The 144,179-nt window shown below is 38.0% G+C and overlaps 1 protein-coding gene and 1 non-coding gene across 13 annotated transcripts; one reads left to right on the forward strand and one right to left on the reverse strand.

The window, feature by feature from the left end:
* Positions 1–2,261: 2,261 nt before the first annotated feature.
* Positions 2,262–91,697, reverse strand: MYBPC1 (myosin binding protein C1). Of its 12 annotated transcripts, XM_066356714.1 has the most exons (33): positions 91,579–91,697; positions 73,566–73,607; positions 70,772–70,813; positions 62,667–62,705; positions 62,104–62,139; positions 60,375–60,485; positions 59,055–59,203; positions 58,605–58,722; positions 56,613–56,664; positions 54,458–54,514; positions 49,296–49,462; positions 46,651–46,783; positions 45,252–45,376; positions 44,188–44,293; positions 42,376–42,542; positions 40,813–40,975; positions 39,139–39,245; positions 37,927–38,060; positions 31,642–31,801; positions 30,349–30,453; positions 29,364–29,552; positions 28,379–28,513; positions 25,274–25,327; positions 23,847–24,014; positions 20,739–20,827; positions 18,482–18,677; positions 15,446–15,585; positions 12,553–12,712; positions 10,781–10,917; positions 8,919–9,105; positions 7,222–7,280; positions 3,684–3,726; positions 2,450–2,544 (listed from the first exon to the last, which is right to left on the reverse strand). In XM_066356714.1, exons 1-32 carry the CDS (start codon positions 91,601–91,603, stop codon positions 3,721–3,723), a joined length of 3,558 nt encoding a protein of 1,185 aa, XP_066212811.1. In that variant the 5' UTR covers positions 91,604–91,697; the 3' UTR covers positions 2,450–2,544; positions 3,684–3,720. The 12 variants fall into 12 exon arrangements, with proteins under 12 accessions (XP_066212840.1, XP_066212798.1, XP_066212826.1 ...); XM_066356743.1 differs by lacking the exon at positions 7,222–7,280 and having other exon boundaries at positions 2,262–2,544; XM_066356753.1 differs by lacking the exon at positions 25,274–25,327.
* Positions 91,698–138,619: 46,922 nt separating this feature from the next.
* Positions 138,620–138,737, forward strand: LOC136389947 (small nucleolar RNA SNORA76). Its single transcript, XR_010748489.1, has one exon. It is a non-coding gene; the product is annotated as a small nucleolar RNA SNORA76 (small nucleolar RNA).
* The last annotated feature ends 5,442 nt before the right edge of the window (positions 138,738–144,179 follow it).

Raw genomic sequence — 144,179 nt, forward strand, 5'->3', positions numbered from 1 at the left:
GCTTGTTCATCATTGGTAAATTCCTATAATGTATAACTTTTCTATAACAGAATGAAACTTAAGCAAAACTAGAACGAAGTTGTAGGCAGCTAACAGCAATGACAGCTTCTGACACTTTTTGCTCTTTGTATTGTAGTTTTAAAATAGATGTTTTCTTTCTTGTTGGAACTTTGCAGTATGGCAGTACCTTTAATATGAAGAGAAATATCATATTTAGAAAAATAACATTATCTGGTACAAAATATAGTTAGAAAGCATAAGTAATGACTGGGGAACCAATTCTTTTGTAAGGATGCTTTATAGTCACTTTAAGGCAATATTTATAAATGGCATAACAAACTTGACCCTGACTTGGTGAGCTTGATCAATGACTGTTTAAATTAGGCAACCAGCTCAGCTCCTGCACTGGGCCTCTGACCCAGCCACCAGGCTGCAGGGACCATACTGATTGGTTTTGCCACATAGAGATACTGTCTTATTTAGTTTGCAATAATGATATATGGTCTTCATGTCTTTATATATAGATAAGACAGACTTCTTTTATGTAAAATATCTTAGTCAATAATGTAGAAATGGATGAAAATGGGTATCTGCATAGGGATTGCACACATTGTTATTTCAGAATTATTGGGAACACAGGGTGGTAGCCGATATTCTTAACAAGCAGTAAGGCAAGAATCACCAACCAATCAGAACAGAAAAAGAGGTGTCAACCATAGTTTGGACAAGAACTTGAGTTTTCCCTTACTGTTCCCAAACATACTACAACTACATTCACTCCTTCCCTTTGAAAGCCCCACACTGACTTGTGGGAGACTACAAGTAGCAAAGCTCTTATAGTTCGAGGCTTAGCAAAAGGCTAAGTTCTCAACCTCACTCCTCCATATTGGCAATGAAGCTGAGTATTTGCACTCATCCTAACCCCCCCCCCCACCTCACTTGCTTGGTTAAGTTGCTAAAGGCTAAGTTTTTCTCCACACCTCTACATTAGCTGTGATGCTGAATTGTTTGTACTCTCCTATCCTCCATGTCCCTCAGAGAGACTGGAGGCAGTTTCCTTTTTATTCTTTGTTTCTGTGAAGTTAAGATGTTATGTATAGTGGGAGTTTTCTGCACTTCGGAGAATTCTTGGGTTGCCTTGGAAATGTGACTTTGTTTTAATGATCTCTTTGATTTGCTAATGACTTCACTTTGCCCTATAATTAAAGCAGGTAGGGGGGTAGAAACTCGCTTTTTGCAAGCTATGTTCTGTGTTGCAGAGAGTCTTCCAGAGCCCATCCTATTTCTCTTTAAGCTTATTTTCTTAATTCCAAGCCGTTCCTACTCAGGACTTGGAATTACTAGCTGCGCTGGTTCGGGGCATTGACCCAGGAGCATGACCACCATAATAACTTCCCAGCTTTCCTATGGAAAGAAAGCAGAGCAGATATTTTAAAATGTTGCCCCAGGGATACTATGGACCCACTTACAGGCCATAATGTACTTAGCTCCTAGAAGAAAAGGCTAAAATAACAAAGGGAAGGTATGTTGTGGCATGGTACCCTATACTTCTATTCCACCCAGTTCACTGAAACTTGCTTCACAACACCAACAAGAGGGAGGGAAGGAGGCTGCTAGTAAGATTATGGGTTTGCACAAATGTTTCTCAGCTTCTAGATTTTGCATGGATATCACCAGCAAATCCTAAGTCTGCAGCTGCTCTATAGTCTGCATCAGCTCTCTGTCACCGTGACTGTCTTGGCAGGAGCTCTGGTAGGTTTGGCCAGGATGCCAAACCAAAGAGACATGCTGGAGGTCATGCCTGAGTTTGGTAGCATGCTGGCTCCTGCCCTTCTGTCCCCAGTTCTGTCGAACACACAACCCCAAACACAAAAACAAATGCTGTGCTGTTTCATCATAAACACTTCAGATTTATTGTAGCATTTATTGAATACATTTCCCCTTCTGCTGAAGAAAGCTGTTTGGTTTTCAGAAGTCTTTTAATGAATTTAAATGGGAACAAAGCACAGATCCACTGGTGTTAAGCAGGACTGTGTGAAATACACACTCTGCTCTGCTGAGAAGAATCTCTTAGATTAAGAGAAAGATGGGTTTTTTTATTGTGGTATATTGTACTATGTTTTTTACTTTGGAGGAAAAAAAGCATTTACAGCTTACTGATTTAAACTAAAATAACTGCTTTTGCTTATTGTAGAGCTTGCTTTTGTTGTAAAGGACAGTGACAGAGCACAGACAATAATGATAAAAACGCTGACTTCAAATGGGATTTGTTTGCAAGTTTTAATTAAGCAATCCGTGCAAACATTTCTTTTCTTCTTCAACATTAGAAGGAAAAAAAAACAAAAACCCAGCCACACTTGGGTGCCTGGTGTTAAAACAGAAAATGCTTTCTCATTGCCACCAGATTTCAAAGCAGTGGAGTGCAGAGGCCACGCCCAGGCCCTCAGTATCCCTCAGGAGTGCTTGATTGCAAGTCTCGCAAATATGAATCAATTATGTTAGGAGGTACACCTTGCAAAAGGAGCCTGCAGAAGGAAAGTCCACCTGAACAGGAGAAAAAGGAAAAGTCAAAGTCAAAACCGTCTATGTGAAAAATCCCTAAAGTAATAGCTCTGGACTAGCTGCCTGGAAATATGACTATGTTCCAATTAGTTACAAAGATTCATTCAGTCCTTACTTGGAAATTTTCTCCTGGGTTTTGTACTTTTAAAATGTAAAGCATATGACATCTAAAATGAAAAGCAAATTCCGGGCAAACCATAGGAGTCCTGTGTTCCCTACTATTATCCAATCTCGTTTAAATTCCTTATTGGTTGGAAAGTATATATTTATTGCCCTTTGAGAGGTTTTGGGATTCTCTGTAGATGATTTAAGGGCTTTGATTGGATGGCAGAATAAATGCATACCATGTTATGAATCAGTGGGAAGAACCGTTTCTGGTTTATTAATGCTCTTTTTAATTAAGCACAAAGAGTTCTGACTCAAGCACATTGGAGGAGAAAAAAGGGACTACTCCTCTAACTATGTCTACTTACGCACTGTCAAAAGTGAAAATAACTAGAAATATTTTGTTAAAATTGTAAAACCTATCCTATATCTTCTAAAGATCAGCGAAATTTCATACTTACCTTTCATGTTTCTGAATTATATTTAAAAAATAAAAAATACCCTTCACAAGAGAACCCATGAAACCATAACAGTTCATGGACCTTTAGAAAAGTACTTCACTACTTGCTAAGAAATTCACGTCCAGACAAAAACAGCATGCCATTGAACATTCTTAAAACTTCTTTAATGCAAATTTGGAAAAGTCATTCTCCTTTTTTAAAAAAGATTTCACGTCACATATTGGTAGAAATGATGCCACTTATGTACATGTCCATTCCTTGATGCAAAGAGTTCAGAATGCTTGGTTATCACTCATTTTTGTCTACATTAAATGCTTTCACTCATGCTCTACTGCATTCAACAACTTGCTTCATGTCAACAGGAGATTGTTGTGCTGAATAAGTACTAGCTGTTAATTTCAAGATACTGAAATACAAATAAAAACTACAATGTTAGACATTATCAACAGTCTATTTTCATTGGATTACATAATGAAAATCATGCCATACTCCACAAGCTTTGTATGGCTTATGACAGACATAAGCTTCATATGCCAAAACCATATGAAAGCTTACCTTAGATGATAATATACATTCAAACATCCTTACTGTGCTACAACTAAGGAGAAGGGAGAGAAAGAGAGAAAGAGAAGTTGTAAGCATTAATAAAAGGCTAAAACCGAAGTTGAGTACTTATTGGATGAAATTATGGTCGCGATTATGATGAGATGATTTCATTAATCCTTAGTCATGTGAAAGATGTAGAAGCACATGGAATGAAGGGCAGGGATCCAGTCACTTCAAAAGGATCATTAATGTGTAAAACACGTATTAATATGCACAACCACTTTGCCTGAATAGGTGGCAAAGCCTAGTTGATTGTACAGTGAATATTTATGGTAAGAGCTTCCAAACTATAAGCTTAAAAAAAAAAAAACCAAAACCCTACAACATATATATATTGAGTTTTTCAACAAAAGAAAAACAGATGATGGACAAAGCATTAGTGTACATATATATATGTTGAAATTCTAAAAGGCAAAATTATCAAGTAGATATAAATATTAGACTACTGTAGTATATAATATATCCTGAAATGATTATATATGACTAATCAAATAAACACAAGGCTTAAACAAACAGATTAGCAAGTGACTATTTGTATACCCTACAAAACTTTGAAGGAACAGCTCTAATTCTTGCCTCTTTTGAAAGCTAACTTGACCTCTGGGGATTCAGAAAGCAAAAATATTGTAAACTCAGGCACTGCTCTACATCAGTCGAGTTTACGTTAAGTTGCTTTCCCGGCCCCAAAGAACATCTTAATTCACTCTTCCAAATGGGGGAGAATTGTACATATACTCTAGGACTCATTTAATGTTTAATACATTTAGTAATGGGACCTAGAATTTTCTCTCCTGTTAAGCTCGTGAATACATGAAATAATTTTGGTCCATGAAAATATCTAAAATGTCCAACAGATTGATGGGCTACAGATATTCTATTGGTGAATTTTTCATTGGAAAAATCTTAAATATGAAAGTTTCTAAATATTGGATTTATTTTTTTACTTGTGACCTCTCCCTATCAGAAATGCTCAGAGCACTTTTTCTACAACTTAGCAAAAAAAATTTTTTCAGTTTTCTGAATTTCAACATGAATCTAAGGAAACTACAGTGGTGCCTTGACACACGTGCACTTTAAATCACGAACAATTTGAGAGACGAGCAGTCACTGGCGAGATTTTTTGCTTTAAGTCACGAGTGAATACTTGAATCATGAGTATTGGGCAAATAAGTTTGTAAAATTTGTGTTTTTTGAGTTTTATTGTTAAAAATGGTTCTGGGCAGCCACGTGTGTGCTTGCCCTCAGAGCAGGGCAGTTGATAGCAAATTGGGGGTTACCTTCCTGCTTGGAAAGGGCCATTGTTATGCTAATGTTTTAAAAAGGAGAGAAGAAGCCGGAGGAAGAGAAGAAGCCATGATGGCAGAATGAGAGCAGAGAGGATGCAGAGTGCTGAAGGAGGAGCCAAGATGTCAGGGTGCTGACGGAGAAGCCAGTTTGTGCAGAGAGGAGAAAGGAGAAGGTGTGCAGATGGGGAACCAGAGGTGACTGAGACTGGTGGGGCCCTTTGATTCTAGGAAAAACCAGAGAAGATTCTTCTGGTTGTGGAACCAGAAAATGTGTAAGTGGCTTTGGGAGCCCTGTGTGTATTTGTTTGTTGGCTGGTACGAGACTTTAATAAAGGAATGGCCCACCATTTTTTGGTTCCACTGTTTCTTTACCATCTGCCCAAATCTTATGGGAACCTGCATGTGTATGGCCACGGTGGCCATGACTACTAGCCATACATTTGGAGTAGTTTGCAGCAGGATTCAGATCAGATCAATATGGAGCCACCACCACTCTTGAGCAGTGGGGTAGAGGACTGGTTGTTGTTATGGTTCCCCATAGCTGTCCTTTTGGGGACCATATGCTGGCTGATTTTTACAGCCCTGCAATAGGAAACAGAGAGCTCTGTGCAAGAGGCTGCCCGAGGCCTGCAAACCGAGGAGTGGAAGGAATTGGATTGGCCATGGGAGAAAGAGGTGCAGATCCTGGAACTGGAGCAAGCGCTGGAGAAGGAGGCCAACTGGGTTCACAACTTGCACCTAGAAATGGAGCAGTCTCTGGAGAAAGAATTACAGGTTTGTGAGTTGCAGTTTGCCCTGGAAGTTGTGGAGAGCCGGCAGCCACAGGAACTTAAGCTGGTGCTGTGACGGCGGAGTGGCTCTGAGTCAGCAGGAGCAGGCGTTTCCAGCTCCTCTTCTGAGGATGAGGAGACTGGGCTGAAGTTGCCATCCGAAGACTCCAGAAGGTAAAAGCTCGGCAGCAAAGGGTACTTACTAAGTCCCTGGCAGCTTTGCTACGATTATGGGACATAGGGGTGGATGGCAGCATGCTCTCTGGAGCAGAGGTGGACATGTTGGTTGCCATTGCCATGTGCTCCCCCTTGGGGCAGCATTTTAAGATCTGCCAGGACGGCAGGGGGGAGGGGGGAAGCCTGAGGCCCTATGTGCAAGGACTGACTCTTGGACTGCGACCAGAGGAGGCACCAGCTCCCTTGTTGGATGGACATGCGGCTTTTGGACAATATGAGAGACCTTGATGTAGGGAGGAACAGGTCTGGTTGAAATTGTACGACTTATACTGTTGCTGTAATTTGTTTATATGATGTGCCTAATTCCTTGCATAGGTGTGAATTGCAAAGTGAGCAAAAGGGGTGGAATGTTGGGCAAATGAGTTTGTAAAATTTGTATTTTTTGAGTTTGCTTACTTTTATTGTTAAAAATGGCACTGGGCAGCTGTCTGTGAAATTGCTAATTACCTTCCTGCTTGGGAAGGGACATTATTATGCTAATGTCTCCTCCCCCTTCACCAGCATCTTCACCTAACCTTGAAGGTAAATATACTTCGTAAACCAGTTTATTTCTCTACATTCTCTCTTATTATGTGTATATGTGTGTGTGTGTGTGTGTATATACATATATATATATGTATTTGTTATTTATAAAGTACATTTTCTTATTTAAAAGCATATAAAACAAAAAATTCATTTGATTTTTGGAGGCCGGAACGGATTAATTGCATTCCCATTCATTTAAATGAGGAAATTCGATTTGACACATGAGCAAATTGAGTCACGAGCTTGGCCATGAAAGGAATTAAACTCATGTGTCAAGGTACCACTGTACACTGGAAACTATTCTTAAAGGAAGATCATCTCTCTTTACATATGAAAAATAAAAGCATTAAAGAGCTGTTGTGGCTTCTCAGGTTTTGGTTATCTCATATCTAAAATGAGGTATCTGCAAATGTAACTTTCTGGCTTTATTTATGGGGACCTATGCTATGGTATTTAGTTTTCTGGCAAAATTTAGTCCCTACAATTCTTTAATACTCTTGAATAATTTGGCCTTCCTTGTTCATGGCATAAACACTGTATGCCATGAGCCACTAAGAAATATAATTAAAAGCAAATGAGAAAGTCAAGCTTTACATGCAAAGTGCGATTTCATGTAAGAGGAATGGAACAGAAAGTAGAAATATCCAGTGGGATATGAATTTTGAAAACCTGTTGCTGTCCCTCCAGGAACAGTGGTTGTCCAGGGGTAATTACGCCTTGATATATCACTGTAGAATCAGAATATGTGTACTGGTATTTATTTGTTCTCGGTTGACATTCTTACCTTTATTTTTCACAGCTTAACTTGATTCAAATCACCTATTATCAGATAACAATCTGATGATAAACAATCTTGGTTTTACTTTTAGGACCAAAAGCTTTTTACCAATATATTACAATTGATATCTTACTATAAATTTATGTGCTAGAATATATTATTTAGATTGTTAAATTTAATTACCATGTAATTAAATTCACTATGCAATTACTATAAAGAATACATCATCTATATGTATAATATTATAATCTTTTAAGGAGGCCCCAAATGTTGAACCATTTATGAAATTATCATTTTATATCATTAGCAACATTCAAAACACGCAAAAGTTGTACTAAGTTTTTGTTTTTGGATAAGTACCAACAAATACCTTAGAGTTAATAAGGCTAGGAGTTTAGAAACCAGATGTCTTTACAACTGTCACCGTAATCTGCATTTAAGTTAATAAAAACTAAAAAATAACATTTAAATTTGTAAGCACTATCTCAAGAGTAAGGTTTGAAATTTTCTAAGAATATTATGCTTTATATTTGAGACAGAAAAATTTTCCTCTCACTTAGTTATGAATCTACTATACTATATTACCTTAGGACTGACAGAGAGCATAAGAGAAAGAATACTATTTTTTTAAAGTTACAAAAGAAATATTTTTACAATAAGTTTCTTTTCTATTTTATACTAAATTTAGGACTACAAACTTCTTTATATATAAATACCTTAAGCATTTACTGTTTTTCCTAAAAATAGATATTTATAAGATAATCTCTCTGACTTTTAGATTATGATTTCTTCATTATAATGCAGTGGAAAAAAGACTTCGGTTTTCACAGAAAAACAATGTAATACAATAAGAATGAGAGAAAAGACATTAAAATTATGTCACCTATTATCTCATAGTCTCCCAAAGTAAGTTTTGATTGTTGAGAAAAAACTTTAGTATAAAAACTAGACTTAATTAATATGAAAATTAAGAAGACAGGTTATGCTAAAACTTTTCTACCACATCAATCTTTATATATTTTCTTGACTTACATTGGTTGAAAACTAGTATAAGTGAAATGCAGACCTTAAATGGAAGCTCTCTAGTGAGATTTTAAGAGCAACTGGTTAGAATATGTGGATGCTATGTTCCACATGTATAATATTCTACACTAAATTAGCTAACTTACCCATATGTACAGAAAATTTCACAAAATAATAAACTAATTAAAAATAGTATAAATTCTTACCATTAGGTAAATACTACTAGGCTTCTACTTATAGGTGACAACATCATCAACATAATACCCTCTGACTTTGTTTATTCTCACCGTGCTGTGCATATACTGGTATTTCACTGTAATTAATATTTCTTTAGCTAACAAGAATTGCATGAGATGAAAATAAGTTTACTTAAAAAAATGAAATAACCTTCAAAAATAAATCAAGAATGCCGTAAGACTAAAAATGTCTCCTTTCCCCAAATTCTCTTCCCTCTTACTCCTTGACCCGAGAACATTTTGGCAAACAGTTTGGATTTTGCAGTAAGGACAATAATTAAATGATTGTCTTCCATATTATTCTATACCTGAGACCTGGGATGGCATACCTTTCACTTCCAGTTTGCATTCGACCTCCACTGTCCCAAGGTTGTTGACTGCTTGGCAGCAGTAAGTGCCTCCATCATAGGGGCTGGGTTTGCGAATCTCCAGAGTACAGACCCCTTGGTTGCTGAACATCCTGTATCTTGGGTCATCCACAATAGCAACTTTGTTTTTCATCCAGGTTATTTTGGGCTGAAGTTAATATTGAAGTAAGTTAGGTCAAAACATAACTGTACTTAGCATATTAATTAATAGGCTATCAAAGCCAGCAATAGAATTTCAAAGCATGGCTTAGAAAGAAAGCACATCTAAGAAAAATCCACATCCACTTGAGCACTGTTTCTCTCAAATTAAATTCTATTTAGTGCTTGGTAAGAGAACAAATGAGAAGTTCTGAAGAAGCAAGCCAGATTTGTTCACAGGAAAACTCTGGGGCAATCTTCCCAAACAGATTTAGTTGCACTTCAATTTGATCTACATACAGGTCCATGAGGTGAACTCATCCAAGAGACTATATATTGCTGGGCATTTTTCAGAGAATCCCCATAAGGTGTTGTAACCATCTAATTTTCTCCATTTTTCCTGATTTTCTTTTCTAATTATTTATAGGTTTTGTTATTATTTTGTAAATATTTATAATTATTTCTTACCACTTAATCTGTCCTCTGACATTCGTTTTTATCATCTGGTATCAATGAATCTTCTTCAGCCAGACAATTCAAGATCTATCATAACCCAATTACCCAGGGAGATGACTCCATTCTCCTTGAACCCTGAACTATATCTGGTATCAACGACCTTCTACTTCTTTTTCATATTGTCTTCTCCTTCTTTATGTAAATGAATACCCTCCCCATTCCCTTTGCTACCTCTTACATCATTTTGCCTTTCTCAGACCCTAAAGATGGCCCTTCTCTTTCTTTTTCACACTATTCTCTCCCTTCTTCTGCTTTTCAAGTGGAAGCATTCATTGAGGCTCCATGTTGGTCCTTGGCTTTTTGCACACTACCCTCTTTCCTCAATGGTATTCTCTTTTAGCACTTTGACTCCAAGGGGTGGAATGTAGCACCCCCCTACCTGGGGATTCCTAAACCAAGAGTCACAGCCCTGACTTTTGTCTTGAGCTCCACTGAACCTCTCCTCTACCTACTGGTCACTCTTACTTGGATGTACCAACATCACTTCCAATTAAACATGAATTCAGTCTTTTCCATCCTCAGTTTGGCTTCTCTCTGACTTTCCTATTTTTGTTTATAGTATATGTAGGAAAAATACCACTGTTAGCAATTTTTCAAATTCTGAGCCTCCTTCCTTCAGTGCCATCTGGGGAAAGATAGATATCTCTATGGGCAACATTCATTAATTTGTTGTTCTTTTCAAATGTCAACAACACGAAACCTTAAAACCTTTCTAACTTTCTTCTGTCAGATGTGATTTCTCCCTTTCTAGTACTCTGTACCCTTAATACAACAACACATAGTCAATTCTGCCTACCATTATAGTATCATCATTTGTCTTAATCTATTATAGAAAACTTGATAAATCAATATTTCCACCTTATTTTTCAGGTGAAACAATACTACTTCCATCTGCTCACCTCTCAGTTCTTTTTAAAATAGGTGGTTTGGTTTTTCCCTCGAAGGTCTCCTTTATTTAGTAAAGAACTATAAAAAATTTTTACTACCACATTTAAATAGTATACCTAAATTTCTACCAACACCTTCCCCCCAATAAGACACAAATAGCAACTGGAGGGTCAGTTGCTATTACTACTTACATTTATAATGTGACAAATACAAAAGAGAGAGCTTGGGGTTAATTCTTAAATTTAACTGATGTGATTTTAAAAATATGTAAAACATGGTACCTTAGGGTTTCCTCTCACACTGCAGTTCAGAGTGGCATTGTACCCAGCTACAGCGTAAGTGTTAACCAGAGGCTGAGTAAACATGGGTGCCTCTGTGAAATCGAAGTCTTCATACACTGGATTTTTGTAGACTTTACCTTCAAAACAAGCATTAGACATATACAAGTTGGCCTGCAACTTTATTATTCTTGGCATACTTTGCTCACCATTAAAACTTCCCTGAACTTAGGAAAACATGTAAAAACATGAGTGAACACCACACGGCATTCACTCATTCCAGAGGGTGTAAATGTACAGCCAAGCCCACATGGGGCAGAGTGGTCATCGGAAACTGAAACAAAATATTGAAAAGAATTTGGTGTTAAAATATTTTGATCAACAGTGTGTCTTAATGTGACAGCAATGAGGAAGAGCTTTAAGAAATAAAATGATGGGCATGGAATTCAGCTTCACCCATATCATGGGTCTTGTGTGTCTAAGAACAGGAGTAACCCAAGCTCAAGAAGCCAATGTCTAATTTGTCCTGACCCGTGATTTTAGTCATGTATAAACCTACTGCCCAGAAGTTGGAACGAATTACAGCTTGTATTTTTACAGATTTTTAAAATAGATTTTACTGAGAGAAAAGAAGGGAGAGGGAGAGGGAGAGAGAGAGAGGGAGAGAGAGAGAGAGAGAGAGAGAGAGAGAGAGAGAGAAACACGACAATCAATCTGTTCTTGTAAGTGCCCTGACGGGATTAAACCAGCAACCTCTGTGCTTCAGGTTGATGCTCTAACCAACTGAACTATCTGGCCAGGGCTACAACTTCTATTTTGTAAAATGCAATAATAATACAATTTCCCTCTAAAAATCTTACTTTAAAATTAATATTTACTTGGACATTTTTACCATAATTTAAAAATATGTGTTTGTCATTTTCTCTTTCCTTTTCACCACATCACTTTTTCTTTCAGTCTTCTCTAGTCACTGAAAACCAATGTTTCCAGATGTCCACTTGTGATGCTGTGATTTATAATAAAAAGTATACATTTGGCCTTTATCTCTGTTTCCAGCACAGAGCTAAAACCCTTGAAATTTCCTAAGCAAGGAGAGCCACAAATGTGTCTTTTGTTATGTTAATGAGCTGGCTTTTTGGCCCCACCCAGGGGCTGGCTGTCAGGGAAACCAACCTTGTGATACCTGTGCTGGAAATTACAGTCCTGCCCCCAAATTTCCAAGGAGGAAAGAGGGGTTGGTTATTTAACCAGTCATGGCTATGAAGCCTCCACAAAACCCAAAAAGGATGTGTTTGTTAGCTTCTGGATTGGTGAACATGTAGAGATTCTCAGAGAGTGGTGGAGCTCTGAGAGCATAAAAACTCCATGCCCATTCTTAACCTATGCCCCTCTTCCATCTGGATGTTCCCGAGTTATAATCTCTTATATTAAACCAGTGATATAGTAGATAAATGTTTCTCTGAGTTCTGTAAATCAAACCTGAGGAGGGGGTCACTGGAACCTCTGATTTACAGCCTGTTAGTCAAAGCACAGGTGACAACTTGGACTTGCAATTGGCATCTGAACTGGGAGATGGAGACACTCTTGGGGGACTGAGCCTGTAACCTGTGGGATCCGATGCTGTCTCTGGACAGACAGTGTCAGAACTGAGTTGAATTGGAGGACATCCCGCTGGTGTCCAAGAATTGTTTGGTGGTGTGGGGGAAACTCCCTCAAACCCTCACATACTGAAATTGGGTTCAGAGCCCCCATTTACCAACCCACTACTAACTCACCATCCTTGGCAATCACAGCACTCTCTTTAGTCATTGTTGCATCCTCACTGAGGCCACACATGTTTTCAGCAAAGACCCGGAAGTAATATTCATTTCCTATGACCAGTTCAGTAATGGTGGCATTGGTTCGGTGATAATGCTCAATAACAGTGAACCATTCCTGAAAGAAAAAAAAATTTTGTGGATAATCCTCTAAAAATACACACAGCTATTCCAACTGTTGATTAGAATAAATAATAGGGATGTTTCATTTGCTAAAAGAAAAATAGCACTAATTTTTATATTGAGAGTCATAACAATTATGTTTAATTTGGTTAATACTTTATAATTTACATTAGACTATATGATTTAATTCTCATTGACATATTAGAATCATATACTCTAGATGTCAACTACTACCTTGATATTTTCTTCATAATTATACAGTCTATCATCTATCAATCTACTTGTCTTTTTATCTCCCTTTTGTTTAACAAAATATAATTACAAAATTTTGGTGCCAATATATCTATTCTGAGGAAGAGAGGATGCTAAATCACCGAGAAAAATGAAAATTGTTTAACAAATTTGCCTAATCTTATCAACATAGAGTTTTTTTTTTAAGGTCTTTGCTGAGATATCCCCTCCTCCCTAACTGTCCAGCCTTCCAATACTTTATTTTGGTCATACTCTATCACCTTAACCTGGCAAAGTGTTCTTCACAGCACTTGCTAGCTTAATTATATTATATATTTACCATTTTACTTGTTTATTCTCTACCCCCACCCATCACTGGGATGAACCCACCAGGATGTTAAAGATAGACTTTTCACCCTGTATGTTCCCAGTGCCTGGCACAGTACATGGCACATAGTAGGTACTATGCATAAATGTTTCTTCAATTCTAGGGTGGATGAATGAGTGAATGAGAAGCTAAAACATTTTTTTTCCATTTTTTTCTTCACATATCAAGAAATAGAGTGGTTTCCAAATTTATCTGGCAACCAGTAGAAATGCACATTGTGTGCATATGTTTTGGATGAGTAATTGAGAAAATACCATACATTTGCTGACAAAAAAGACAGTTTATAAAAGAAAAAATTTTCCTTGCAATTTTTATGGGCCATCATTTGATATGTATTTTGCATATTTTAGGACGTCAGACAAATGTACTTACACATTTTTTTATTCCCAAAGCACTTTATGCAAACTTTATTCCAACATTTATTATATTGTTTTGTCATTTCTTTTTTTATGTCTTTCAGCTTGTCTAGACCGTGAGTGTTCTAAGAACAGGAGTTGTCTTTCTTTTATTTCTTTTTTTCTTCCCTCCCTTCCTTCTTTCCTTTCTTTTATCCAGTAGCTAGAACAGTGCTCAACCTATAGTAAATGACTAAATAAATAAATATGTTGGCACACACAATAAAAACTATGTTTATGGGGATGTTTATGTCGCAAGGCAGACCTCAAACTTATGAAGCAGCAGGAAAGTCTTGGTTCATCCAGACTTGACTAGATATCTAAGAGCATAAATGTCGGGCGAGTATGATGATGGTGGAAGAGTGGAGGTGCCACCTAAAGGGACTGTGGTACCTCTGGATTCACTGCCAGTGTCTGAGCCAAAGTCCAAAGCATTGTAAAGGAAGTTCAAGATGTGCAGTACTTCCCTTGCAAAGTCATCCATTGATCCAGTTCTCATACTGCCCACGCTTAGCTGAAAGATGTGGTTTTAAATGGCAAATCTCATTTTGTCATGTAACACCCACCCAGAAAAAAAAAAAGACATGCTAGAAATAATTTGTGGAAAGGTAAAGATTGAAATCCATTCCTATTACTTATACTGCCCTTCCCAACCCTCTTCCCTTGTTCTGTTAACCTGATGTAATTTTATAACCTATAGTCATACTGCTATCTACTGGTGTAGACGTCTAAAGACTTCTTACCAGGGCAGTGGAGAGAGGTAGAAGAGGATAAAGGGGAGATAAGTGGTGATGGAAGGAGACTTGACTTGGGGCAGTGAACACACAATACAATGTAAATACAGATGATGTATTATAGAATTGTATACCTGAAACCTATAAAATGTTATTAATCAATATCACCCCAATAAATTCAATAAAAATTTTTAAAAAAGGACTTATATATCATTCTTTATGATGTTTTATCTTCCTATGAGAGTGAAAAATGGTTCTTTGCTACTGTGTATCCAAATACTCATTTATTCTTTCATTCACTTACAGGTAGGCAGTAGTAGAGGATAGTAGATGGATTCTGATTCAGGAAGACTGACACTTTAACATTTAAAATCTGGTGATCAAGTCATTTATACTTTTCAAACCTAAGTTTCCTCTTCTATAAAATATGAGCAATAAGGATGCATACTTCATCTGGGTTGCTTCTCGAACACTCTAAGCTCCTTTCCTCCTCAGGACTCTTCCACATGCTGTTCCTTTTAGAATCTTTTTTTTCCCTCTAACTGGTGTCTTTTTCTCCATGCTATCCAATATTTATTTTACAAGGAGAAAGAGTTGCATGGATGTAAATCTGAGTCAGAATCCAGAGTGAGTAAATATCTGTTGAACAAATTAATTTACTAAATTCTATTGTTGGGTGTTTTATATTGTTTTAGTTTTATGATAATCAAGCAAAGTAAGTATTTGTGAACCTACATTACAAATGAGGAAGATGGAGATCAAAGAAGTTAAGTGACTGTCCACGTACACGTGGTCTTAAGTGGCAGTGCTGAGATCGGTGTCTGACTTTCTGGGGCTCCAAAGGCCTTACCCTTTCTGCTAGATCCCCTTCCTTCTCCACGGCCCCCATGGGTTGTTCCTCATGAGAGAGGTCCTCACGCTTCCCCCTTCTGATGAAATGTGATTCTGCTGCTGCTGAACCAGAGACAGCCAGGTCTTACCATGCTCTTTTTGTCAGCCTTCTGGATCGTGTACCCTGTGATGGCTGCATTCCCGTCATCCTTTGGTGGTGTCCATGTTAAGGCAACGTTCTCTCCCCACACATCCTCAATCTTCACAAGTTGGGGTGGACCCGGACGGTCTACAGGATAAATTCACAGCATCACTGCAAAGTCACCTTCCCTCCCAACCTACATGTTGTTACAGGAGGGTATTTTAAAACGCTCCTCACTCCTTGCATTTCTACCTGCATTCCTTTCAGTGTTCCTAAGCTTCAGAGAAGTGGAATGCACTCCAGCTAAACTATTTTCATGGGGGGAAAAAAGAATTTTGTAAAGAAAATTGAGATGAGACAGAGGGAAAGGGGATGATAGGATGGGATAAACCTGAAGCGAAGGGGAGAGGGCGCTATAGGGAGGGGGGCAAAGGAGATGTTGAGTGGAATATGGGGGAGGGTAGATGCATTCGGGGTGACACTAGAATCTATGTAAATACAATAAATTAAAATCAATTAAAATAAAAGAAAATTGAGATGAAATCTGTAACCTTATTACCCACCCCTCCGGGGCAGCCTACTGACATTAATCACAAGGCTATCCAGCCTAATTAGAAATGTAAACTGATGTTGAGCTTGAAAAATTTAGAGCCCACCTGGGCTGAGCAGCTTTGGTTATTGGTGAAAGGCACTGAACCCCCAGTTTGTGAATGCGTTTCTCTGTTGTACCCAAAACATAGAATGGGCATGAAGAAAACATGTTTTCTCCAACTCTTCTTCCATGATTTATTTGTATTTACCAAGTGTTTTCATTTCATGTAAGTAAAATGAATGAATGAGGAAATAGTCTTTCCTCAGTTTACTTTCCGTATCACATGAGTTTCTGTGACCTCTGACCTTCTAGTAAAGTTCAGTCACATTCGGGAAGGCCAAATGATCAAGAAAACAAAGTCTTGATTGGGAAGCCCCTCCCCCCCAAATCAAATCATAAACAGAGGTGCAAAAAAAGAACAATAATTATACAGGATGGGGCAAAAATGTTTGCAATTGTTCCTATGGAAAATAATATAATAATTAATAAAAATAATACAAGAATAAACTTTTACATACTCACAATTGTAAACCTACTTTTGCTCCACCCTGTTATATATTTGCATAGCATTTCTTAATTTCTTCAGAGAATTTTGCATCTATTATCCTTCTCAGTGCAAGCATCACCCTTTCTGCCCTAAAATATTTTTCAGGTATTAAAATACAAATTGTAATTATTTCATAGGAAATATAAATTGTCAGGCTGGAAAGAACAAACTGCAGTGTGCTTTCTGGTGAGGCTTTTCCCTCTTTCCCATACGATTTAACAAGCAGTCTTCCTGGGCTCGATGGGAGGAGCCACACAACCCTCCCTTCTTTTCCACTATCACCAACAAATTTCCATGGCAGTTTTCAGTGTCCTATTTCCACCAACCTGTCGTACAGATAGATAACCATCTTTCCCAAGTCCCACTCCCAGCTACACTCCAGGTCAACTTTGTCTTCAAAGTTCACATTGACTTTTCAAACACTTGCTCCCTAACAGTAAATGGCTTTGCTAGATTTTTAGTTATGGTAGATGCATACGTGTGGAACTAATAAAATAACTAGGATAATAGTAGTACTATTTATTGAACACTTTGAGTGTGCAAGTGATGTGTCAGGCACTTAGAATTAGCTGGTAAAATGGCTTTATGGCAAAGTAGAAAAATATACTGTCCTTCCTTGTGTTTCCGAGGGCAATGCTCTCCCAGAGGCTTCCATGGGGCTTCCTGCAGAATGGGATCAGGCCAGATCCAAGGTCATAGCCTAACATGCCCCAACTTAACAAAAATGAAGAAGGGTTAGCCAGTAGGAAAAGAGTGCTTAGTTTGAAGGACATGAACTTTCACCTAAAAGAAGGCTTGCTACAGGAAGTTGCTCTTTTGGTGAGAAAACCTCTAGTTTCAGCAAATTTGCTGAAATATCATAATAAAAATAGCTGGAAGCAAGGCTTATCTTAGTTCTGTTTTTAAATTTATTCCTGACATTGCAAAAATTATAGAATAGTTCAAGTGAGAGAGCTCCCTCTGTAAAAGATCGTTCCTCTACGCCTCCAAATGGACAGAAGTAAGAACTGACCTTATTTATTATTTGGACAGGTGAGTATCTAGCTAGCCCTGCAGGATCAACCAATACAGTGTTTAACTGCTAATTTTTGTTTAGGCACATCTTCCTTACATTTAATAAAAATTTCTTCATTCTCCATTAAAACTTTATTAATAGCACATTTTAAAGTGTAACAGACACATGTTAAACTATGGCTAGAATATATAATTGTTTCTATGCAAGAATTTGAAACAGTTTTATCGTTGAGTTCACAAAAAATAAGAGAGGACTGGTTCATAAAGCAATACAGACAATTTTCACTAAAATGTAAATATATTAATTTTTTAACATAGGTGCCCTAAATCTCCCACAATTAGTCTTTTTTCTTTTTTTGTTACAGAGACAAAGAGACAAAGAAAGGGACAGATAGAGATAGACAGACAGGAAGGGAGAAAGATAAGAAGCACAACTCTGTTGTGGCACCTTAATTGTTCATTGAGTGCTTTCTCATATGTGCTTTGACTGGGGGGTTACAGCAGAGAGAGTGACCCCTTGCTCAAGCCAGCGACCTTGGGCTCAAGCTAGTCACCATAGAGTCATGACTATGATCCCACGCTCAAGCCAGTGACTCCGTGCTCAAGCTGGATGAGCCCATACTCAAGCCGGCGACCTCGGGGTTTCGAACCTGGGTCCTCCATGTTCCAGTCCAATGCTATATCCACTGCGCCACCACCTGGTCAGGCTAGGATTAGTCCTTTATGTCAGTGAAATATTATTCTGAAATGCTAACAAATCTTACTAATTTATCAGTTGTTAAAGAAATTCTAAAAAAAAAAAAAGAATTTTATATAGAGCTAGCCTAACAAGAACAATTACTCCAATTAGGACTTTGACAGACCGTTCCAGTTCCTCCTTCCAAACCTACCAACAATCTGGATTTCAATTGAAGCATTTTCCACGAACTTTTCCACTTTGACTTGCAGATCATATTTCCCTGAGTGGCTCCTCTCGGCTTTTCTGATAAATATGATTGTGTCAGTCTCAGAGTTACGAATGTTGATTTGATTCTTATCAATTTCTGCACCATCCTTCGTCCATGTTAATTCTGGTCTTGGTTTCCCCTAAAATGAAACACAGAAAAAGTAGAGGGGGAGGGAAGTCAGAATGTCTCAAGACTTTTTTTCACTATTATAAAAACAGGACAGTGGCTTACCCTATGAAAGCAAGGCTGGAAAACAGCCTAGTGGTAGGCAGCTGTAGCAGTGACAGTAATACTCGTTGCCTTGATTGCATTCTGTGTACAAGGCACTGGTTAGGTACATGAAGTATATTATTTCCTGAAATCTTTACATCAAGATAGCATCGTTATCCTCAGTTTTTTGGGTAAGGATTTAAATGACTTGCACAAGCCCTTGCAGCAAGTAAATGCTAGAACCAGGTTTTACAGCCGGGTCTCTCTAGCTCCAAAGCCCACACAACACAGGTTAAAAGCATGGGCTCTGGGACCATGGAATCTATATTTGGATACTCCACCACTGAAGAGCTGTGTGACCTTGGGCAAGTTACTTAAACTCTCTGTGTCTAAGCTTCCCACCTTGTAAAACAAAAACAAGGATAATACCTACCTCACAGGTTGGTTCTAAACATTGAAGCTCATAGGAAGCTTCTGCACACTATGTAAGTGCTGTATTAATATCTAAATATCAATGATTATCATTCATTTCTACTCTGCTGCTCACTTTAGACTTGTCTATCATTCTCTCTCTGTATTTTCCAACTGCTGAAACTATTCTCTAAGAGCAGACTTTGAGAAATCATAATCTCAGTCATGAGCATGAGTTTTGGTTTATATTACAGAATATATTATATTATTCTTGGGGATCCTGAGGACCCAGGCTCACCCCGCAGATGGGAACCAGGCGTTAACTCAGCCAGGTGAGGCACAGCCCCCCTGCAGGCCTCTGATGTGGCTTGTTGACAGGTTATTTATGGTAGGGAATATGAGAGACCCACATCCAACCCCTCCCAACAGAATTTGAAGAATGTTTGGAGGTGCTCAGACTTGCATATGGAAAGTAGAGAACAATAATGTTGTTAAGAAATAGAAAAATAGATCAGGTCTTATTTCCTTCAATGAATGCTATTAACTACTGGGGAATAAATTGAGTTCTCTGGTAATATATGAAATGAAAAAAGCACTGGATAAAGTGTCAGAGACACAGACTCTGCTCTTGGCACTAGCATTACTTGCTGTGTGACCTTGGGGAAATCACTTACCTCTCTGATCATCAGTTTCTTCCCTTCCCAAGTGGAGGTAAGAAAGTCTGCTCTTTCTGCCTCGTAAGGTGGATTTTTTTTTTTTCCAAATTAAATGAGAAAATGCTTACAAGAACTCTAGAGGTTACACAAATAAGCAAACATAGCACAGTCTTGTCATCAACTTCTTGGCAGCTAAGCAGCCACTGGGATGCCATGCTGACGAGGTCCCTGTCCTTACGTTCTTTCCTCTCCCAGCCCCAGTGACAGAAAGGAAATACACAACCCCCAGGATCTGGGAACTGGGATGAGCCCTAGTGGTAGAAATGATTTAGCAGCCCCAGTCCAGGGCTGGGTCTGGGTCTCAAGTACCTCCCTTGTCCCAATTCCTGCTTTTATCTGTGTCTCTGGGAGGAGAGAAGTAGGAGTCAAGTCATGATTAATGTTTTAACAATGTTCACATATTACAATTAGTGGCATTGAGACATCAAATTTTAGTTATTCCCCTTTCTGGAATTTAGTTTGGTTTGGGCTAATTGTGGGAAGGTAAGCACATGTTATTTTCCTGACTATTATACCAAGAACTTCACTTCAAATGAAGGTTGGTTTTACAGATATACAGGACCAGAAAGAACCTTCAAGCATTTCTTGTTTTGGTGTCTCCTGGATTCTTCCCCCCTGCCCCACCACAGCCCCAGAGCTTCTGATCTCGTGTGTTTCAGGCAGAAGGAAAATCTGTAACAGTTTTATAGATTTCTCTTTCATAGCAGGAAATTATCACCCCCCCCCCCAATCTCTTCCTTTATCTACCTGTCTCCCTTGGAGGAAATTCTGACTCACGATGTATGTTAGTACTAGAGCATCTCCTCCTTCTCCTTAGACACCCCAGCATTGAAAGGAAAAATGAGTGACCCCTGAATTATTACCTGGAAAGGTATAACCAGGTTGACAGCTTCTCCAACTCTGCGGATATAGGTTTGCTTCAGGTGCCTTGGGATGCGAATCTTTGGAGGCTCTGAGTGAGAGTAGAGTAGCACAATTCTGCGATCAGCATAGTACACTGAAGATAGCCTTACGTCGGCACACCGACATGACCCTCCCTGGGATCTCCTTGTTGTTGCAGCTCTGCAGTAAAACTTAGATGTGCCGCTAATAGATCATGTATGGTCATTTCAGTTCCAAATGTTTTCTTCAGAGATGTTTTCACAGTTTAACATAGCAAAGTTTATCCTTGACCTCTTTGATTTTACTGAAACTTCCTATTTTTATTATCATTATAAGTCTAAATGCAGCTTTATAGAAAAACACTAAATTTTCTCTTGGGACCTTGTATTCAATACATATTTTTCACAGTTTCCAACAGTGAGTATATTCTCCAGTGAACAACCCATTAAAGGTTTATTGATACACATTACCTGGTAGGACTGCCCATTCTTTCTTATCAGAAAAATAAAGTTTTAGCACTGAGCACTTGCTACTAAGATGCTCCTGTTGAAATTTTATAGTAACTCTCTCCCCTAGTCTATGGTGAAATCCATAATGGCAGGTCTAGCCTATTGTGTATTAATATCCATCACTTCAACACCATAGATACTAGAACATGTTGCAGCAAGCCCATCAGAGTGCAGGAGGCAGAGGCTCACAAGGATGAAGCAGGTCTCATCACTTGAGTGCTCATATGTGACAGACAGTAGGTTAAATGCTTTTTTTCATGAAGGGACCAATTTAAACCTCTTAGCCACCTTAGCGGCTACGTACTGCTTTTACTTCATGATACAGAAATTAGAACATAAGAGTTAAGTAACTTGCTCTGGGTGACGCAGCCAGGATTAGACCCTGAGGTCGGCCTTCTAGCCTCTGCATAGACTGTGGGTCAGACATCCTAGATCAGACACATAGTAGCTCTAGCCTGTCTCAGGCTCCTATTCTGTAAAATTGGTATGATAACAGCATCTAATTTGCAGGATTGTTGTGAGGATTAAATAATGTTACCCATGTAAAACATTTAGCATAATGTTTGAGAACAGTTAAGTGCTCAATAAACTTTAGGAGATGATGATGATGACGACGACAAGACTAAATGTTGGGGTTGGAAGAGAACCTGGAGATCTTCTAACTCACTAATTTTATGTATGAGGAAAAAGAGACTCAGTAACCTTCTGCAGCAAACTGAACCATCATCATAATAAAGCTAACACACACTGAGGGCTTATTATGTGCAAGCACTCTGTGAAGCAAGCATCATGGCTTAATTCATTTAATTCTCACACCTCTTGGTGTGATAAGTACTATTATTATCCCCGTCTTGCAGATGAAGAAATTAAGGCTTAGAAGGATCAAGCCTCTTGCCTGAGATCACTTAGCAAACAGATGATAGAAACAGGATTCAGCTTATATAGATGGTCGCCAGAATGTACTAAGAAAATGTGCCTGCATCATGCTTTCTTCCATCCATCCACTCATTCCCTAACTTACTCCCGAAAGGTTTCAGGCAGGCACACTAGAAGTCTGTGGCAGAACATGGTCCAGACCCAGATAGCCAGACTCCCAGTCTAATGTTCCACCTGAGCAGCAATTCTCAAACTTTTTGGTGTCAGCACTTCATCATACTCCTAAAAATTATCGAGGATCCCCCTAAAAAACTTTCGTGGGTTGTACCTATCAATATTTACCATATTAACAATTAAAACTGGAAAATTTGGAGTGGCTTTCTTTATGAAGCATGCAGGAGCCCTTCCCCACCCCCTCCTCCCAGGCGAGTTTTCCTTGCCCTCTCTCTCCTGAGCTCCAAGGACCTCCTTCTGCTCTTCTAACTTGCTTACTGAGCCTGTTTCTTCCACCACTCACTTCTTCTACCCTATGACTTTCTAAGCAAACTTGCTTCTATAGTTGGAAAATACAGTAAAACTGAGAAATTTTGAATAGTTAATTAGATATTCATTTAAAAATAACATAAAGAATGTTGTCATGGAGGCACCATATTTTACATTAACAAAAAAACTGGTGATATAAGTGGCATTATGGAGACAGCTGGGCTCTCACATTGGTTTCTGCCTTCAGTCTGCTGCAATCTGTTGTAGTGGTTGAAGAGTATGAAGAAAATCTGGCTTCATAAAGATAGGAAGAATACGTATTTCAATAAACTTTTCAGACAATTGTGGACATTCCTCTTTGTTTCTTAGAGATTAGCTCTAAGCACTGCTTAGCTGCAGTGTGAAATCTGAAACCATTTCAATGAACTTTTCATATTCTGTTACACTAAAATCCATTGGTCTATCTTGCATTTGAATGTACCTTTAAGTGTGCCTGATTTTTTAACACGCATTGGTCCTTTGGAAAATACCATTTCACCGAATTATGGCAAATCTTCCTTAACGTTGACACAGTTCATCATTCAATAAATACAAACAATTACATTAGTTGATATCACTATATGTTTCATCAAGAAAGTCTGTAAATATCAGAGAGCTTTCAAGTCCATTGTGGTGGATAGAATTTTTCCAAAATTTTAATTTTTGTTTTAAAACTCAATTTTTATATTGACATGTTGACAACTACTGTAAATTATTTTCCTGGAAGTAATGGATGCACACCATTCATTTTCTAGAAAGCGTCTGCCAGATAACCAAATCTGACTAGATACTGTCACACAGTCATTCTTTCAAGTCAAACTGGAACTTCATGAAGAAGGTCACCAGTTCAGCCTCTAACTCAGCTGGACCAGGGCTTTTCCTAGAGACAATCATTGCACTGGGGTCCGGAGCACAGGGTGGTATGCATTTCATTGTCACCTCTGTTGCCAAAGTCAATGGTGAACAATCTGTGGGCAAATAACTCGCCTTCCTACCATGTTATAAACCCCGAGCTGACCTCCACTCTGCCCCAAAAGAGCTGTTTTGTTATTTTTAACTCCTAGGAAACAATTCAATATCACAGAAGTGACCACAAAATAGGAAGTGTTGAAGAAAGGGGTTTAAAAAATAAAAGCAAATAATGTAAAAGAAAGACAAAATTTTGAAAGGCTCACCACCTACCTATGATTTCCTTCACAAGAATGGGCTGTGAGTAGTACTTGGGCTCACTGGCGCCGGCTTTATTCACAGCCTTCACACGCACGAAGATCTTTGCATCTGTGGGCAGACCCGTGATGGTGAACTTGGTCTTGTCGATCAGGTCTGTGTTTGCAACGATCCACTCCTCAGCTAAAACCCACAAAAGAAAATATAGGCAAAACGGTATTTAGTGAAAGAAGTCATCCTAACCGGTATAGTTGACTCAAATTAGTATTTTACTCATAATTAAAGCATTTGGCCTGGACTCAGACTACGTGTGTGGGTAGGCATTTTTCATATTTAAATGCAAAATGGTCTATACTGGCTAACATAAACAATGGGACAGAGGACAGTCAGATTCTGCTATTTCTGAAAAAAACCTATACTAGGGTCTGCTGCATAATAGAAACTGTCCCCAAGGATTTTGCAGTAGTTTTATTCCAATTCAGTTTTATAATAAAGGGTGTAACCATAATATTCAGCCATCTGAACATATTCAAGTTCAGAAAAACTTGTTCAGAAAAATGTTATTCTAATGAACAAGAGACACCAACCTTTATGGTCATATAATCTCTCTGTTTTATCTTGGCTCGTTTATTACTATGACATGCTAATAAAGGGGTCCTCGGGTTATCACACAGTTCCATTCCTATGACAGTGATGTAACCCGAATTTTAGTGTAAGTCGAAACACATCCCGGCCTAACACAAATGGACCACTTGTGCTTTTAACAGTCCAAAATGGCGTAGGTAAGCATACCGGGGCATATGCCAACTCCCTCACTCATATGCCTCATTACTGCGTATTCTTCCTCTGCACGCAACCAAAGTAGCTCTCCCGTGTAGTCTATAAGTGCAACACTAATGGTGTAAGCAAAAACCCTCATGTCTCAATCTTTTAAAGTCTTTATGGGAATGAGCGTCGTAAACTCGAAATGTCATATGTCGAGACTGTCATAACCCGAGGACCACCTGTATGAGCATAGGGAATCTAACCATGCTCCCATTTATGAAAAGAAAGAGAAGCATTTATTCACAAAAAGTGGAAACAGAGCTCAGGAGCCAAGAACTCATTAGGGAGCTGGCACAATTTTTTTCACTTCAATCAAAAATTCTGATTTTCTGAAAAGCTTTTCAGTTTTGTTTACACCATCAAGAGAATTTAAACCCAGCATCCAAGGCTAATAACTATCTCAAGTTCTAAAAGTTTGTATGCATTATGCCCCCAGGGAAAAAGAAAGCATGGAGCCCACATTATTAACTCACTGTCCACCCCCCACCCTTCCTCCATCTCTAAGGACTTTTTCTGTGTGTATGGATGGTGGGTGTACTTCATACTTGGTCATGGAACATTCCCAGAAACTTTATCATAGAGTAAGAAAGTGTGAGAGCTTTCAGAGAATACTTTACCTGACAGATCATAGGCAGCCTCCCCATTTTCATCAGACTGTTTTGCTGATGTACCTTTGAGAATCCGTCATTAAAATTAATTAAAGACACCCACTTTCACACCAGAAGAAGACTGTATCAGTAGTCAGCATTCTCTGTTAGTAAAGTATGCAAAGTATGCAAAGAGATTTGTCTTCAGAGCAGTGACGGAAGAGACCAAACACATTGGGAGAGGGGGGATTCCTCAGGAGAGGCACAGCCCGGCCTGCTCTGCTCAGACTGTGTGTGCATCCTGAGGCACCTGCCACAGAGAAGAGGAGGAGGGAGGCTGGGGCGGCTCCAGCTTTAGGAGCAAGAGGTAGAGAAGAGGCAAGCAAGATCCTGAAGAGAAAGGAGGAGCAGGCTCTGCGCTCCGCAGGGGAGCAGCGACAGTGGAGCAGTTCATCTTTGCTCCAGCCCAGCCACCCCAGCCAGGGAGGGGCCTCTGAGTCCCCAGAGAGTGGAGGGCTCCCCCAGTGGGGCTCATGCATCAGTCTGGGAGGGCACTCGTAATAAGGCCAGCCGTGTCTTATCAAGGCTCTTGTTCTCAAAGGAAGTGGAAACTGCCCCAGCAGCTGAGGAGACAGACCCTGGTTGCCATGACAATAAGCTCTTGGTCAAGAAAACAAATTGAGCCTTGGGTCTGCTTTCTATAAGAGTGGAGAAAATGTTACTGGCTCACAGAGTGGCCGTGGGCATACCGCCACTGGTTTGGGATGGTGACTTGCTGTATATCAGGGGGGTGGGGACTACACTGGCCCCCATGAAACTTTCTACTCTGTCTTATCCCAACCCTTCTAGTTGTACCAGGGAGAAGGAGCAGGAAGCCAGAATATCTGTAACTGGGAGGACACATGGACAATAAAAGTTACTTAGGATTTTGGAAAAGAGATAACGTCTTTTTAAGCCAGTGATTGGTTTGGGAGCTACTGTGTTGATATTTTCATAGTCAAGAGATAATAGATGAGAAAGTGAAATCAGGAGACAAAATACGTGCACGAGAGAGCAAAGAATGAGTAAAGAAGAAAATTTCAAGAGAAACAAGTACGAAACTAGATCAGAGGGGGAACAAAAATAGCCGACCCCTTCACATATGAACCACTTTAACTGAGGGAGACAATGAGAAGAAGGAAGAAAACAAAGAAGAGTAAAATGCTGCAGGCATTAAAAAATAAAAACCCAAACAAGAGGAAGGCAGAGTCAAAACCAACACACCATCTGATAAAGAAAAGAGCTCTCTTACAGAATAAAACCTGACATATCGAGAAGCATTAAACACTACAGAAGATTAGTCTGGAGGACAACAGCCATTAAAAGAGAATGAAGAATAGGTCAGCCACATAAAGGAAGTAAGAAAAGACTGCAAGAAGAAAGAGATACACGTTCCATAGAAAGCTAATTCCAAAACGTTATGTGGCAAAATATATACAGAATAATGACTGTGTACATATATATATGTATATGTGGATATACATATATATCTACACAGACCACACACAAAATCATGTAAAATACACTTCGTTGTATTTTATCTAAGGTGGGTAACATCAAAATGACAGCCATGTATCATTTTGCTGTATCTTCTTACTTTTTAAACCTATCAGAAAGAAAAGAGTAAAGAATTTGCTCTGTGTCATACATACACAAAATGTTTGTGGTCAGCAGCCACAACACATACAAGATTGGGAAATTCTGCAGGCTGGGTGATATAAATAACAGAGCGAAGTGCTCATGATTTTTTGAAATGGTGCGGGGAGGGTAATGAAATGGGAATAAACCATATTCTGACGTGTTCAAGAATTTACCTGTTGCATTAGTGAGAATGCCCCCCTCCCATGCTGGGATAACTCTTATCATGTACCCACTGGTTTGGGTTAGTGGCTTTCTAAGCCCCAGAAAAATAAGCATAGAGCTGTGTGAACATAGTGCATGTGAATGGAACTGAATGTTACCAGGCTGCTTCATCCCCCTCCTCTTCTTCCCTCCTGACCAGCCCTGGGCATTGCCATGGGTGCCCCAATCCAGGGGCCAGGAATTTCCTTCTCAGCAGTTTTCTCTTCGTATGAACTTTCTTTTCCATTGTGGTTTTTCCTCCTAGGGAAGTGCACTTATGTTCACACTCCTTACTTCCCAAATGTGCTCTGTGGCCTCTCTTTCCTTCGTGTGAGATCCATGGTAAAGTTTGGGGTCCAAAGAGTTTTCTGAGGCTACATCTTGGCTCACGATTTGTGGGTGATGCCAACGTGCTTCCCTGAGGCTGGTTTCCCTGCCACTGTCTAGAATGGAGCTTGGGTCCAGAGCTAGGGCAGTTTGATTCAGACATTTTCGAATCATGATAAGTAGGAAATCAAAAAACACAAGAAGCTTTCAGTGAATTTCACATCTTTTTGGTTTTAGGTACACTCTGGCCCATATTTTCTTGGGCCATTTTCTCTTTTTCTATTTTTTTTTAATCAGCAGTTGTTTTCCTCTTTCTGTTCTGCTCCTAAATTTAAGTGACTACATTTTTATGTACCCAAGTCCTAAGAGGAGTTACTGCCACATGTGGGACCCATGTCTTACTCCATATGGCATTGAATGTGGCTTCTTTAAATGCTGAAAAGTTGTCCTTAGTTCCCCCTCCCCCTTTAAGAAGGCAGGGATGACCACTGATAACCAAACGTTTGGTTGCTCTTTACTCCCCTGAAAGAGGCAGCTCTTTTGATTGCTGACCTCTGCTCAGTATATAGGGTTTGGAATTTCCAACTTGCTTCATCCTAACTAGACTTTTATTTTGCATTGGTGTAATTCCACAGTTCAAGAATTGGAAGTCTCTGAAATACTGACAGCATCTCCTTCCTCCTATGTTTTAGACCAATTGTGCTGTCCAGTCGGGCAGCCTAGCTAGGATATTTCTCGGATCTCAATTTGTTAACCTCAAGTATCAAAGAAGGGCCAAGTTTTCACGCATCTTAGAAGGATGACCTTTGGCTTGTTGTCACTTTCAGTAGGAAGGAGATGAGTTCCCAAGAGAGAGTAACAAAAGAAAGGGGGAGTTTATCTCACCTAGTGATGGTGGTATTCATTTTAACCATGAGTTGTACTTACTTCCTTCAAAGCAATACTCTAGCACATAGCCATCTAAACCTGCTGCACCAATCTGATCCGGGGGCCGCCACTTCATTGTGACAGTGGTGTCGGTTACAGAGTCAACAGCCAGAAGCGTAGGAGGGCTGGTTACAGCTACAAAGATTAAAAAAAAAGACAAGGGGAAAAATTATTAACTACAGAGTTATGGCACAAGGAATGGTAATAAAATGAACTAAGATACCAATAAAAAATATACACAAAGACCCACATCTTAATAAAATTCAATGACAACTCCATGAGCATAAGCTGCGTATACAGCAAAGATCTGCTAGACATGGAAATATTTTTAAATGCTGCCCAACAGTCCCTCCAATTTGGGAAGTTGATGGGGGAGGCTGGGAAGCCCAAGGAAATTGGGAAAAGTCAAAGTCTGGGATCTAATGGCCTAGAGAATATTTCCCATAACTCTCTAGTTTTAAAGTACAAATTCTTGTTTCTATTAAAAAAAAAAGACTTCACCACCGTAAAGTAGTGAAGACCTCTTCTGTTTCTTTGTCCTTGTTGAACTGACTTTTTCAGTTTATTAGATACCATTTAAGATGTCATTTTAAAGCAAAGACTAGTTTTCAAGTGTGCTTTGTTGAATAGATCTCAATCTGTTTCAGTGACAGTGTTTACAACAAGGTGCTGGGTTATACCTTCAGAAGGACAAATGGGGAGCGGTCATGTGTCAGTGAGTTCAGCAACGTGTTCTCAGTGGGAATGGGAAACTGGAGCCACCCACAGCTGTCACTGGAATTCTGGTAATGAATTCCAGGGCCAACATTGTGAAGACATTGAACTCCACCAATTTCTGAGGCAGAAAATTAGTCCTAACCACCTCCAATTTCCTGCTCACCCACCACTCTCAGAAGCTCCCAGTCTGCTCCACGGGAGGTCAGAAGGAAGCAGTCATAATTTGGTAAATGATTCCTAAGACAAAGACACATCTCTCCTGACTCACCCAAAGGAACAAATGGCTTGGAGGGCATACTGGGCTTGGAGATGCCGATGGCATTGACAGCAAAGATACGGACCTCATAGGCCACGCCTTCAATCATTTTTTTGGGTTCAAAAGTTGTTTCCTTGCAGAGCTCAAAATTCAGCCTCATCCATCTGGAGCTTTGTTTCTTTTTCCTCTCAATAAAGTATCCTGCAAGTAATACAAAATAGAAACTCAAGTTTTTTCCTTGGTCTCAAAATTATACTTTGTCAGGTATTAGAACTTCTTAAATTTTCCAGTATTCTCAGCACTTTAAGTTAAAGAGTATGTATGTATGTATTTTTAAACTACCTTGTTTCATCAGTTGTTTGAGAGAGTATACAGGGAATATCATCATAGGAAAAAAATAAAAATAACAAAACTAGAAAAAAGTAAAATAATACTAAGAAGAAAATAGAAAAATAGATCACAGATACATAGGTCATACCAACTTATATACACTGCCACTTAGTCAGACAGGGCTATATACATAGTTGATATAGTTGAGCAATAGATTTAGCTCTGAATCCTGGTAATATACGTATAAAGAAGGAAATGACCAGTTTTGTGAGTTTCATATTTAGTGAGTAGAAAAAAGCCTTTGTTCCATAGAAAAAGCAAAGTCTTCTAAGTATTTTTAAAAAGTTTCTCCATAGACATAATTCTACAGAACTAGATATTTATTGACTATAACGGTTTAGAGTCAGAATGTTTCCATATAATTCAATATGTTGAATATAATGTCAACCAAAAGAAAAAGAACAAGAATCAGATAATATTCCTCAGAACTATTAAAATCTCAAGTACTTACAGAGCATCCCAAAATATAGTGTTTCACTTTGAATGGATATGTAAAGACAGTATAGTAAATTTTCTTCTAAATGCCCTATTTTTAGTGTACCCCATCCTAATGTGCATAGAGGACAACTCCAGTGGCAATTCCATGGGCAGACCAACAGGCTCTTACCTAAGATTGGGGATCCTCCATCATATGCAGGAGGCTCCCAGTTCATTATGCACCAATCGTCCCCCACATCTGACACATTCGGGGCCACTGGAGGATCAGGGATGTCTATAGCAAACAAACAGAAATAGAGTAAAATAAGAGACAGCATGCTTGCAAAGAAAAATTGTTAATTAGAAAATATAAATTTTTGGTGATAATCAAAGGAGCAGTGTCATTTCTGAGTACTTTTGCATGTTTACTGAAATGCACTTAGTCACTAATTTAGACAAAAACTCATGCTTTGTATGAAATAAGAGAAGGTAAGCCAAATAAAAATCCTTTAAAGTCGTGTAACAATATTAGGTAACAAGTCCCATATGGAACCCAACTCTTGTTCTTGAAAACAGCAACTAAAAAACTAAATGCTAAAAAAAAAATGGTTTTAAATAGATTTTAGGGAGAAAGAGGAAACAGGAGAAAGAAAGAGAGATTGAGAAAGAGATCAATTTGTTGTTCCACTTACTTATGCATTCATTGGTTGATTCTTGTATGTTCCCTGACTTGGGATTTAATCTGAAACCTTGGTGTACATTTTTGTTTGTTGGTTGGTTGGTTTGTTTGTATTATAATTAAAAAGTGAACCTCCAGTAGAACTAAATCAAGGACTAACTCTTGTGGATTTTACATTAGTTGGAAGATGTAAGATGTTGACTGGTAGAAATCCAAACCAAAAATAGCAAGTTACCATGTCTTGTAAATATAGCTCGGTGCCTGTTAAAGTGACCTTAGTTTTTGGTCACTTTGAAATATGTTTAAGGGACAACTAAAATGAGATGAAGAGTTCATGTGACCTTGGATCACCAATAAACTGCTAACCTCATTTCACTTGGTTTCAGGCTTAGAAAAAACACACTTAGATAGTCATCTAAGGACGAAGACAGACCTTGTTACTCTACAATGATTGTGATGTGGGGAATTATTAGCCATTGTGTTTCAGCAACTTCAGAGGGCACTGAAAGAGAACATGGCAGTGAACAGCTAATGACTAGCACCCAGAATGGCTGCCTCAGCTACTCATTACTGCAGTATGTCCTCCATGCAACAAAAAAGAGAATGTAAAGAAAAAGAGAAAGAAAAGAAAAGAAAAGTGGCAGAGGTAGAAAAAGAAAGACAGCGATTTATAAAATATAGCTATACTACATATGTTTCACTTTGTTGCCTATCCAGAAACGTTGAGAGAATCAAGAGCTGACAGTACTCATGATCTGGACATGTCGACTTGATTTTAGAAGTTCATTGATCCAGTGGACTTACCCACAACTTTAATCTTGATGCTTGCATGTGCTTCTCCAGCTTCATTTTTCAGATTTATGTTGTAAACACCAGAATCTTCCCTTTCAGCTGTATCAATAATCAGAGTGCTGCTGTCAGGGTACGATTCTGCTTTTATGCGGCCACTGCCCTCCATAATGGCCTAAGGAGGAAAGAACGAAAATATGCATGCCTATACAACAACAGGGACTCTTCCAGAGTGCCTTATAACTTCAGCTGGACCCGGTACTAACGCCCAAAACACACATTCCTAGTTTAATCCTCCATCAACTCTAAGGACAAAGGTTTTAGCCTATTTTACATACGTGAAAACTGTGGCCCATGGCCATACGGCTAAGAAGTGGTAGAACTGGGATTTGATTCCAAAGCCCCCAATCATTAACTCACCAAAGAAAAAGTTGGAAGACTAAACATATGAATTCAGACTGTTATTCCAGGAGAGGAATCTCTTTGCATATGAAATTAGAAATAGTTAAATTCATTTCAGAAACTAAACAATGATTTTTTTCATTTCCTTAGATGTCTTTAAAATTTTTTAAATATTGATAAGGTTTGAAAGCTGCAATGCCAGTATTTCATACAAGTTATTAAGTATCAATTTTTCCTTTCCAATAGGACATGGAAGAATGGCCATCTCTTTCCCAAAGTAAAGGCAGTGAGATTGAACCTTCCATGATATTTTCTTTTTTTCCTCCTCCCCCTACTTCTTTTCATTCTTCTTCTCCAATTCTTTCCTTCTTTTTTTTTCTTACACTAGAATTTAAAGTAACATTACATCTTTCTGATTCCCAGGTTTTATCTTCTATACAACAATGAACAGTCAATATACTATACAAAGAGGCAAAACAGAGACAATCCAGGTAACTGTAGTTAATCTAAGTAATTTGCCACTAGCTATTGTTAATTCTTTACTTTTTGTCTGTAGACTAGAACTCATAAATTTTCAATAACAAATAATTGTGATAACAGTAAGAATGCCTGAAATAGTTTTTATAATTTTTCTATTTTATAATAGAACAAAACTTTATCATATTAGCCAAATTCTAATCATAAAATTATAAAAAAAGTTTTGTTTTGTTTTTTTTATGTGAAAAGAAATATATTTAGGGTGGTGTTACATTCTCTTCAGTTTTCTAAACTTCACTTTGTTTGGTTGTGCTATAATTTACACAGAGTAAAATTTACACTTTTTAGATCTACAGTTCTGTGAATTTTGAAAAATTTCTGTGATTGTGTAACCACCACCACAATCAAGATACAGATATTTCCGTCACCTCCAACAGTGTCCCCATGCTCCTTGGAAATCGCTGGTCTGTTATCTCTCCCTAGAGTTTTCCCTTTTTCAGAATTTCACGTAAATGGAATCGAACAGTGTATATAGCCTTTTGAATCTGTCTTTTTATAGTGTGATGCTCTTTAGATTCCTCCATATTGTTGCAGATATATTAGTACATTCTCTTTTACTGCTGAGTAGTATTCCATTGTATAGTTCATGTGCAGTTGGCTTATGTATGTACAAACTGTATGTTTGTACAACTGGACTTCTGCATTGTTTCCATGATTTGACAATTATCTGTGGACATATGTCTTCATTTCTCTTGGGTAATACATAGGAATAACATTGTAGAGTTGAATGGTAAGTGTCTATTTAACTTTATGAAAAGCTACCAAACTATTTTCCAAAGTGGACATAATATTTTGCATTTCCATAAGTGATAGATATATAAAAGGTTAATTGTTCCACACCCTTGCCAGCATTTGGCATTTTGAAGAAAAGGGAAGCTTCGTGCACTGTTGGAGGGAATACAGATTGGTACAGCCACTGTATAAAGCAGTATGGAGTTACATCAAAAAATTAAAAATAAAACCACCACTTCTGGAAATTTACCCAAAGAAACACAAAACACTAATTTGAAAGAACATATGCATCCTTATGTTCACTGCAGCATTATTTACAATAGCCAAGATTTGGAAGCAGCCCAAGTGTCCATGAGTAGATGAGTGGGTAAAAAGTTGTGGTACATTTGCTCAATGGAATACTACTCAGCTATAAAAAGATGGAAATTTTACCTTTTGCAACCACATGGATGGACCTGGAGAGTGTTATGCTAAGTGAAATAAGCAGTCAGAGAAAGATATATACCATATGATTTCACTCATATGTAGACTTTACTGAGCAAAATGAACTAACAAGCAAAATAGAGGCAGACTCATAGAGGGTAGGCTGACAGCTATGGGGGTTGCTGGGTGAGGGTGGTGGAGGAATTGAGCAAAATAAGACAGAGAAGGAGGAAAAAAAACTCATGAACATGGACAAGAGTGTGGTGCTTGCCAGTGGGTAGGAGACGGTAAAGAAGGGCTATAAAGGGCATAAATGGTGGTGGATGGACACTTGACTTGGTGATTGAATACCTAATACAGTGTTCAGAAGAGATGTAGTAGAATTGTGTGCCTGAAACCAGTATAATTTTGTTAACCAGTGTCACCAAATAAATTCTACTAAAAATAATGGTACTCCAAAATATAAATAAATAAAAATACTTGTTTGTCTAGCTTCTTTCACTTAGCATAATTATTTTGAGATTTATCCACATTGTAGCATATATTAGTAATTTATTATTTTTTATTGCTGTCTAGTATTCCACTGTGTGAATATCCTATAAATTGTTTATTCAGCCTGGCACAGTGGATAGAGCATTGAACTGGGATGCAGAGGACCCAGATTTGAAACCCCGAGGTTTCCGGCTTGAGTGTGGGTCATTGGCTTGAGTGTGGGATCACAGACATGACCCCATGGTCACTGGCATATGCCCAAAGGTTGCTGGCTTGAACAAGGGATTACTTGCTCTGCTGTAGTCCCCAAGTCAAGGCACATACGAGAAAACAATCAATGGACAACTAAGGTGCTGCAACGAAGAATTGATGCTTCTCATCTCTCTCCCTTCCTGTCTGTCCCTATATGTTCCTCTCTTTGTCTCTCTCTCTGTCTCTTTCACACAAAAAAATTGTTTATTCATTCACTTGTTGATGGACATTTTAATTGTTTTCAGCTTTTTGATATTAGAAATAAGACCATTTGTTCTAGTGGATTTTTTGTATGGTATATTGGATTTTTCTATGTCTATGATTATGTCAATTAAAAATAAATACAGTTCTATTTCTTCTTTCCAGTATGGATGCCTTTTATTTCTTTCTCTTGCCTGATTGCCCTGGCTAGAACCTCTAGTACAGTGTTGAAGAGAAGTGGTGAGAGTAGACATCTCTTTTTTGTTCCTGATCTTAGGAGCAGAACTTTCAATCTTTCAATATTTAGTAGGATGATGACTGTAGGGTTTTTATATATGTCTTTTACCATGTTGAGGAAGTTTCTTTCAGTTCCTAGTTTGCTAAGAGATGTTAGAAAAGGATGTTGGATTTTGTTAAATGTCTATTGAGATGATCATACCTTTACCCTATTAGTTTACAACATAGTAAATTATATTAATTTATTTTCAAATGTTAAACCAAACTTTCCATTCTTGGGATAAACCCTACTTTGTCATGATGTATTATTTCTTTTATATATCATTGGACTCCATTTACTAAATTTTTTTTAGAACTTTTTTATCTATGTTCATGAGTGATAACTGGTTTGTAGAGTTCTGTTCTTGTAATGTCTTTTTTTGATTTTGCTATAAGAATAATACTGGCCTTCAAGAGTGAGTTGAGAAATACTCTCATTCTCTCTTTTCCAATTTTCTGGGAGAGTTTGTGTAGAATTGGTATTACTTATTTATTAAATGCTTGGTACAACTCTCTAGAAAAGCCATCTGGACTTCGGATTGTCTTCCTGACAAGTTTTAAACTACAAATTCCATTTTTTTTAAATAAATATAAGATTATTCAGTGCTGATTTAGCAGAATTTCACAAATTCTGATAGTGGTATGTTCATAATATTTTCTAATTTTCTTGTGATTACTTCTTTAATCCATGAGTTGTTTAGAAAAATATTACTTAGTTTTCAAATATTTGGGAATTATCCAGATATCTTTCTGTTATTGATTTTTAATTAATTCTATGTGGCCAGATAACATACCTTTCACAACTTGAATCCTTTAACATTTATTGAGACTGTTTTATAGTCTATCTTGGTAAATTTCCCATGTGGATATTAAAATAATGCCCGTTCTGCTTGTTCAATGGAGTGTTCTATAAGTGTCAATTATATCAAGATGGTTGATAGTATTCTTCAAATCTTCTATGTCCTTAATGATTGTCTGTCTTCTTGTTCTATGAACTATTGAAAGAAGAGTATTGAAATCTCTAATTTACATATTTCTCTTTGCAATTCTATATCTTGCTATTTGTTTCCTATTTGTCCTGTTTTTTTGTTCTTTTTCTGCCTTCTGTTTTTGTGATTGCATTTTATGTCATTTGTTGGCTTATTAATTATAAATTATTTTTTATTATAGTGGCTCATTTAGAATTTATAGTATACATCCTTAACTTTTCATGGCTTACCTTTGTATGACATTATAATACTTCACGTAGAGCAAACAAAAGAAACTTACAATAGCATACTTTCCATTTCACCCCTCCTGATCCTTACTTCCATTTCTCCCTTTACCTTATGTTTTTATTATCACAAATTTTACTTACATTTATGGCATAAGCCACACAGTGCACTGTTATTATTTTTTAGTCAATTAGCTTTTTAAGGGGTTTAAATATTTTGAAAACCTCATATATGTTTATCTATGTAGTTACCATTTCTGGTGTTCTTTGTTCTCTTGTGAAATGTTTCAACTGATACCATTTTCCTTCTAACCTAAGGACTTACTTTAGTATTTCTTGTAGGGCTTGTCTGCTGGTGATAATTTTCAGATTTTATATATCTGAAAAGTATTGTGCTAAGTATAGAATTCTAGGTTGACAGGTATTTTTTTCTTTAAAGATGTTGTTTCATTGTATTTTCACTTGCCTTGCTTCCAGAGAAATCTGATGTCATTCTTGCCTTTGTTCCTATATATTAAATGTGACTTTTTTCTCTGTCTACTTTAAGATTTTTTTTCATGCTCACAAGGTTAGAGCAATTTAATTATGATGGGTCTTAGTGTCATTTTCTCAATGCTCCTTGTGCTTGGTTTTTATTTAATTTCTTGTATTTATAGTTTTATCATCAAATTTGGAACTATTTTGGACATTATATCTTTTAAAAATGTTTTATTTTTAATTGGATTTATTGAGGTAATATTGGTTAATAAAATTATATAGATTTCAGGTATATACCTCTGTAATACACCATCTATATACTGCGCTGTGTGTTTGCCACCCCAAGTGAAGTCTTCTTCCATCACCATTTATCCTGCTTTGGCCATTATTTTTTTTTAATGTTTTTCTGGTCCCCTCTTTTGGGACTTCTGTTGCACTTGACTGCTTGAGTTGTTCCATAGTTGTCGTGTCCACATGACGGGCCGATGCTCTACTGCTCAGCCAACTGGCCAGGGCCATTAACATTATTACCACTTAAAGTCCATAGTTTACATTAGGTTAGGATTTTCTCTAGATGTTGTATATTATATGGGTTTTGACAAATCAATAATGACATGTATCCATTTTTATAGAATCATGTGGAATAACTCTGCTTCTTGTAAAATGTTTATATGGAAGCCATAGGGTCACATATGAGTTGGCAATAGTCTACTACTCCAACCTTATTATTCTCTTCCTCATTCCACCCCACCTACACTGGCTTTCTTCTTTTTCTTCCAAAACATCTAGCTCATTCTCTCCCCTTGTCCTTTGCACTTGCATTGACTTTAGCTGGAAAGTTCTCTCCAATGATCTTCACATAGTTGGTTCCTTGTTAACATTCAGAGAGGCTGTCGTCATTTACCACACAGTCACTTGCTAATCATATTAGCCTATTTTTTTTTTATCTTTACAGCTCTTCTTACTGTGCAAAATAATTTTGCCTCTATTTTGTCCATCTATTTACTTAATAATTAATTCTCTTCTACCTATTCCCTGACATTCATTAGAATGAAAGATGGAATCTTGTTCACTGCACATAAAAGCATGCTTGGTAATATAGTAGCTAGTCAAAAATATGAAAAGAAAATGAATGATTATTACATTTACCTGAAAATCAGTGATCTTTTTTATCAAAGGAATTACATTGTTGCTGAACCTCTGTACATTGATTTGCCTTATTCTTTCATCTGACTAATGGAAGGCAGGGAGTAGGGTGGGCAGTGTGTGCGCACGCGCACATGCTTAGAACAAACCTTATCTGCTCGGCTCCAAATGACTTTAGGAGGAGGTTCTCCACTGATGGGAATCTCAAGACGAAGCTTGCTTCCTGCAATTACTGTCACTGTATTGTCAGCATCAAGACCATCCAGGTTGATTTTAGGAGGATCTGGAATATTAAACATGGCCTTTGTTATCAGTCATTCCCATGTGAATACCTGGGCTAGTACTCAGCTAGTGCTAAACATTGGTAGTAACCAGTATTTTATCTGGTCAAAAAGAATGTAAGAGGAGTTCATGTAGATGGTACACGGCACCTTGAAAAACTATTTCCTTGTAAGATTTCTTAAGAATCAACTATTATGGCACAGAAGATGAAGTCAGAGATACAAAGCATGAGAAAGAATGGAACTGCTGTTTTTGAATGAGAGATGAAGAAGGCTCCATGGCAAGGAATATGAGAAGCCTCTAAAACCTCTCGCTGGAACAGAACCACAGGCCTACCACAGCAAGGTGAATTCTGCCTGCTCTAAGAATTTGGCTTTTTCCCAGATCCCCTCACACAAGAATTTAGCTCAGCTTATACCTTAACTTCAACCTTGTGATATTCTGAGCAGAGGACCTAGCCATGCTATCCCGGACTCCTGACCTACGGAACTCACTGTCATTTTTTGAGAGATTAAGACACGGTATTACTGTAAACCATAAAGCTGAAGATTGTAAAACAACACTTTTTTCCAAAGCATTGAAGAATTTGAGGAATTGCTATACAGAGAAATTTAGTAACTTGCCCTAGGATAAACTGGACTTCCAGTACTATGTTGAACAGAAGTGGCAAGAGGGGACATCCTTGTCTTGTTACTGATCTTAGAGGAAAATACTTCAGCTTTTCACTGGCACTAAATAGGACTTCCCCTTTGAAGTTAGCTATCATGGATGACTTCAGTCAATTAAACATGAGTCAAAGTGATAGTAGACAGATGTTTAAAATTGACCATTACCAAACAATAAGAAACAAGAGAAATGAGAACCATTTATGAAATTGGGAAACAAGTATAACCACTAAACTTAAAATATATTAAGAAAACAAAAATAATACAAAATCAGCTATTATGATTAGTGATTAAGAACAGTGTATGTATTTTTTCTTTAAACATCACATAGTTTTGAATATGTTACAATTTCAAAGTAAGCAAAAACAAAAATAAAAGAACAGAATTCTGCAAAGATTTCTTTTATCTACTCACCAATAACATGAACTTTGGCAGGCAAAGTAACAGTGTAGGCATCTGGTGTGAATACATAATCACCTTCATCCTCAATGAGAGCACTGTCTATCACTAATTTGTGGATTCTAAGGAAATGAGAGAAACATATTTCTAAGATTTTGCAAAGATTTAGTTTAGACTAAATCTGAGGAGACACCTGGCTTTTATCTGATTAACTTGCTTAACTTGATTAACTGGAGAGAGAGAATAATGTGAAATCTTAATTATCCATTTTATTGACCCATAGTAAATATTAATTTTAGACTATATAAAATTATCTCTACAAATACAACTTACTTATTAGGTAAGAGTCTCTTATTCTTTTTTTTTTTTATCTCATAGTATTATTTAAAAGGCTAAAAGAAAATATCTCACTAATACCATACTTAAAGATTCAAGAAATTAGTAACAATAACCTTGACTTTGGCTTTATATACCAAAACCTAAAAGTAATTATTCTTAACCTTATTGAGGTCATGAACCAGTGATAATCTGATGGACACTATGGATCTTCTCACTGGAGAAAAACAAATATATTTGTATATACAGAATTTGCTTATAATTTCGGAGGATTTACGAGGGTCCCTGAAGTTTATTCAATGTCTCTTTAGGATCCATGGATCCAAGTTTGAGAGCTCATATGTTAGATTTTTGCTAGATTCAAGAATATTACGCCCACTCTAAAAACAAAATAATTGTGGAAAGGTCATGTGACACTGGTTAGAGATGGTTAATCCAATTTGACCAGTTCCTCAACTAGAATTCAGTACCATTTCTCTAACCTCATGTTTAGATAAAAAGAATCAGTCAGCCTGACCAGTCGGTGGCACAGTGGTTAGAGTGTTGGACTGAGACGCAGAGGACCCAGTTTCAAAACCCCGAGGTCACCAGCTTGAGCACAGGCTCATCTGGTTTGAGCAAGGATCACCAGCTTGAGCCCAAGGTCACTGGCTCGAGCAAGGGTTCACTCAGTCTGCTTTAGCCCCCTGGTCAAGGCACATATGAGAAAGCAATCAATGAACAACTAAGGAGCTGCAATGAGAAACTACGGTGCCGCAACAAAGAATTGATGCTTCTCATCTCTCTCCCTTCCCATCTGTCTGTCCCTATCTGTCCTTCTGTCTCTCTCTCTGTCACACACACACAAAAAAAATCAGTCAGTGGTTTTTGACTAGACAAAGCACCATACTGTAAGGTACAGATCCAGGATCACAGGCTAGGCATGATGTACAACAGGGAAATGACATGCTCTTGCTGTTTAGAAGCAATGAATCAGAAATAGATCCTTTCCCTATCACTGCTCTTTAAACATCCTTACCAAATATGTAATTTAGACCTGACCAGGTGGTGGCAAACCCTGAGGTCGCTGGCCTGAGCAAGGGGTCACTGGCTCAGCTGAAGCTCCCCAGTCAAAGCACATACGAAAGCAATTAATGAACAACTCAAGTGCTGCAACTATAATTTGATGATTCTTTTCTGTCTGTTCTCTCTCTCTCTCTCTCTCTCTCTCTCACACACACACACACACACACACACACACAAATACTAGTTAAATACTAGTTAATTAATTAATTAAATATATATGTAATTTAGGAAGTAGAGGACGTGAAGATGGGGACTGGCTGTCACTCAGGGATCACCTAGCTTGCTTACCTTCCTTTGTGTACAACCTTTAAACGGTCACCCTCCTGAACAGGTAGCCCATTTTTAGTCCATTTTCCTGTTACATTCTCAGAGATTTCACATTTCAAGCAGATTTCTTTCCCAAGTTGTACAGTCAGATCAGTTAGAGGTGTCAATATCTTCAGAGGCTTCACTACAGAAATAATAGGTGGTTATAAGTGCCAAACCAAATCCAGACAGGCCAAGATGGTGGCATTTCACAATGGTACAGTCAGTTTTGCTATTAATGCTTATTTTGAAAATGAGATTGTTCCAATGCAATCAATATATTAGGGGATAATTGGAACTTAACACAAATTTCATGTGTGATTACGTACAATTTCATTCATGACAAAGATCAGGTGAATCCAGAAAATTTCATCCAGATGAAATTTTTGTGCAGGTAGGACTGCACAAAACACCCACACCTCAAACATCTACCAACTACCTCAGTTCACTCGTGTAATATGAGTCATACCCATGCACAGCTGAGATTACCACTATCCATCCAATTTTAAATAACCTCTGACCACCTCTTCACAATAGCTCACAAGCTGCAAAACTTCTACACCACTTCTATAAACAAATTTTAGGCCTTTTAAAAAGTAAAGCGCCATATATATTGTATTGTCTATTAGCCATTTAACATGTATAAAATTGTGTTAATGTCTTTTGTAGGTTCTTTTTTTTCTAAAGTGTTGCTGACAAAATTTTTGAGTGTTGTGCCCACAACTCCATTTTCTCTACTAGCGTTTTGGTTTTTATTACATGACTTTGGATAGCACAGTGGTTTTTAGAAAAATGAGTATGTTCCATTATAACAGAACTGCTTTAAATGGATAGAAATATCAGATAAGGATCTGCTTATGGTTAAATTAAAATGGACACCATCCCATGAAACATAAAAGTGTACTGAAATTACTTCTGAATAATTCAGTGCTCAGGTGAATTTAACTTAAGGAAGCAGGATTTCTGCTCCGTGTGTGTTATCAATCTTCCTGTGAGATTTGCTACTTTAATTTTTATGGCTAACTGAAAGGGCAGACTTTGCCATTGAGAACTAATTTCTAATAGTGGGCATTTTGGGAAGTACATTAATTCCCTCATGCCTTTGAAGAATATTAGCAAATTAGCTCTTACAATGTTGAGTAACTTCTCACCCCAAATGTAATTGCAGGATGTTGAATGTTTGTTTAATAAATAGACAGCAAGTTCATCTATGAATAAAGCACACATTATCAATATTTGTATCATATTTAAGTATTTTATCATTTATGTATATGACTGGGAGATTAAAATATTTCTTAACCATGGGTAGCCTTCCTGGCAGGTGATTTTTATACTTCTTTCCCCAATACTGGTGCTTTACTATATTAAATTGAATCGTCCATTCTTTTCTCAGAGGCCCCAGTTGAGATGACATAGACATTCAGCTAGAATGGAATTTAATTTTACAAATTTAAAATTGCCACAAGTAGAACTCTAAAACTGAATTAATGGATGCAACACCATTAGCAAGCGAACATGGAAGACAGCCAAGGAAGTCTTACTTACAGCCAACACTCAGTTTAGCGGATGACTGTCCTCCTGTTGTCATCACAGAATACTCTGCACTGTCGGCCTTGGTCGCTCCTTCTATGATCAAAGTGTGTTTTTTACCCTCAACTTTAACTTTGTATCTTGATTTTGGACCAGGGATGATCTCCTCACCATTCTTAAACCTGGATTAGAAGAAATTATCATATAAATATATATATATATATTTTTATAAATGACCCTTCAGGAGATGGACCTTATTGGTCTTGTTTTCCCCATATTTCTGTGTCTTGCAGAGTGTCTGGCAGATACCAGACACTCAAGAATTATTTACTGAATTAAAGAATGTATAAATTAATCTATTAATGAATTAATATTATAAATATTGTCAGAAAAACGACATTAAAAAATATTAGTCCTCTTTTCCCACTCAGTTTCAATCAGATGAACACACTGATGGTGGATAATATCCATGTTTGGGCTTTTGATTCCACTGGTGAGAATAACGTTTTAATACATTTTAAAGAGAGTTAAGATTCTAGATTTGAATTAACAATCTACTCTGTGTCAGGTCCTGCAGACTCCAGCTATGTAATTTACTGGACTCCTCAACAAAGCATTTCATTTTTGGATTCTGCGTTGTTTAGTCTTTAATTTGAGGAGACTCAAAGAGAACTTGAGAAAACATTTCCTATCTGACAAAAAAGAATGGTTTTTATTTTTTAAAGTGAAATAGTGATTCTCGGTTAAAAATAGTTTTCTGAGGTACTATCACAATACAATGATTAGAAATAAAATGAAGTGGCCCTGGCCGGTTGGCTCAGCGGTAGAGCGTCGGCCTAGCGTGCGGAGGACCCGGGTTCGATTCCCGGCCAGGGCACACAGGAGAAGCGCCCATTTGCTTCTCCACCCCTCCGCCGTGCTTTCCTCTCTGTCTCTCTCTTCCCCTCCTGCAGCCAAGGCTCCATTGGAGCAAAGATGGCCCGGGCGCTGGGGATGGCTCTGTGGCCGCTGCCTCAGGCGCTAGAGTGGCTCTGGTCGCAACATGGCGATGCCCAGGATGGGCAGAGCATCGCCCCCTGGTGGGCAGAGCGTCGCCCCATGGTGGGCGTGCAGGGTGGATCCCGGTCCGGCACATGCGGGAGTCTGTCTGACTGTCTCTCCCTGTTTCCAGCTTCAGAAAAATGAAAAGAAAAAACAAACAAACAAACAAAAAAAAACAAAAAGAAATAAAATGAAGAAAAAGGTATATTTTTTCATGTAAGTTACCAGGTATGGCATAGCAAGAGAAAGCATGGTGTTCAGGTGAAAGGCATCCGTGGGCTTCGGGGTTAAACAGACCTGGGCAACCTGGAGCCATACATTTCTTATTAGTATGTAACTACTTCCCCACATTCTTTTTTTTTTTAATTTATTTTATTTATTCATTTTTAGAGAGGAGAGAGAGGAGAGAGAGAGACAGAGAGGGAGAGAGAGGAGAGAGAGAAGGGGGGAGGAGCTGGAAGCATCAACTCCCACATGTGCCTTGACCAGGCAAGCCCAGGGTTTCGAACCGGCGACCTCAGCATTTCCAGGTTGATGCTTTATCCACTGCGCCACCACAGGTCAGGCCTACTTCCCCACATTCTTACCAATATAGATTCCCAGGCCATTTCAGTTTCATAGGTGGAAAAAAAATCTTAGTATGGTTTTAGTTACCATTTCTACCAACGCGAATGAGATTGAGATTCTTTTCACATCTGTAAAAGCAATTTCCTGTTCTCCATATATGAAGGTACTTTTTGTGTGTGTGTCTATTTAAAATGAACAAGCCTTAGAGAAGTTATTTACCATTTTACATTAGCATCATCTTCAGACACCTCACATTCTAATTCCACTTTTTCCCCACAGTAAGCATTTGTATCTTCCAGCTGTTTAGTCACCAAAATTGGAGGCTCTAACGTGAAAAAAAAAAAAAAAAAGAGAGAGAATCAGGATCATTCACTGTCCAAAACCTGCCTCACAACTCCAAGTTTATTCACAAATGAAAAATCAACCATTAGAAAGCATCATATCACAGAGCTACAATTAGATGGTGGTCTTTATGACTTTTCTTGGCAAAATAAATACTAGCTGACAACCCTGGGTAAATTCTCCCAGCTTTCTCAGAACTGGTCAAATCAAATAAATTATTATTCTAAAGAACAGACAAAATGTATCAAACATCATTTTTGGGATGGGGCAAATAAAATACCAGGTGTTAGACATTTCTGATGAAGAATCTTTAAGACTAAAATTCTTTGATTCTGATGCCAGATAGATGATAGAGACTGCAAAGTTGTCTTAATCAGGGGCCTTATACAATAAATAAATAAATAAATAAATAAATAAATAAATAAATAAATTTAGTGATGCCTGGCTTCACTGACACCCTTGGCTCTTTCCACAGTGTCTTAGTCAATGACAGTCTTTAGAGCTCTCAGTGCCAACTACTGATGCCCCTTTAATTAGGAAACTGGTTTCAAGAGAACTCTATTTGTGATCAGCTCAGTGTGGGAGATGAGGATTAGTCTGTAAGCTTCGCTGGGTTTTCACAAGCTATAACTAGAATCATTATATTGTAAAATACCACTTGCTTGAGTCAAAACTTCCAGGTATTTTTACTCAGCAGTATATTTTTTTCCTCGCCTTGGCTTTTCTAGTCTTTAACACACCAGAAGATGAATCAGGATACACTTTTAACTGCCAGCATAGAGAAGCTTCAGCGCAGAGCCAATGGAGTGTCCAGACTAGGGAGTCTATGAGCTCTCCTCTGGAGCTCAAGAGCTCACCTCATCAATTTCATTTTAATTTTTATCCCTGGGAGAAGGACAGCCTTTGGCTCTTGATGACAACAGTAAGAGATTTCACTTTACCTCTCACAAAGAGCTCAGTGGAACATTTCTCATCACCAGCTGTCACGTAATACTCCGAATCATCTGTTAGTTGACAGTTATTGATAAACATGATTCTTTCACATCCTTTATGTTCAAAGATGTACCTATTTTAAACAGGGGAAAGATAAACAGAGTCATGAACTTGATTTTATTCTTTTCTTTATTGTCAGAAAATTTGGCTTATAATTCAGTAATGCTTGAAAGAGAGGGATATAATTTTGATATGCCATTTAAGCAGCATACCTTACACAGTTTAATGAATATCAAACATGAAATCAATGTTTATCTTTATGATATATAATATAATTAACATGTGTACTTACACATAATATTTAATTTCTGTTATTTTCTTTTATATAGGGTCTGTATTTCAAACATAAATCATTTAGAAAATTGTCAAATTGAAGACTTTAAAAATAAAACATTAAACATTTTCTAAATAAAAATAACCAAGTAAAATTACATTTTTGCTAAATTTAGGCCACCTTCAAGAGATTTTTACCAGGTACAAACATTATCGTCTCAAAGTCACTCTGTAGGCATGACCACATTAGGAAATTGGAAGCCACCTAATTGCACTACAGAAGTGACAGGTTTTCAGGATTAACGTCTTTTCTAAATGTGCATGTGGCTCCTATTAACTTAAAAAAATATGGTGGAGTTGAAAATCTCTCAGGCTGAGAAGAATATCTGTAAAGCAGTTGTATAATAGGCCAGCGATACCATCAGACATCAGGGATTAGTTTGTCTCCTTTATTTGGGAGAGGACCAAGCAACATTAAAACAGAATTAAATGCTACTCTAGAAAAACAAAAGTTATCTCATTATGAAGTGTGATTCCTAGCTGATATAGCAAACATATATTTCAAAATTTTTCAAAGTTTTATTTTATTTATTTTTTTATTTTATTTTATTTTTTTATTTATTAATTATAGTGAGGGGAGAGAGAGTGAGAGAGAGAAGGGGAGAGGAGCAGGAAGCATCAACTCCCATATGTGCCTTGACCAGGCAAGCCCAGGGTTTTGAACCGGCAACCTCAGCGTTTCCAGGTTGACGCTTTATCCACTGCGCCTATTTTTTTTAAATTGAGAGAAGTTTAGTAATCTCTGAAATAATCACATATAACCTAAAGTGACACAAAACCATAATTTAGAATCACCTGAAATAGTCTGTATAGAATTAAAATAAAAAACAAGGTTTAATTTACATAGCGCTATACTTTAAATGGTTCTAAAATACATAAAAAGATTTTATTCTCTCTTTATATGACTCTGTGTGACAAAGTTTTAACTAAAACAGGCTTTTATTTATAAAAAATTAAGCCAAACTACTGTTTGATTTATATAGTTATCACTGATTATTTGCAAAGCTCACTTACTTTGTACTGGGTCGAATTTCTTGACCATTTTTATACCATTTCACCTCCAATTTTGGGTCTGCCAGTTCCACAACAAACCTTACCCGGCCTCCTTTATCAATCTGATATGCAGGATCAAGAATTTTTGCAAAAGCTAATAGAGAGAAGAAGCAAAACTATGTTAATATGCATATACACATGCTATGAATTTAAACAGTTAATTCAATACATACATTAGAACCTAAAACAAAATGAAAAATTGAGACTTGAAGAATTAGAAATCTTCCAAATTATCATTTATATTTTAGAATTCTCTGTTGATTTATATACAATAAAGTGGTTAAAATTTTAAAGAGAATCCACATTTTTTTAGAAGACACATAAGAAAAGGATTTCTGAAGATTTAAAAATGATTGTCTTAGCTCTAGCAGGTGGCAGAGGGCAAGAGCCCCTCCCAAAGCGCTTAGGTCACTGGTTCAAGTGTGAAGGCACCTGCTCTACCTGGAGGTCACAGGTTCCTGCACCAATCAGGTTCAAGTCCCAGTCAGGGCACGTTTGAGAAGCAATCAATGGGTGCACAACTATGTGGAACAATGAGTTGATGCCCCCTCTCTCTCTCTTTCCCTTCCTCTCTTTCAAAAAATAAAAATGAAGATTGTCCTAATCCTTTCAGGGAATTTATAATAATATAAAACACCTAAATGAAATTAAACTTGAAGAGCATGCTTATCCTCCTAGCGTAATTACTGTCAGAATTATTGGTATTACCTTTGTATGTCTTTTATGTCACAAATAGTTTTTTTAATTGAATTTATTTGGGTTAATAAATTATACAGGTTTCAGGTATACAATTCTATAATACATCATCTGTATATTGTATTGTGTGTTCTAGCCTCAGATTTTTTTAATCATAGAATTTATGAGCTAGATTTAATGACTCATAAGATTAAATTGAATATCTTTGACTAATTGAAATAGGCTTATTAGATATTTCTGTACTGTGGATACTTTCCCAAATAGTGGCATGTTTAAAACACCCTTTGCATATATAGTTAGAAAGCCAGAATTAAAAAAAAAAAAATCAAATAATATAGAATATAGTGGTTTTTAAAAATATTGTCTTTAGAAGGTTCTAAACAAAGGTAGTTAACTTTTTAAAATTTCATAGTTTTTATGATTTTAGAGATAATAATTTTCATTTAAAGAGTTTGTAAAATATCTATTTTACTATGAAATGCCTCATGAAGTTGTATGTTTGCATTTCCATCATTCCGACTTTATTATATCACTCATATAACATGTCCTCATAGTTTAACAAGATAAAATAAACACTAGCTTTAAAAAAGGTATCTGTCACATACCTCAAGACATCAATTCAGAGCTAAGTGATCAGATTAAGAAAGGCAGATGAGGGGGGTAAGAGCTGTTGTCTGGCTCTACACTTTAGAATTCTCAAGTATGTGACTTACAGTCTCAGACACCTCTCAGAAATAAAACTTCAGGAGTCTGGGATAGTGCAGTTTGAGAAGGGTCGAGACATGCAAATAAAACAAAAACAAACCACTTCTATATTTCTCTGGGGCCATTTCTCAACCAGTGTACCACAAGGTTTAGAAATAAAAGGCAGATTTTTTTATTATTATTACCTGCTCACAAAAATTAGGGGATCAAGGAACGTGCAGATACTCCAGTACTTTCAGCCTTTTGTATAGTGCATTTTCACCAGTGAAATAAAAGTTGGTTTTGCAACTCATTTGCATAATCAAACAACTTTCTTTGACTTGTCATTTGCTTTTCTGATGTTCTTGTTTAATAAAAAATATCAAATGCTTTTTTTTTTATCATTTCATATTCACTTTGAAATATCTCCTAATTTTTGTGAACAGTATATTTATTTTGAGAGTACATTTATTAAAGCTGGGGATAATGAAACAAAGAAGGTTTTGAAATGAGGTGATGAGATTCTGTAAATTCTATTAACACTAATAAATAATAAAGAAAAATAGGATTGATATGTTAACCTGATGTGTCATAAAACCATAACTGACAATGATCAAGTATAGGAAACTTTGAAGAGCTAATGATCAATTTAAAATGTATCTCTTTTTTATTTTAAATTTCAACATCTTAAAGTATTTTTTTTTAACGGTATTTAAACTCAGAATGAACTGCATCCACTTTAATACCCCAGGGAGCAGCACAGCTATTTTTATTTCAAAAAACACTTTGATAACTTTATTGGGTGTGGGAAGTGAATTCCCTGCGCCCCATCAAATGGGTGCAAACATATGGTGGTAAAACAAAGAGGCATCGAATCTATTCTGGCTAACCCAGAGTCAAGAATCCCAGGGAGATATGCAGGCTAGAGAAAGAGGCCACTGAGAAATTGCCATTGACAACGGGGTAGTACATACTTCAATGTAATTTTTCTGTTACCTTAAACTTTCAGCAGCTTGTTGCTACCTGCGTAACCAGTGCTGTGCGGGTCAGTGAACTATTCCACTTGAAGACAAAGGTAACCAAGAGAAGCGTAACTCCTGCAACTCGCACCCCTTCCTGTCCCTCCCTAAACCCAGGGGACAGAGGAAGGATCACCCACCCACAGGGGTTTCACCATTACACATTTCGCGGGCTCTGGACCGCGGCCACACCCCCGGCGGGCTCACCTGCGCTTTTCTTCTCCACCCTGCGCATGCGCTTCAGCCTCTTGAGCATGCCGCGCAGGTCGGTGATGCCGTACTGGAAGGCGATCTTTTCGTACTCGTTGGGGTTCGCATTTTTTAGCAGGTCCCACACGTCTATCTCGGGTTCTTCCTCCTGCTGCTTCACTTCCCTAACCGGGGAGAACCATTGCCTAGTTTAGTAGCTGCCCACTGGCCCTTAAAGACCAGAAAGGTCGTGGTATGGTACGGGTTTTTCGGTTCAGTGTTGAAAACTGTGTTTAGTGCCTGATTACTTAAGCTTGAGGAGGAAGTGTAGTGTCTTTGCTTGAGGGCTCAGCGAAGTTTCCAGATAGTTAAAGACCAGACATATGCACTTATATTAAGACTCGTTTTCCTAGTGAAAAGCACAACAGTAGGGGGGAAAGGAGGCTATTAAAAAATAGCCTGAAGATATATATTTTTTCAACTTGAAAGTCTAGAAGGTGAAATTTTGAGGAACTTAAAATCAGTTTCATCTTCTAGGATGTAGGTACTGGAAAAAATTTGAAAAGTAGATTAAGAACTAGAAGTTTTAAATATTGGTCTCTGGAAATAAAGTTTTATTTCTACCTACATTGGTGTACTCACCATATATATATATATATATATATATATATATATATATACATACATACATATACATATGTGTGTATATATATATGCAGACAGTACACATACCTTTGGATTTTGCAAATAGCATATTTATTACCATATTAGTAAATGTGTACGTTAACCAATTTTTTGTTTTTTTAATGCAAAATATATTTGAAACTGCCACAAAGGGTTGTTTGGTTGGTTTGTTTTTCATATGATTTCTGTAGGTACATATGCTTTTTAAAAGAAAAAAATGTTTTTCTAAATGTCAGGGGAAAAGGAGAATGAGGCCAAAAAATCTTCATTTTTCATTGTAAAGTACTGTCTTGAACTTTTTAGGAAGCAGGTTTGATATGAGTCATAAGGATATAAATGCTAACCTTCAAAGCTAATGGCTAAGGCTTATATGAACAAGGGAATAGTACCATTAATGTAATTATCAAAATTATGACCACAAATTTTGATCACTGACTAAAGAACATATAGAATACATAAAGAACATATACAAATAAAAAGTGTAAGATTTAAAGTACACTTGTCTGCCCCTATTTTAAAACCAAAAAATGAAACAAAGACTCAAGAATAAATACTCTTTAGGATCTATAATGAAAATGCAAAATATAACTTAAATTGATTTCATTCACTGGCTAAATAATCCTGATTTTGTTTAAGTTTACTTGACTTTTTATCAGATTAATGTGGAAATGTTACAGTGACTACTTACTGTGGATAATGCTGGTTTGGATATGGGTTTCCAGGAAAACTGGTCAACACATCTTAAACATCAGTGTGAAAACAGATTCATGCTATCATGTTAACAAATGATGAATTACATATGTTTGCATTGTCACATGAATTACACCTATTTCAGGTCTTGAGGAAATGCTGGGTTGCAATCATGGGAAAGGGAGGAGACTATAAATAGTAACATAGAGTTAGGTGAGGTTAGGCAAGGATGACTTCTGAATAGCTAATTTCCATTCTCATGTAAGTCTTTATGCCCATTGGCAGAGGATGCTGAGGCTAACCTGGAAAGTAGAAGGAAATGAGAGGTCACCGGTCCATCAGTAACCTTTGTGGGAAGGACTTGACAACACCATTAAAAAAATGTGTCTCTCAAAAACCTTAGACAGTATTATTTTCATCTCACTGAAATAACAATACCCTCAATTAACATGGGGAAATTGAAATGCTTGAGAAAATTGTACAGAAGTTGGAATATTGGTAATAATTTGCCAGATCTACTAAATCTACTGCCTGAAAGTAGTTTAAATTTCAAATATGACTTTTAAATATTTTGTATGAAGTCTTAGAAAATTGCAATTAAAATATGTATGTACATATGTATATATTCTCTGTGGGTGTTCCTTACTTTATTAATGCTCTCTTTGGTCACATTACATCCTCAATATAGTCCCCAAACTGTAAAATCATGCCACAATACATTGTGTTAAATTTATATGTCAGCCAAGAAGTATTAGACACAGACACATTTCAAGTATCCTGTTATCAGTGAAAAGATTTAAAGATATCAAACTAGATTACAATAGCTAAAAAGAGGCACAAGTCAAACACTGAGGCATACCTAGATCCATGAGGTGAATATTTATATGCTGGAAGCCAGTAATAAAAATCATTTTCAGTGTGATTTTTTAAGTTTTGTTGGCAGATTGATAAAACTGATCATCCTCACCATTTTCTTCAATAAAACACCAAAAAGTACCTCACTCTACTACATTCTTAATTTTATCAAATTTTATCAAACACCAATGACCTCTTGCCTATTAATCCTTCCTTTACTCTCCATCATTTAATTGAATCCCAAATTGAAACATTGAAGTATTCCGTATACTGTACTAGAATGTGGGATCGAGGCTCCCACCTGTGGCATTTCCTTAACTTATCCAGAACATTTCTTTTCTTAACATCTCTGGCTGCAGATGGCCCTATCTGCACGGCTACATTAATTTACAGTTGGGAGAAAAATTCAAATTTTTATGCTACTCCTGAGTCTGTTCCAAGCACTGGGATCAACCTATATAACATTCACAGCACCTTCATCTACATCAAAATTTCTATAACTTGACAATCCTAGTGAAGTATAAAGCAGTTATAAAAATTTTATGTAGAATAAAACTTTCAAGTATTTATATAGGTCAAATCCCACAACAAGATGCTTCCCAAAATATTTACTCTGATTTAGTTAATGTCTCTTTTGGAATACACTGGCTTTGTTCAGGTCAGGGATATCTTTTGTTGTGTGGAGATGTTGGTTTTAATGCTGTTTATTCAGATAAGGATTTTGCCAGACTCTTAGAGAAGTAGAAATGGTAACCATGTGTCATTACCACAATGAAAACATATGCAATTCAAAATTAGTAAGAAAACACAACGATTTTAAAAGACATATTAGTGGATTAGTATAGTATATTAAATGAATATAGTCTTATCTTAACAACAATCTAGTTATGAGTCAAAATCATAATTAGGGGATGTAAAGAAAATGAGAACTGGAGACATGTTAGCTCCCTATGTTTTATAGTAATTTTTTTCTTTAGTCATTGTCACTGTTAATTAGATGATTTCTTTTACTTTACGAACTAATGGTAGAACTAGTCTGTTCTTTCTTTCTTTAACTCTTTCAACCAGAGTATGGCATTTAATAATCTACTGTATAACATTTTGATTGATTGATTGATTCATATGTGTATATTTTGTTTCTGTACAAATACAAACTATTCAAGAGAAAATGTCACATTTTTGGTGAAAATAAAAATCAATACCTATTATAAGCCATGCTTTTTACAGTTAATCCTCACAATAAATTCCATTAAGTAGCTTTTATTCTCCATATTTACAGGTAGGGAAACCAATTCTTAGAGAGGACATATAACTTGAACAAAGTCATGTAATTAGTAAATTGCTTTCTGTGTGCCAGGCACCAGAAGACCCTGATTTCTTGTCCTCACATCACCTGTAGCATTGTAGTCTACACAAAGACACCATTTAGTATTTTCCAGGTTGAGTAAATAATTGCAGGGGGAAAAAACTTTCTTATCTTCATAAATTGTCAATTTGTGTTGTAAACTAAAGCATCAATATCTGAGATCGATCCCGAGTAGTATTTCTTACATGGAGTCATAGGAAGCGGTTGACTCAGGAAAGGGAAACTTGGAATCAGGTCTCTGCTCTGCTTCTAACTAGTTGTGTGACTTGAGATAAGTCACTCAACATTTCTGTTCCCTAGTTTCTCACCTGTAGGATGAGAAAAGATGATTTGATACTGCCAAAGTCTATTAATTGGTTAATATCCATTGGTAATTACTAAATTATACCTATTAATATTTATGCTTTCAAGCTTAATGTTTAAAGCTGGGGTGAATTTTTCATTCATTAGAACTTGAATAAAGGCATCAAATTAAACTGAGAATAACCACAAACCTAGTTATTTTTACTTATAATTTGTAGCCAATCATATTTATACTTATGTTCCTTTAATAACTGCAGAAAGCACTAAAACAAATAAAAAGTGAACTGTAAAAGTTAAATAAAAACTGATATCAATATTATATATCAATTTAGAATGTAGTTTTACTATTTATTCACAAATTTATTAGATAAACATAATCCCAGTAAAAATCAATTTCTTTTCTTGTTTCTGCACTAAATATCTGGATATCTTAAACTTTATATATAACATAAAATATTGCCTATTATATGATTATATATACACATAACTATATAAACATAAATCTATAAAATGGTTATGTGCTAAATATTTGTGAAATTATAGAAATTTTATTGCAAGAGAGAACAATTTTAAAAGTGTGAGTGATAACACTAAATACTTATTTCCATTTTACTACTATATTTTACCTCTTCTAAAATGTACATTTTTTTATATTTTAAACATCTCTGAGAAAGATATATCTTATAATCCATAGTTTGTCATAATAAACTATTTGGAGCAAGTTTTTATTGCCCAGTGATTTGTAAAATACAGGTATGTCTTAAAATGAATGGTCTCTTAGATTTAATGAAATACAGTAAATCATAAATGCTATATTAAAGTAGATATGCCTTTAAAATATATTTTATATATATATATGCAGAGACTTCTGTCAAAATTGTGAAATTGATTTTTCTGTCAAATATCAAAGGCAGGAGAATGGACGCTTTATTCAGTCATCACAGGTAATTATGACTGAAATGAGAGAAATAGAAAAATTAGAGGTTTTTAAGTATGTAAGTCTTCTGTCTCAGTTTTCAGTCTCTTCATCTCCAACCAAGAAAATACACAAAGACTCATAAAATATTTAAGAAAAACAGTTAAAAGCATCAGCTAAATCTTAAACAGATTAGTATGCGGTTGTTTCTCTCTCTTTCTTAGTCGTCTTTGTTATAGTCTATAAGTAAAACATATTTTAAGAAATAGATTCTTTGAAACGCATCTACTTTAAACTTGACTTCTCTGAGTGGATAGCTAAAAGATTTCCAGGCCACAGCGCCTCACTCCATCATTTTGTTCTCACCTACGTTTCAGGAGACCACTAAAGTCAAGTTCCCCTGCATCCTCTTGACCTTCTCCACTGTCATTAACAAAAGAAAAGCAAATCTGGGTTTAATGCTGAGACACATACACAACAGTTTGCCCCAAACACTCTACATATAGTGTATATGCAATTTTGTACCAGCACACAAGTCATGGGACTAAATCAACACAAACAATTTCTTTTCACACAAGGGATATTTAAAATTTTTGGAGTATGTACTTGTGGAAAAGTAAACAAGAAGAGCTTGTGTTACACTAGGATTTCAGAAGACACATTTTTGTAGATTGCATATATAAAAAGGCTTAGATTTGTGTTAAAATGGAGTAACACAAATGCACTTAAGCCAAACAACACAAAGTACTTTGTTTTTTTGCAAGATGGGGGATCTAGAAACATACCTGTGTAAAAAGCAAAGAACTTTTGCTGATTTTTGTCACTCAAGTCAAACAGAGATTGGCTTGGAGGACAGAGTGTACCAGTGTCAAACATATAAGAGCAAAGCTTATATTCAAAGGTAACTTCTTTGTGTCCACCAATAGATGACTCAGATAATGTGATACTGACATAACATAAAAATGGAGCTAGAGCAGAGCTTGGGAAAAGATGCATTCCTTTCTGTTTCAAAGGGAAATAATTATAAGCTTTACATTTTCTTGTTAATAGCTTTTCCTTTTAAAATGGATTTTTCAAAAATTTGCTTTCGAATTGTTGATGAGACATCTAGGAATTGTTTAAAGTGCTTTCCTATAGAGAAATGCATCTTAAATCAGGCATGCAGCCACCTTTGATTTCTTATAAACTCTAAATAGAAGCTCTGGAACTGACACTTAAATGGCACTATGTATTTACTTACATGTTTAATTTTTTAATGAAGATTTTGTTTCCTGCTCTTTACAAGTGTTAGTTATGGTTTCTAAGGAAAGAGTCTGCGGGATTAAAAACAGTGTGTATAACACGTAAGTCATACAAATTGAATTCAAATAATGTGTTTTCAAATTTTCTTTAATAGCAAGTATTTGGAGACCTTTTGAAGTAAATACATTTCTAGTCCTTTAAAACACAAAATTGGGTAAACGATGTCTCCTTCTCCTAAATTATACTTGAACATGGTACGCGCACACGGTAGTTTCAGACTCTGCGTTTGCCGGACATGGGAAGGTGGAAGGAAACCAATGAGATTTGAAAGTTATGACTTAAAACGAAAAATATCATCAACTGATCAAGTAACAATAAATATCTTTTCAAAGCAATCAAAATTTTCATTTATTCATAATTTAAGAGGGACATATGCCTTTTATCAGCAAAATAGCCTTTGTTTTATAATAATTTGGGATGACTTTCCTTATTCAACAAAATGGTATGTGCATTCAGTTGTACAAAGAAGAAAACCTCTGCTCTCTGCAAGGAGCTTATATTCTGGAAGCATTAAGTACAGTGAGTAAAATAATGGCTGTTATGGGCTAGTTACACTTATAGACTAGAAAAAAATTTTCTTTTTATTTTTTTATCCCCTGATTATTCGGCCTCGGCAGCCGCAAAATAAGTCAAGTAGGTAATTATATTTTCCTTTTTACAGTGGTTTTATTCCAGCGGACTCAGTTGTCTTTCACTTAGGATAATCCAATGTTTAAATAGTGCTAACTTCAGTAAGTAACTATTTATTTGTCATTTTCTGAGCGTATGGTTCAATAGCTCCGTAAGTGATTTCTATATGAAATGCAATATTAGTTTTCTCCTATTATTTAACTGGCTCTAAGATGCTTATCTTCACATATCTATCTTTTTTTGGCCATTTGGAGGGAAATAATGCAAAAAGGAAGAAGCTGAGTATGAATAGGTTGCAAGTGTGTTTTCAGAAGGCAACTGAAGCCTACCCAAGTGGGAGCTTTGCTATAACAAGAATATTCTTAGGAATGATCAATATATACTTGATTTGGCCTTCAGTCCAGGACTTTTCTAGAACACTAACTTTTGAATATATGGTATGTTTAACTACAGTAAACAAATAAACAACAACAAAAAAAAACACGTTCTCATTTGGAATGATAGAGGGTGGAGGAAGAGAAAGCATGTTTAGAAAATCCTCTACTTTCGTGTTATACAAAAGCTACCGAGAGTCCCCTTCTGAAGTTACCTTCTCTTGAAAGCAGATCTGATGTCAATGTTTGGAGTTGTCCCGGTAGATTCTGCGAAAGGAAAGGAAACAATGAAGTAAATACCATTAAGAAAGCAGTTTTATGTTCAGTTCCTTTCCAGGCTGTGGGGATTCTTCAGGTAAAGGAAGGCCAGGTAAAGGGGATGGCTCTCTTCCTGGATGACTGAGCTTCTGAGACATCATAACTTATCCTCCCTCACACAGAGTCAGAAAAAAGACTTCAGTTACCTTAACCCATTGCCATCCCATCTGCTTGCCCATTAGACTCTCCTGAAGAATTAAAAAAAAAAGAAATCTCAGCTTCTTGATCTTTCTGCTGGAGATTTTGACTCAAAAGATCAAAGATGGGCACCGGGAAATCAAAATTCTTAAAAAGCCCTTCAGGTGACTCCCAGAGAAGCCCGGCCAGGTTGAAGAACTCCACCCACGATCATCAACCTCTTCTTGACATCTCTCAGAATGAGAATCTCACAACCTTCTGTTGTGTCTACAGAGCTTTAGTGAAAGAGCTCAATGGAAGGTAAGAAAAAACTCACCTCATAATTTCCCTCTTTTGATTCTAACCTACCTAAACACTTCTTGAGTACATGGAGAATGGCCTTGTCCTGCTGTGTGACAGTCCTACCCCTATTTACAACGAGTCACGTATGCCTGACCTCCTTCACCCACACCGAAGAGGGGGTGGTTTCTGGATTCTCCATCTTCCTGGTTACTCTACTGCAGAAGGGATCCCAGTGGACATACAGTGCCAATGGCCAAAGACATTACTCCACATGTGAAACAGCTAACATGTTGCAGAGAGTGGTACCATTTTCTAAATCAGTGGTAGTCAACCTGGTCCCTACCGCCCACTAGAGGGCGTTCCAGCTTTCATGGTGGGCGGTAGCGGAACAACCAAAGTATAAATAAAAAGATAGATTGAACTATAGTAAGTTGTTTTATAAAGATTTATTCTGCCAAACAGCGAAAATCCAACATAAAGTACTTGGTAAGTAATTATTATTATATGCTTTAACTTGCTGTAACTCTGCTTTATAAATTTTATAAAGTAAAGTTACTTCCCTACTTTATAAATCATCATTACGTGGAACCAGTGGGCAGTTAGAAAATTTTACTAACAGAGATACAAAAGTGGGCAGTAGGTAAAAAAAGGTTGACTACCCCTGTTCTAAATCTAGATTCTCTGCCACTTCTAATGGCCCAGTTTTAAGTTATGCCAGCTTTGTGTTTTGTAGCTACATTGCATTTTAAATTCATCTTAAATTTATGATCTTTGCTGTCAGTGAGCTTTCCCTTTGTTTACTTGTAGAAGTTCCCCCACCAAATTTACATGTACACATTAACATTTATCCCTATTCACCTCATTCTAGGCCAGTGGTTCTCAATATGTGGGTCGCGACCCCTGCGGGGGTTGAACGACCAAAACACAGGGGTCGCCTAAAGCCATCAGAAATACATATTTTATTTAAAAATGTATTGTATAATAAACATGTATTTTCCAATGGCTTTAGGCAATCCCTGTGTTTTGGTCGTTCGACCCCCGCAGGGGTCGCGACCCACAGGTTGAGAACCGCTGTTCTAGGCAGTACACAGAACATGTGGATAGAGAATGCCCATATCTGATGTTAGTCTTTATGAGAGAAATCCTCCCTTCTACTTGGGTATCCTAACATTCTCGCACCATATTAATGTATCCCCAACCCTGAGTGGGAGTAAGTAGACCCAATGAAATGGGTGCATTCAGTAGCAGCAGAGAAATGGCATCATTTAAGAGATTGAAGAAATATAGATAACATGGCACTTACAAATTGCCTCATAACTATTATTAAGTAGGCTTGCTGAGGATCACACACTGTTTTAAAGGAAACTTTGCTTTCAAAATCTCAGTCTATTAAATGGCTTTCTCTTCCATCTCTTCATACCCCCCTTTTTTTTAAAATCACATTTTTCCAGACAAGAAGGTTCTCTTACCATGTACTTCAAGATCGAATGAACAGCTGTCAAACTTATCCTTATAAGTGACCTCACACCTGTAGTTTCCTGCGTAGTTCTCTTTGGCCTTGATGATCTGCATCTCGAATGTGTACACCTGCAATGAGAAGCGTCCGGACACGTCTCAGTCCTGCCTTGCCAGAAGGAAGACGCTGCCACATTTCAGTTATTTCCCAAATTCTGTCGCACTGGCTTAAAGACATATCTGTATCTGAGGATTCCAGGGCGATGCTCTCAATAGAGAAGGGGGTCAGCGTGCTCCGCAGCCCGTGGGCACAGCAGGGCAAGCATGCCAAGTGTAGACCCCAGGAATAGTAACTCCAGAGAATTTTCTGGGACTGAAATCTCAAAGCTCAACTGCAAAACGACATCTCGCCCGCAGAGAAGGAATGAGCGGTCACGTCCCCGCGCTGGAGTTCAGGGCCATACCCGAGACTGCCTCTCGAAGCTTTCCTTCAACTGCAGGTGCTTCCCGGCTTTGCTGGCCAGGTCCATCCATTTCCCCTTAAACCATTTGATGGTGGGTTTTCTAAGGAGATCTTCAGCCTTGACTTTGGCTATAAAGGTGATATTTTCACCTAGAAAAAGCACAAGTGACTCACACAGTGGTTTAAAATGGTCATTTGTTTTGTTTTGCTCTCAAGTGGAAGGAATTACACAGAACTGCCCTGCATACACTATGGTGTGACCTGTGCCCCTGGAATTGGGCAATGAAGTAATTTTGTTATGAGTAACCTAGAAGTTCTCAAGATACTCTGACTTGTTCCGCTTTTCATGTTTATGGAACAAAATATGAGCAATGGGTTAATTAGTAGAAATAATTTTTCTTTGGTTTTATATTACATATGAAATAAAAATGGGAAAACCCCACAAATATATATATATATATATTATATCATATATATATGTACAGTGTATACATTTTTTTTCAAATCTTTTATTAAGTAAGTGATAGGAAGTCTGGAATGATAGGACTACAATTAAATAAAACTGATCTTTTTGAAATAAACTGGCCTAGATGTTTGAATCGACAGAGTTAGACCCTAAGCACACGAACACTCTAGCCCCATGACCAGTCCAGTGTTTTGGTATCTTCTGGAAACATGAGGGGAGCAAACATGTCCATCCACATGCAGTGTGCTTCTACATTCTTGACCTGAAAGAATACAGTCAGCTCATGTGCATAATATTTGGTGTCATCCCTATTTGATAGATGAAGAAACTGATTTGTATCCAACCTGGATCCAGGCTTTAGGCACTGGACTCCTACATGCTAAAGATACTGAAATTAAAACTGCTCTCACCTTTTCAGGCTATAAGAGCAGGGTTCAGTATAGACATACAATGGAATATTATTCAGCCAGAAAAAGGAAAGGAAGTACTGATTCATGCTCTAGCATGATGGACCTCAAAAACAATATGCTGAGTAAAAAGAGCCAGACATAAAAGTTTACATATTGTGTAATTGCATTTACATAAGATATTCAGAATAGGGGAATTTTACACTAGCAAAGCAGATTAGTGGTTCCCAGGGACTGAGGGGGAAGGAAAACGTTCAGTACTAGCTTAATGGGAGTACTGGGTTTCTGTTTGCGGTGACGGAAATGTTTTGGAACTAGATAGAGGTAGTGATTGCACATTGATTGTAATAATAGCCATTGGTTGTTCACTTTACAGTGGTTAATTTTATGTTATGTGAATTTCACCTGCATTTTTTTTTAAAAGCAGGATTTGATGCTTGGCACTCACCAACTTTTACTCTTCCTGTTTGAGGCTTTTCCACAAAAAGGGTGGACAGCTGAGAATTAGCATTCTGCTTTTCTTGATCTTCTGTGGCAGGTGATTCGCCGAGAGACCACTCTAATGAGCAGAAAGAAGGGAAAGGGTCACTCGGGGCCAGGTTCGTCATAAGCGGACTTACCTGGGTTGGTCATGCTCATCAACGCTGAAACTTTGTCTAATCAACCTGGGCAAATGTCACATTGTTCTTTCTCTCCATCACCCCCTTGCAGCCATCAGGAGGGAGTGACAGATTGCCTTCTTACAGGGATGTCTCTTCCATAATGGGAAAAAGGAACATTTCCTAATTCTTAGAAATAGTAAATTTTTTCAGGTAGGTTGTTACTCTGTCTTTATTGGAAGCCATGGTTTCTTTATTTTTTCATCTTGCCTGACCCCTAACCAATAAATAATGGTAGGAACTATATTAAAACAGTACTGTCAGTATTTTTACAGGTGCCTGACTGTAAGACTATATCTATACCACACAGAATTGAATGGGGCAGTTTGCAGGTCAGTTGAGAGGGTCAGACAACCAAGTCTGGCCTGGTATTTCTAAATTCCTTGCTTTTGTATGATTAGACAATTTTATTAGAATCGTCTAGACATGGCCACAGTTTGACAATTAAGTAACAGATCATGACCTGCAGTTACAAGTTTCAAGGATAGTTAGGAGTGTCCTGAAAGGGGGGAAAAGTCTCAGAAAAACAGAAAGAAAGAAAAAAGAACTCTTTAAGGCTTTCCTTTGAAGAGAGAGAACCTGGAAATGAAGTTGATTTTGAATTTTCTAGTTTGCACTCCAGGTGCTTAACTTGGATTAATCCTCAGTCAGCTCCCATGAGGAGGGTAGGAGAGAGAACTGTAGATATTCCCTCTGTTTCCAAGAGCTGAATTCAGAGTTCAGTTTCAGCTGCTTAAATAACTGGAAAAAAATGCATGAGTTGCCAACTCTGCCTGTTAATGTTTCTCGAAAAGAAGGAAATGTAGATTTAGTTATTTTAGTTGTCATGTAGCAATCATGCTTAGTATTTCTATCCATAGGAGACCAATGAAGTTATGCAATGTAGTCACATGATTACATGATTTTTTAAATAACCAAGTTGATGTTACAATTTTATATTGTGTGTGCCTGTAATATTAGTAATAATAGTGGAAAGAGGCTATTCACATTTAAAACATAAGGGCAAGAATATTTACTGTTTTGTTTATTTCTATACTTAAGCCTGGCCCATAAGAGGCCCATAGTAAGATCATAGTAGGCCTTCAACACAAGTTTGTTGAATGAACGAATTGTAGTCCAGCTGACAGGATGCATTTGTAAGTGGTTTATCAACTCTATTTAAAGTTCTGTAAAAATGTGAATAACTATCTAACTTTAGCACCCTGTAAATGGAGAGATTAAAAGTTTCTTAATCTCTATATGTTTGTCAAATGTTAAAAATGATAGTTATAATAAAACAAAAAACCTGTGCGATATGCAGCTAGACTCCTGAATTTGTGTGTGTGTGTGTGCATCATGCAAAATTAATTGCTTCTCAATACATTAGTTTTCTTGTAAGAAGACATGTAATGAAAGATGGCTATCAGAGCTACAAACCAAATGAAATGAAGATTAGAATCTATACAGCTTCAAGAAATGAGGCCATTAGTGATTATATTAAGGTGGGGTTGGGATGCCTTGCTCCAGGCATCTGCTCACCTGAATCTTTTCTTTCCAGGGCCCGACTACCCAAACCTGAAAGAAAAGTGTGATTTGGATGATGCCAGGGGCTGGGGATGCAAAGCAAAGGCTGACTTCAACCTCCTTGAATCCCCCAAACCCTCTTCTTATGATGGGGAGAAAAAACTAGAAGTTGGCTTGGATGGACAATCAGCGGAGGTTCAGCTATGAAAGCATCTCTAAAAACACGTTTATTTGAAAAGACAATAACAAGATAAAAAATCCAAATATCTTAAGAACAGGTGGAAAGGGTACACAGATGCAAATGAAGACAAACATTTTTGCACCTAAAATGTATAGCCAAGATTTACGAGTCTTATTTTATTCACAAAGGAAGACTCGTCTTTAAAAATATTCTCATGTAAAACAAAAAATTGCCATTCAAGCCAATGTTTTCCCCCTTGGCTCTGGCACCGCACCGGCAGAACCTGGTGCCCCTGCTCTGCACCTTGTCTCATCAGGTTGCTCTGCCTTTTCTTTTCCTTTACTGTCAATTAACAATCAGCTAAAGTGGGGGGAGTAGGGTTCGCGATCATCCTAACCTGGAGGTAGGGCAATAGACGGAGAGGCTTCCTCTTCATCTGAAACAAGAAATAGGTATACAAAGTCAAGGAGAAAAGGACTTCATCCCGAGTATCCTGAGAAAAGAGAAATCTGAAAAAGAAGAGGAGAAACTACACAAAACACTTTCAACTGATGAGCAAACCTTAGAAGACTTGGTACCTGAGAGGTTCAAGTGGAAGATTTCAGGCAAAAGAAAAAAAAAATAAACAAAAGGTGAGAAAGTAGGGTAAGCCAAATGAAAGGATAAATTAAAAATCAGAACTTGATGCAAGCGTTGTATGAGTGTAAGTTAAGAAAAAAATTTATGCTAAAAATTTGAACCTTGATGAAATCCACAGTGGAGGGGTAACTAAAGTCAATAATAGGCATAATCCCTATGACCATCTGGACACAGACATAAAAGCGTATATGTCTGTCTGAGAACTTGTTCTCTCCATCCCCAAAACCTCACGATTAATTTCCCTTCTACGTTTAAGAAACAAAAGTCAACATTATCTAATATAAATCAATTTGTCATACTTACTTAAAGCACCAATAATTATTTTAGAAACTTTATAAAGTTATAAGCATTTTCCCAAGACTATGTTGGTGTTGGCCAATGCTGTATAATTTTAAAAATATTTACCTATGCACATTTGTAAAATTCAAAATATGCTTTTGAGTGTTAATGTGCAGAGGCACTATATTCTTTTTTTCTAAAATGCCTGAATTTTAAAATGTCTTTACATATTAGATGCTTAAATAACATTGATGCTTAAATAACATTTGTTGTTATCTGAACCTCTGTCCCTCTCATCCCGAAGCATGAAGTGTTAGAATAAATGATAATAATCTTTTTAATTAAAATAATAGAATAATTGTGGATTACAAAATACAAATATATATGATGATATAAACTAGGATGGAGCAAACACATGCACATTAAAAAGTTCTTTAAAGAATTCCTTAAAATATAAAATAGCACATTTTGTGTAATTTATTAGAATATTACAACAAATATAATTAGCCTGAAATTTCTTTTCCAAGACTATCAACCAAAGGTATGTTTTTATTACTTTTTACAAAATAACTAGGGAAATATAGAGAGAATCTTAATGTTATATCTTTAGAACCCTACAAGTGACTCACTGGATACTGTGAGATTCAGGATTCTTCAAAGGAAACTTTCTGTGGTCAAAGAAACCTAGAGAATGTTAGACTAGATAAAGTTAAGTACTTGTAGTTTATTGCATTGTGTGTATGCTTTCATTGAGACACATCTCAAAGCCTCAGTGTGATAATATGCTCTAGCACAAGTGCGGAGACAAAAAAATGATACCGTTAGAGAAAGCTGTTAACATTTCCCAAACTTAGTTCACTTTTGAGTCCTTTTCTTCTGGAATATCATTAATATTCCACAAAATCGTGCGTTTGAGGAAGTAGAGGTATTTCTGAGCTACTAGCAGAATTCTATATTTCGGAAGACTATTGGATAATGAAAATTTTATATAACAAAACATGAAATATTTTGCCATTTAAAATATTATTTGTCATGAATTTAATTCAATATTAGTATTTTATTCTTGTACCTAATTTAAAGACTTCTACTTTCTGAAATATGTAAAGATTCTTGCTTTAAAGACCTGTAAAAATTCTAGAGAGAAATTTCCTTTATTACATATAAACTAGAAACTAGAACCATGTTGAGTCAAATGAACACTTAATTTAGTGTAGGTTTTGTGGTTGTTTGCTTGCTTTGTGCGCAGTGTGTAATGAATCACTACGTTTATTGTTTAGATTGCTAAATGACTCAGAAGAGCATTCACATGCTTCCATAAAACCAAAATGAAGAGGTAAGCAAAAATTTGATGAATGAGCAGTTTTAATGTCTACTAAATGTGAAGACTATTTAAAGGGACCAGTAAATTACTTTAAATTATTAAAGCGCCACATATTAAATCAGTGCTTCAAAGTGTCATAAAATGACTGAGATGATCAAAATTACTTCCAAACAGCAATTCCTTCTTAATTGGCAATATGTTTTTCTTGTACATATACCCCCAAATTTACTAAAGTGCTAGAAAATATAATGGACAAGTTTACTGTTTCCCTTTTTTTATTTTTTTGTATTTTTCTGAAGTTGGAAACGGGAGGCAGTCAGACAGACTCCTGCATGCGCCTGACTGGGATCCACCTGGCATGCCCACCAGGGGGTGATGCTATGCCCTCTGGGGCATTGCTCTGTTGCGACCAGAGCCATTCTAGTGCCTGAGGCAGAGGCCAAGGAGCCATCCTCAGCGCCCAGGCCAACTTTGCTTCAATGGAGCCTTGGCTGCGGGAGGGGAAGAGAGAGACAAAGAGGTAGGAGAGGGGGAGGGGTGGAGAAGCAGATGGGCACTTCTCCTGTGTGTCCTGGCTGGGAATCGAACTGGGATTCCTGCACGCCAGGCCGACGCTCTACCACTGAACCAACCAGCCAGGGCTACTGTTTCCCTTTTTTAAAAAAGTCACTTTGATCCTGGCATCCCTTTAAGATTAACAAATGTAATTAATATGTTGGGATCTTGACCTGAAATTCTTGAAAAGTTGCCTGGTTGAATTTGGTTAAATTGGATGAGAATGAAAGGTTTTGTTGTTTTTCCTTTACCATGTAAAAGGTTCTACTGCTAGATGAGAAATTGAATATCCAAATCTTTGGGTTGTGTCTAAGTCAACAACGTACACATGAAAGGCATGGTATCATACAAAGAACATTTTCAAAGAAAACAAAACAAAAAAATAAACTATGTACATCATAACTTCTCTTTTTTTTTTCTGTTTAAAAGTGACTTCAATGACAATGATAAGGTACATATCCGTTTTTCACCCTTTAGAATACAGCATACATGAAGAAGTGGACCCAGAGCAGCAGAGCTAGCTCTCCTAGCTACAAAGAAGGCACATTTACCAAAGCAGAATTTTATTTGTCTTCAAGTCATGGGAAAATGGCATTTGTAAAACCGTAAAAATGATTCTTTAAACAACTGGAGTTCTCAAAGAAGAATTCCTGCAACAGAGAGAAAGAACTTGGTCTCATATTACAAGGTTGGGGTTTTAGGGGGACACACATGAAATTTGAAATTTGAGGGAGAGACCTCCAGAGATAATAGAATGTTTTCATTCGTATAATTCTCCACACTGTTTTAACCATAAAATAACTTCTACATGTGGTTGATTTAAATTGATTTTCTAAATTAATTTTTATGTAAAACAGACTTGGGATTATTGAGAATTTAGAATAAAGACCAAAAAGCATATAAAATTAAAAAAATATGTGACTATAAACAAGCCACAGTTAAACACTTGACTTGATTTAGACAGATTTATGAATTCCTCAAGCAGATTAATCAGTTTTAGTAGTTGTTGGCATACATGACCAAAAATAAAAACAGCAACAACCACACATGGAAAACAAGACCATCAAGAGCTAACACTAGTTCATCATGTGTTAAGGCATTTGATTAATTTATTACAGTTTCTTAATGAGAAGACGCATGCCTTCATATTTTGCTGCTTCTGAAATCAAGATTTATCCTAGAATAAATATGTTTATTTAATAAAAAGCTTTTTCTCCCCCAAATCTATTAAATGAATATTTTATCTTAATGGTTTTGTCTCAGAATTGAAAAGTACGGTGATATTAATTTTTAACAAAATTTATTACAAAGAAATATGTAATTAGAATACACAGATAAAGCACAGAGACATTTTGGTAGATGGTTGTCTGATACCTAAAGGTAAAATTTCACAAAATATGTTAGCATGCTAGTAAGAAGCATGAAATAATGTTATTGCAGATATAAAGGAACCTAAATGAAGAAAAAAATGTTTAATCATTTTTTAAACAAAAAAATTATATTATTTAAGATACATTTTCTGGAACTTCTGCTGATTTACTTCTTCCTTTGCCAACCACATTCATGCCAAAAGAAAGATGCTTCATCTCAAGTAATGTGAGACTTTCATAAGCACAGGGTTCATTTGCAATAGATTGTATGGTACGTTAACTTAATGCTTGGGAAAAGAAAGTTTTTACTTCTCTTGCCATGATTATCAAAAGCAGTTACTTTTCAAGAAAAAGAAAACAAGCAGTAACTAACCCAATTGGGCTTATCAAAAATATATAGAAATTATACATTAATAAGATGCAAAAATAAAAATGAAAATATATATAAGAACTTAGGCATAAAAATGAGTATTGACTGTCAAGCTAGTCTCTGACTCTAATGTTGCTGGCACATTTGCAACCATCCACAGGGCCAGTTTTGCAACTTCCCATGGGGACCATTGTTGAGGCACAGAAGAGAGTCAGTCTCACTGTTCTTCTATGTTCACACATACAATGTTAGTTGACCATAAAAAAGTATGATCCCATGGGAGCACCAACATTATTCACTACACATGGCCCTCCGTGACAACTGTCTGCTTTCCAAGCTGAAATCCACTGTATTCTGTTGATGGTCGTTCTCTTCTCTAAAACTTCTTAAAGTCAGCTGCATAGCTGCTGCCTCTGAATACTTGCTGAAGAAATGAAAGAATAAAAGATAGTTCCCTGGCTCCTCTGAGGATAGCAAAAAAAGAATATGCACTTTGCATTTATTGACTTGCCACCTGTCATTTTTCTAGATGAATTTTAAGTTATGGTAGCTTTATTTTTATAAGGACATGGCCTCCCATCATAATCTTTTTTTTTTTTACAGAGACAGATAGGGATAGACAGACAGAAAGAGAGACAGATGAGAAGCGTTAATTCTTTGTTGCAGCACCTCAGTTGTTCATTGATTGCTTTCTCATATGTGCCTTGACCAGGGAGTTATAGCAGAGCGAGTAACCCCTTGATCAAGCTAGAGACCTTGGGCTCAAGCCAGAGACCTTGGGCTCAAGCCAGTGACCTTGGGCTTCAAGCCAGCAACCTTTGGGCTCAAGCTAGTGACCACAGGGTCATGTCTATATCCTATGGTCAAGCCAGTGACCCTGTGCTCAAGCTGGTGAGTCTGTGCTCAAGCCCGATTAGCCCGCACTCAAGCCTGCAACCTCGGAGTTTTGAACCTGGGTTCCCTGCATCCCAGTTTGACACGCTATCCATTATGCCACCACTTGGTCAGGTCCTCCCATCATGATCTAAAAGCAATTTGCACATGTAAGTTCTGGTATTGCTGTTCAGTTAAACACATTTTTTTTATTGTAGTCTCTACTGTTTCGATTCCAGGGCAAATTAGGCAGTACAGTATTAAAAAAGAGGATAGCTGGATGAACAAGTCCAGAGACAAACAAACAAATAAGCAAATCAACACATAGTAAAACCCCATCTTGGAAAATCATCTGTTTCCCAGACACGAAATCTTGATAAACATGAAAAGTTGACAAATCTACCCACAGGCACTACTTGTAATATTGATATCAGAACCAAACAACATTCTGTGGCTACACAGAACTTTTCAGAATATTTCTAGGTTGTTGCAGAATGATTCAGGCAATCTGGGAATGATATTAAGGCTGTGTTGCTATGAATAATGTTCTTAACAGTGACAGTCTTGGAGCTATTAACTGAATATATTTCAACTAATTAGATAGGGGACTAATTAAAGAGTGAAAATGTACTAAAATCCAGTCATGACCATTTCCAAAGCGTTAAGTGAGTTGGTCTGACATCATCTTCCTGTTCTGAGGATGAGCACTCAACACACAGTGTCATTGTCTCATTCTGAGCCTCATTATTAAGAGTATACATGAGATGTTCATTCTCCCGCCCAGCAAACGGGAATAAAATCTATAGATTACTACTGTCTGTGTGATCAGTTGCTAAGCCAACAAGAAAATTTAATTGTTCATTCATTCTACAGGTATTTATTAGGAAATTGCCTTGTGTTCTCTGCCAGACACTAGAAAAAATGAGATGAGAGGCCCAAAGATGTGTTAAGACAGGGGGCTGTCAAAAAGCTTACAACCTGTTAGAGAAAGAAGCAAACCATTAATATATAATGAAGTGAAGAAAAGAGTAATTAAACAACAGAGGCAATAGGTCCAAGAGAAATCAGAAGGAGGAAGGAGAGACAAAAGTCAGGGGAAAATCATATAAAGGAGTGAAACCCAAGCTGAATGATTAAAATCAATTAGGTGGACTGAGGATTGGGGGAGGGTGAAGGGCAGGGAAAGATGTTCTAGTCAATGCTGGTGAAAAGGTCTGTAGCATCTGTTAATCTTGCTTATGCTCACGCATGTCTTCTTTCTCAACCACAGCCATACAATAGCAATATTTATTGTGTCTACTTTTTGCTTAAGTATTTTCCTTGGAATTTTTCTGTTTTTAAAAGTTGGTAATAGTTGAAAAGTTTGTATATTTAAGAACAACTTCCATTTACCTACCTTCTTTAATTAGGGATGTCACCTTCTATCCTAAATTGATTTTCCTCCTAGGCACGTAGAGAAAATAGATACATGGCAGTTTATGTACTTGGGCATGTGAATGGATGTGGCGACGGCCTTGCTTAATTTTTGCAAATATCAAGGAAAAAATGCTACTAATTTCAGGATTCCCTACCTAGTTATCTGGCCTGGCTCTTTCATCAAACTGTGTTCTGCATAGAGAAGAGTTTTGGTTGGTTGGTTGATTGACTTTAATATACAGAAAGGTATTTTCTCACTTAAACACACAAATATAATTGGATGATTTTTTATATTAACATCAGGCACAGGCTTTGTTTAAGCTTTGACAATTTGCCCTCTGTGGTTACATCATCTGCTCTGTTGGTTGAGCCTTACAACCTGGCCCAAACACCTTTCTAAATTTGGAAACAGAGGTGTATGCCATCGGCTTTGTAGAGAATAATGTTACAATAACTTCAGCCAGATGTCCGAACATCTTCGAACCCCTCCCATAGAAGGAGTTCTAGGAGTTTGCATTGTCTGCATTCCATAAGCAACTAACCTCCAGACTGTGTCTCATGCATCCAGGATTAGTACTCAGGGAGCCACCTAAGGTCAAGGACAAAGTGAGTGTACTAACAACATTGTGTGTTCATTTATGAGAGTGTTAAGTTCAAGTTAGCTGAAGAAAAGTGGTCCAATGTACTGAAAAAAAGAAAAAAATTATTTTACTGATATATAGAAGATAATAATATCATAGGAATTAACTAATGAAATATGTCATAATAAGAAAAAAGATACTTAACATACTTTGGAATGGTGTCCAGAAATAAAGGAAAAGGTCTTCTTATAGTCAGGAAATAATCGGTTACCCCAAAATATAAATTATGTTATTCATTATACAAATTTTAAAAATAAACATATAAATGGTGATACAAACACATAAAGCAGAATTGTCAAATCTACCTCTGTGAAAATTTTCATTTTTAGAAAACTAATATTTCTTAGCTTAAGACAGATGGTCAGAACTGACAGTGACTTCCTTTATGGGGACATAAAGGAATTAGTATATCCTGGAACCATGTAATAAAGATTATTCATTGTTTAAAATTAGACTATCTACAAACAAAGCAAAAACAGAATAATCTTGCAGACATAAAGGAGTTTCCAAATCAATAAGGGGCAGCATGATGTTTGCTTAAGGTTGTCTTGTCCATTTACATAAATCATTATATAAATCTATATGGATATAGTGCTACAAAATGAGATGCTAACCTTCAAAATTACTAGTGAAACCTGCAACAGTTTACACAGTAACATGAGAATATTCCATTAAAGAAATACGTGGGCAATCAAGATAATTTTCCAAATTGGTGTAATCCCAAGAAGATCACACACCCCTTTTCCTTCACATGTACATTGAAAATTGAAAACTACCAATTAATTTGCTGGCATCTCAACAAATACTTATGATTTTTTTTTAAATCATTATCATTTTTCTTTTAGAAATGTGTATAACAAAAACTGATCAAAGTACCATTTGCCATTATGCTAATTTATTTGTGCAGAGAAGATGAAAACAAGGAACATTCAACCACACTGATAAAAGATAATGCAGAGAAATTCCATGGAGCCACCCTGGCAATCATTACTGACCTTCTGATTCTAATTCAGCCTCGTTCCCCTTCCCTTCACTTACCTTTTGGTGGTGCGTTCCCCGGGTCTTTCTCTTTATTTGGTTCTGTATGAAAAGTACAAGAACATTTTTTAAAGGGTCTTGAGGAAAGCATTTTATTGTGTGATAGGCAATGAGAGGGGGATAAATGAAAACAGTTCAGATCATAGATGGTACTACATACTCATTTATTATGCTGGGCATGAATGATGAATTTGGGGTTTATAATAAAGAGTCACATTAAACTTTTTATAAAAGCAATTAATCTGATTACTTTTGAACAAGTATATGTAGAAACATACAATATGGATTTTCTTGGTAGAACCTGCTGGCGTCCTGGAAATGAGTATAAACCGTGGGTCATGTTCCAATGGTCAGTTGGTTAGTGATGGTACTTATACAATGTGACTTCCTCGTAGACCCCAGCCAGGGACTGACTGACTTTTTAAGGAAGTTTGATCCATGTAGAGGTTCTAACAGTTCTCACTTCTAACTAATATTATAATACTATTAAGATATAACATAATATAGCCAGGGTATAAAATCTCTAATGGTACAATTATTTCAAAGAAAATATTTGGTGCACATATTAATCTTCTGGGTTGGGGTGAGTGGCAATAAGTGCAATATGATAACAGTAACATCAGTTGAGATCATCCAGTTTGCATTTTTCTTTGTTCAGAATCATATTAGTTTAGACACCTGCAAATGGTGTCTGACTTGGGGTATATGTAAGAAAAGAATTGTTTCAAGCATGAATTCTTTCTCTCTTTTGACTGACTACAGATCTGAATTATAGTTACCTAATAGTTTACCTAATAAACGCAGTTAAAAGTGTCTGTATTAAGACTTTGCTTGAGCAACAGGAAGTCCGTATTGTGTGATGAATATGAAATAGGGCATAATAAGGGAAGCTTTGTAGTGGCCAGCAATAGCTACTGGTCTGAAGAAGGGAAGGGTATGTCTGTAATGGCCTGCAGATCCTCAGTGTACAAAATATTGGCAAAAATAAGTCTGTATATGCAAGAAGGAATCCTATCAAAAAAGTAGTTCCAAAGAAGAATGTCACACATTTACCCTGGTTGAAAGGAAAATAAACATATTTTAACAGGGTTTAAACTCATGTGGCTCTGAGCCTGTTTCATTCATTTTTGACACACATCTATATTCTTCTCTACTACTTAAGGGTTTCAAGCGTGTGATCTGGTGTTCTAAGCTGGACAAAGGGGATCCTGTGAACAGTTAGATTTCTCAAACTGCCATTCTGAAAATTATCTCCGTGGTGGAAGAGCTTCATAATCCCCTTATAAATTTCCATTCAGAAAGAGGCTTTATTCAATTCCTGCTTCAGCTAAGCGGGACTGGGGTCTACAATGACCTGCCACCCCTTGTCTCCAGGGTCAGTTCAAGTAATATGCATTAAATCACACACTGCCTTGTGAAGTTTTACCTCATGCTTCAACATAGTGGTTGTATTTTACTGAATTGTTTTCTGGTCTGTATTTTATTTTCTAGTTGGTTGTAAGCAAACTGCATACAAGGAAATATTTTCTACTTAGAAGTTCTCCACCACATCTGGTACAATCTGCTAGATAGCTCTGTATCCTGAAGGGTTATTAGGGCAGAGTTGTGCACATGGTAAATAACATGAATAATTCTCTGAAATTTTTTTTCAACTACAGCTTACATTCAATATTAATTTGTATTAGTTTTAGGTGTACAGCACGATGGCTAGGTAATCATATACTTTACCAAGTGCCCCCTGCCCCGATATTTCCAGTACCTACTTGGCAACATATATAGTTATTAGAATATTATTGACTATATTCCCTGTGCTGCACTTTATAACCTCATGATTGTTTTGTAACTACCAATCTGTACTTCTCAATCCCTTCACCTTTGTCAGCCAGGCCCCCAAATCCCTTTATCTCTGTCCAGCATCAGTTTTTTCTCTATATCTGTGAGGTTTTGTGAATAATTCTTCACCAAGGGCCCATTTCTCACCCTGTTCAAGAAGGAAGAGTGATGAGAGAGGGCACTTTGGTGTCTTCATGGGGAAAGGCACATAGTTTTGGTTGCCCCCATCTTGAGGGCCATTTGGTGGGGGGCAGACAACTGATCCTGGAGATCCAGGGAGTTTAACATTCCACTTGGGCTGGTCATCCTTTCAGTCCTGTCCACTCCCTTAGGTCTATGTAGGTGGGAAAGCAGGCTTCACCTGTTGTTCCACTGGGCACTACCTCTACCTGCCAATTTCACTGGATCTCTTCACTCCTTGTTTTCTGGTTGCCACCTAGTGGACAACATGGTGCTGAGAACTGGAGAAATTGGTTCTGATGTTGAGCCTCAGGAGACACCACATTTTCTTAGAAACTCCCCAAGGAGCTTCTGGAGGTGCTTGATAGTGGCATGGCTCAAGTCTAGAAGGGGACATGGATCTTCCAGGACTGAGGTGGGGCCCGCTCCCCACTCTCACAAGAAAGATGTGCATTCTGTTTGCTCTTAGCTATATGTGAGAAAGTACTGCAAGGCTCTTTGGGGACCCAGTCTCCACAACACTAAAACATGGGCATGGCTACAACTTTGTCATCCTTTGAAGGATTTTATAGGTATATGATGTGTCATTCAAATTAGATCAACACGAGAGGGTTATATAAACCCAATGTATTCTTCTTATTATAAACCTATCACAACTGTGGGCGTCAAACTTCTCCAGAGGAGTTAGATTCAAGCTCACAGCTTTCCTGAAGGCCAGATGACGCTGGGGGAGACATTCTGGATTTGCAGCCCCAATGTGTAAGGTAGCGTTTTCACTTACCTTCTGGGGGTGGGGCTGGGACCGGGGCTGGCACTTCATTTTCTAGAAATGAAAAAGTAATGGAAGTGTTCAAGCTCATGTATCACAGAGAGAAGTTACTTCCCAGCACCCCTGGCTGCACTAAACTCCGGGCAGCTACCTTACTGCTCTGACAAGTAGGACGAAGCAGGAAAAGCATCAACTGTAGCATCAAGAGGTCTAAGAACCACTGCCTTTTGGTGTCTGATGTGAGGGAAGGTTCTAAATGGTATTTTATAGACTTCCAGGACATGGCAGAGGCTTGTGACAGACAGAGCACAGGTGAAATGAGGGTCCAGGTGGCAAGGACAAAGCATTTATGTCACTGAGCCTGTTGCCCTTCTCTGGGAAATTGGACAACACTACCTTATATGCCTAGGGTTGCTGTGAGGGTGAGATGAGACAAGCTTGTGAGTGGCAAGCATGTCCCTTAGAGCCTAAGGTGAGGTTAGTGCTCAGCAAATGAGACGTTGCTTTCCCCAGACAGCAAGGGCACCACCGTGTCTGCGACATCATCCTGACCTCAGAGTACAAACTTTCTGAATGTTGATGAAACCAAAGTACCCTGTTTTGGCAACATTTCCTTTAATAAGATGAACCCCTGTTCACTGGAAAACCGTCTCAGAGTCGTTTCTGGAAGTACATAGGCCTGGATTAGCTTCCCACTAACACTCATCCAAAATGTTCAGAGCTCTGGTTTTGAGGGGTTTTTTTATACCTGGCTTTAGATATTCAGAATTAGAGAGCAATCTTACGGGAAAGTCTGTGAAGAAACTTCTGCTGAAGAACATTCTATGTCCCCGTACTGAGAGCATACCCCGTGACCAAAGGGCCGAGAATTTCCCACGGATGCCCAGAACTGGGAATCAGTGCAGAGCATGTGAGAAACAGCTGCTCCTTCTCCAGGAAACAGGAAGAGGCTGTTAATGAAGGTGATCTCTCTTAGCATTACTTTCTGCTTGACAATTAAATACCAAAGAAAAGGTGTTTGTATTATAAGCATTTTGTGGGATCCCTGGAGTTTTATTTTTGTCTGGATCTAGGATTTTTCACATTTTTTCCACAAGTGGCTCTTTCCAAGCCAAGAGGACGGAACCTCACAATAAGTGGCGTGGCCCACAAGTCACCACTGCACACAGTCCCAGTGCCCCAGTTTGGTCTGGGCCGGCCACAGGGAGCCTGCAGAAGGACCAGACTAAACAACAGCAATCAAGAAAGGAGAGGCGCGGGCCTGCCGGAGTGTAGTAACATCTTCCATCACTTTTTGTGCCAGTATCAACTCCAATGTATTGTTTAAAAAAACTATTTTCACCCGACCAGAGGGTGGTGCAGTGGATAGAGCATCGGACTGGGATGAGGAGGGCCCAGGATCGAGACCCCGAGGTCACCAGCTTGAGCGCGGGCTCGTCTGATTTGAGCAAAGCTCACCAGTTTGGACCCAAGGTTGCTGGCTTGAGCAAGGGGTTACTCAGTCTGCTGTAGCCCCACGGTCAAGGCACATATGAGAAAGCAATCAATGAACAACTAAGGTATCGCAATGAAAAACTGATGATTGATGCTTCTCATCTCTCTCTGTTCCTGCCTGTTTGTCCCTATCTATCCCTCTCTTTGTCTCTGAAAAAAACCCAAAAAACAAAAAAAACTATTTTCATTCAGATGACCATAAATAAGTACATGACTCTTTACTAATCAGGGAGAAAAAAAATGACTACATTAAAAAAAATCATATAACCTTTCAGATTGGCAGACGATACTGTGGCAGGATGTGATATGGCTTAAAGATACAGCGAAAGACAAGTGTTCCTGGCATCTAGAGAAACACTTCTGTTTCTTTGCCAAGTCACGGAAAAGATCTTTAGTGCCAGCATCAACCAGAAGACAAAGCCCTTGGTCAAGGCATCTTATTTTCAGAGATCTCAGTGCCTAGGTAGAAATTTAACATTGACCTCTCGGCCTTGGTGGAGTAGATGTAGTTCACGGATATCAGAATACTGAGAGCGAGAAACCAATTTCTCTGACCTGCTATCTTTTGGACTGTTGCCCATTGCCTGAGGACCTGTTCCTGGCCCTCTCCGCAGACAAGTTTCTCCTCCTGCCAGTCTCTTTTTCCCATAGCCACAGGGATTACTTAGGCCACGACTGGGTTTCATCCTGTTATTCAACACGAGAGGGTCCCTGTATCTATCAATATTTGGTTAGCTCTACACTCTTCAGGCTGGCATTCAAAGCCACTGTCAGTGGGCACTTCCTCCCTCTCCCTCCAGCAGCCCCTCTGTTCTAGAGCTGGTGTCTCTTCACCTTCGGACCTTTCTGCCACTAAGAACAAACAATGATGAGCTTCTTCCCAACAGAGCTTTTGTTTTTTTCTCTGAATGGGATGTGTCAGGCAGACCTACATTTAATCATGACTCTACACCTTATTAGTTGTATGACCTGGGACAATTCTTTAATTTCTACCAGCTTGGTGTCCCCATCTATGAAATAATAATAAGATAAGTGACCACCTAGGGTGCTAATCCTATATAAAATGCCTTGCACAGTTCCTGGCATGTAGAGAGAGCTCTGTAATTTACAGCAGTAACTATTAGCACTGCTGTCCTATAGCATTCTTGGTATATCTTTTTGACATTTCTCTTAAAAGTCTCAGAGTTAATTATTCCATTCTCTTCCTCTCCCTTATTTTCTTGGCATTCTGGACCACATCATAATATATTCTTTATTCACTAGATATTTTAAATTATTTTTCAGTTGTATATTTATATTTCTTTCCCCTCCCAACTAAACAAGGACAGGGACCTCCCATTCCTTTTCTCTCTCCCTGGTACCTCATTTTATTGCTGAAGACACAAAGAATTAAGAAGGGCTTCTTTGGTGATTGCGTGTGAACTGTCAGATTGGTGTGCTCTCTCAGCATCTATGTAAACAAAGGCCTATTTTATAAGGGAAGCTGTGGTTGCTAAAATCCTGTTTTGAAAGTAAGGCCAAGGGTGAATTCTAATTAAATAAATAAAAGAGAATTGTCCTGGACGCTGAATCTGTAAACGTGCCCTGAACGTGAATTCTGTTTCCATTGGTGTCTGACACTCCAATGTTCTATGGAACAGTCTCCAAATCAAACCAAAGTGAAAATTTAAAGGAAGGGCTTAATTCAATTTCCAAGAAATCTACAGAACATAGATCGTTAACAGCCAACTATACTACATAGTCAGAACTACAGAAACATGAGATATAAATGCTGGTATATTTTTAGGATGGTTGCAGGAAGGAAAAGCAGAAAAACGCACCCTGGCTGCATAGCTCAGGTAGAGCACTGTCCTGATACACCAAGGTTGCAGGTTCGATTCCCAGTCTGGGCACGTACAAGAATCAACAAATGAATGCATAAATAAGTGTAACAACAAATTAATGTCTCGCTATGCTCCCCCCTCTCGAATCAAGAAATAAAATTTTCTTTTCTAAGAAAGAAAAGTAGAAAAACAGATGCCTGCTTAGTAGGTAGGTGAATCTAGAACTAGAGACCCTATAACTTTAAAGGCAGTGAAATAGTAAATAAAACACAACCACTTTTTGCACCTACTGCATGCAGGACCTGGTATATACTAACTCTTATACTTTTTACAACCCTGTGAAGTCCGTACTATAAATATCCCCATTTAGCAGATAGGAACTGAAGCTCTGCAAGTTCCCACTGCTGGTGAGCCAGGCGCTGGCCCAGGTCTGCCTGACTCAGAACCTGCGCTCCGAAACACGGGACTGCACTGCCCCTCCCAGATGCTCACTCATACTTAAGCAGGCGGAAGTAAGCGGATGGACTTTTCAGAGATATTACTGCACCTTTTGCCCTGGAATTGATTGGTATTATTGTGAAGTCTACATAGCCCAATATGGACAACACCCTGGCTGTAGGAGTGGAGTGTGCCTTAATTTCCTCACCTATGCAATGGATATAATAGCAGAACCAATCTTCAAGGTCTTTGGCAGGAATGACTGAGTTCCTGCAGGGGCAGAGCACATGGTGCACAGCGTCTATGCTTTACCCCTTCATGGTGATCATCATCATTATCAGAATTGTACTCTGACACACCTGTGAGGGTGACACTCTTATCTTTCCACACAGGCCACTTGTTAGGCACTGGCTTTATTTTGGGGTCTGTAGGCTACATCATGTTAGAACATGTTTGGAATTGGGGTGGGAGATGAGGAAGCTTCTGGGAATTGAACAGAGGAGGTCGACCTGTCACCTTTCTACTATAAAATGGTAACAATTGATTTTGATGACATTCATGTGCATTATATGAAGTTTGTATAATGTAAATAACTTGATCAACCAATCAATCCTTGTTTGATTGTGGGACAGAAGAGATAGAAAAATGAACTCAATAGTTTTCAGGGAATTTGAAATAAAGAATTCCAGCTGTCAAACCTGGGGAGATGGGCGCCAGGCATGAGGATGGCCAAGCAGCACATGACTTAGACCAGGGGTCCCCAAACTACAGCCCGAGGGCCACATGTGGCCCCCTGAGGCCATTTATCCGGCCCCCGCTGCACTTCCAGAAGGGGCACCACTTTCATTGGTGGTCAGTGAGAGGAGCATAGTTCCCATTGAAATACTGGTCAGTTGTTGATTTAAATTTACTTGTTCTTTATTTTAAATGTTATATTTGTTCCCGTTTTGTTTTTTTTACTTTAAAATAAGATATGTGCAGTGTGCATAGGGATTTGTTCATAGTTTTTTTTTATAGTCCGGCCCTCCAATGGTCTGAGGGACAGTGAACTGGCCCCCTGTGTAAAAAGTTTGGGGACCCCTGACTTAGACTGAAAACAAAGCATTGCAGGTGAGTGTCAAGGCCCCAAGTTCTTTTACTTTAATTCACACCTTTGTCTCTGACTTTGCCCACAGCTGTGCCCATTCTCTCAAAATCATTTACATGTTCCCAGAATTTATTGGCTGCCTCTATAACAATAATTCATTCACAGCAATTTCCACAGGACCCCACTGTGTAGGGACCATAGGAAGAAGCATTCCTGCAACTAAGATTCATTGAGCTCCCATTAAGAATTTAATAAGTGGAGGGGTTATAAACAAGGCCAAGATGAGATGCTGGATTTTAAGAAGCTCACAGATAAATGAACAGCCCTTTCTATCAATTTACTCACTGAACCAGGTAGCTTTGCTCTCTTAAAGCATTCGAAACTCCACCTCCAGGCACCTCTAGCGCATCTGAAACTGCAATATGCATACAGATCATCTAGGTCTAGGATTTGGGTCAAGTTCAGATTCTGGCTCTGGGTTCAAGATTTGACATTTTAACAGGCTCCCAGGTGATGTTGATACTGCCAGTTCTTCACCCACACTTGAGTGACAAGGCTCAGACTATGCCTTAAATATCACCAAGTCCTCTCCATTTCAAATGCCATTGTGAATGCTAACGGGTTTACAGTAGAAGGAGAGTTTCTCTCTTTGATCACAAGCTTCTTGAGGACAAGGCCTGTCTCCTCCTTTTCCAATTCTGCACAGCAGGTGCTCCATAAATATAGTTGACTGGCAGTCTGTCTTTACCGGTACAAGAGCCCCTTCTACTTGCTGCCAAAAAATGAAGAACTAGCCCCTGGCACTTCAAGGGCAGCTTTCTTCGTCTGCCTTACTCACAGGGAACACTATGTCTCCCATTGGTGACCCTCCCGCTGGCTGTATGCTATGGGCATTCACCCAATCCCATGATTTATATTTCTTCTTACTGTCAACACACGTCTTCCGTTTCTTAACAAGGGCAGGAGAGCAATTGGGGCTAGAGTTTTGGTTGTCAGTGAGAGTATACCCCTTGTCTTTCTAAGGTGTGCCCCCCTTTCCAAAGTCTAAGCTGCATCTCTTAGCAAAGACAAGCACGCCACTTCCGCTGTCCACCAGCTTCTCTTTGTTATGACGGTCAGAAAGTATCTACCTCTGGAATCTCTTGAGATCGTCCCTCTAATTTTCCCTCTTAGTTAAGAGTTAGAGCAAACAGGTTCAGGTCCTACTATACCTCTGCTTTTTCAAAAGCCAAAGGGCAAAGTCCATGCGACTTTTCTGCCAGATGAGTAACGTTGGCTTTTCACCTGCTTCCCTTCATCCCCTTGTCTCCGCTGGATGGACGAAAGAAGCAGGGGTATATAAGTTGCTGCTTTTAAACTTCTTTATCAAAAAAGAAGAAACCAGAATATTGTGAAAAAAAATTAAGCGCAAGGAAATATTTTAATGCACAACATGAAAATTCATTGGATTCTGAACCAGCAACTAAAGCTAGCTCCTTTCTCCATGGGCAAGGGCGGCTGTTCTTTAATCCAGCCGATTCGCAGATATAGACTTTCCCTCTGAAATGTTTTCAAAAGGCTTGAGCTATTTATGGTAGATTTTTCCTATGACCACCTACTGTAAAAAGCACAGGTATGTCACCAATGGCAGGCCCGCACAGCGAGTGCCAGGGCATTCTAATTGACGGGCACTGGTGGCAGCTATTAAATAGCTCCTGTGTGGCCTTTGTGTTGCTGCTGAAAAACTAAGAACCCATTGACTCCATAAATGGGTCCCCAGTGCTGTCCATTTCCACATTCAATAATCAAGTGTCCCATGGTTGATAAATTAAAGGGGGAAGAGTTTGGAGTCTTAAGAGGTATTAACCTGCCTCTCTACATGTATGTGTCTCTACACCAAAATAATATAAACCAATAGTTTTCAACCGCTGGTCTATGGACTGGCCGTTGAAAACCACCGTTATAAACAACCCAGCTCTCTCCTTCCCATGGGCTCACTGGAGCAAATAATGCATTGATTGACCTGCTTAAAAATATTTTACGGGTCCTCATGTGCAATTTAACTTAGCTTTTTGATAGCATGGAGGGCACAATTACATCATATACTATGCCATGTTGGGATAGAAAAAGACAAGAAGAACACATACTAACAGTCGTTATCCTCAAGTGGTAGATTTATAGGTCTTTTTTGTCACTTTTTTTGGATAACATAAATGTGCTAAAACATCCTTCAGCAATTCGAGGTGTAGGAAAATAGTGTACATTATTCCTAATTATTATTTCTTATTCTTAAAGTCAGATTCTCAGTTTGAAATCAAATAGGTGAATGCCTTGTGTACTGCAAACATTATGAATAAGCCTCTCTCTGGCCAATTCCTGTTTTGTGATTTTTGGCATTACAGCAAATTATCTTTCTTTTTAGAATAAGTCTGTCATAAACATTGTCAGATGCATTCCCTGCTGGTGGTGGGCTCTGCACTGTGTACATATTATAGCCGGGGGCCTTGCATGCCTAGACCACAGAACAATGCAAACTGCTTTCCTATAAAAAATTGTTCAGGTGGGGGTGTTCATAACTCTCAGAGAAGTTTTGATTACACAAATCACAAGTGTCACCAAAACAGTCAACAAACACAAATGACAGTGCATTTCTGTTGGCCATATTACTTATGCATCAGAGATATCCATTTTGGACATAAATTAATATTTAATATAATGTTTTTATAGTTTTATGCTTACTTTGTCCTCTGTTTTATTCATCATTGGCTATATAGATCCTGACATTTTCCACCTTGAGATTTAAAAGAATTACACATTTTTTAAAAGGTAATTCTATCCTGATTTATAATAGTGATTCTCAAAGTATAGTCTGGGATTCCCAAGAGCCTCTAGGCTCCTTTGGGGAGTCCATGAAGTCAAAACTATTTTATAAATAATATCAAGATGTTATTTGCTTTTCTTCACTCACATTCTCTCACAGTGCAGTAGCATTTTCCATAGGGTATATGTGTGATAACATAATGCCCTGACAGCTAATAGAACTTGTGCTCTGTATTTGTAGTTTGTAAATTTTTTTATCAATTCTAAATCTTAATAGAGTAAGTATTGATAGATACAAGAAGTAAAACAAATATTTTTTTTTAATTTCCTCAATAATTATTAAAAGTGAAAATGGACCTGAGACCAAAAAGTTTACAAAATGTTTAAAATTGACTGCAAATCTTGTTAAAAAATATTTTGAGTGTTTTTTTTCCTTTTCTTTTCTTCAAAATAAACTTATATCATATACCTTGTTTAGGAAAAAATCTGTAGCCTTGATTAATAAAAAGAATAAAGCAGTAAAAATAAAAGCCATAAATTTATTGGAGGGGCAATTACATTTTCTTATTGCAATAATGGAGACAAAAGGACAACGTTGTCTGGTACCACCCCTCTTATTCAGACAACAGCTGCTGGGCTAGCAAATTAAAAGGGTTTCCCAGGGCAAAATGGATTTGTCTCAAGCTCCTCAAGCCCTGCAAGCTCTAAACTTTTAAGAATTCTAATGCTTTACTCAAGAAAAGCTCCTCACCCAGGTCCTCAAACAGTCTGAGAACCGGGAGGGACTAGGGAGAGGCAGGCCAGGTAGGTGCCCAGGGAGCAATTTTTAAGGACCCACTCACTCACAGGTGCTGGCCTTGCATTTGCACAACCCTAAGAGTGAGAGCCTCCTTAAAAGTGGTGCCTCAGACGCATCTTAACATTGGGTAGTGCAGCCCTACTCAGCCAGATTAAGGGTCTGGTCTAGGATCCAGAACAAACAACAATGGGAAGAGAAGGAGCAGCTTTACAGAGACTGACAAAAGCAATAAAAGACAGCAGCCTCCCAGCAAAGGCTGAAGCAGGAAAGCTATAAAAAATTAGACACGGCCCTGGCCGGTTGGCTCAGCGGTAGAGCGTCGGCCTAGCGTGCGGAGGACCCGGGTTCGATTCCCAGCCAGGGCACACAGGAGAAGCGCCCATTTGCTTCTCCACCCCTCCGCCGCGCTTTCCTCTCTGTCTCTCTCTTCCCCTCCCGCAGCCAAGGCTCCATTGGAGCAAAGATGGCCCGGGCGCTGGGGATGGCTCTGTGGCCTCTGCCTCAGGCGCTAGAGTGGCTCTGGTCGCAACATGGCGACGCCCAGGATGGGCAGAGCATCGCCCCCTGGTGAGCAGAGCGTTGCCCCCTGGTGGGCGTGCCGGGTGGATCCCGGTCGGGCGCATGCGGGAGTCTGTCTGACTGTCTCTCCCCGTTTCCAGCTTCAGAAAAATGAAAAAAAAAAAAAAAAAAAAAAATTAGACACAAATTTAAATAACATGAGCCTGTCTAATACAAAAGCAAATAATTTGGGTTCTTGGATATCACATGGTACAAGAATTGATATCTATAACTTAAGACAAAGTTAAATTATATGCATTGTACTTTGCTTTTAAAAGAGCAAGGAGTAATATATATTACATTTAGGCATGTTTCTATCCACATTGTTTGAAATAAAGTTCAAGAACAAAAATCCTTAGCTATTCAGAATGCTTCAATCAATTTCATTCATATTTATTTACTGTGGTTAAATATTGCCAAAAACTTTATTCTAAGTTTCTGAATAGAGTTTAACTGTGCATCCAGTATGTAAAATTTCAGTGGCTTATTATTCAATCTGATGGAATTTCCCTGAATCTGCAGGGATTTATTTTCCTCTCCTAGTCAACTTGTTCTTATGTCTAATTATGAATGTTTTAACTCAAGATGTTATTCCACACAGGAAGAAGATTAAAATGTGTTTAGTATTACATTGCAACAAATAGTTCTGGCTGTTAACATGGGATGGGCTGAAAATAAGGTCTTCTGCTAAGAGCTGATGACTTGTCCCTTTATCCCTATTCTTATATGCTTTAAAGTAAGAATTGAAAGAGGGAGAAATGGCATAATGGTGTGGGAAAACTTTTACTCAAATTGAAGAAGTTTAAAAATGTTGAACAGGTCAAAAGAAAATTATTGCAAAAATGATTTGATTCTTAACAATTTCCTTCTTTAGTCCCTTATCATGCCTTTCCTGGAGGTCTGTTCCTGGGCTGACCACCACCATAATCACATCACTCTCAGGTGGTTATGGGTATCAGATAAATTCCTTAAAGGCCTTGCCCCAGGGCATTGCTGGACCTCACGTTAAGTAACTTTTTAAAAATAGAGGCAGGACAGTGCCAATATCGGGTAGGGTCATAAAAATAAAATTCCACAGCAGTAAACACAGCAGCACTCAATCAATCATACACCATCCACATGTGATCGTGGAGAGTTCTTCCTGGGGTTATCTCAGAAATATTCAGACCGGAAGAAGATCCCACCAGTCAAGGGAGAAATGTTAATGTCCAACAACCCCAAGTCTGTTAACCCTCGGTGGTAGATATAGCTACATGTTCAACTGTACAGGTTGACTCCTTCATCTAAATGGGAGGAGACATGCCTCCCAATGGAACAGTGAAGAAACAACTGGTTGTCATCATCTGTCTAACAACTGGAGATTCCCCAGCTGGACATGACACATTTCAGTGGGAACACAACAGAGGTTTTGGGAATACAGAACTCTTATTTGATCCTGGGTGAGAGCTAAGATGCTTCTCCCAGGTTGAAAAAATAATCTTATGGTAGTGCTAATAATGGCTATGATAATAATAACAGCTCTTTTGGAATGTATTATAAATATTAACATGAGGTAAAGAGGTGAATAGTGGTTACTATGTAATAGTGGTTGTCATATATTGATGGAAATACCCTCAAAATTTATATCAAATGTGGGGCATTTAACACCTTTAACAGACAAGGTTTCTGAATTTGCTGCTTTAGAAGAAAAATGAAGTTCTTATTATGTGCTAAGACCTGTTCTGAGCTTTTTACTGGATTTATCTCATTTAATTCTTACAAGGACCCAGTGGGATAGGTACTATTATTATTTTCATTTACAGATGAGAAAACTGAGGCATATGAAATGTAAGTGACTCAGGACTTGGTGTGATTGGACTTTGAACCATCTAGAATAGTCTATGAATAAATAGTATACATTATTTATATCACTAGGTTTAATAATTAATATTATTTATTTAATATACACAAGAAAAAAGCCAAAATACATAATTTATGCAGAACAATTTTAAAGACATCTAACTTTAAAAATGAGAAATTAGAACAGAATTATACACATAGGCCAATTTTTAGTTATAAGCAGAGAATTCTATTCCAAGCTATATAAAATTTTGTAGAAGGCAAAAGCTGTTACCTAATAAAAGCAAAGAATTCCTGAGAAATTTAAAAATATATTTGATGTTATTTAAAGGAAAAATTAGGTGATTTTGGAGAAAAAGAAATTTAACCCAGGTTCTTATAAATGTGTAAAGTACAAGACAAAAAAATGAATAAAGTAAAATGATTAGGTCTAAATTTGACATAATATCAGACATAATTTTAGATATTGTAGTGATTTGTCAAGTAGGCCCATCAGTAGATTCCTAAGAGCATATAGAAGGGCAATTAGTCTTATCAAAGTAGATTTCAGACTTGAAAGACATAATGAAAGTCAGATTGCAGGTAGGTTTTTGTGAACTCATTTTAGAGACAGTAATAAGCATGTGGCTATGTGATCCTGGTCTTTTAGTTCCCCAAATCAACCACTTCACATGCCACTCTACTGGAATCCAAAACTTCACTTGGGAAATGCATATAGCAGCACATGAATAACTGGCCTCATGAATGGGAACCGCCTGAAATATGATTTGTTGTCCTTCTTTGTGGCTGCCCAAAACAGATGCTCTCTTTGTAAGTACATCTGGGCTTATCCATACAAAAGAAACAATATCATCGCTGGTATTTTGAGGTTGTCTTTGTGAAAAGCTCTGGGAACAGAAGCTTTATTTTCTCTGGAGATGAGACAATTTGCATACATGTAGGAAATTAACTGATAAAGTCTCTTCCTTCTTTTTCACAGTTTCCTATTCCTTAATCATTATGCTTTCAAATTTCAGGATACTGCTCTTGAATAAATAATAGCTACTTCATGATCACCCTAACTCAGAATACTGTAATTCAGTAACTACAATTCTGTGATTCTGCATATTTGAGTTTCCCCAGGGCTCAAAACCAACCAAATATGCCAGCAGAAAAGACATCTGTTCTTATAACAAAACTGACATAAAGTAAAAAAAAGGAAAGAAGACATGGCCATATCCCCTCAGCTACACACATAAAATTAAAAGTTTTCTGCTTATTTTTGATTGCTAGAGCTTTAATCCTGTTATTACCTAACACGCACAAGCATGTCTAGAGATGAGGTCTAGAATTACCACAGAAGTCACTGGCTGCCAAGGGTATTTTCTGTCTCTTAATATAGGTTTCATAGACTAATTCAGGAGAGTGCAGACAAAAATAGTAATTATTAGTGATAATAAAATACTTCTCTGTGTGTCCATAAAGAGCTTCATAATAAATTTTAAATAAAACAATCAAGAAATTTAAGCAAAATTAACAGAAATGCTTTCTAGGGCTATAAAAACAGCAGCACTTAATTTCATTTCATAGCAGCCCTTCCCCACAACTCTATGAAATTTAAAAAAATACATATATTTGTTTACAGAAGTATTGCAAAAACATTGTTTTGCCCTGGCCGGATAACTCGGTTGGTTAGAACGTTGCCCTGATGTTGCAAAGTTTGCGGGTTCCATTGCTGATCATGGCACTTACAGGAATAAATCAATGTTTCTCTCTCTCTCTCCCTCCCTCCCTCCCTCCCTCTCTTTAAAATAAATAAATTAATTTAAAAAAACATTGTTTCATATTCACTCAAGTTTTTTTTTCCATTGATTTGATAGATTGAGAGAGGAAAGGAAAGAGAGAGAGAGAGAGAGGGAGAGAGAGAGAGAGGTGGGAGAAGGGAGAAAGAGAAAAAGCATCAACTCTTTTCACTTAGTTCCATTTAATTTTGTTTTCATTGACTGCCCTGGGGGGTGGGTAGAACCTGGGACCTCGGGTCTCTACGTTAACACTTTATCCACTGAGCCACCAAGCCAGAGCATTGTTCAAGTTTCTAAAATGACCATTTCTTTATTGATTTATTTTTGTGCCCAAGCATTTTTTCTTTAAAGTGATCTCAGCCGGGGGAGTTTATTTTAATATTCATGTCAGATTCAGGAACTTTGAAATTAGTATATATTTTTAAAACGCTGTGAATTTTGTGTTCTTAAGGAGTCTAAACTAAAATGTTTCAAGGTCATGTCTCATGGAAAAAATAAGATGAGCCATTGAGAGAACAAAGGATTGTACTTGCCACAGTTTTCCCTTTCTCCTTGCTCCCTCAGACTCACAGGCGCCTCACGCCGACCTTTGTTCATTTCAGTAACTTTCTTACCCCTGACTTCGCTGCTGTTTGAAAGGTCTAGGGGAGACATCTTCTGATTTACTGGATGAGAAGCAAGGATATAATTTGTTTTTCCCAAGTTTTTTTAAAGTGATATATTTAGGGCGCTTGAGAGGAAAGAATTGGCCAGTCCTTTATTTATCTTCCTAACAGGTGCAGTCCGGACAGTCATAAAATCAGGCTACTGAAAAAGAATGATTTTGCCAAGTATTAAGTCCCTCTTGTGTTCCTTTGTCCCAGACTGTTCCTCCTTACAACCTAAAGCTCAAATCTACACTATACCTCTCCAGCACAGCATGGCAACATTCTTGCAGGGGAAAAAATATTGTGGCTGAATTCATTCATACAGCTTCTTCACACTCTGCCTGCAAATCTTTAACTTGGCCAAAATGAATCATTCAAAGTAGGAGAAGAATTGCCCTCGATAAAATGCCTCCTCCTTCTTCTTCCGTTCTTTCCCTTTCTTCCTACAAATTAACTTTTTCCTAATTTGGTGGAAAGAGACTATTTTACATATAACATGACTTTTCTAAAGACAAATTTATGTTGGTGTTTGAAATAAGCCATCCAAGTCTCACGCAGGTAGAAAGTGAAAGTCAAGGAGTAAATAGAAGAGGGAGATTTTCCATCACTATTCCTTTTCTGATGATGATTGAGCGATGCTGAGAAATAAGTAATGAATGCTGCTCTCTGTGGGGATAGTTTCAGGGCTTAGCAGTATTTTAAAATGCGATGAAATCGCTAGGGATCCAAGAAAAGAAAAGTACAGCACACAAAAAAGTCCCATGGACTTAAAAAGAGATATTCTCCATGATTGTGTCCCCATCTATTATTTCTAAAAAAAAAAAAAAAGAAAGAAAGAAAGAAAAAAAAAAGGCCAAGATAGATTAACTAGGTAGATATTGTGTGTTGATACAGCAAAAGAATCTGTAGCAGCAACAGCATGCCTTTGATTCTTGGAGTTATCAGAATGGCCCCTTAAAATTATGATCATAAATGAAACGATGTTTTTCTGTATGATTGAGTTCTCAGGAAGGTATCTCACATAAACGAGGAAGAAATTACAGTACCTCTCCCAAGGTTTTTTGAACTGTACACAAGCACCAATGAAGAACTTTTGAGCCTAACCAGGCAGTGCGCAGTGGATAGAGCATTGGATTGGGATGTGGAAGACCCAGGTTTGAGACCCCAAGGTCGCCAGCTTGAGCACAGGCTCATCTGGTGTGAGCAAAGCTCACCAGCTTGGACCTAAGGTAGCTGGCTTGAGCAATGGGTTACTCGGTCTGCTGTAGCCCCCATGATCAAGGCACATATGAGAAAGCAATCAATGAACAACTAAGGTGTCACAACGAAAAACTGACGATTGATGCTTCTCATCTCTCTCTGTTCCTGTCTGTCTGTTTCTATCTATCCCTCTCTCTGACTCTCTCTGTCTCTGTAAAAAAAAAAAAAAAAAAAAAAGAACTTTGAACTTTTTCCTGCAAGTTAAGCACATAAAATATAAAAGGGATTGATATATTGAATAATAAAAAGTGAAATTCATGTAAAACATTAACTTGGTGTTTTACAAGAAAGTTTCTCTAGTATCTTTAGATTCTGGCATTTAACAATTTCCTAAGTATATTAAGGAACCAGGCTTTTTGGTTTTAATTATTACAAATTACAGAGATAAAATTCTGAAGAATTATTTTTGGGGGGTTTAAAAGCCATTTATGGTAGTTTAAAACTATTAAAGATTCTACCACAGAAAGAAAGGCAATTGTAATAATCTAATTTCATGTTGATAAAATTGTTTTTTGACAAAAAAAGAGAAATTTTCTTTTCAGTGAAAGGATTTTTATTTTTCCACAGTAAAAACCAGGGGTAGTTGACAGTTAAGGGTTTTTAAAAACAGAGACTGTGTTGAATATATCTATAAAACCCCAGCAATTAGCTCATGGTAAGTGATCAATTAATGCTTGATACAAATAAATGTATGCACAGCATTCCGACAAACATCAAGATTCTTTTCCACATCCTCTCTCACTATTAGAATAGAATAACTTAAAATTACTAGGCTTCAGATTCTGCATGAATCCAAAGTATAAAATAGGCCTTTTACTTAGAACTCGTAGTACCAATAATATAGTTCTCAAAAGAATAAATACATAAATGACAAAGGTGGAAAGAAGGGGATGGGAAGTGGTTACTCCTTTAAAATGGTACTTTCTTTTTCCAAAAGGGGTTAGCAAGTCATCTAGAATATTTTCAAGGGTCTGAAAGAGGATTGTTGACTAATCACTTCCATTAGAGTTCCTTCTTGAAGCCCAAAGTTGCAACTGTACTTCCGCCTCCTTAAAAGATCCAGCTCTCCCAAGACCCAATGTGAAGTTCTCAGAATTAGGCCACTGTAGGTTTCGAGGCAGTTGAGAGATACATCATTTGCAACTTCAGGTGCTGAAAACTCAGCCTCTTTCAAAGAGTTGCCAGGTCCAACCTAGGAGGGCCAAACCAGTCCATGTATTCTATCAAGAGTGACAGCAAGTGGTCACGTCCTTCCTGGGCACGGTTCTCGCAGCTGGGTAAGAGAGGTAATAAGACCTTGGGGGCTGGAGGAACGCGTCCCTTGGGAATGTTTCTGCAGATTGTTTGAAATGACTTTGAAAGATTGGCTTGGAGGCAAGTTTTATTCTTGAGGCTGTTTTTCAGAGGGATGTTTACATGGAACAATACAGACCCCCCCCCCCCCAAATGAAATCAATTAGGAGAAGGTACAAGGATCAACATAGTACCTGAATTGACATAGTCCTTACCCTTTTGATGAAAACAATGTTAAACTGCTGTAATTTCCCAAGGAAGGTGAAATTTCTTTAAGAATCAGTTCTGCTAATAAGAAAAAATCCCTGTACTTCCTTAAAAGATTTTTAAATATATCAGTAACCTTCTTTTTATCTCTACTCCTTACCACCCAAATTTAAACTAACCAGAGAATCTATGAGGATAAGATTACTGTCCTGGGTAGGGGCCTCCTACACAGAATATCAACAGTGCTTTTATGGCAAAAGAAGATCATGAGAACTTTGGCATCTGTGTTGCTTTATTAAAAATATACATTTTTTTTGAAGGGGAGCTGAAGTTGAAGATACAGTTTCCTCTTTGTAGCTCTAAAATTTCATTGCCTCTAAAAGTAGCATTTATAAGATTGAGTAGTCAGACACAAAGTAAAAGTTTATTGCATCTAGCAATTAGAATAATTTAATTAGCTTCATAGGCTCTACCTCTGTCATCTTTTTTTAGTATTTCAGCTTTCTTGTCATTTTCAAGTGAGCTTTAAAATAACACATGCAAATTCATTCACTAGATACGGAATGATTAAAACAATATTCTGTTCTTAGGAAACACAGAATTCATTTCATCCAAATAAGCCTTGAAGAGGCTAGTCAAGTGACAGATCAAATAAAAAGGACACTTAATACACATGTAAATCATTTGCATTACAAATAAGACTTTAGCAGGGGTTGGACTCATTGCCTGATAGTCAGGATTAAGTTCCCATATTAATGCATGCATTTGGTGTGGTTATTTCGGGTGGAAGACTTCATCCATCAATGCCCTCCACCACTAAGTAAAGCCAACCTGTAAACTGATCACCACAGCCTGTCAACACTGGTTACTTAATTACATAAAGAAAATATATTTCAAAGACTTTTGAATATTTGGTTAGTATTTCAATGTCTAGCCTCTTTCTCAGGGTTCTTTAAAATAACGTTTAAAAACAGTTTGAAGAATTAAAAATTTTAAAAAACTAAATACTATTTTTTAACTTTTATTTGCAGAAGTGAAAAATAAAAATTCAGTGAACACTAATGAAAGTTAATATGAATAAAATAGTATTTTAGCAGATGTTTCCATTACAAATTTAATAGTACCTGTGTTGTTAATTTGTGCTTTTTATTAGTCATTTTAGCAATTTTTAATTTCAATTTATTTGTTATTAATTAGTAGTTTCAAAACCTTGATTTTTTTTCTAGAAAGGAGAAACATTTCTTTTAATGAAGAAGTATTTCTTCTAATGAAGAATATTTTCATATTTTCTGTTTAATTATTTTTAAAAGGTGACATATTATGACATTATGTACAATAAGACTCATTAAAGAACAGAGTCTGTCACTGATATTCAAAGATATTCTCTTTTATCCAGGTGTTTGATTTTCTTTCCATGCAAGAATTTAATCACATGATAACTAACGAAACTGCAAAGCACTGATAAAAGCAAAAAATGCTGGCATCTGTATATTCAAAATGTCTTTGCAGGAAAAAAAAACATAGCCAATTTGGAAATACTGTCACAAAATTCTTTTTTGAAATCCGAATCAAATTTATTAACCATTTAAAAAAGCATTCCAAGTCCCCCTCACATTCACACAAATTGCAAATACATGGTTAAAAAATCTGTGATTCAACCTAAGAAAATACTCTTAAAAATGCAACCTGCTCACAATGAGCAATTCACATCCTTAAATTTTACTTTAAGGATCCCTTATAATTGAATGATAAAGTTATAATTTGAAACTTCCAGTAAATATTCCTTCTTAAACTATCATTATCAATATTTTCAAGTTGGTATACACTTCCTATATTTTTTCTCTGTTTTTTTTTTTATTCTCTAGGATATTTTCCCAAAATCACAGTGATTCTTTTATTTTTATAGTCTATTTAAGAAATAGGATTTGTTTAAAAATAAATGCCAAAATAAACACACTTTATTAAAAAGTACAACAAAAAGATTTATGGGTGAGTCTTACCCTCCTTCTTAGTGGGTTCTGGCATGGCCACAATAAACTGTTATTCTCCAAAGAGTTTGCTCCTCTCCAACAGTAGTTGACAGAAACCCCACGAGCAGTCGAGAGATGGTGCAGGTCAGTGTGACAAGCAGTTGGGGAGAAATCCAGCGCTTTTGTACCGCCTCTGAACATCAATCATGTGGCACCGCCCCTTCTTCAGCACAAGGATGCTGGAACTTGACAGCTATGAGGACCTTTCTCACATCTGTTGTCTGCACTCTGCTCTCTCGCCTACTGGAAGGAATCTCCTGTCCATCTCATGTGGCTGATGAGAACACCTCTAACTTTCTAAATTCAGCAGCCTCGTGCTCCTTCTTACTCTTTTTTCCCCCTGTCTAACAGAGGCTTGGGTAGACAACGGAGTGCAGAAAATTTGCCAGATGCTAAAAAATTAAATTAAAAATTATAATCTGTGAATTCAAAACACACCTTAATTTTTATGAAGATTATAAAGAAAAATCCCTGAATTAAGATAACTGTATGCTCCTATTAGATTTTTTTTGTCAGTTCTTAATTGTTAGATATCTTTTTAAAATAATATAGTAATGTTAATTTGAAAAGCCAAATTTCTATGTTGAATATCTTCTCTGTTTTTATCCTCCAAGACTAGCAAAGGTTTCTATTAAGAAATACTTAGCCTTTACATTTTCTCAAGACACATCCTTTAAAAAATGACATGGCATATAAAAGAATGAAGGTGGGACACAAAATTGAGACTCATAGACATGGATAAGAGTGCAGTGGTTATGGGGGGGGAGGGGAAGAGAAGAGAGGGAGGGGTGGGGAGTGGGAAAGAGCATAAAGAAAATAAAATAAAAGGTGAGGTGACCAAGGACAATTTGACTTTGGGTGAGGGGTATACAACATAATCAAATGTCAGAATGATCTGGAGATGTTTTCTCTGAATCTATGTACTCTAATTTATCAGTGTCACACTGTTGTCTAAATAAAACTTAAAAAAAAGAATGAGGGGCCCTGGCCGGTTGGCTCAGCGGTACTGCGTCGGCCTGGTGTGCGGGGGACCTGGGTTCAATTCCCGGCCAGGGCACATAGGAGAAGTGCCCATTTGCTTCTCCACCCCCACCCCCTCCTTCCTCTCTGTCTCTCTCTTCTCCTCCCGCAGCCAAGGCTCCATTGGAGCAAAGATGGCCCGGGCGCTGGGGATGGCTCCTTGGCCTCTGCCCCAGGTGCTAGAGTGGCTCTGGTCGCGGCAGAGCGACGCCCCGGAGGGGCAGCGCATCGCCCCCTGGTGGGCAGAGCTTCGCCCCTGGTGGGCATGCCGGGTGGATCCCGGTCGGGCGCATGGGGGAGTCTGTCTGGCTGTCTCTCCCCGTTTCCAGCTTCAGAAAAAGAAAAAAAAAAAAAAAAAAAGAATGAGGGAATGATACACACTGTCACATGGATGAGCTTGAATATATTGTACTAATGAAAGAAACCAGACACAAAAGATCACATACAACTCCATTTATGTGAAATGCCCGCGATACTCAGAAAGTCGATTAGGGGTTGCACGGGGTAGGAGAGGCAGAACTGGGAGTGACTGCTAATGGGCATGCAGTTTCTTTCAGGGATGATGGACATGGTCTGGACCTAGATCATGGTGATGGTCGAACTACTTTGTGAACACATTAAAAACCACTAAACTGTACATTTAAAAATATACAGGGCATGGGAAAAGAAAGGCAAACAGACCAGTAGCCCTTGTTTTGTTTCAAGATAGCAGACAGACACACAAATCTAACTCAAGATATTGGTAGACAGTGTCATATTTGCCTCCTTCCTCCCAAAACTCTCCTGGAACTGATGGAGAACTATGAACTACCAACTGGTCAAACTGAAAGACACCTTACTTTCTTTGTCCCCATTCATGGCACCTCAGAGACTGAGACTAAAATTAGTTTATACAAAAAGACTCTTTGAGTGCCTTTACTGTTATGTATTTTCAAGATTATTCTCAAGAGACTTTGATTTGTACTGAGCCAGCCACACTGTCTCATTTAATTTCCCTTGTGGCTGAGAGCGCAGCTGGTCAGTCTTAGCTCTACCAAACTCTGTGCCAAGGCTAACTTTTCATATAAGGATGGAAACTCAACTTAGAACTCAATAGCATCATGCTTTAGCTATGTGGGGGGAGGGGCAGAGAGCTGTCAGGAAGGTCAATGAACATCTTCTACAAAGAAGGCCTTTTCTCAACAACGTAAGTCCACTGATCCCATTGTTTTGCTTTTAAAAATATTTCTTTGCTTTTAGATACTAAACATCAGCCAGGAAACAGCATATTCTGTAATACAAAGTTAGATGTGCCTTGAAAGAACAAAAATCAACCCCCCTCCCACCGCGATTATCACGAGAGGACCAATTAATAGATGAAACAAGCTAAAGAACCTAGATCTGAAGTCAGACCCTTGGATTCTATTTCTGGACCATCATTAGTCAGCTGAGTCACTCTAAGAAAGACAAGTGGTCTTTCTAAGCCTCAGTTTCCTTTTGTGTAAATTGAGAGGTGCATCAAAATGACCTCCGAAGTCCTTTCTAGATTTAACACTGTGATTCTATATGGGTAGTGATTCCTAAAAAGGAATCATTTCTTCAGCATTCCCAGCACACTGAATACCATATATGAAATGGACATAAGGACTAAGTGTCACATTGCAGAAGAATGTTTATAGTGATGGGCAGATTTCACACATGCCACAAAAGAGGTGCCATGCCATCATTGGCCTCTGCAGAAACTCTGTTGGGTTTTTAACACACTGATCATTTTACTGGAGTGAACAAGTGCCAGGAAATATTGCAACCCATGAAGAAAATATTTCATGACCTGGGGGACTTTTTGGTAATAAAGAATTTGATTGTAAAAGGACAAAATCTAATTGGAGGAATTGAAAGTATGAACAAATTCTAGGATAAATGGTTGCAGAGTGTATTAGATGGCTAAAGTGATTTTTTAAATTAAAATAATAAGTAGACATGTGTAATTTCCCAGGATTGTATTGTTTTAGGAGCATATAACCCATATTTTAGAACTTATATATCCACGGAGAAGGTTGCAAACCCTTTATCTCCAACAACACTCTCAGGGGGGTGAGGGAAATGGACAACAGGGTACTTCTTTTTTCCTACCTTTTAAGTGGGTATTTTTCCTCCTCTGTGTTATTTAGAACTAGATTTGGCTGAATATAGCGTGAACCCATAGAATAACAATTAATGAAGATACAAGTCTTTCTCGATCACATAAAGAAAGTCCAAAAGTAACTAGTTAAGAGTCATTATAGTGGTTCCACAGTGTCATCAGAAATCCCTGTTCCTTCGTCCTGCTCTACCATCCTTCAGATAACCTCATGGTCTAAAATGGCTGCTAATGCTCATGTCATTACAGTGACATTCCAGGCAACGGAAAAAGAGAAAAAAGAGGACTCATTTTCTCCATTTTAAGGAACTTTCTTTGAAATCCCACACAAAACATCTAGTATATGCCACTGGCTAGAACTTGATAATAGCGCCAGATCAGGTTACAACAGGAGCTAGGAAATATAGTCTTTTATTCTCAGTGGTAGTGGACTTCTGTTACCAAAGAGAATAAAGAGAATGAATGTTGGATAAGCAAGTATCAATCTCTGCCAGAGCTTTCCAAATAAAGACATTAATGTTCCCTGTACCAACCGAAGAGTGCAGAGAGGTACAAATAATATGCCTCACCCTCTCCCTAATCTTATCCTTGCTCCAAAGTATGAATCATTGTCAAAATTTCCTCAATATTCATATATACACAAATATATGTTCATATGTAGGAAGTTCCTCATCTACATTACTCTTCAACTTGCTTTTTCCATTTAACGTGTCAGATACATAGACATCCTCCATGTAATATGTATGTTTTATGTATTTATGTATATATACTTTTTAAGTAACTGAATAATAATCATTCATGGTATAGGTGCACCATAATGTGCCATGTATTCTCAATTATTTCTCTTTTGATGGACGTTTAGGTTGTTTCCAGTGTTTTGCCACAACAGTTTAATACTGCAATGAACATTATAGACTATAACCTTATATACATATATATTATATTAATTGGATAGATTATTGAAAATGAGCTTGCTGGTGTAGATGCATAGTTTAAATCTAAATAGATTTCTTGCTAGATTACATTCCTAAAATGTTGCCTACTTAACAGGTCAATCAGCACTGTACAAGATTTCCTGTTTTCTCATAACCTGGAAGGTATTTTTAAAAAGTTGTCAACTTCATGGAATTAGAAATGACTGCTCATTATTTGTGTTTCCATTTTTACAAAGGTTAAGCAACATAGCATGTTTATTGATGATTTATGTTTTTCTTCTTTCATTGCTTTTTTTTTTTTTTTTTTTTCATTTTTCTGAAGCTGGAAACAGGGAGAGACAGTCGGACAGACTCCCGCATGCGCCCGACCGGGATCCACCCGGCACGCCCTCCAGGGGGCGATGCTCTGCCCATCCTGGGCGTCGCCATGTTGCGACCAGAGCCACTCTAGCGCCTGGGGCAGAGGCCAAGGAGCCATCCCCAGCGCCCGGGCCATCTTTGCTCCAATGGAGCCTTGGCTGCGGGAGGGGAAGAGAGAGACAGAGAGGAAGGAGGGGGGGTAAATGGGCGCTTCTCCTGTGTGCCCTGGCCGGGAACCGAACCCCGGGCCCTCCGCACGCTAGGCCGACGCTCTACCGCTGAGCCAACCGGCCAGGGCCTGTCATTGCTTTTTTAAAAAACACTTTATTTATTAGTGATATTAACTGTTTTTAACATGTATTTTAAACAACTCTCCTTTTTTGCCTTTTTGATTTTGTGATTTTTTTTCCATAATAGAGTTTAAAATTGTTCATTCAAATCTATCACCTTTCTCTCTATGGTTTCTAAATTTTCTGTCTTACTTAGAAATGTCTTTCCACCGAGGGTTATTCAAATATGCTCATAATTTTTTCCAAATATTTCTAAATACTTAAATATTTTTATTGTGTGAATTAGAAGTTCTAATTTATTTAGCCCCTGCCCCCCCCCCAGCCCCTCACTTAACAGAAAGTCATGCCAGCACCATTTCTCTGTTATTTACCAAGGCTTGAAATGTAACCTAGGGCTTAAATTCCCACATAAATTTGAATCTATAGATGCAGTGTTCATTTTTCACTCATCAATGTGTTTATCTTTACCCAGCATAATACTTTGGGATTAACTAGCTTTACATTAAGTTTTCTTTAAATTAAATTTTTTGAGGTCACACTGGTTAACAAAATTATAGGTTTATAGGTGCACAATTATATAGGTTTCTGGTGCACAATTTTACAACACAACTTCTCTGCACTGTATTGTGTTCACCATTCCAAGTCAAGTCCCCATCCATCACCATTTACATGCCTTATGCCTGCCTCTTTATATTAGGTCTTAATATCTAGTACGGCAAGTCCCTCTCTATGGTCGTTAATTTTTCAAAAAATTTTTTGCAGTTCTCCATTTATATTGTTCCTTATAAACTTCAAATATATTTTGTCAGTTCCTGTCACCTTCTTCCAACACAAAGAATATTCTATTAAAATTATATAAATTGTCAGGTATTGATTTATAGGTGATTGTCTTTTGATAATATTAATCCTTTTCATCTAGAAATATAGTATGTTTCCCAAGTCAGATATTGTTTTATAGTTATTAATAACACTTTATAATTTTTCAATTAAAATTCTATACCATTAGCATTAAATTTGTGCCTCTTCATTTTATAGTTTTTGTTATTATTTCAAATGGAATTATTTTCTCCATTTCCATTTCTATCTGATTACTAAGAGCATGAAGAAAAGCTATAAAGTTATTTTTATAATTATTTTATATCCAGCCACTTAATCAAATTATTTTTTAGTTCAAATAGGATTTTTAGGAAGGTCATTGGGATTTATTTACTATATAACTGTGTAATTACATAATATGGAAAAATGATAATTTTGGATTTAAAAAAATTTTCAATATCTTAATTTTTTTTATTACATTAGCTAGAAGCTCAAATATAATGTTATAATAGTGTGCAGGGTGGATCTTTCTCTCTTGATCTTAATTTTAATGAAACTGGATCCAGCTTTAAAGTTAAATGTGATATTCGATAGTAATTTGTAGTAAATACTCAACCATTTTAGGTGGTTTTTCTTTATTTCTATTTACTGTTTACTAGTAATGACTACTGAATTTATCAAATGTATTTTTGTATGCATTGTTGTAATCAATTATTTGTCTTCTTTTATTTGCTTATAAAATGAGTTACAGTATTTTGAAAAATTGTCAAATGTCAGACAATTCTTCCCTTCTTGGTAATAATCCCATATTGTTACAGTGTATGTTTTTATTATTTATTAATAGAATTCTGGATTCATTTGTAAATATTTTAGTTTATATATTTTTGCATTTATATATTGATGAAATTATTCTATAAATTCTTTCTTATACTATTTTTATCATATAAGTTATGTTAGTGTCATAAAATTGGCTATAGATACTTGCATCTTTTTCTAATATTTAAAATAGTTTGAATAACAGGAAAATGTTTTCTTTGAAGATAACTAACAATTATAAAACCATCTGATCTGATCCATTTTTAAATCATAAATCTTTAAGGATATTTCCAATTTCTTTTTTAAACTTTGAGATAGTCAAGATTTATACTTCTTTTTAAGTTAACTTAAAAAATTATTTCCATGTAGATTTAGTAAGAATATTGTTGCACACAGTGTTTTATTTTAATTTTTAATATGTGGTATGAATGTGATTTTATGCCTCATTTTTATTCCTAATAAATATTTTTATTTTCTCTCTTTCTCTTACTATATTTTTGCAAAGCACATCTATTTTTATTGGTGATTTGAAAGAACCAATTTGTGGGTTTATTATCATTTCTTCTCTAACTTCTTTTGGTCAAATATTTTTCTATGTTGAAGATTTAACTTAGATGTTATTGTCAATTTAGGACTATATATAGCTGCATCCCATAAATTTTTGATAAAACATACCAACTTTTTCATTAGTTTATGAATAATCTTCAGTTTTTGTTTTAATTTCCTATTGATCCAGGAGATATTTAAAAAGAATTTATTTCTTAATTTACAAGGAATCAAGATTTTATTTTTTAAATTAATTTTTTAGTAAGGTGAAATTTACAACATACAAAATCAACCATTTTAAAGTGAACAATTCAATGGCATTTTGTAAGTTCAGAATGTTGTATAACCACCACCACTACTACTTCCAAAACATTTTCATCACCCTGAAAGAAATCCTGGTACCCAGTAAGCAGTTAATCCCCATTTACTCCCCTCGTATCAGACCCTGGTAACCAGCAATATGTTTCCTGTCTCTGTGGGTTTACCTATTCTGGATATTTCCTATAAATGGAATCATTCAATAAGTGACCTTTGTGGCTAGGATATTCTGTCTAATACTGAATTTATTTTTTAACAGTAAATAATACTCAACAGTGAATAAATAAACAAATAGGGAAAAAAGCATTTCCCATGTAACATGTATTTTCAATAAAAGATTATTTTGGGCCCTGGCCGGTTGGCTCAGTGGTAGAGCTTTGGCCTGGCGTGCAGGAGTCCTAGGTTCAATTCCCAGCCAGGGCACACAGGAGAAGCGCCTATCTGCTTCTCCACCCCTCCCCCTCTCCTCTCTGTCTCTCTCTTCCCCTCCCGCAGCCAAAGCTCCATTGGAGCAAAGTTGGCCCGGGTGCTAAAGATGGCTCCATGGCCTCTGCCTCAGGCACTAGAATGGCTCTGGTTGCAACACAGCAATACCCCAGGTAGGCAGAGCATTGCCCCCTGGTGGGCATGCCAGGTGGATCCCGGTCAGGCGCATGCGGGAGTCTGTCTGACTGCCTCCCCATTTCCAGCTTCAGAAAAATACAAAAAAAAAAAAAAAAAAAAAAAAAGATTATTTTGTACTTAATAATTATCAGTTAATAATATATTTTAAGTTATTTTAATCAATTATGTACAAATAATACTTGTAACAACAACTTAATTCCAAATTCACTTTAACACTGCAAAGCCTTGTAATCACAGGAAAAAAAATACTTCTAAAAAATTCTATTTAGGCTCTGGCTGGTTGGCTCAGTGGTAGAGTGTCAGCCAGGTGTGTGAAAGTCCCAGGTTCAATTCCCAGCCAGGGCACACAGGAGAGGCGCCCATCTGCTTCTCCACTCTTCCTCCTCTCCTTTCTCTTTATCTCTCTCTACTCCTCCCACAGTTAAGGCTCCATTGGAGCAAAGTTGGCCTGGGCATTGAGGATGGCTCCATGGCCTCCACGCTAAAATGGGCGCTAGAATGGCTCCGATTGCAACAGAGCAATGGCCCAGATGGGCAAAGCATCACCCCCTAGTGGGCATGCAGGGTGGATCCCGGTTGGGCACATGTGGGAGTCTGTCTCTCTGCCTCCCTGCTTCTTACTTCAGAAAAATACAAAAATATAAAATCTTCTCTTTATATATCTTTTGAGGCAGAGAAATATATGTAAGATGGAAAAAATTTTTAAACATTAAAGGCAAGAAATTATATGAAATGGAATTAAAATCCTTTGAGGTAAATAGAATCTAAATATTTACTCAGGGAGAAAGGGAATAATGTTAAATTTCCAGATGTTAGAAAGAACTTATTTATACCTTTAATATGTTATGCTAGGCATAATAGCACTATGATATTTTTATTCCTTGGGAGACATTTAAAATTTTGAGGTTACAATATTATTGTTATTTTTAATACCAACTCTTACAGAAGGCTAGAAATAACCTTTTTTTGCAGATATTTAAGTTTATAATAGAAGATGTTAAATATCAATTTGAAAATGTATAAAGGTTATCCAAAAACATTTTTTGGAAGATGTATTAGTCAGTTCAGGCTACCATAAGAAAATACCATAGACAGCTTGTCTTTTTGTTTTTTCATTATCATTTTCTTTTTTTTAGCAATTACTTTTTTATTAACTAATTTATTGGAATAATACCAGTTTGCAAAATCATGCAGGTTTCTAATGCACAACTCAATGAAACACCCTCTGCACACCACATCACGTGCCCTCTGCCCCAAGCAAAGTCTCTTTCCACTCCCATTTCCCCCTCCCCTACTTTTGCCCACCTCCAGCTACCCTCACCCCCTTTCCCTCTGGCTACCACCACACTGTTGTCTGTGTCTATATGCTATGTGTATATGTTTTGAGCTAATCTCTTCATCTTTTATCATCCAGTCCCCCTTTCCTTCCCCCCCGACAGCTGTCAATCTGTCCTATGTGTTCATGCCTGTTTCTATTCTGTTCATCAGTTTATTTTGTTCATTAGATTCCACGTATAAGTGAGATCATATGGTATTTGTCTTTCTCTGAGTGGCTTATTATTTTTAGCATAATAATCTCCAGGTTCATCCATGCTGTCACAAAAGTTTAGATTTCCTTCTTTTTCACAACCGACTAGTTTTCCATTATATAAATATACCACAGCCTTTTTATCCATTCATCTACTGATGTGTATTTGGGGTGTTTCCAGATCTTGGCTATTGTAAATAACACTGCAATGAACATAGGGGTGCGTATATTCTTTCAAGCTAGTGTTTCAGGATTCTAAAGAAATATTCCCAGAAGAGGGATTGCTGGGTCAAAATGTAGTTCTACTTTTAATTTTTTGAGAAAACTCCATACTGTTTTCTACAGTGGCTGCATGAGTCTGCATTCCCACCAGCAGTGCAGGAGGGTTCCCTTTTCTCCACATCCTCGCCAGCACTTGTTGGTTATTGATTTATTGATGTAAGCCATTCTGGCAGCTGTGAAATGATATCTTATTGTGGTTTTGTGGTTTTAATTTGCATCTCTCTGATGATCAGTAATGTTGAGCATTTTTTCATGTTTATTGTCCATCTGTATGTCCTCTCCTTTTTAAAATTGGATTTTTGTCTTCCTGGGATTGAGTTTTATCAGTTCTTCATAAACTTTGGATATTAACCCCTTGTCAGATGAATTGGAGAATATGTTTTCCTATTATGTTGGTTGTTTTATCATTTTATTGATGGTTTCTTTTGTTGTGTAAAAGTTTTTTAGTTCGTTGTAGTCTCATTTGTTTATTTTTTCCTGTTTCTCTTGCTCAAGCAGATACATCGGCAAAAATATTGCTATGAGAGATATCTGAAATTTTATTGCCTCTTTTAAGTCTTTTCTTTTAGAATCAAATTTAAGTCTTTCATTCATTTTGAGTTTATTATTATGGATGGTGTAAGCTGGTGATCTAGTTTCATTTTTATGCATGTACTTGTCCAATTTTCCCAACAACATTTATTGAAGAGACTTGGACAGGGTGTCTTCAACAAGAGAAATTTATTTTTCATAGTGCTGGAGGCTAATAATCTGAAATCTGAGTACCAGCGTGGTTGGGTTTGGGTTAGAGCTCTCTTCTGGACAGACAGAGAGCAATTTTCTCAGTGTGTCTTAACATGGCAGAGAGAAACAGAGAAAAAACCCTGAATGCCTCTTAGAAGGGACACTAAATCCATCAAGAGGATATTACCCTCATGACTTCATCTAAACCTAGCTACCATCCAAAAGCCCCATCTCCAAATACCTTCACACTGAGGTTAAAATGCAACATATGAATCTGAGAGATGACAAAATTCTGTTCATAGCAAAATGTATGTGAACAAAATAGCATAAGGGATTTGTTTAGATGGTAAGTTTCAAAAGAAGACAATAATCAGTAAGGAAGAGGCTCATGGATCTGCTTTCCACCCCACCCCTGCTTTCTCTCTCTTCCTCTCCTGGGCCCCAGTGGAGATGGGGAGACTTGCCCCAAGATTCTGCTCCCGGCCCTTTGCTTTCTGTGTACATTTTCTCCCTTGGTGAGCTAATCTCTCAGGTTCTCAGCTATTACTGTGGCAGGGACTTCCACAACCCATCTCTGACCTTGATCCCCAGTTTCACTTCTGAACCTACAATGTATATTGAATATTAAAAAGTTGACCAGTTAAAAATGGTAACAATTGCTAAAACTGTTATAGTTCCTTCAGTTTCTTTCTTATGCATATATTGTGAAAATTTTTGAGCTTTAACTAAGCTGTGAAAAGCAGTGGTCCAGGATCCAAGATGAAATTAGTTTAAATACAAAAGAAAGCAGGCTGCTGAGTAATTTAAAATTTGAAACCTGACCCCACATTATCACTTACAGTCTTAGGTCTACCAATTCTCCCAGCCATAACTGGCCTCATAGTAAATGATAAAAGAAGGAACAAGTAAAGAAAGTGGTGAAGGTTTGGTGAATCTGTAAAATTTTAGACGGTGAATTTTGCCGCTGTGTGTGTGTGTGCCAAGTTTGTTCTATGTACACTTACAGCAACCAGGACAGTGATGTTTCCACCCGTGACATTATAAGTTGACATTATGAATAACTGATCTTTAAATTTAGCAATTCAATGAATGGATGGTGGTAAAACTGAAGACATTTCCCCAAACAGTCTATGGAAATCCATTGTATGTTTTAAAAGCCTTCTTCACAAAATGTTTCTGGACTCATCATTCTTAAAATGAAAAAAGAAAGGAATGCGCCTTTCTGACATTCCTTAGTGTGACTTTGAATTTTCTCTCACACCAACTACAAGTTCATACTGGAAGCCTTGCAAGCTATCAATAGAACTCTGCTCACCCGCCTTATTTTAAAACTGAAGCATGTTAAACCCTCTAAGCCGCTCCTCATAAGACATGCCCTTCATCTCCCAAATTAGTCCTGGTGCCTTTGCTGGACCCCTTCCAAGACTCAGATGTTCCTTTAAGCTTCATGTCCTACCACACACCATCAAGTGGGCTATCAGCAGTGAAAGTTCCTTTGCCTTACTGTTTCCTTTGATTTATGGACCCTAACAATGTTCAGCCTCCATATCATCTACTCTATGCTCATAACGCTTATTGGAATAAGCCAGACTTTTCCAAATTCTGATAACTATAGATGACATGTCCGATAAATTCATTTTTTTAAATTTTATTTATTCATTTTAGAGAGGAGAGAGAGAGAGAGAGAGAGAGAGAGAGAGAGAGAGAGAGGAGAGAGAGACAGGGGGGAGGAGCTGGAAGCATCAACTCCCATATGTGCCTGTCCAGGCAAGCCCAGGGTTTCGAACCGGCGACCTCAGCATTTCCAGGTCGACGCTTTATCCACTGCGCCACCACAGGTCAGGCCCGATAAATTCATTTTTAATAAGACACTAAAAAACAAAAGAAAAGAAAAACAAAGTACAGTGTAACTCAGAGGTCCTTGATCTTGACCTGTCATTTCGCATCTGTAGGTCTTTGTTTCTACCCTTTCCTGCAGATGAAGCAGCTTTACTTCCCATCATTGGGGGCTCCGAACCTGATCCATTTTGAAAAGGTAATCTCAAAGGTGACTTTCTCTGCAAAGTCTTCCCTAATGTTCTAGTTTGAAATGATTTGACTTCTCTGAATGCTTTATAATATACTCCCCGCATAGTTAAAGCAGTCTGTTTATTTCTTATTGTTCTTATTTATGCATTTAATTGTTTAAACCAGATCTCAACCTGGCAACCTATAGGAGCTAAATCCAGTTTGGCAATGATTTTTGCTTGGCCCACACACTTGTTTTGGTTAAAAAAAAGAAAAAAGAAAAAAATATATATATACATACATACACAAAAAGCATACAATATGTGTATATCTGGCATTTCTTGGAAATACTGTGTCCAGGTAGAAACAATAAGTGGGAGCTCAACAAAACCCACCCCAGTTTGTTTCTTGGGCCACTTCATTCATTTGGGCTAAATGCCTAGCCCAGGTGTGCATTTGAGTTTGAGTTACTTAGTCTACATTATAGTATTCTAAAGGCAGGGTCTTGTCTTAATCATCTTTAACAGCCTGTAGCAAGCAGGTAGTTGCAAGTAGTTGTGGCTGAAAAAAAAATATATGTCCATGGATTGAGAGGCAAGTATTTCTTTTATTTTTTTAAGTGACCTTGAGGTTATAACCAGTTCCTCCCATTCTCATTCCATCATAACATTGCTTGACATTTCTCAGTAAGTATCACTTATCTTCCATTATGTGTTGAAAGCTTGGAGATACAAAACAAACAAGTGTGGCACCTTGCCCCTCCCTATAGGGCAGTGGTCCCCAATCTTTTTTGGGCCACGGACCCGTTTAATGTCAGAAAATATTTTCACGGACTGGCCTTTAGGGTAGAACGGATAAATGTATCACGTGACCGAGACAAGCGTCAAGAGTGAGTCTTAGACTATGTAACACAGGGAATCTGGTTATTTTTTAAAAATAAAACATCGTTCAGACTTAAATATAAATAAAACAGAAATAATGTAAGTTATTTATTCTTTCTCTGCAGACCGGTACCGAAGGGCCCACGGACCAGTACCAGTCCGCGGTCCGGGGGTTGGGGACCACTGCAATAGGGAACTATTTGAGGTAACAAGAAATAAACACATGGAATAATTTGTGAGTAGTATGTCATTATAATTTCAAGGCAACACAGCAAAGTGTTTAACAGATGAGATGCTGGAGTCAGACGAAGTTGGGTTTATACCTTGGCTCTGTATTTAGAATCTTGTCATGTTGGGTAAATTCTTTAACCTTCTGAGCCTTAGTTCCTAAATCTTGCACTGGCCCCTTTCAAGATCTAGTCTGAGACAATAGTCATATTTGCCTCACAGAGACACGGAACGGTTAAATGAACTAACACACGTGAAGTCTTGGTATAGCATCTGGCCATGTCGAGTGCTCTCTAAACGGGGAGGGGTTTTTATTGACAGCCAGATGATCCAGAATCATCTCTAGTGCATCCTAGAACATCTAGTCAGCATACAAATTTCACCAAGCCCTGTTTCCCATCAGTCCATATTATCAATCAGTCTGCTATATGCTACTAAAAATGGCTGCTTAATATTCAGAGCTTACGTCTATGTGTGATCTCTGACTCTGTGTGGGGGTGATAGAAAAGATTAGTTTGTCACCAGGAGTCTTTTCACGCTGTGAACATGTAAAGGCCAGCCCCTGGTCTGCAGCTGCAGTTGCTATTTGCAGCACCGGGGCCTCTGAGATGGGATTCTGAGGCTCAGATTTATTTTCTGCCTTGTGCTTTTGTTGAAAAGACTGTGGTCCTGCTCAGCTGCCCTGACTGTTGCTGCTGTCCCGCAGTGCCCTTGTTTTGCCTCACGGGTTGAAGGCATGCTTCACTCTCAGCTGTCTCCCCGAAAATTCAAGGAAGTCACCATCATCATTATAGTACACACCCCCACATACACACCCGGCATCTTGCTAAGCATTTTACATGTGTTATCGCATTTAATTCTCGTTAAATGCTATGAGATGGGTATGACCATTATCCCTGTTTTAAGATGAGAAAACTGAGGGTACAGAGAAGTTAAATCACTTTCCGAAGCTCACAGTTAGGAAGAGGTGGAGCCAGTATTTGAAAGCAAGTATGTTTTCCAGAATCTATGATTTTAACCATTAAGCTATACTTTCTCAAACAAATTTAGGCAAATAGCTTTCTTCCAAAACCACATTTTTTTTCTATTGTGAGTTATTTATTGCTCCCTTAGCATAAGGAGGATGAAAAAGGGCTTTCCCCTGTAGGCTCACTCCATAGATCTCCGCAGTATCACCTGCGACACTACTTAAAACACTGAGTCACATTTGGGCTAAGTGAAGAAAATGCAGTGATCAATAGTGAAGACTTACAGAATGTATTTCTATTGATTATGAAGGGGGGAAAAGCCCACAAATAAGAGTGTTAGTGTTTCAATTCTGAGAGTTTTATCAATAAAATGATTTCATGAGTTAGGATCACAGGTTAGACAAGTCATAAATATCATTTTATATATTCCTGAAAGTTATATTGTCCATATTCTTCATCGGGCAAAATAGAGAAACATTTTCAGATCTTTGGCCTTCATCAAGTTCAAAGTCTTTTAAGTAGAAAAAAAGTGTTTATGTATCTTCAGATCTTGTTGAGTCCAAAAGTCTTTAGATATAAATGAGAAACCTGTGTGCCTATCTTAAGAGGTGAAGAAAGACACAATGAAAGCAAGTGATCAGTTTGGTTTTGAATTGGTTCAGAGTTGCAAACACTTGACAATGAACAGAGAATTGGGTCATGCAGATTGGAGTACAACCTCCTTCCAATTTTCAAAACCCCAAACACAGTGTAAGAGGGAGTTCAGGCCGACAGTGTAGCGGGGAGAGGTATAGCTAAATGTCTTTGAAGCACCAAGTCTCAAGTCCCGACAGGATCTCTGGTCCGAAATGACCACCATTAACTGGAATGACATCTGCCTCTACTGTGGGAGGACATTGTCAGCTCACTAGCATAGTCATCTTCATTAAGTGAGCATACATTTTCTTTTTTAACTTCGGGAAGATAAAGAACTAAGTGTAGAAAAGTTTCAAAGAACTAAGGCCATGGTATTAGTATGTTCATATTACTATTTGGCATTTGCGCTGAGCTATTTAAGAAACAGTCTCATGATTCCAACTTAAAAGGTATAATTGAGTAGTTTATTTAGATTTGTAATTTTAAGTAGAAATCTCATTGAGTTTATAGACAACTCACATATCTCAGGGAATTTTATTTTATGCATGCTTACACACAAGTTAAGTATTTAAAGTTTAATTCATAAAATATGTATATACAAAGAAAACCAAATATATTAAATTTGTAAAGTCTAGCCTATTAGAGCTATGTGCTTTTTAGAAACTAGAACACCAACTTGGAAGAATGCTCAGCAGCATATACAAAAGCTGAGTGTGACCTAACAACTTCACTCCTGGTAGTATATAGTACCCAACATAAATGTATTTTTATGCACATGTTAAGATAAATAACAGCAACGTTCATAATATGAAAAAAACCTGGAAATAATACAATTGTTCATCATCATTATAATAAACTGTGGTGTATTCACACAGAGAAATATTCGATAATAAAGAGAATAAATGATATAGATGAAACTCACCTAACACTAAACAAAAGCTGCTAAATACGTGGAGAGAACATACTACATACTTCTATCTGATGAAGAACAAAATAGGCAAAGCTAACCTATGTAGTTAAAAGTCACAATATTCTGATTCTCACTAGGAGCTGCTTATCCCAATGTACTGTGTTTGTAGAAATTACTTTGCTATTTACATATTATACTTTAATAACACTTTATAATTAGAAACTAAAATATTGTAGCTATGGGGAAAAAGATCAACATCCAGAATATAGGATTTGCTTCTAAATAATTCAAGAAACAAGAAAATAAAAAGAAATAAGAAAGTTGGTAGACTATAAGTCAAACAAGATTAGCTATGAGTTGATAGTTCTTGAAACTGGAGGGTGGATTATAATACCTGTAGAATAAAGATTTATTAAAATATTTTTGTGTTTAAAATTTGGGGTAATAAAAATGCAAAAACAGGAAAAAAACATATATATCTCTTGTTAATTACAACTGAGAAGAGGCTGTCTTAAGGGAAAAAAAATCTCACCTTTTTCCCCTTTCTCCTGATGTGAAATCTTTAGAAAGAATAATTTAGTTAAAGTCTCTGTATCCAATTTTATAAATGAATGAGTTAATCAAAAATATATGATAATTTTTTTAAATGACATGTACCAATATTTTTAATGGAAGCTCTTGTGAGTGTACATTCAGTCATTAATATTTTAATGTAAAACTAAGGCTTTTTCCTTATTCAGCATGCTGATTAGAGGTTCTTATTGTTATTATAAAAATGGCATCCAATATTTGTTTCTCAAAAGCAGAGCCAAAACAAGTTTATTTTAAAATCAAACAGTGCTTAGAATTCTTCTAGATTTTATGTTTTTCTAAGTCTTTACAGTTTCTTTCACCTCATCTACTTTGACTTTTTTTTTCAGTTACAGTTTGTTTATGCATTCAGCCTAGTGTTTATAGAAACGACTCTCCACATTCATGTTTCATCTGTTTACTTAATATTTAATTAAATTTCAATTACAAGTCTTACTGGCATAAACAGGTTTGGGAACAAACAATACACTTGATAAGGCTATAATTCAACTGGTGAGAGAAGTAAGCCTGGGGACTTAAGGGTATTCCAGGGTGCAACCGTCAGGATGCTTTTGTAGAGGGAGTAAAGAGAGGTGGTTCATCTCGCCAGTCAGTTAAGTGGAGGTGGATAAAGAAAGTTAAGGTAGTGGTATCTATCATTTCTTGAGTACTAAGCCTGAGTCAAGTACTATGCTGAACCTTTTGCATACATTATTCCATTTAATCTTTATATTCTGTGCACAATTTTCTATTTAATTCTTATAATAGACCTAAAAATTATTATCACCCTTTCACAGGTGAGAAAGACAAGTTTCAGGAAAATTGAGGACCTCTTTTAATTGTCTAAATATTGAGGAAATAGGGGAGGCAGAATTAGAACCTGAGTGGTCTGTTTCCAGTGCGCAGCCTTGATTCCTACCTTGCGCTGTTTCTCACACTTAATCGGCCATGAAATCTGGGGAGAAATCTCCTTCCCTGTTACCTGAACTATTCTGCTCACAAAAATTAGGGGATATTTTATAGCTTCATATTCATTTTGAAATATCCCCTAATTTTTGTGAGCAGAATAGTAGGGCTCCATTTTACCAGAAATGTCCCCCATTTGAATGTTTCACAGAATCAAACCATCATGACAGCTCACTAAGTGGGGCTAGAGCAAGATATTGGAGGAAGACAACTGTTTAGCTTTATACTTTCTTAGGAAACTGGCTCTGAAAAAAGAAAAATGACCTTGGCAAGCATGAGATCATAACTAGCAGTCACGAAGCACCCTCTGCAAGGAAAGTTTGTTTCCTTTAAATAGTTTCTGTGAATATCCTTGGACCCTTTACATAAGTCAGATTCTCTTCTGTCTCAACTGCCTCTGTTATATCATTAGCACAGTCCAGTTTTCCCTTCTGAGGAAGGGAAAAAAAAATCTTCAAAATTGAACCAAATACTTGTAAGTTGTTCTGGGAATATGAAATGGAATTTTTTTTTTAGATTTAGACAGGTGATTTGCTGCACATCAAAATCTCATGGGGACTTTGAAAAAATTCCCACATGGGAACTTTCACTGCTTTGCCTAAGCCCACATTCAGATTTAGTTCGAATGGGTAGGACTGGGCTCCAACATTAGTTTTTTGTTGTTGTTTTAAAATTAATATTCGTCCAAGTGTTTAAAATGTGCATCCAGGGTTGTAAATGCAGATCTCAACAGTCAGATTTTTAAAGATTGAGTGGAAGTTGTTGATTGGTTCAGAGGAAAAATTCCTCCATGTATAGATCAGATTGTACAATGGAGGTATTATTTTTTCTTTCTTTTTTCAAATGAAATATATTTGACATATAACGTGTAAATTTAAGGTGTACAACATGTTGATTTGATATATTTATATATTGTAACATGATTGCCATTGTAGCAATAATTAACACTTCTAGAATGTTACCAAATTATCATTTATTTTTAGTAGCTATGATTACTAAGATCTCATTTCTTAGCAAGTTTGATGATTATAATACAGCTTTGTTTTTTATATTCACTATTCTATGCATTAGATCTGTAGGGTTTATTTACTAGTTATTTCAAGTCTGTGCTGTTAGTATCTTTCCTATCCTTCAACCTGCTTATCCCAGGTAACCACCATTTAACTCTCTGTTTTTTCACATTCGTTTTTTGGGGGGATTTCACATATAAGTGACATCATGGAGTGTTTGTCTTTCTCTGTCTGGTTTATCTCATGAGAAAGAAGGAAAGCTGTCATTTGTGACAACATAGATGAACCTTGAGGACACTATGCCAAGTGGAGGCATGAAATTTCAAAAACTTCATTCTTTCATTTGTGGCTGCTCTTCAACACTTCAGCTTCTTTGTCAAGTAGCTAATTCTCTAATAACAGTCACTAAATACACCAAGAAACCTGATATAAAAGAAATCTTGCAGGAAAAGAGTTTTGTGATCATTTTTATTTTTTTGCTTTTAGTTTTTGGGTTTTCTTTCTTTTTCTTTTCTTGTGATTATTTTTTAAAGGCTTAATACTGAGCTGGGTAAAAAGAATTATATTCTGTTTATAAGTCACATAAACACATTTCTTCTCCATTTCTAAAGTTATCATTTACCTTCCCTTTAAAATCTCAAGTTCGACTAAGGTAGAGCTTTGGGCTATATCAGACTTAGGCAAGACAAGACTGAAACACACAATGTTGTAGCTAAAAAAGAAGAAAATGTGTTTGCATAAATGTGGGAGCAAATAATTCTACACTGTATAATTTTTTTAGTTGAAAATTCACCTCTTATCCCCTCCCCAATATCAGTATCATATCTTGAGAGAGGGGTCAACATAATGATGTGTTCAGCTAATTTAGAACAAAACAAAGATGTTGAAGGTATTTTGGTACACATCACCTGTTTGTAAAATATTCTGTTAGGGAAGACCCTAACTTTACATTCCCTCTCTGGGTTTTAAAGAGAAAGAGAGCAGGGAGGAAGAGAATCTAGTTATTCTTTAAGAACCATACTTTGCAGGCTATGGAGATGATAAGCAAACCTTGTGTATCATAGTTTAAAATTGTCCCCGAAGGGCCCAGAGTGGGATTTTCACAGTGCTACATGGAACAATTGGCCAAATGTATCATAAATTGTTATTTTTTCCTAATTTACCAAACCCAAAAATTTATCTTTTGTATCTCATCTGAGAAAAATCCCATGTGCTTAAATTATTCTTTAAGGGAGATATATGGAAATGTTAGAATATTTCTATATTTATAGAAAAGGCAAATCACGGATTCCCAGGTCTCTCTCATAGTTCCTTTGAAAGTTTATTCAAGGTCATACTAATTTTATTAGAGAAAAAAATGTGCAGTTACTCATGATCAAATTTTTTAAAAGAAAGTAAAATATTACATTCTTACACTGAGCTTTGCTGATATAGTATTTGTTTTAAAGAAAACTGACACCTACACAAAACAATATAATGCCAGCACATTTTTAAAAAATCATAGTTTACTACTCCTTCCTTCCTCCTTGGCCCTTTTAAACACGTATATTTATAGGGTTGATGAAATGGATACTTTGTATATATTTATCCCATCAACTCTGCATACTTAAGGAGATTTATAGGGTCATTTTCTTAAGCATAATTGACTGAAATTGCTCTCAGCACGACCCCTCAGGGTCACTGCAACTGCGTTTCCCTCTATAAACCAAGTAAAAATCCGATCAACACATGGGCCTGATAATTTTTCTGAGGAAAAAAAAAAAAGTCTAAGGCAGATTTAGAAAAAGTCTTCCCCTCCAGAATTTCCCGGTTTCTAAGACAGAGAAATAGAGACACTGGTGGAGAGGCCCTCCTATGGGGGAAGATTCTTCATCCCAAAATAAACTCTTCCTGCTCAAGTTAGAGCCTCGGGCTTAAAGTCTCAGCGTCCTGGAACCAGAACAATACAAACACGGGATCAGCGCAGTGAGACAGAAGCATGTGTACGTGATGTGATCATCGCTTTGTTAGTGCGGCTCAGTGACACGCTGGGAATGCTCTGAAGTTAGGGGGCATTTTAGACAATGCAGAGGAAGATGAGGTGCCATCTACTGGTGGAGACACTAAAAAAAAGTCCTAACTTGCCATTTTCCCAACAAAACCTCGTGTCTTTTCTGAGAATGCAGTCTGGAGGAACTGGTTGGAGGATACACAAATCACCACCCTGTGGTCATAAATTAGAAAGGTTGTTTATCCCCTTCCTTAGACTGATTGGGAACTTTAAATGTTCGTTTCTAAAAATCGACTTTACAAAAATTTGTGCACAACATATAAGGATGTTTATTACCATGACACTATTTGCAATTACTAAGAAAATGAGCCAATTATCCAGTAAGGGCAGTCTGACTATATATGTATGTTATATAGTATATGTATCTGTTACACAAAGAAATAGCACATACAAAGAAGCTTATCACCATCAAAATGAAAGACTAGACTTATCCATATTGATGTATCCATATTGACGTGGAGCAATATGGTGGATATATCAGGGCATAAAAGCAAGTTGCAGAACCGTATTGTAATATGATTCTGTTTTCTAAATAATAAAAACAATGTGGAAGCTTATTCATTAAACTAATAACATGTACCATTTGTAACCAAGATAAAATGAAACCAACCCAACTGATTTTTAAAGGAAAATAAAAAATTTTCAAAGTTTTAGCTATGTAATATTTTATTATCTAAATTTTATACATTTCTAAAACAAAAAAAAAATTGTTTATACCCTTAAAACTTTTTGGTTTATATATACTCTTTTTTTTCTAGAAATTTATTCTACAAAAATAAAACACTTGTACAAAATAGTGAAGATTGTATAAAATCATGTAGATATAGAAAAGATTAAAAAAGCTATAAAAATAAAGAGGAAAAAAATCCCACAATGTATATGAAAGAAAGAATAAATCACCTGAAATTTCATTACCCGAACACTCAATGTTGTTAGTATATTTCCTTCCTTTTGGTATCAATTTCTCATTGTTCTATACACATACCTTTTTTTGTGCTGCTTTTTCATGTGATATTACTATAACTCTAGAACCTTTATAAACTCTTTTATTTCCTATGTTGCATCTTGAGGTATAAAACAGAACACTTGCAGTTTCCCCCTTCCATCTCTTTGTTAACCAAATTTAAATATTGCTTTCATGCTGTCACCAAGGCTAAAACTCCAACATCTTCCAAAACAAAGACCAAGGAAACGATCAGATTTCTCTAATGTTCAACGCAGCACAACTCGGCTGATGGAATAAATACACGCAGAACAGTGGCACACATCGCCTCATGAATAAACAGCTGGTTGAAAACATAATTGTAGAAAAATCTCACAAATTAAGGAAATAAGATCTTTTGGTGAAAGAAAACCAACGGGGAAAATTGACTTAATCTGATTCAAATCTGAGTGAGGAACAGTACAAGCCGCTCGGGAAACTTATCTAGAAGAGAAGTCCTTGATAAGTCCAGACTGTGTACTTTTCTCTTTTACTGATGGGAAGACTCTTAGTGGCTTCGGAAAAGCAGAAAGAAGGGGTTTTTGCAACTCTGAGTGTTGATGGAAAATTTTATTCACGTGCTTGGCTTACTTAAGAAAGAAGGAAAGAACTATTGGGGTAACAGTGATGACAAGTCAAAGACTTGAGGGCTCTGCTACGTGAGGCTCTACTGTATTACACTCAGAGTTATTTTGGGATGGTCACAAGAGTGCTTGAACCCTGAACAAAGAACCTCTCCTTGACTTATCCATTGCAGATGGGAGTAAAGTGTTTCAAGTGTCCAGAATTTGAAGCAATTGTGAAACCCCAATCAAAAGGTTAGTAAATGGGGATCTTTTCCATTTTTTTTTCTTGTTCAGCCTTTCTCCTCTAAAACACATAGCATTTGCAAACCCATAGTTATTCTTGCTTTCCCGTAGGATTTGTAAGAGCCTGCTGAAGGAAACATTTAATAGAACTGATGAAACACAGTGGTTTTCCAATATAGTTGGTGACAGGTACAGTATGAAAATCTTAACCTTCATTATACACTTGGTTTTAGCCAACCACATAGCACTGTTCTGAGTTCTGGTGGGAGTTGCATTTAGAAAAGGAAAAATAACAATACCAGGCATACATGCCCAAGTTAGTTTCCCTTGCAGATAAGCAATTCAGGGATAGTGAAGCCTTCAAGCTTTCTTATGAAAAATATAAGAGAGTTAAGTTTTAAGTAATAATACAGAGAAAAGCATTTAAAAAAGAATAAACAAGCCACACTATGGTTAGTTGGATAATATTAACTTCCTTCCAAATTCAACATTACTCCATATCTCCTCTGGTCAACATCTCTGTGACAAGTTAAGACATCTATCCTAAGCCCTTTTTAGATTAATAACTTCTTTTCATTGGCTTGAACTTGATTAAGGTCCACATATATAAAGATCTTTCATCAAGCAATAGACTTCCAAAGCAGTTATAAATATAGGCTCTAACTCATGAGGTTAGGTTTTAATTTCTGATATGTAAAGTGCTAATGGTTTCAGTGAATTCCTAGTCAAAATCTGCAGTGCTCTCTTTGCTTGTAATATATTATGATTGTATTATCCAAGCCAATAGCTCAGTCAAATAAAAATTCTCTTAGCTCCTTTGCCTTCTTTTCTCATCCAATTTAGATATAATGCTCAAGTTCTATTCCATCAAAAGGTTTAATATATATATAAATATAAGAAGAAAACCATCTTGCCGCGGCCAGATAGCTTGGTTGGTGAGCATCGTCCTGATGTGCAGAAGTTGCAATTTTGATCCCCAGCCAGAGCACATACAGGAACAGATGGATGTTGCTGTTTCTCTCTCTCTCTCTCTCTCTCTCTCTCTCTCTCTCATTCCCTTCTCTCTCCAAAATCAATAAATAAAAACTTAAAAAAAGAAGAAGAAGAAAACAGTTTTCAACTCTCCACTACAAGAGAGCTAATTTAGTATTACCGGTTATGATTTATCGAGTACAACAATCCTGTATGGTAGGTAGTTTATTATTCTGATTTGACACATGAAGAAACCCAGGAACAAAAGTGTCTGTGTTTTGCCGAAGATTACGTGGCTAGTAAGTGGTGAAGATGAGCTCTGACTTAGACTGTTAGACTCTAAACCCATATTCAGAAACTAATATCCTCAGTCTCTCATTTTATCTCCCCCAGTCAACAATAATCTTGTTCATATGTTTTGACAGCAACATAGTGAAGTGTTGTTCTTGATTTAGCTTCTTCAATAATTCACTTTAATACATGACACTTAAAAATTTTAAGCAAAATATCTTCAAAGACATCAGATTATTTTATACCCATGGATATAGAATCCATTCATCAACTGTGCAAATTCTTCTACACTATTAACATTCAACAACCATAGCAATAGACTAGAAAAGATATTTTGAGTTACAACCAGATGGTTAGGGCACCCCTTTCTCCTCTCCAGCCTGGCAAACTCACCTGCTGTTACTCCTTTTGTGTGCCTTTCCACTCCTCTTAACTTGGTTCTCCTCTTACATATGATTCTGACACACTTTTTCCCTGCAGGTTGCCAAACATCCTTGTGATGGGATCAAAAAAGAAAAAAATATGTAAGAGCATCTACAACTTCCTTTTCTTCTCCCTGTCCTGGTAGAGGCAATTCTTCTTCCCCACCCAAAACCCTAACATGAGCTTATTATTCTTGCTTAATAGAAGAAAAGTTAGATCAATTTAAAGATGGGGAAACTGGTCAGAGAGATTGTTTTGCTCAAAGTTCTATTAAGAGATAGTGCCAAGATTCTAAATCTAAATATTGCAGGAATTATGTTTGATTGATGCTAATATTCCCATGGCATGGTGCTAAGCAAACATTTAGTACTTGGTCAAAATTTGTTTTATGAATGAAATAGATAAAAAGGAAGGAACAAAAGAAAGGCAATCACTATCAAGTGGTGCATATTACTATGTTTGAACATGACCTAGGTTTATTTTTAAGTCTGTTTTAGAGTTGATTGTGTAATAGTGAGGTGCTGAATTGTTCTTGGATGTCACCGAAGAAGCAATTGTCTTTCTGTGTTTTCTTTTGCCCTACATTTTGCCAAGCAGCAGAATGCCTACTCTTTACTAGTGACTTCAGGGTGAAGGAGACACAAAAATGGGTAGGAATAATAGCCTAGTTGAGGGTGTCCCATTATAGAACCAGTAACACTGGTATAGGCTGATGGTGTTCCAGGCAGGGTCACTTACCCAGTGCTGTGCATAGTGGACAGTGACATCTTCTATGGAAAGAAGAGAAGAGAATGATCAGGGAAATTTTCCAGGGGAACCTTGGAGAGGGTGAAGAACATTCTTGAAAGAGAAAGCAGCCCGGGCAAGGGCATGAAGGCATGAACATCACGTTGTTTTCAGGGACTGGTGGGGCTGAGTCTAGGACACATGGCAGGACCCTGCCTAGTGCCAGGAGTGGAGAATGACAAGGAGGCTGAGCCAGATTCTGAGAGGCCATATCTGTTCTGTTCAGGAACTTGGACTTCCTCTTTTTATTAATAACCAGGCTTATATAGCTTTCTTGCACAAGTACACAGTATCTGTGTGTCCTGGCCCTTCAATCTAAGTGAAATGGCTTCAAATGCCTCCACCAGCCCCTGGACCTTGGTCCTTCTGGCAAGACATCTTAGGAGGCTCTGTATTTTGGTAAGACTTCCAACCACAAGCTTAATGAGCAGCCCGAGGATCCTGAGGATATTCTGGGAGATGTGTGTGTGTGTGTATGCGCGTGCGCGTGGGCACACATGAGAGAGAAAGGAGGGTGGGAAGAGACAATAAACGTTTGTCCCGGCCCTGGCCTGTTGGCTCAGCGGTAGAGCGTCGGCCTGGCGTGTGGGGGACCCGGGTTCGATTCCCGGCCAGGGCACATAGGAGAAGCGCCCATTTGCTTCTCCACCCCCCTCCCCCCTTCCTCTCTGTCTCTCTCTTCCCCTCCCGCAGCCAAGGCTCCATTGGAGCAGAGATGGCCTGGGCGCTGGGGGTGGCTCCTTGGCCTCTGCCCCAGGCGCTAGAGTGGCTCTGGTAGCGGCAGAGCGATGCCCCAGAGGGGCAGAGCATCGCTCCCTGGTGGGCGTGCCAGGTGGATCCCGGTCGGGCACATGCGAGAGTCTGTCTGACTGTCTCTCCCCGTTTCCAGCTTCAGAAAAAAAAAAAAAAAGAAGAAGAAGAGAGGATAGGAAAACTATTTCTTCAGGATGTATTTTCAAAGTATTATGTGTTTTAGAACCCTTGTTTATGCTGCTCTGATCCTTTCCACATGATTCCACTGATTTTCAAGGCCCCCAATTATCTGCCAACGTATCTGCTTCTCAGCAGTCTTGCCAGCACTAGGGGTTTTTACTTCACATTTTATTTTATTTTATTTTTATACCTCAAGAGAAATAACAGGTGTGTGTGTGTGTGTGTGTGTGTGTGTGTGTGTGTGTGTTTTGCCTCAGGCCAAACAATATAATGAACCATCATTCTCATTTACAGTACCCCTCAACTACAAATCTCACCAGGCCCCCCAACTTCAAGGGGCCCTGGCTGGATAGCTCAGTTGGTCAGAGCATCATCCCTACACACCAGGGTTGTTGGTTTGGTCCCTGGTCAGGACACATACAGGAACAGATCCTTGTTTCTGTGTCTCTCCCTCTCTCCTTTCCTCTCATTCTAAAATCAATAAATAAATTAAAAAGAAAGAGTTGAAAGATATTCTTCTATACCTTTCTCTACTCATACAAAAGTACTGTTTTCACTTTTTACTTGAATGAATTGAACTATTCATATCACAGTGCTACTTGGTTAATTTCACTAAACTGTATATATTACTCAAAGGCAACACACACAGCATTTATTCATTATTTTTATTAATATAGACATACCACAAATTTTCCATTTTTTCATATTAATGCAATTATTATTTATTAATTGAATTTATTGGGGTGAATTAATATTTTTGTCCAAATAATTCTGCAATAAACATCTTTGTATAAATGTCATTATATTCTGATGCTTTTATTTATTCAGGAAAGACTCCAGAAAGAACAAAAGAATATGTATGCTTTTAATTTTAATGTATACTGCCATATTTCTTTCCCCAGAAGTTGTAGCGACTCAAATTCCTAACAGAAATGAATGACAATGTCTATTCCTCCATATCTTTGTCAACACTGAATATTGTTAATCTTTTTTACATTTCTCCAAATATTTTTTGTCGCAAACCAGCATGACTCGTAATTTTGCAGGTCTCAGGTGGGAATGGTGGAGGATTAGAAAATAAACACAAACTGATGGCCTCTGCAAGCTGATGGCAAGCCAGAGCCAAGCAAAACCCCCAGTTTGCTTTATTATACAGTGCAGAGCCGTGTGCAAGTAAGGAAGTCTCCAGACAAAGTCACACATCTGAGGCACAAACAGATATCTTTTTTTTTAAACTATCTTTTAATATTTTATTTTTTATTTTATTTATTCATTTTAGAAAGGAGAGAGAGGGAGAGAGAGAAGAGAGAGAGAAGGGGGGAGGAACAGGAAGCATCAACTCCCATATGTGCCTTGACCAGGGTTTCGAACCAGCGACCTCAGCATTTCCAGGTCAATGCTTTATCCACCGCACTACCACAGGTCAGGCCAGATATCTTCTTAAGGCATAAACAGGAATCTCCCCACCATGGTAACTGAAATCAACTAACAGCAGTACAAACAAAGGGTGAAAGGAAAGGCATGTAAATTGCCCCTAGCAACTTAAACAATCAGAGATTGTAGGGAAGAGCTTAGCCTTTAGCAATTTAATGAAGCAAGTGAGGTGTGGGTATGGGCAGCAAGGACCCTGTCAGTTTACTGCCAGTCCCCCACACCTCTGTCTCCCCTTACATCTCATCTCTTTCCCCAAAAAAATCTAAACTGCAAGGACCCTGTCAGCTTGCAGTCCCCCACAATTTTTCTTTAAAATCTCAAAATGGTATCTCACTGTTTTAATATGCATTTCCCTGATTATTAATGAGATGAAATATCTTTTCATGTATTTGTTTATTAGCCACTTTCCTTCATAAATACTTTGCAATGTGTTGTTCTATTTGGAAATGCATGCCCGAGAAGTAATTCATAAATTGATAAATGTAGAAGTATTTATTTCAGATGGAGAAAGGAGTTGTATAGAGGGATAGACTATAGGTGTTTATATTTATTATTTTAAAAATTTTAATAGCTTGCATTACTCTACACACACACACTTAATTGTTCCTTTCTTCTCCTCCTTAGTTTTTCTCTTTGCTTTGATTTTCTCTCTCTCCATAGCAGACCCTGTTGGTGTCTACCCATGTCCCCTTAGCATTAACCATTCCAGTACCTGCCTGAGGAGTCATCTCCATCTGAGGGCCTTTTCTTAGGCAGGTCAATGGGAATTAGAGGATAAATGCCTTCATTTCCTCTCCTCTGGGGAAGGGGGATGATTTTGAGATGTTTTTGATACAGTTTCCCAATAACATGCCTTTATTGCCCTCCTTCCCTTCCCTGAGCCTCTTCCCCACCTCTGTATTGGTGTTTCCTTCAGGAATATCTGCTTCTAGCCGGGTACTTTGTGGACTGCTGCATACACTTTAGTAAATAAGTTGTCTAAAATGCTCGCCTATGCGAGCTTAGTTTTATAATTTTCTATTTACTTGCTTCTGAATTTTTTAAAAAAAACATCTGCAAGTGGAGGTTGCAGAAAACAACTCAGCATCTTTAGAACCCAACACCATTCATAAGGAGATCTAACGTTCAGACGGTGTTGGAATGAGCTCAGAAGAGCAGAAAACTTGGAAACTGCTTCTTTACCCATTCTTTGTTAGGAATCTGACATGAACAAAGCTGACACATGTTTCAACAATTTATTCCAGCTGTTTACATGACTACACCAGCCTTACCCATCCATCTTCCAGTTAAGACCCCAACCCATCTGATATGTAAATTCTGAGTCACAGGAGATCTCAGGGCACAATATTGATCTTGATGCCTTGTCCTTTTTGGTGGGTGATCAGGACTGACTTCACACACACACACACACACACACACACACACACACACACACACACAAGCACACACTATCTAAATAATAAAACTGAATATGAGCTTCAGAAAACTCCTTTTTTGATATATGGAATGCTATGGTGACCAGAGAGTGCTGGGATTGAGAAGTACCTACAAAGGTTGTTGTAAATGAAGATTAGATAATTGTCATGAACAATTTTCCTCTCTAGGTCAGGCTTGTATAAGAACATTGTTGGCCTCTCTTGGCTTATGGCAGGTGACCGGTGTACATTGGAAACACAGACCTTATACCTGGCTACCAGGAGGTAAAATGTCAGTGGTAAAATGAAGCCTCTTCCATTAGCACATTGACACATTAGTGGTATAAATGGTATCAAGAAAAGAACAATGGTTATAAGAAAAATTATATTTTATACTTGTTATTTATTTACATGTGATAGTCGTGACAACATGAAAATATCTGGGGAGGGATCCTCTTTAAAGAAATATTAGCTAAACTGTAAAGCATGAGCAAGAGTCAAAAAGGCCACACCTAAGGGTGGAAATGGAGGAGTGTCCCAGAGAGAGCAGCAACATTACAGAGGTCATGGGGTGGAGAATGGGCTGCACCTATTGTGGGACTGATAGTACACTGAGGGCGAGACAGAGTGGGGGGTGGAGCTGGAGCTGGAGGTAGCACCTGGTGCCTTCCCATCATTTATATACACATATCTGTCCCTAGAAGATCATTATCTCACTACGAGGAGAAGAGTCTCCTCATCTTGACTTATCTGCCTCAACTTTCCTCTCTGAGGTGTGCACCAAGATTGAGAACTGAATTATTGTTTGGAAAAAGATGCACCTGCTTTGGTGTAGAGATGATTACTTAACAGAAAGAAATAAAATATGGCACATTCCAAGAATCCCACTAGACTTTCTGTGCTCTCTGAAATACTTCCCTCCCTTGGCTTCCGTGACCTATGCCTCTCTTGGTTTTTCACGTATGTTGACATTTTCTCCTCTTTCTTCTTTTCAGGCTTATTTCTGTCCACTGGGCTTTGGAATTATGGAGTCCCCCAAAGATCAGCAATATTTTGTCCTACTGAATCCCTATTCATCACTCAAATCTCATCTTAAGCACTACTTCTTTGGTGAAAACTGTCTTAGTCTCCTTGACTAATCTCCTTGATTGAATGTTTGTGTCTCCCCAAAATTTATATCTTGAAACTTTAACCTCCAATGTGATGGCATTTGTAGATGGTGCCGTTGGGAGATATTTAGGTTTTGATGAGGTCATGAAGGTGGGGACTTTTTGATGAAATTTTGTATCCTTAGAAGAAAAGGAAGAGACCAGAGCTTCCTTTTACCATGTGAGAATGCAGAATAGGAAGCTTTCTGTGCCTGTCCAGGTGGTGGCACAGTGAATAAAACATTGACCCAAGTTCAAACCCCCAAGGTTGCTGGCTTGAGTGCAGGCTCATCTGGCTTGAGCATGGAATCATCAGCTTGAGTGCAGAGTCACTGGCTTGAGCATGGGATCATACACATGACCCCACGATCCCTGGCTTGAGCCCAGAGGTCACTGGCTTGAAGCCCAAGGTTGCTGGCTTGAGACCAACGTCTCTGGTTTGAGCAAGGGGTCACTGGCTCAGCTCAAGCCCCTTGGTCAAGGCACATATGAGAAAGCAATCAATGAACAGCTAAGGTGATGCCACGAAGAATTGATGCTTCTCACCTCTCTCCCTTTCTGTCTGTCTGTCCTTATCTGTCTCTCTCTTACTAAAAACAAACGAGCAAAAAAAAAAACCCTCCAAAAAAACAAAAACAAAAAAGGAGGCTTTCTGCAAGCCAGAAAGAGAATTCTCTCTGGAACCTGACCAAGCTGGCACCCTGACCTGGGCTTTTAATCCTCCAGAACTTTAAGGAAATAAATCTCTGTTGTTTAAGCCACCCAATGGTGGTATTTTACTGAGGTACCTTGAGCTAACACCTCCTCTTATAGATGTTCGTAGCATTATGTTTCTGTCCTTCAACAGTTCTTATAGACTCCTGACTTTAAATTAATTGGTGTAATTAAATAATCCCCCCACCCTGAAAATAAGCTTCCTGCACACAAGGTCTCTTGTGTCCTAAGACTTAATCATGAAGACTATTTTCATGGAGTGCAGACGAAGGACCCCTCCACTTGGTTTAAGGTGCTGCTGTCATCATCTGGAATTTTTTTTTCCATTGACTTGAGAGAGAGGAAAGGGGTAGGGGGCGACAGAGACAAACATCAGCTCATTATTCCACTTAGTTGTGCACCCATTGATAACTTCTCATTTGTGTCCTGATGAAAGCTAGAACCAGTGACCGACCCTGAGGTTGAGCCAGTGACACTGGGATGGAACTGATGACCCCAGCACTCTGGGATAATGCTCTATGCACTGTGCCACCTTCCAGGGCACCATCTGGATATTCTTAATTTTTGAACACAGGACCCTTTATTATTTATTTTTTTGCACTGACCCCACAAATTATTAGCCACTCATCCTAAACATATATCCCAACACCTAGTAGAGTGCCTGGTAATAATAAAGAGAGTTGAGTGGATGAATGAATAAATAAACAACTGACTAAATATGAAGTACTCAGAGCTAAGAATGGTGGCTGAACCTATCTGACCCCAAACCTATGCATTTTCTGCCTCTCCATATATCACCATTTACATTCAGATATGGGGCTGGGTTTCACTAAATCTTCCCAGAGATCTTTCTCTAACACTCATGGCTCCAAATTACTTTCTCCGGGGGCATCTATGGGGTAGTGTTGCAGAGGCAGCATTCTCTGGCATAAACATCCCTCTGAGTCATAGACCCATGCCATCGCCAGGGACCTAGACAGCTGCAGCTGTCAGGTATCTGTGAGTTGAGCTGGCATGAAAAATATGTCTTGATTGGTTAAATCTACCTTATGTCCTGCCCCCAGATCTGTAGGATTGTCATTTCAACAAAATACTTTTATATACATATGAGAATATAACACCAGCTGCTGAAAGGAATGGACCTCCTCAAATTCAGTTGAGATAATCTCTTACTTCAAAATTAATTTGAATTTTATCTAAAGCCCTTAACCTTTCTATAGTCATAGTTCATTTATAGGAGTACCATGAAAAGATGACACTTGGAATCAGGAATCTGGGGCAGTCATGGAAAATTGACTCAGTTTAGGTCAAGGGAATGTGTGATTTGGCTTGTCTTCCTAAAGCTGAGCCATCTATCTCTATGGTTAAGCATGCAGCAAGATAGATTTGCAAAATCCTACCCTAAAGCAACCATCAAAACTAAAAAGCTGGGGTCGCCTTTGGTGCAGTGCCCATTGGGCAAATATTTAGCTCTTTCAGCATTCCATAAATGAGCTCTGTGCCCACAAACCATCTTCAAATGGCAAGCTGGGGAGGGATTCAGGCTCAACGAGAATTAGCTGGTATGCTTTCATAAGTCACCCTGAGTGAGGGGTGAAGAACAGGGGTTGCTATGCACATGGATCAGCCCTAGGAATAACATGGCCTAACATTCTTTAAATAAAAATCTGAATGGGGCCTGTCTCCTGAGATTGTGCTTTGCCACACCAATCACATCAATTACCTTATCATAGTCATTCCACCTTTGCTTTTAGTTCATCCTCTTGGAATTATGATGCAGTGGTGGATAAAAAATGTTGTCTACTTTGGACTCTTTATAAAGATGGAGGGTATTCTCTTTTAGATATATAAGTTCCAATGGCAAGTGGTTAGAATCTCAAGAAATCTACCTCCTTGATGACTCTCCAGGACAGAGTTTAAGATCCACATGAGACTGATGGGTACAGAAAGAACACTGTAACACCTTCATCCACCCTGGACAGATCAAGAACTCTCTCGCCTGGCCAGGCGGTGGCACAGTGGATGGAGCGTCGGACTGGGATGCGGAAGGGCCCAGGTTTGGGACCCCGAGGTCGCCAGCTTGAGCACGGGCTCATCTGGTTTGAGCAAAAGCTCGCCAGCTTGGACCCGGGGTCGCTGGCTCCAGCAAGGGGTTACTCGGTCTGCTGAGGGCCCATAGTCAAGGCACGTATGGGAAAGCAATCAATGAACAACTAAGGTGTCGCAACAAAAAACTAATGATTGATGCTTCTCATCTCTCTCCGTTCCTGTCTGTCTGTCCCTATCTATCCCTCCCTCTGACTCTCTCTCTGTCCCTGTAATAAAAATAAAAAATAATAATAATAAAAAAGAAAAACATCATTATCCACATTTTACAGAGATGAAACTGAGAAGTTAAGAAATTTGTTCCTGTCTGTCTGTTCCTATCTGTCCCTCTCTTGGACTCTCTCTGTCTCTGTAAAAAAAAAAAAAAAAAGAACTCTCAAATATCAATTCATTCTTTTTTCTATCTTCTCAAGAGAATCTTGGGTCAATAATATCTCTGACTAGCCACTCAGCTGGCATTTAAAAATATACTGCTCACAAAAATGAGGGATAGCCTGACCAAGCGGTGGCGCAGTGGATAGAGCTTCGAACTGGGAGGCAGAGGACCCGGGTTCAAGATCCCGAGGTTGCCAGCTTGAGCACGGGCTCATCAGGTTTGAGCAAGGTCCACCAGTTTGAGCCCAAGGTCGCTGGCTCGAGCAAGGGGTCACTCGGTCTGCTGTAGCCCCTCGGTCAAGGCACATATGAGAAATCAATCAATGGACAACTAAGGAACTGCAACGAAGAATTGATGTTTCTCATCTCTCTCTCTTCCTGTCTGTCTGTCCCTATCTGTCCCTCTCTCTGACTCTCTCTGTCTCTGAGAAAAAAAAAAAAAAAAGAAAAGAAAAATGAGGGGATAATTCAAAATAAATATGAAGCGATAAAAAAAAGCATTTGATTTTTTTTTATTAAACAAGAACATCAGAAAGCAAATGACAAATCAAAGCAAGTTGGTCAATTATGCAAATGAGATGCAAAACCAACTTTTATTTCACTGGTGAAAATGCACTATACAAAGGCTGAAAGTATTGGAGTATCTGCACATTCCCGGATCTCTTAATTTTTGTGAGCAGTAATATCAATCATAATAAAGTAATCCATTACACTTTTTCTACATGTATGGACATTTTACTTATTTGTTGATTTATTTATTCCCCACAACAGCCATCTTGGTAGGTATTATTCTTACTCTCTTGTGACAGATGAGGAAACTGAGGCACAGTGTTATGTAGGGTCACTGTACCTGGAGAAGGGACTATATTGGTTATTCTAGTGACATTTTCAGGAATTTGCAAGGGTGACTTAATATTTTTTAATGAACTCAAAATGCTGAGAGTTTAGGGGATTAGGATTTAAAGAAAAGGAGGAAATCATTATGTGTTTAAAAGGGGGGACATGCACATCTTGAAAAAAAGTCAGTCTGACCTGTGGTGGCGCAGTGGATAAAGCGTCGACCTGGAAATGCTGAGGTTGCCGGTTCGAAACCCTGGGCTTACCTGGTCAAGGCACTTATGGGGGTTGATGCTTCCTGCTCCTCCCCACTTCTCTCCCTTTCTCTCTCTCTCTCTCTAAAAATGAATGAATAAAATCTAAAAAAAAGAAAAAATAAAAAAGTCAGCTCGAAGCATAGGGCTACTTTGGAAAATTATATTCAAGTGAGTCAATTAGATATCTTTGGGCTTTTTGTTTTGTTTTGCTTGCTCAGAATGCATTCATCTTTCTTCTGGCACCTCAGTTATTCTTCAGGGAACTACTTACCTTCAGTCCTTCCAATTGTCTACCTATCCCCCCACCCAAACTTCAGAGTAAAAATATAATCCAAAACTGGACAATCAAACCATGGGCATTAAATCAGGGATTGTCACATAATCCAAACCAGCCAGTGAGACCTACACTTGTGACTTTGTCAGAATTATTGAGACAGTGTCTCTCTTCCTCTTTTTTTCCTTGAGTGAGGTAAAATTGACAAATAAAAATTATATATATTTAAGGTATACAACAGATATATTGGTATATGTAATACCTTGTGAAATAATCACCACAATCAAGCTAAATAATATATTTACCACCTCACATAGTTACCATTAACTCTTGTCCCCTTTTTATTTTTTTTGTGGTGAGAACACTGATGATCTACCCCTTCAGAAAATTTCAAGTGTATTATACAGTATTGTTTACTATATTTATATTGTTGTACTAGATCTTCAGGACTTATTCATCTTGCATTACTGAAAGTTTGTATCCTTTAATCAACAACTCCCTATCTTCCCCTCACCCTAGGCCCCGGAAACCACCATTATACTTTCTACTTCAATGAGTCTGACTATTTTAGGTTCCACATATAAATGAAATCGTGCAGTATTTGTCTTCTTTTGCCTGTTTTGTTTCACTCAGCATAAGTCCTCCAGGGTCATCCATGTTGCTGCGAATGGCAGGATTTCCTTCTTTTTAAAGCTGAATAATATTCTATTTTGTGTGTGTGTATATATGAATAGACAGAGATGTATAGATTATGTATACACATACTTATCATATATATATGTATCTGTATCTATACACACAGATATATATCACATTTTATTTATTCATTCATCCACTGATAGACATTTAGATTGTTTCCATATCTTGGTTATTGTGAATAATGCTTCAATGGAGGTGCTAATATGTCTTCAAGATAGTGATTTTGTTTCCTTTGGATAAATACCCAGAAATGGGATTGCTGAATCATAAGGTAATTCTATGTTTATTTATTTATTTATTTTTTACAGAGACAGAGAGAGTCAGAGAGAGGGATAGACAGGAACGGAGAGATGAGAAGCATCAATCATTAGTTTTTTGTTGCGTGTTGCGACACCTTAGTTGTTCATTGATTGCTTTCTCATATGTGCCTTGACCGTGGGCCTTCAGCAGACTGGGTAACCCCTTACTGGAGCCAGCGACCCTGGGTCCAAGCTGGTGAGCTTTTTGCTCAAGCTAGATGAGCCCGCACTCAAGCTGGCGACCTTGGGATCTCGAACCTGGGTCCTCCGCATTCCAGTCCAACGCCGTATCCACTGCGCCACCACCTGGTCAGGCTCTATGTTTATTTTTCGAGGAAACTTTTATATACTGTTTTTCATAATGGCTATACCAATTTACATTCCTGTCAACAGTACACAAAGATTTCTCTTTCTTTATATCCTCACCAACACTTGTCATTTATCTCATCTTTTTGTTAATAGCCATTCTAATAGGTGTGAGGTTATGTCTCATTGAGGTTTTGATTTTTATTATCCTGATGATTAATGATGTTGAATACCTTTCCATGTACGAGTTGACCATTTGTATATTTTCTCTTGAGAAATATCAGTCCAGGTCCTTTGTCCATTTTTTTAAGTAGGTTCATTTCTTTTCTTTCTTTGTTTCTTTCTCTCTCTCTCTCTTTTTTTTTTTTTTTTTTTTTTGCTATTGAGTTGTATGAGGTTTTCTTTCTCTTTGTACTAGAGTTTCAAAACTGGTAAAAATACAATCCTGAAGTTACCAGAAACATCTGAGCCCCTATATGGGGAGAATCTGCCTGAGAATAAAGTCATCACAGGTCTCAAAGAAAGATAAGTCCTAATAATATCACATGAGAGCATATATCTCTTTGTACCTAAACCAGAACTAACTTTATTTCCTTCAAGTCTTTTCTCAGATATTCCTCACTCAACAAGGTCTTATCCTGACCACCTTATTTAATAGTTCACCCTGAATCCCACCCAGCACTCTGGACCTTCCTTATACAAGTTCCTTTTCTATTGTTTCCATAGCACTTACCTTTTAAATAGGGCTATTGCTTGTCATCTATATCTGCCTGCTACAGTTTAAGCTCTAACAAGGTCATAAATCTTGGACTCTATTACTCATTAATATATTTCAAGGGCCTACAACAGAGCCTAGCAAATAGTTGGTGCTTGATAAATATCAATGAGTGAATAAATAAATAAATAAATAAATAAGTGGATTTTTCAGTCATGTGATAAAAAATATTTCACATAGTGGAAGGAATAAGAGAGCTCTTTGGGGTCTCTTTTACAAAGGCACTAATCTCATTCATGACGGCCTCATGACCTAATCACCTCCTAATACTTACTTCACTGGGAAGGCCTTACCTCTCAATGCAACCATATTGGAAATTAGGGTTCAACATATATAATTTGGTGGCAACACAAACATTCAAGTTTATAGCAGTGTCAATTACCAGAGAGGTTTGTCTGATAGACTTATATTATTATTTTTTCTGACACTCAATTTAAGTGGTGGATGAAAAACATTGAGGGAATCTTCTAAAAATATTGCAAAAAAAAGGAGATAAAAAATAGAAAATATGATGCCTGCATAAGAAGAGTTGTGGAAACAAGAAACAGAGAAAATAAAAAGAAGAAAGGGACCCTGGCCGGTTGGCTCAGTGGTAGAGCGTCAGCCTGGTGTGCAGGAGTTCCGGGTTGTATTACTGGCCAGGGCACACAGGAGAAGCGCCCATCTGCTTCTCCACCCCTCCCCCTCTCCTTCCTCTCTGTCTCTCTCTTCCCCTCCCGCAACCAAGGCTCCATTGGAGTAAAAGATGGCCCGGGCGCTGAGGATGGCTCCATAGTCTCTGCCTCAGGCGCTAGAATAGGTTTGGTCACAACAGAGCAACGACCCAGATGGGCAGAACATCGCCCCCTGGTGGGCATGCCAGGTAGATCCCGGTTGGGTGCATGCGGGAGTCTGTCTGACTGCCTCCCCGTTTCCAACTTCAGGAAAAAAAAAAGGAAGAAAGGCACAAAGAAATAATTCCAGAGCACATTACAGACTGAAGTACTTGAGCTTCCAGATTCAAAGCATCCATCAAACATCTTGGAGAATGGACATCTCTAGTCCCAGACCCTAACACCTACTGCTTCCTTCTTCTCTTGGATATCTTTGAGGCATCTCAAATTCCAGAAGTTGAAAATTGAACTCATAGTATTTTTTTTTCCTTAAATCCTGTTTGTTTCATGTTTATTTTGAAGAAGGATATAGCTAGAAGAAAAAGAAAAGGAAGAGGAGGAGGAGAGGGTGGAAGAGGAAGGAGAAGAAGGAGAAAAAAAGAAGGGTATAACTATCCATCCAGTTATACAACCTAAAATTCTAAGAGTTATTCTTGTCATCTCCCTTTCCTTTACTTTCGATACCCAGTGCATCTTCAAGTCTTTTTGGTTTTACCTACTAACTACTTAATAAATTTATTTATTTTTTTACATTTAAGATCACCTAATGCTTCAAAGATAGCAATAGAATTTTTATCTTCTTGCCTCTTCCCTTAACCTACTCCAACTCTTTTTCCCCCCACAGTGTATCTAGTTATCTTTTCAAAAGGCAAATCTAATCACATCTTTCTTACTTGCCTCCTATCCAGAATTGAGACTCAATGGCCTAACTCAAAATATGTCAGAGGTTAAAATACACTCTTCTCACACACACATATAATGTCAAAACTTTAGTTCCTTTTCTGGAATAGGTGTTCTCTTCAAGGGTCCTCTTCTAAGCTGTGGTCAAAACTTCTCTGATATCTTTCTCCTCTTCTGATTGTATACTCATGAGGGCAGGGACTATGTTCTGCTAGCCAATGACTCCTCTTTGTCTAGCCAAGTTTCTGGCACATAGTAAGCCCTTAATACATATTTGTTGAATAAATAGTTGAATGAATAAATGTGTGAATATATAAAAATGAATGAAAGAATTTAAGATTTAGAAACTTCTAAGATATATTTTTTAAGTGACCCAAAATAACTGTTGTAGAAGTAGGCTATCATTTATTCAAAACCTGTCATATGAGTGCCCCAAATAAAAATTTATATATCATGGTGCTCAGGCTTTTAAATATATCCTGTGATATTAATATGAATTTATGGATATATGCCATAGTTTTAAGAAAACCAGTGCTATCCTCTTACTGTAATGAAGCATGATTTTAATCTTTTGAGAGCTCATCAAAAAGCAATCTGGGATAATTTTATAACTGTGAATATCCTAATAAAAATATGATACTGCTTATATGAAAAATTCAATAAGAATCTATTTTCAGACCTAATAGTATACAAACATTTGTCAAGTTATAGGTTACCCAGCTCTGGGAAAACACATCTTAAGACAAAATTGTTCACAGTAATTTCTTTCTAAAGTGAGGAAGAAATTCAGAAGTGGCAAATGATTTTTATCATTGCAAGATATCAGTCCCTATTTAGGAATACCAGAGTAAGATCTTACTGAAAGATTGCTTTGATCATTATGAGAATGTAGTTAAACATATATCAGATGGTAACAGCTAACATTTACTGATAGCCAACTCTGTCAGACAATGTTCTAAGTGCTCACTTAATTCTCTTCACAATTCTAAACAAGGTGGGGACTATCATTTCCCCAGTTTGTAGATGAGGAGATTGAAGCACAGAGTACCCCTAGGTACTTTGGTGGCAGGACCCACATCTGTACTATCCAATATAGTATCTATTAACCCATGTGGTGTTCAGTGCTTGAGATGTGATCAGTTAGAATTACGATGTGCTGTTAAGTATAAAATGGACACTAGATTCTGAAGACAGTATAAAATATATAAAATATCTCATTAACACTTTTTCCTACTGATTATGTATTGAAATGATATTTTATGACATGACTAAGCCCTGCCTGGTTGGCTCGGTGGTAGGGTGTCAGCCCAGCATGTGGATTTCCTGGGTTTGATTTCCCGTCAGGGCACACAGGAGAAGCATCCATCTGTTTCTGCATTCTTCCCCCTCTCCTTTCTCTCTCTCTCTCTCTTCCCCTCCTGCAGCCAGGGTTCCATTGGAGCAAAGTTGGCCTGGGTGCTGAGGATGGCTCAATAGCCTCCACTTCAGGCGCAGAATGGCTCCGATTGCAACAGAACAATAGCCCAGATGGGCAAAGCACTGCCCCCTAGTGGGCATGCCAGGTGGATTTTGGTTGGGCACATCCGGGAGTCTGTCTCTCTGCCTCCCTGCTTCTCACTTCAGAAAAATACAAAAAAAGGGACATGATTAAAATGAGTTTCATCTTTTCTAATGTGGCCACTAGAAATGTTTCAATTATGTACATTCATGAATTTCATTCTATTTGTATTGAACAATGCTGGTCCACACATTCTTATACTATATTATATTGTCTCTTAGTCTAATAGCAAAGCCTTTTATTGCTAATAGTTGCATTTTATATAAGACTAATAGCAATGTGAATGCACTGTTGGCATGAATGACGCAGTGATAAATATGAAAAGAAAGAAAAGAAAAGAAGCAGAGATTTCATTGTAATTATCACCAGTAAAACCCCAAAGCAGCAAGAGATGTTGAATGTTCTCTTCAACACCTGTTCAAAATGCTACCTCACCTCTAGACTCAGCCCTGGCTCAAGCCTGTGATGGATAAATGATACCAGCAAACAATCGACATTATCCTTGATTCCCCCAATCTGATAATAGAAGAAAGCCATCTCTCTTGATGATTTATCTTGGGGCCTGTCAATATAACACTTCAGTCTACCCAAAAATTTCATTAATTCATGGATTTTTTCTTTTATTCCAAGTCACACAAGAGCTTTTGCCTTGATGTGTTGAACAAATATGGACTCTATCTCCTCCTTTTACAAATCCTAAGGGGCAAAGATCATGAGTGAGAGAAGGAACAAGAAGAAACAAGGAGAGAAACTCCATATAAAATGGAGGGGGCCATGATGGTCATGGCTCAGGGCATAGAAGAGGACAGAGGTCTGTTCTTTTTTTTTTATTTATTTATTTTTTTTTTCATTTTTCTGAAGCTGGAAACAGGGAGAGACAGTCAGACAGACTCCCGCATGCGCCCGACCGGGATCCACCCGGCACGCCCACCATGGGGCTACGCTCTGCCCACCAGGGGGCGATGCTCTGCCCATCCTGGGCGTCGCCATGTTGCGACCAGAGCCACTCTAGCGCCTGAGGCAGAGGCCACAGAGCCATCCCCAGCGCCCGGGCCATCTTTGCTCCAATGGAGCCTTGGCTGCGGGAGGGGAAGAGAGAGACAGAGAGGAAAGCGCGGCGGAGGGGTGGAGAAGCAAATGGGCGCTTCTCCTGTGTGCCCTGGCCGGGAATCGAACCCGGGTCCTCCGCACGCTAGGCCGACGCTCTACCGCTGAGCCAACCGGCCAGGGCCAGAGGTCTGTTCTTGCTGTGTCTGTCCAGCTGCTACAACTCCCCTTCACAGTATGAGTTTGCTCCCCACCCTTGCCCCCTGCTTCCATGCTCCTCACTACTCTAATTTAGAAAACTCTTTCAGGATTCAAGTTTTAGATTTTTTTCATTTGAAGCTACAAAAAGGCAGAGTAATTAGCCAAGTTAGTCATGCAGAAATAGGAGGTGGAGCACACACAATTTGGGTCCTGATAACTCCAGAAAACTTTCTTTTTAAGACCTGAAAATGCCTGACCAGGCGGTGGCACAGTGGATAGAGCATCGGACTGGGATGCAGAGGACACAGGTTCGAGACCCCGAGGTCGCCAGCTTGAGAACGGGCTCAGCCATCTTGAGTGCAGGGTCGCCGTCTTGAGCATGGGACCATAGACATGGCCCCATGGTCTCTGGCTTGAGCCCAAAGGTTGCTGACTTGAAGTCCAATGTCGCTGGCTTGAGCCCAAGGTCACTGGCTTGAGCAAGGGGTCACTCACTCTGCTCTAGCCCCCTGGTCAAGGCACATATGAGAAAGCAATCAATGAACAACTAAGGAGTCACAACAAAGAATTGATGCTTATCATCTCTCTCCCTTCCTCTCTGTCTGTCCCTATCTGTCCCTCTCTCTGTATTTGTCACAAAAAAATTAGAAAATACTTTCCAACATAAAAGAAAGGAGAAAAAAAGAATAAACAACATAAGCATATAAATTACATGAGCCTGATACTGTTTTTAATGTGTAATTTTACTGTGTATATTTTTATTATATTTGTATATTTTTATATTTTATGTATGTCATCCACTAGAATAAAAGCTCCATGAGGGCAAAGATTTTTTTGTCATTTTTTTCATTGTAATATTACCATAGCTTAGAAAAGTACCTAACGTACAGTAGGTACTTCAAATATAATTGTGAAAGAAAGAAAGAAAGAAAGAAAGAAAGAAAGAAAGAAAGAAAGAAAGAAAGAAAGAAAGGAAAAGAGGTGGAAGGGAAGGAAGGAAGAAGGAAGGAAGGAAGGAAGGAAGGAAGGAAGGAAGGAAGGAAGGAAGGAAGGAAGGAAGGAAGGAAGGAAGGGAGGAAGAAAGGAAGGAAGGAAGGAGGAAGGAAGGGAATTCATACTCATATAATTAGAAAGAAATGCCTCAAAATATTAATGAGGACTTTCTCTAGGTGGAGGGATTATGAGGGAATTGTATTTCCTCTTTATAATATTCTGCATTTTTTCAGGTTTGTTTTGTTTTTGCAACAGAGACAGAGAGAGTCAGATAGGGACAGATAGAGAGATAAGAAGCATCAATTCTTCGTTGCAGCTCCTTAGTCTCCTTAATTGTTCACTGATTGCTTTCTCATATGTGCCTTGACCATGGGGGTACAGCAGACAGAGTGACCCCTTGCTCGAGACAGTGATCTTGGGCTCAAGCTGGTGAGCCTTGCTCAAACCAGATGAGCCCGCGCTCAAGCTGGCGACCTCAGGGTCTCGAACCTGGGTCCTTCGCATCCCAGTCCAACTCTCTATCCACTGCGCCACCACCTGGTCAGGCTGCATTTTTCAGTTTTTAAAAGAACTGAATTATTTATAATTGTTACAAAATAAATATTAGTTGAAAAACACTTTTGGACAATAACACTTTGAGACATATTGATGTATTTTAAACTATATAGCTATTTCTTCCTCTTTACTACATGTCCTAGAACATTAGAAGACATCCTGTGTGAAGGCTGCATTTTAACATGGGACCTACTGTGTGTTGGGCTCTGTGGACACAAAAGACAAGACGACAGAGCCATTGCCATTAAGGCAGGTCAGGGGAAAGAAAATCCCAAAATATAAAGCTTTACAGAAATCCTTGCAATAGTATTGCCTTTATGATTTTACATTAATTATCACATTGAAACACAGAGAATTTCTGAGGAATCAGAGCAAGTGCTATTTCCCTTTTACAGATGATGTTTTGTTGCTAAGAAATTGATCTGCTTGCTCAAGGTCACGCAGTTAGAAAGTGGTTGATCACACACCCAGGTCTTTACATTACCCTGTGTTCTCAGCTTTCCAAAGCGCTGGGCTCTGTCCGGGTCTTGGGAAAGAACTCTAATTGAACATTTGTGCCTATTTAAACTTAAATTCATTAAAATTAATTGACATCAAATGGTCAGCTCTTTAATTGTGCTAGCCACATTTCAAGTACTTGATAGCCACACATAGCTTATGGCTACAGAATTGAACTGCACAGAATAAGACCTTTCCATAATCCCAGAAAGATCTATTGCGCAGCAATGCTTTAAATTCATTTTGTTTTTTTATTAACAAATAACTATCTATATGTCTTAAACAATTGCAGTATGTGAGGCCTCTTTTAAACCTTCTAATGACCTCTGGAGAAAGGCTCTATTATTATCTCTACTTTCAGAAGCGGGAGCTGAGGCCAGAGGGCTTAAGAACTTCAATCCAGATCATATATCTAGGGAGGTGTAGTCAGGACTTGAACGCAGCCAGTCTGGCACCAGAGTTGATGTACTTAACCACTGTCAAGTATAGTGTGGCCCCCAGTCCAGCAGCATGGAAACTTAACTGTTAGAAATGCACATTCTTAGGCCCTACCAGCACTACTAAATCAAAAACTACTAGAGGGTCCAATCCCCTGTGTTTTAACCCCCCCCCCCCCCATTGACATCTGAAACACCTGGCACTGTGCTAGGCTTTAGCTATTGGTATCTTTTAAACTGGCTATGGGATGCCTTAAAAAATCTTTTCAGCAGAATTAAAAGAACAAACACTAATTAACACATACAGAGCACTTACTCTGTAGCAGACTTATGGGTCCATTTCTCACTCGAATGGACCAACTTGCCCTTGGTCACACAGCTAGTAAGTGGCAGGACAGGGATGAGAATTCAGACTCCTGGCTCTAATACTCATCCTATTCACCAACAGGTCTTACTTAATGGATGGTAGAAAAGCAACTCATCAATCATGTCTCTAAATTCAAATGAGTTTTTAAACTCTCTGCTGCTGGAGTGTTCTCTTCTCTCTTCTCATAGAGGAGACCGACGCTCCCTTCTCTCCAGGTCTCGTTCTATCTTTTTTTTTTTTTTAATTTAGCCCAACATAAAAGCAACTTTTCACATCTATCCTAGAATGTGCCAACCAGAGGTTTGGGATTTTTATTCCTGGAGGAATTTTTATTCCCGGAGGTTTATAAACAATAGGAATTCAGTTCTGCGTTCCTCCATGTAAGAAAATATTGAGTCCCAACTCTGTGGCAGGCACAGCCCTGGGCAACGAAGACCAAACAATGAAAAAGAGACAATACTTCTGTCCTAAAGGGGCTTATTTTTTTCTGGGAGAGACAGACAATAACCAAAAAAGCAAATAAATAAAAACAATAAATGCAGATTGTAAAAAGTAGTAGAAGTGAAATAAACAAGACACTGTGTGAGGGAATAAATGGTGGCCATTCAGGACGCCTTCTCTGAGAAGGCGACTTTTGGGCTGATACATGAAGGATGAGAAGAAGCCTGTCATCCTCGGAGATGGCATTCCAGGCAGAGGAACAGGCATGTGCAAAGGGGCTAGAGTGAAAAAATGTGTGGCTGTTTCGAGGAACTGACAGGCTGTGGAACTTAAGGGTTGGGAGAGAACAAAACTGAGGCTGGAGATGCAGGGAGCGCACAGGTCATGGAGGGCCACGTGGGCTGAGGAAAGAAGTTGGGATTCTATTCTAAACGGGATTTTATGCTATAAGAAAGGAATGTCATGATTTAATATAGAGTTTTCAAAGACCATTCCGGATGTGAAATGATTTTAAAGAGTCAAGAATGGAAGCTGGCCCTGGCCGGTTGGCTCAGCGGTAGAGCGTCGGCCTGGCGTGCGGGGAACCCGGGTTCGATTCCCGGCCAGGGCACATAGGAGAAGCGCCCATTTGCTTCTCCACCCCCCCCCTTCCTCTCTGTCTCTCTCTTCCCCTCCCGCAGCCAAGGCTCCATTGGAGCAAAGATGGCCCGGGCGCTGGGGATGGCTCCTTGACCTCTGCCCCAGGCGCTAGAGTGGCTCTGGTCGCGGCAGAGCGACCCCCGGAGGGGCAGAGCATCGCCCCCTGGTGGGCAGAGCGTCGCCCCTGGTGGGCGTGCCGGGTGGATTCCGGTCGGGCGCATGCAGGAGTCTGTCTGACTGTCTCTCCCCGTTTCCAGCTTCAGAAAAATACAAAAAAAAAAAGAAAAAAAAAAAAAAAAGAATGGAAGCTGTGGCTATGGTCCCCTGAATGATGACAGTGGAGATGAAAGTAAGTAGACAGATACAAGAATCATTTTGGTGTTGGATGACTGTTGTTTCAGTATCTAGCTAATATAAGTGGCAAATAAATACGTGTTCAGTGAATGAATGCATAGATATTTTTAGATTGCAGCCCTGGACAGTGTTTTATTCAACGTTTCCCCAGTAGTTATCACAGTGCCTGTTTAGTAACGAGTTGTTGAACAAATGCATGTGGCAAGGGGGACTGTAAAACTGATTCTGGTCAGAGGAGCTCTAATTTTTCTTCTGAGGGTAATAAAGTAGCAGTTCTACTTCATGGAGCACATTTCATATGCTAATTATGCATTCATCAAAAAGTCCTCACAACAGCCCTGTGACATGGTGCCACTGCCACCCCCACTTTACCTCTGGGGAAACGGAAAATCACAGACATAAAGTCAACACATTCACTCAGCAAGTGTTTATTGACTGCCTTAGGTATCAGGTCTCATGGATAGTAAGTGCAGATCCAGTCTTGAACTTAAGACTGTCTGATTCCAAAGCCCACACTCTTTTACTAAAGTATGCTCCTTCTAGTGATAATTAGAGAATTGAAAAATCTTTAACCTCCCTCAGTCTCCTCTTTAATTTATAAGTAACAGCAAGTCCAAAGTGGAAGCGGGTTAGACTGCGTTTAGAGCACACCATCCGCCTGTACCCCTGACCTTTTATCCCCTGCTCAGAACACTTCTGTGCCTGCCACCAGGATCTCTTGCTATGGGTGGAGACAGGGAGCTGGCCGGCTCCACAAGTCTGCATTCCCACTTGCTGTACCAAAGGCCTAACTGCCTGCAGCAACCTGACGTCATGCCCTCATTGCTAAGTCTGGTCTGGCACAGGGACAGAGAGACTCCGAGGTCGAAGAGTTGAGAATTCTTGCTGGCCACTGGGAAGGGCCAGATAACACAAGTGAGACGCTGGCATGCTAAAAAGAGGGAGTGCTATTTTGAGAATCTGTTCAAATAATGTTTCACAGTGGAAAAAGGGTGGCACCCCACAGAGGATGTGACCTGACAGGAGTTAGGGCACAGGCGGTAGCGCCCTGGGTTTCTATTTTTATTGCTAAAACTTATAGTTTGTACCTAAAAAGGTTGACGCCTAAGAAAAAGGCAAAAATTGATCTTTCTCCTAGGAGCACGTCTAACCCTTTCCCCTCTTTTCTTTTTCTTCTCCCACAGGCTGCATCTCCTAAACTCTAAGGTCCCTCACAAAACTTGCAACCAGGGGAGCAATGGGCAGCGGCAGCTCATCCAGGCTAGCCCCCTGACCCTGTCTCCAAGGCCCGGTTTTCTCTGACTTCTCAGTGAGCTACAGCAGCCCCGCCTAAGCTTGTTTCTTTCCTATAACATTTTTAGAGAGCTAAGCAGAGCCCCGCCTAGGCTCCCTCCCATTGTCCAGCCTTGTCTCACTGTCCCCAGTTTTAATAAATATATTCTCAAAATTAAAAAAAATAATAATAAATTTTAAAAAGGTAAAAATGGATGTGAAATCTAAAAAATTTTTTCTGGAAAATATTATAGAGCAGGATAGCAGGGTAATCTATTAAATACATCATGCCATATCTACAAAGGAATATCATGCAGCTATTAAAAAGCTAATATGGCCTGACCAGGCGGTGGCGCAGTGGATAGAGCGTCAGACTGGGATGCAGGGAGGACCCAGGTTCGAGACCCCGAGGTCGCCAGCTTGAGCGCGAGCTCATCTGGCTTGAGCAAAAAGCTCACCAGCTTGGGGTTGCTGGCTCAAGCAAGGGGTCACTCAGTCTGCTGTAGCCCTACGGTCAAGGCACATATGAGAAAGCAATCAGTGAACAACTAAGGTGTTGCAATGAAAAACTGATGATTGATGCTTCTCATCTCTCTCTGTTCCTTTCTGTCTATCCCTATCTATCTCTGTCTCTGTAAAAAATAAATAAATACATAATGCGCTACCTTTGAGCCCCGCAGGCGCCCGGGGTCAAGCTGCAGCGCAAGAGCACATACTGCGCATAACTGGGGCCGACTGCCCTCTGTGGGCGGCCCTTTTACCCGCGAGCGACACTGCGGCCCCGCGCGGCCCGCTGCAAGGGCGGGTTTTCTGGGGGTTGTGACCACCCCGTCCTTAAGCTAAGCTGAGGTGCCCAGGGAGAGCTCGGGGATTCTATCGGCTGTGATACGCAGTGCGAGGCACATTACCTTTTCCTGCCCTGGAAGACATGCAGCTTCAGTTAACCGACAGTGGTAGGAAAAGGAGAGAAAGGCTGTGGCTTTGAGCAGTTTGTGGCATCGGTGTAGCTGCACGTCAGCCCGGCGTGTGGAAGTCTAGGGTTCGATTTCCAGCGAGGCCACACAGGAGAAGAGCCCATCTGCTTCCCCCTTCCCCCTCTATCTCTCCCTCTCCCGCAGCCACGGCTCCAAGGGAGCAAAGTTGCCCTGGGCGCTAAGAATGGGTCCGGTTTCAAGGGAGCAACGCCCCCTGTTGGGCATGCCGGGTGGATCTCGGTCCGGCACATGTGGGAGTCTGCATCTCTGCTTCCCAGCTTCTCACTAAAGGGGCGGGGGGATATAGCTGCAACTTTTTTACAAAAACTACTTATGGCCTGACCTGTGGTGGCGCAGTGGGATAAAGCGTCGACCTGGAACACTGAGGTTACTGGTTCGAAACCTTGGGCTTGCCTAGTCAAGGCACATATGGGAGTTGATACTTACTGCTCCTACCCCTTCTCTCTCTCTCCTCTCTCTCTCTCTCTCTCTCTCTAAAAATCAATAAATAAAAAATATTTTAAAAATAAATAAAAATTAAAATTAAAAAAAGCTAATATGAAGCTCTATATGTCCACAGAAAAATGTATTCAAGCTGCATTCCTCTGTGGAAAGACATAATTACTAATAGTGTATACATTCATGGCATCATTTTGTAAAATAAATGCTTGTTATATGTGTATAGAAAGTTTGGAGAGTGAATCAAAGAATAAAAAAAGGTTAATGTGGCCTTTTATTTATACTTTATAAGCTTTTTACAAAAAGTATGGGTTATGTGTGTATAATTTATTTTTAATGGTACAATTTCTATTTTGAAAGAAAAAAAAGATGATCAAAGAGGTCCCTGACCAATTGATTATGAAAAATCCTGTAGGGTAAGAATTAGGTAAGAGCCTGATCTGTGGTAGTGCAGTGGATAAGGCCTCCACCTGGAATGCTGAAGTCTCAGGTTCGAGGCCTCTGGCTTGCTTGGTCAAGGCCCAAATGAGAAACAACCAATAAGAGTTGATGCTTCCTGCTCCCTCCATTCTCTCTCTCTCTCTCCTCTTTCTAAAATCAATAATAATAATAATAATAAACTTAAAAAAATAAAGAATTAGCTAAGAAAGAGCCAAAGTCCTTAGTTCATGCTTTGTTTGAAATATTCTCATGAAACAAATGTTTCTATTTCTAAAATTATCCCAAAATTGATGATATTATAGTGATTAGATATGAGATACAGATTCGATGGATAGATTTGGTTTCAAAGAACATCTAAAAAGTTAATGAAGGAAAGGGAATAAAAAGTAATCAGCTATTATACCCACAGGTTTATAGTCAGTTCAGAGGAACTAATTAACACAGAACTCTGACACAGGGATAACAGATGTCTACTAAAGGCAGAGAGCCCTGGGAGGGGAGAAAATGAAGTGTGCAAGGTGGGCAAAGAGTTTCAGGCACCTGACCATGAGAGTTAATGTGGAGGATACATTGTAGAAGAGAAATAAAAAGCTTACCTCACCATATGCCAATGTCGAATTCATCTGCCATGTTCAAGTTTTCTTAGCTCGTCAGTTTAGGAAGAGGAATTTCCCCCTTGGCTGGATATTCTGCCTAACTGTCGATTTATTTAAACTGCATAGTTGCATGCAACTGTGCAAGCTAAAGAGCCCCAAAACCGGCAGTCCCTAAGCTGGAAACCCAAGAGTGTCAATGTGTAGTTCCAGTCCAAGTTCAAAGCCCTGAGAACCAGAAGAGCCTATGGTATAAGTTCCAGTCCAAAAGCTGGCAGGTTGGAGATCCAAGAAACGCTGGTCTTTCAGTCTAAGACCGAAAGCTGGAAAAGATTAATGGCCAGCTCAAGCAGTCAGGCACAAGTTCCTTCTTACTGAGCCTTTTGGTTCTATTCAAGTCTTTAATTGACTGGATGAGGTCCATCTAGATTAAAAGGAGGGAAATTTGCTTCAGCAAGTCTACTGATCCAAATGTTAATCTCAATCAGAAATACCCTCACAAACACACCGAGAAAAATAGTTAGCCAAATGTCTGGGAACCCCATGGCCGAGTCAAGTTGACATATAAAATTAACCATTATAAATCCATCCCTCGTCAACTTGGTACCCATGTGCATTTTCTTAAACCAATACAGTATTTATATTGTGGATATAATCATAAATTATTATTTATTTGTTATTTTACATGTATAATTTAAAATATGTAGGAGTAACAAAATTACTATACTAAAACATAGTCATTTGATAATCTACACCCTAGAAGTTTATATTTTCAAGTGACTAAAAACTTAATTTTTAAACTTCTCATTGAGAAAATGAGGGATTGAGTTCTCTATGGGGTCCTTTTTCATTGAAGTGACATGTTTTTTTTATGAGGTTGGTATGGCATCTAGCCTTTGGGACAGCCTTGAGAGAGAATAGTATCTACATTATAATGACAAATAAATTGTGTCACAAAAAATTTAAGTCACTCTCCAAGACTGAAGATTCAAACTCACTCTGGTGTATCTTCACAGATGAAACTCAATACACACATTTTTTAAAAAGCATAATACCCCCTCCTCTAGGCCTTGGTCTTTCTAAGCTGTTCCTTAGAAAAAAAGAGAAAGAGGCAAAGAATGTGCATCTTGCCACCCACCGGATGAGCCAGGCAAGCCTATGTCCTTGCTTGAAAAGTTTTCTAAATAAATCGCTCTGGTGGCTCTAGGCAGTGAACAGAGGCTGGGCCCAGGTCTCTTCCAGAACAGTGCCACGGCTGTAAAGGATATGAAGTCCTTCCCCCGACTCCTCTTTTTCTTCTCCCTGTAAATCAACCATATAAATCATCCGAATTGTTTAAGGTATATTGATCAATCTAATGGCTTGTAATAGCTCCTAATTGCCACTGGCAGAGTTCTGCAGGCTCCTGTTTGAACAGGAAAGGTTCTCGATTCCAGCCATGTCCCCCTTAGTCTTGAGACTGGGCAGTTACAGATCCAGGAAGAGCACCACTGCAGTCTCAGAGCCCCTGGAGAAGGAGGAAAGGAGGCTTACTGGGGACATTTGCAATTCTTTTTTTCTTTTTTCTTTTTAAGTCTCACTTCCAAATCAGTGATTCATTAATAAACAAAGCCAAGTCTATGAAAAAAGCATAATACCTTTATATTTTGTTATGTGAATAATAATTCCTATACCATAAGCTACATTGTAATGTTTTTTCACTTATTTAATTTACTTTTGATTTCTTTTCCCCTACAAATTACTTCTCAGGTAGTCACAATTCCCTCATCAGAAGCCATATGGCAATCTAAGAAATAATTTTATAAGTTCTCCTATTTATTGCAAGAACAATGAGTCTCTGTACTCCACAAGTCAAATGAGCTGAATAAGTTCTTTAGTATGGACGTAATAAGATAGCAAAAATATTTTTATGAGATGGAATGACATATTCCTTTTGCCACTTAGTGGATATGATAGGATATTCTTGCCCTATAAAAATGTTTTTACATCATCCTGATATCATGTGGTCTACATATAAATGCTTCTAAAAATATCCATAAAAGCATTGGGTTGCTTTTGCCTCTGAAAAAGATTTGCATAGAGAATCCTAAAGAAATACTAATTTCCTGTGACCAAATGAATAGAACTAATGTTTTCCCTTGTATTTTAAATTGCCATACAGAGTTTAAAATATAGTAATATAATAATTCCTTATATATAGCTAAAGGAACACTAATGTATTTTATATTGATCATCTGACCTTTTTGTTCTAGATTAGGTTGATTTCCCAGTGATTTTAATAAAAATTTTACATACTTTAAGAAATCATGTCACTGTCTTTGAAGAAAAACTTAAAGTCAGATTATAAAAAAATGAATAAAATAAGCAATGTGATAGATAGATAGATAGATAGATAGATAGATGATAGTTTATGCTTCTCTGTACTTCCCAAAAGGCCATAAAGCAGCAGACAATAAATATACATAAAAGCATGTTTGATAAAGATAAGAAAACAAAATAAATTTAGACAAAATATGAATAATTAAATCAGAGATTGTGACTGAAAGTGTTTAAATAAATGAATATATAAATTAATGATATTTATTATTATTGAATGTCTGGGACATGATGTTCTGCATTTCCTAGCCATCAGAGCAATAAGGAAAAAGGAAGAAGCAAATTAAATGCAATCAATGCTTCTTAGACTTTCCTCCTAAAGTTCAAAGAGAATGACTCCTGGTTTACATAGATGGAAACAATACACTAGAAGTGGAAAACCATTTTATGCCTTAGCATAAGAATTAATGGAAATACTGCATTCTATCATTAATATATTGACATTTGTTTTAATGCCAAAAAAAAGAGATTTTTTTATCCCTATCTGTTGGTAAAATTTATTCTCCAAAATGAAAGTAGCATGTTAACTGTGAGGTCAGTTGGCAATGGGGGAAAGTCATGTGAGGAACCAGACCTGGGAACTTTGGCTGGAACCACCCACACCCATTCACGCCAAAAGAAACTTCCCAGGAGTCCTTTGGAAAAGAATGACCGTCTGTCAGCCAATGAAATTTTGCCACATCATATTAACTCTACCAACCTAAAGGATCTTTAAATTTCCCCCACGTGGATTTCCCTCATGTGACTTCTTTGGCCCCTGTTCCCTGGGACCAGAAAACATCCTCCGGGAAGCACTCTACTGAATAAAGCTTTTGTTATTCCACACTTTGTGGCTATGCTCTTCCTTCTTCCTCGGTGGGGAAAAATACCTTACATTAACCCTGTAGCTTAATACCATATTCCCACACCATGGTACATTTCCTCTTATCTCTGGAAAATAAAAATATATAGTTTGAAAACATATGTTTACGAAGTTCTTCTTATCTGCTTTATTTTGTAAAATCATATAAGAAACTTTTTAAATTCAAAAGTTTTAATTTAAATATAACATATATTCAGGGCTATATCTTAGGAGATAGTATAAAAAGGAAATAGATTATACCTTTAAAAGCCCAAAAGCCAGCCTGTCCTGTGGTGCCACAGTGGATAAAGCGCAACCTAGAATGTTTCAAAACCTCCGGCTTTCTGGGTCAAGGCACATATGAGAAGGAAATATCCCGAGAAGAGATGAAAAAGAGAAGATAAATGATAAGACTTACAAGATCAATTATGAGGTCTAATAGAAGCACCAAAATGCAAGACAGAAAAAGCAGTGGGGAAGAAATTCAAAAGATATGACAACAACAACAACAAAAGTTTTACAATGGAAAGGCCC

Source organism: Saccopteryx leptura, chromosome 1, assembly GCF_036850995.1.
Source record: "Saccopteryx leptura isolate mSacLep1 chromosome 1, mSacLep1_pri_phased_curated, whole genome shotgun sequence".
NCBI lineage: Eukaryota > Metazoa > Chordata > Mammalia > Chiroptera > Emballonuridae > Saccopteryx > Saccopteryx leptura.

Bases quoted from the DNA above. Each gene is read 5' to 3' on its own strand.
- MYBPC1 (XM_066356692.1), bottom strand. From the start codon at position 91,603: ATGCCAGAACCCACTAAGAAGGAGG. The intron at 56,665-58,604 runs GTAAGAGAACCT...TTCCTTTCGCAG, and splicing joins ATTCGATCTTGAAGTACATG to AATCTACCGGGACAACTCCA. The intron at 44,294-45,251 runs GTAAAGTGAAAT...TTTTCACGTTAG, and splicing joins CACTGAGCTCTTTGTGAGAG to AGCCTCCAATTTTGGTGACT.